This window comes from Sardina pilchardus, chromosome 5 (genome assembly GCF_963854185.1).
Source record: "Sardina pilchardus chromosome 5, fSarPil1.1, whole genome shotgun sequence".
NCBI classification, from domain to species: Eukaryota; Metazoa; Chordata; class Actinopteri; order Clupeiformes; family Clupeidae; genus Sardina; species Sardina pilchardus.
Genome location: NC_084998.1, coordinates 31,580,369 through 31,697,868, shown reverse-complemented (window position 1 = coordinate 31,697,868; position 117,500 = coordinate 31,580,369). Strand labels below are relative to the sequence as shown.

The 117,500-nt window shown below is 43.6% G+C and overlaps 5 protein-coding genes across 6 annotated transcripts in view; 1 reads left to right on the top strand and 4 right to left on the bottom strand.

Annotated features, from left to right (window-relative positions):
* The window catches only part of usp28 (ubiquitin specific peptidase 28), a 24,999-nt gene extending 20,172 nt beyond the window's left edge, over positions 1-4,827 (bottom strand). For both annotated transcript variants that reach the window (XM_062537255.1, XM_062537256.1), the window contains exons 1-2: positions 4,627-4,827; positions 369-443 (exon numbers count right to left, since the gene is read on the bottom strand). In XM_062537255.1, the coding sequence (XP_062393239.1) occupies positions 369-443; positions 4,627-4,677 (126 nt within the window). In that variant the 5' untranslated portion in view covers positions 4,678-4,827. The remainder of the gene's footprint in view (positions 1-368; positions 444-4,626) is intronic.
* A 51,518-nt stretch (positions 4,828-56,345) lies between these two features.
* LOC134080692 (core histone macro-H2A.1) lies at positions 56,346-71,215 on the top strand. The gene is made up of 9 exons (XM_062537254.1): positions 56,346-56,540; positions 57,711-57,905; positions 58,481-58,587; positions 59,799-59,993; positions 61,192-61,305; positions 65,263-65,353; positions 67,428-67,517; positions 68,481-68,655; positions 70,159-71,215. Exons 2-9 carry the CDS (start codon positions 57,734-57,736, stop codon positions 70,322-70,324), a joined length of 1,110 nt encoding a protein of 369 aa, XP_062393238.1. The 5' UTR covers positions 56,346-56,540; positions 57,711-57,733; the 3' UTR covers positions 70,325-71,215.
* Positions 71,216-71,931: 716 nt separating this feature from the next.
* On the bottom strand, positions 71,932-81,156 carry ppme1 (protein phosphatase methylesterase 1). Its single transcript, XM_062537253.1, has 14 exons — positions 80,916-81,156; positions 79,301-79,392; positions 78,647-78,741; positions 78,470-78,527; positions 77,980-78,031; positions 77,704-77,858; positions 77,454-77,544; positions 76,188-76,253; positions 75,385-75,511; positions 74,974-75,103; positions 74,705-74,749; positions 74,403-74,467; positions 72,573-72,640; positions 71,932-72,429 (listed from the first exon to the last, which is right to left on the bottom strand). Coding segments are annotated over exons 1-14 (1,131 nt in total). The 5' UTR covers positions 81,002-81,156; the 3' UTR covers positions 71,932-72,428.
* Positions 81,157-83,183: 2,027 nt separating this feature from the next.
* On the bottom strand, positions 83,184-107,777 carry sms (spermine synthase). Its single transcript, XM_062537252.1, has 11 exons — positions 107,496-107,777; positions 103,986-104,106; positions 96,553-96,640; positions 94,518-94,582; positions 93,604-93,779; positions 90,140-90,294; positions 89,694-89,783; positions 86,589-86,703; positions 86,209-86,288; positions 85,562-85,677; positions 83,184-84,614 (listed from the first exon to the last, which is right to left on the bottom strand). The coding sequence occupies exons 1-11, from the start codon at positions 107,539-107,541 to the stop codon at positions 84,584-84,586; spliced, it is 1,083 nt and encodes a 360-aa protein (XP_062393236.1). The 5' UTR covers positions 107,542-107,777; the 3' UTR covers positions 83,184-84,583.
* A 7,245-nt stretch (positions 107,778-115,022) lies between these two features.
* Positions 115,023-117,500, bottom strand: part of cnksr2b (connector enhancer of kinase suppressor of Ras 2b) — a 65,164-nt gene continuing 62,686 nt past the window's right edge. The window contains exons 21-22 of the mRNA XM_062537250.1: positions 115,766-115,965; positions 115,023-115,357 (exon numbers count right to left, since the gene is read on the bottom strand). Of these exons, the coding sequence (XP_062393234.1) occupies positions 115,310-115,357; positions 115,766-115,965 (248 nt within the window). The 3' untranslated portion in view covers positions 115,023-115,309. The remainder of the gene's footprint in view (positions 115,358-115,765; positions 115,966-117,500) is intronic.

Here is a 117,500-nt window from a genome sequence, read left to right as displayed (position 1 = left end):
GCAGATAAATCTTTGTGTGTGTGTGTGTGTGTGTGTGTGCGTGTGCGTGTGCGTGTGCGTGCGATTGCGTGTGCGCTTCCGCTTGCATGTGCGCTTGCGCGTGTGTGTGTGTGTGTGTGCACAGGTCAGTGGCTCTAGAGATCCTGCTTCAGCTTCAGTCTGAGTGGGCATGGTGTCGGAGTGGGCATAGTTATTAGGTAATCAGCTGACCGGCCCTTGGGCCTAGCACCACTGGAATTTATCACACAGGACACCAACTGGGGTCATTTGAGGTTGATCTGGACATTTTACCCATTGTGTGAGTGTGAGTGTGTGTGTGTGTGTGTGTGTGTGTGTGTGAGAGAGAGAGAGAGAGAGAGGGCACATACCACCAGTGCCCGCTGTAGGAGTTCCAGGTCCTGGATGCCTGTAATCTCCCTCAGCTGGTTCACCAGCAACCGCATCTGAGGAGGAGGAGGAGGAGGAAGAGAGAAAGAACGTCCTGTCAATGACACCTCTCACAAAGACAGTGCAGGAGGATGTGATGATTACTTTACATCACATCTGATAAGAAGACAGATTAATATTACATTACATTACATTTGGCTGATGCTTTTTTAGCCAAAGCGACTTACAACATGGTACACATTTTAAGCTTTATAATTCTCGCAACAATTCTAGGAACAAATTTTAAAAGGTAGACTTTTTGCATGTTTACAGATAACTACAATGTAGGCTACATTATATCTGAGAAGAAGACCAAGAGCAAGCAGATGAAATTAATTTAATCACATTAATAACATTATTCTGAGGATTAAGAACTGTGCATGGCATCTAAAGCACCACACCACCACACATGACTGTGGAACATGCACTAATATGGACAGCTAAACTAAAAAGGAGAGATAAGCTGGTTTGGGGTATGGGACTTTTATTGTGAAATCAGCCTGTGTTTAGCGTAAACTGGTCAGTAAAGATCAATGAACAATGTCTGCAGAATTAGCTAACAAAATATGCTAATTATGTCCTCAAATAAGCAATGAGAAACATTTACAGCTCTACCAATAACCAATCACATCATCATCTCTCCCAATAACCAATCACATCATCATCTCTCCAAATGACCAATCGCATTATCATCGCTCCAAAATGACCAATCACATCATCATCTCTCCAAATGACCAATCACATTATCATCGCTTCAAAATGACCAGTCATATAGTCATCTCCCCCAATGATCAATCACATCATCATCAATCACATCATCTCTCCCAATGACCAATCACATTATCACCTCTCCCAATAACCAATCACATGATAATTTCTCCCAATGACCAATCACGTTATCACCTCTCCAAATAACCAATCACATGAGCATCTCTCCCAATGGCCAATACAATCTCTAGTTCTCCAAATGACCAATCACATTATCATCTGTCCCAATGACCAATCACATCATCATCTCTCCCAACAGCCAATAACATCTCCAACTCTGCCAGCTCTGCCAGAACATCACACAATATGACACATATGCTAAAAACACATCATGGTGTCATCAGGTGTATCATGAAGTCCTTTAGCTCACGTCTGTTGTCACCAACAAGCAACATCTATTCATAACTCCCTCTGGAAAATGTATCAGCTTTAACCAATCATAGCCGTAGGGAAACAAAACAAGTTGTGTGTGTGCTTGTGTAGGCTATGCGTGTGTGTGTGTGTGTGTGTGTGTGTGTGTGTGTGTGTGTGTGTGTGTGTGTGTGTGTGTGTGTGTGTGTGTGTGTGTGTGTGTGTGTGTGTGTGTGTGTGTGTGTGTGTTGTGTGTATTGTGAGTGTACTGCACATGCAAGATGTGATCAAACATGAAGATGTACAAAATTGCATGATGATAACCTAATGATCTAAATTGAAACACACAGAAACACAAGACAACATTTGGACTACATGTTATATGTTTAAATGTTATTAGATGCGCTGTATATGTGTGTGTCATGTATCACACATTCATAGCATATCAGTGTCCTGTTTACTGTCTGTGAATGGACACAGTGCCACTGGCAACGAGGGAGCCTCCCTCAGTGCTGGGACACAGAGGTTCTAAGAAAAAGGAACGTTCCCCAGTGCTGGGACACACAGGTGCTAAGAAAAAGGAACGTTCCCCAGTGCTGGGACACAGAGGTGCTAAGAAAAAGGAACGTTCCTCAGTGCTGGGACACAGAGCCAGTGTCCTCTTTACTCTATCTGTGAATGGACCAGAGGCAGACATCCCGGGTTCAGAGAGTAAAAGTCCTGCCAAGTATTTGATCCAACCATTTAGTTAAACAGCTCATCCTAGTTAGCTGCCAGGTAGATTAGATAATTAGTGACCTAGTCACCTGTATTAAGTGCACGGGTAGAAAGGACTTTTACTCTCTGGAACCAGGAATGTCACAGACACAGGACACAGGACACAGGACACAGGACACAGGACACAGGACACAGGACACAGGACACAGTGGTACTGAGGAGAGTGAGCCTGAACAGGAGCATTCCTCAACGCTGGGGCACAGAGGGGCCGAGGAAGAGGAGAGCCCCTCAACGCTGGGAGCAGGCACTGGTGAGGAAGAGGAGCATTCCTCAACGCTGGACCACTGAGACACTGAGGAAGAGTGCGCTGACCCAGACACTGAAATGTCACGCCTGAGGTGTGTGAGCTGCTTACCTTGGAGACAGTGTGTGACGATGACCAGGAGGCAAAGAGACCAGCGTGCCATATTACCATAGTGAATGGTACACAGACAGACTGCACCAACTTCACTAACATTAGAGGCATTCTCCTGTGTTAGACCTCATGTGTGTCGGGTAACGGACAGGTGTGTGTGTTGGTTCTCACACGTGCATGTTAGCACGTGAACACCTGAGCTGATCTGAGTTATGCATATACTGTATATTGTCAATGCACAGTGTTACATTGAGTTGGCTCACCAGATGAATACCAATATCACAAACTGTACATGTAATTCTTAAATATCACACACACACACACACACACACACACACACACACACACACACACACACACACTGAAGCTGAGGGACAGCACAGTGCACTAAAACAGACTAGACAGACTAGACAGATCTAAAACGGTAGCCTATATTTGTGTAGCAGCAATCACTCAGAGAATACAAGGTGTAGCATTTCTGCAATAGCGTCTTAAAATACATTATGTCTAATATGAATATGAGATTACACAACAATTATATAATCAAAGGTTTCTAAAAAACCCTAAATACGTATACTGTCCACAGGTCAGAGTGAGCCAAGTGTCTATAGCAAGTAGGTGTCACATTTCACAATATTGGTTGCCAATAGGGATCTTGTATCCCCTTCACATTTAGCTTCAAGTCAGAGATACATTTATTGTCGTGGGCTTCGAAATAAAAATTCGGATTGGAAGTAATTCATTTTTTGGGATTAAAATAAAACACCCAGGAAACTTGCCACAGGAACGGCATTAAATGCTAATACGTCTTTCCACAACAGCTTTTCGAGTGACCGGTTCTATATTAAGCCGGCGGTCGGAGCAGGTGGGAATGTCGGAGGCTGTCATGGCTTCCAGACGCGCTGCCCAGCCGGGGGAGGATACATATATGGGTAGGAGGAGGCCGGGGGGGAATTCTGCTGCCTCTATTTCGGGATCTGGCACAGATAACGGGTATGTTTATCTGGGCCTCGCTCGGTGACCTCCAGAGGGTTGACTGACAAAGCCAGGGGCTGGGAAAGTGCTACTCCGAAATAAACAAATGGTGCTCACCGGCGATTAAGGGATGGAGTCACATAGGCTCCATGGCGTCGCACTATGTCTCAAATACAGACTTCAACAGAATAATAAACCTCATCAACAAATTAGTTCAAATTGGGATAATTTTTGTTTGTATTTGAATAGGTTTACAGTAAATTGGGTCAAGCTGTTATAATAGTAGAGCATAGACCAGCTCCATGCCTTTCAACTCTAGGCTACACTCAAACTCATTTTTTTTCCTTTTTTTTTAAAAAAAATACAACTGAGGTTGATTAAAGGTATTCTGTGTACAGATAGAGACAACACAGTTTGCGTTGTTGGCTTTTTGTATGCGTTACACAATGTGTTGAAAATAATTTCCGTTGAAAACATCACAACTTGCGATGGAGGTTTTTTTGTAACTCATCTCTGTGTCCAGATAGGGACAACACATTCGTTTTAAGAACTGGGATCCATTTTTATAACACCATTAAAGACATATTTAATACTATCACGCCCTAAATGGAGTATTATTGGGCCTCGACATTCTGACTACAGAAGTGCATTGGTTCTGTGCCAAGTTCAATAAGAGTAGGTACACATAATGTAAAACAGGCTGCTCTGACCAATGTGAGTGACATTGTCATGATTTCATGCGACACTCTAAACTAAACTAGGGGTTCACTTTAATCCAGTTTAGCGCATGGATGCAAACACCGCAGGTAAATAAACCAACACAGCACTTCACAAACATGTTATCTGTGTTAGGTTTTGTCCTGTGCACACATGACATGCGTGGTTAGAATTTTTAGAATGTATTTATTATTTAGAGCACTCTCCACGAGTTTCCGCGTGCGGTCCGTTCTCACGCCACTTCTCCTGTCGCTCACCGAGTTCGCCGAGCTCTCCTCATTCTCGTTCTGCTGTAGTTCCACTCGCATGGCGGAAAACGGATGTTTTTTTGCTGTTGGTTTGTAAAAGTTTTCCGTGATAAATGCCTTCCCAACTGTCCTCGGAGGAGTCGGACCTACTCCATGTGTCGCACACGCACGCGCGGCTGCGACTGGCCCAGTTCGGTGCTCGTGGCGCCTCCAAGCGCTCCATGACGCAGAGGCGTTCCTAACCCATTAGACTACGCCAAAAACTGTAGACAAGTGAAGTGTCATAGCCTACATTTCGGATGTGATTATGCTAAAGGCAAACGTCACCGTAGTCAGTCTTTCAAAACCTCGTTCGTTGTTATAATGTCAATTCCTTAAAATAGGACCATGTTTTCTACGCCATTGTCTACCAGTAGACCTGCGGGCTAAAGCCATTTGGAAACACAGTGGGCGAATAGTTCTGATGTATAATTCGGATAATACTTGATAGTACTATGCGTAATAGTATTCGAGTTTTCGAAAATGTTTATATGTATATATATTTTTTTCCTGCAGATTTGCCTGGTGTGCTGAGATGAGCTAGTGACATCTGGTGGACATAGTTCGCAATCAACATTTTTGAAAAGCCCGGGACCATGACTACACAGTCCAGATATAAGATACAGTATGTGTGTCAAGTTATCTCTGGGAACTGTTAGTTAGTCCCACAATAAAACAATGAGGGAAAATTCCAGCAGTTAGACGAGAATTTCACATTCTACTCGTTGGTCTTTTTGCCCATTTGCTTTTTTTTGTTTTTGACTTAGCTTTGCTTATTGCTTATTGCATACGGATTGATTGATTGATTGACTCCCAGAGTTACATTGTATTTTTGGAAGCGGGCAGAAGGTTGCGGTTGTACCAGGCAAGCCACTGCAGTTCATTGTAAAGTAGATCACAAATATGCATTATATGCTTTATTTTAAAGCCTCTCGTCAGTTATTTTGATCATGAGTCAAGACTTTTTCACATCACACTTTATTTCGAGTATTTTTGTTGTTGTTGTTGTTCTTTTTATAAGATGTTACCAACTGTTACACTTTAATATTTACAAGGGTATGATGTGCATCATAAAAAAAAATGGCCGCCATAAACAGAATAACCAGGAAAACAAAATAAAGCTTAAAATATAAAGTTAATTTAAAAAAATCATATATTGTGTATGACACTGTACCCATCAGGTTTTGAATACTGCAGGTTAGTCCAGAGGATTTATAACTATGAAGCATAAACCCTCAGATACACTTCAGAGTCAGGCTGCTCTCAATAGATGATACTCAGATGAGTCTTTTTTTTTACTGCAAGAATTTATCTTCAGTCCAGCTTATATGACTGTGGCATCCGCCTCTTCAGTGCCAACAGCAGCCTAAACAAACCCAGATAAAACACAAGCAGTAAGATAAGAGAGCAGTTTGCCAGCAGTTTAGATATAAATATACATAAAGGCTGAAACTTACAGCAGAAGGATCTATAGGTGCAACATCTGAGGAAACTACAAACAACAGAAAAAGAGCACAGAAGACATTTACTGATGTATAATAGACATAATGAATTATGAGAATCACATGTATGAAAATATGTATAGAGTATCTCAACATGAAACACTGTGAAAGGCAAAAATGGAGGTGTGTGTGTGTGTGTGTGTGTGTGTGTGTGTGTGTGTGCATATGTGGTTTGTATGTTTAAGTGTGTGTGTGTGTGTGTGTGTGTGTGTGTGTGTGTGTGTGTGTGTGGGTGTGTGTGGGTGTGTGTGGGTGAGTGTGTCTATCTATGCAAGTGTGAACAGCTTGTGTGAATGTCTGCTCACACTTTCAACTGTTGTACTGTAAGAACTGAAGTGACCTCTCTCCATAGCTATTGTATAATGATGATACAACTTTGCTGATAGATTTACAATCAATTTGCTTACACTTTGTTTGTTTTTTAACACATTTAGTTAAAACTCTAGAAGTGTATAACAAACTACATCACTGCTGTGTCATACTGTAGTTTAAAATGTGATATATTGTGTCCTTTGACTCCTTTTAATTCGCGCCCAGTCATTGTGTTTTGGGAGTTGTGCGTGCTTGCGTCACCACCACATAAGTGTGTAAGATGAGTGAAACTGCCAGTTGACAAACAAAAGGTGCCAAATGTTGAGATGTTTTTTTTCTGTTTATTTAATTCAAACTGAAAGTTTCAAGTGTAAGGAGAGGAGAGAAACTAACCTTTATTGAGATCCTCAGTGGGTTTTCTCTTGAAATGCACCGCTGCGTACATCACACTCCCTCTGTGGGCTGACGCCTCTTCATCTGCTCTCTTACGCTCATCCTCATCTTCACACACTTCTACATCACCTCACACACAACATCAATTTATGAGTTCAAATTTCAAGGAGAATTCCGGTGTGATATTGACTTAAAGTGTGTTGAAACATGATACCGAGTGTGAGCGTTTGTCTCAGAGCTGATCTCAACCTGCCCCCTGCACTCAGAAATCTGCCGCTAGCTAGCCGATGCTAACAACAGGTTTCAATGGGGTTGCCTCGGCATCGGCTTAGACATGCAAATAAATCACTGTTTTACACCATTTATGAGGCTCAAAGTAGCTCCACACTTTATTGGTAGACGTCTGAAGGCCCTGACATTTAAAACGAGCAGTGTTGCCACAGTTACTTTGAACAAGTAATCCGATTACTGACTACTCCTTTTAAAAGTAACTTAGTTACTTTACTGATTACTTGATTTTAAAAGTAACTAAGTTAGATTACTTAGTTATTTTTTAAACTAAGCGCAACTAAGCAACCGGTTTTGCCAATACTCACTTGGAAGTGCATTTTAACATCAACAATATAGACATCACAACCTGCAAAAAGCAATTTCAGGGAGGTATCTAAAAATACTTTCACCTTCTGAGATACTGAAATAGCCTACAGATGAATAGGCTATGTTTGTTCAATAATGTTTAGTCAGTATACTAAATAGGGAAGGCCTATAGATAGAAACTGTGGTAATAAAATATGAAGATTTTGGTAGTTTGGGCTTTTCATGTATCTACTGTAGCCATTTAGAATATGCCAATGAAATGACACTTCTTAAACTCACCTCGACAAGTCTTTGGCAATCATTTAATCCACCATGGGCGATGAATCACTGTTACTAACAGTGCAGTGTGCAAGACTATCATTATTTCGTGAGACAGATAGGCTACACTTTCGTGTAGGCTAGTCTGGTGTTAGATGCGGTTTTAAATGTTACTTTTTGGGGGGCACCGACTGACGCAACTGTATCATATTGAACTGATTGATTTAGTTCGGGAGAAAAGAGATAAAAGCCCGCCTACACTGAAAACGTATCGATTGATATAGCGAAACAGCCCAGTCAGGGTGCTCTGTTTTGGATGCGCGTCGGGCACACACTGCACCCTCTCTCTCTCTCTCTCTCTCTCTCTCTCCCCCTCCGGTGTGTGCGCCAGGGAGCCGCTATGTGAACTCGGGATGTTTAGCTAGATAGGCCTAGCACTTTGTCGCCAACACAGAGTGTACAACATAGCCTACCTTAATGTTGTCATGTGTAGATGACTCAAACTCAAAATATGCCTACTGACTGTATCTTGGAAACGCGCCTCTCTCCTCCCTGCATTGTTGTTACGTTTGTGTCGCTGCGTGGAGTCTACTGCCTACACATGAGTTGTCCTCATGCTGAAAACGTGAGACTACAAGAAGAAAGCAAAATGAAAATGACAAAAATAATAACGCACAGAGACTTGGACGAGTAACTTTAATCCGATTACTGGTTTGGAAATAGTAGCGCGTTAGATTACTCGTTACCGAAAAAAGTGGTCAAAATACAGTATAAACAAATAATTATTTGTGAGTTTATAGTTCCAAAGTTCTCAGTATCTCGTTTTCAGTGATGCCAGTAACGCGTTACTGGCATCACTGAAAACGAGATACTGAGAACTTTGGAAGTGCACAGGAAGTTTATTTAAAAAGACTGTTTACAAGCAGCACCTTCATAGAATCTCTCCACTGGACGCCATCTTACAATCAAGTCGCGATAAGCCAACTGACGAGCACAAACGAACAGGAAGGATAGGGGAACATATCGCAAACATTTTGAGCTTTGTTGATACCGTGTGCTCATCATGCTCTTGTAGACAGTATAACTATATTTCCTATAGAATTACTTTTGCAATATGTTCCCTGTCCTTCCTGTTCTTTTGTGCTCGTCAGTCGGCTTATCGCGACTTGATTACAAGATGCCGGCCAGCGGAGAGATTCTATGAAGGTACTGCTTGTAAACAGTCTTTTTTAAATAAACTTCCTGCGCACTTCCAAAGTTCTCAGTATCTCGTTTTAAATGTTAGGGCCTTCAGACGTCTACCAATAAAGTGTGGAGCTACTTTGAGCCTCATAAATGGTGTAAAACAGTGATTTATTTGCATGTCTAAGCTGATGCCGAGGCACCCCCATTGAAAACCTGCTGTTAGCATCGGCTAGCTAGCGGCAGATTTCTGAGTGCAGGGGGCAGGTTGAGATCAGCTCTGAGACAAACGCTCACACTCAGTATCATGTTTCAACACACTTTAAGTCAATATCACACCGGAATTCTCCTTTAACACACACACACACACACACACACACACACACACACACACACACACACATACACACACACACACACACACACACACACACACACACACAGTATACATGGACATGTACACAAAATGTACTGTCAATTGTCAAATGTACTAGTGACATAAACAATCAATTACATTTCTAGACCAACCAAATGACCAAACTGAAGAATAACAATAAAACACAAGAAGTTCAGAACAATTCAGAAGTAGTAAAGTAGGTGAGTACCTTTGTGCATACCCATACCTTTATTTGTGAGTTTCCACAGCAGCAGAGCGGTCAGAGCCACCAAACTGAACACAACCGTGCCACATACACTCATGACACTGATGTGTAGGACACTCACTCCTGCAGGGAGACACAGCAGCACTATCAATCTTCGTAATGAGCACCTGTACAATACAGCACTACAGCGGTATTATGAATAAACACAGTGTCAGTATTGCTATATAGTGTATTGCTAAACAATATTAGGACCTATCACTATTTTTGAAAGTAGTGTTTCATTATGCATGGGATGTCTGTTTTTCTTTTTAAGAAGTGTCTCTATAAAATGGTTTTTAGTTTTTAGTTTTTTGTGTGCATGTTTTTTCATGTTACATTGCACACATACAGTACACTGACTTTGCTCTGCACAGTAAGTTATGACTGTTAAGTACTTTTTAAATCTAATACAATATATGGTCTTAGGCTATCTGCTCTGGACGTACAGAAATCTAAATCCTGTTCTTCCTTCACCGTAATGAAAACAAAGAATGAAAGGACAAAAAATGTATGAATAAATTAAGGGATGAATGGATGAAAGAATAATGTGAACCCACACCTGCCGTGGCATTACTGGTATCCTCAGCGCTCTCACTGTGTGTTCCCAGCTGAGTCGTGGCCTTCAGCACCATCGTTGTGTGTGCGGGTGGCATGTGTGTGGATGTCGTGTGTGTGGTGGTTTGTTGTGCTGTGGTGTGTTTGGACACGTTCAGCTGGACAGGTAGCAGAGCTCTCAGTGTACCCTTGTGGAAAACTGCACAGGCCCACTGGCTCTGGACTGAGCTGACGTTGCTCACGGTGTGAGTCACAGCTGCTGCATCAGTCTCACAGTGACTTGAGGAGCTAAGGTAACGGCGACTGTAATGGTGGTTGTTGGTATCCAGGTGAATCCAGCACACCTGCCCAGGTGTCTTCAGGTGAGAGAGAGAGCAGCGCAGGGTCACGTCTTCTCCCTCATACACACGCTGGGGCTCCACTGTGACTGAGGACACACACACACCGACAGCACAGAGTCACACCACTTCTGGAGACACACACACACACACACACACACACACACACCAACAGCACAGAGTCACACCACCTCTGGAGACACACACACCAACAGCACAGTCTCACACACACACACACACTTACACACACACCAACAGCACAGTTACACCATCTCTGGAAACACACACACACACACACACACACACCAAGATACCCAAAGTGCTTCACAGTGCAGGGGGAACCTCACTAACCACCACCACCAATGTGTAGCACCCACATGGGTGATTAACGGCAGCCATTATGTGACAGAACGCACACCAGCTTGGTGGAGAGAGAGGGAATGAACTAATGACCCAATTACACTACAGGATGATGAAAGGGCCAGTTTGGGAATTTACTTTAGCCAGGACGCCGTAGAATCCCTTACTCTTTGCAGTACCATGAGACCTTTAATCACCTCAGTGAGTCAGGATCTTGGTTTAACATTTCATCTCCTCTGAGCCCCAGGCTGAATGCAACAGACACTACACATGCTCTCCCCTCTTAACATCCTTGTCCCCTACAACACTGATGCTGACAAATAGTCACAACAGTGCAGCTTACAAACACTGAAATCCAAGCAGGTGAAAGACTGAGGGCCCAATTTTGCAGACCGCGCAATGAGCTTTAGCGACTTGCACAATCTATAATTACTATTCTCTGCGAGCGCATCCTTCATTTTTCCAGCGCAAATGTACGTTGTCTAGATAGGAGATGAGATTGCGTCCTAACGGGCGTGTCAGTGAAGAGAAGAGGTGTGGTCCGGCGCAAAGCTCGCCAGTCGCTAATATATGGATGCAGAAAGTAGTTGCGCCACTGACCAGGAAAAAGTTAGTCGGGAGTCATTCGCGCACAGCTGAAAGGCTATTTTATGAGTGCATGAAGCTTGGGGATATGGAAGAGTGTACAGTGCATGCACACACCCTACTTCTTTCATCATCGAGCGCGCAGCCCGAATATAATTAAATAATATTTGTCCGTTTCTCGGTTTTAGGTTCCTGTATTGGTCAGCAAAAAATACCCTTCATAGCATAACAACATCCCCCCCCCCCCCCCCCCAGCTTGCTTTTCTAAAACGGTAACTATACGTCGATCGGTCTCTTCTGGAGTAGACGCCCAGATAAATCAGCCATGATAATACCAACAGGCCATTGAACAATGCGCCAGGCTTTTAAAGGGAATGAGAGTGTGAAATCTAATTGGTTTATTGCATGCTACGCCCAAAAGACACCCACGACTAATTAACTAAATTAAGACAACCCCTTTTCACTTTGCGCCAAGCGCAATGTTCACTTTTCACGCAGTCATTATAGCCTTTTGCGCTAGGACCGCCCCAAAAGAAACGTGCAGGAGTGACTTGCGACAATGCCCATTTGATCCTGATAATAGAGCCCTGATACTGTAAACACACACACATTCATAACTCTCACCTTTGACGACCACAAGCTCATATGATGTCTGTTTCAGTGGGTGTCCCTGGCACTGCCTCTCACATGAATACACCCCTGAGTCCCCCGACCTCACAGAGGAGATGTGCAGGGAGTAGTCACCATCCTGTCCATTATTCTGTTTCCTCTCTGGGCGGTTTGATGCACGATGAGGTGGCCAGTTCCAGGTGCCCAGGCACGTCTCAGTGCCCAGGAATTTACAGAAGAGATGGACGGGCTGGCCGACAGCTCTGTACAGCAGGGTGGTGTCACCAGCAGAGGCTAAGAGAAAGAGAATACAATGAGTTCTAATTAAAATGGAACACTATGGGTTCTAATTGAAATGGAACACGGTGGGTTCTAATTTAAATGGAACACAATGAGTTCCAAAGGGCCGTTCATACCAGGAACAGTAACTGTAACTACAATGACAGTAGCGTCCACACTGGCCAACAATAAAGCAAGTCTCTCTTTGTGTTGATGAATATGATGTCTATAATTTGATTATTTATAACTGCTTGTCAGCTTTTTATCATTCAAAATTGCTCAAAGTTATTCCCAACAATATCGTTCCTCATGTCATTAATGTTATAGAGATAGATTAGAATAGATTAGATTACATTTTATTGTCATTGTGCAAGTACAAAGACAACAAAATGCAGTTAGCACCTGACCAGAAGTATAAGATAAAAGATATGTGGAATGTACTAGCAGTAGCCTTATACAATACGAGTAGAATAGATGAACGATGTATGAATAACATGTGCAAATATGTAATATTTAGTAGCAGTAACATAAAAGTACTAAAAAATAAAATAGGAATATGCAGTGTATTGATAGTAATATATAAATGAACTGTAGACAGATATATGCACAGTATACAGAAACATAAGAGAAAATAAGTGTATGTGCAATGTAAAGAGCAGTAGCTTCTGTATGCAAGTGGATATGTAATTACAGTATGTACATTTTATAGATATAATTTATATTTATTTATATTAATTGAAATGGCAGTAAAGTGCAAAGTCTATCAACAAGCAAAGTGGTCGTGCATGAACCATAGATCGTATGTGGGAGCAGCGAGTGGACACATCTGTGTTTTCCTTTCAAAGTCTTGTTCATGGTGATAAATTGTAGAATTGGCCTAGTTTGATTTGGCCAAGTTATTAAATAAGCTTTAGTTAGAAGTCTCTCACTTTGCCCATAATCATACATTAGGGCCCAGTGACCTAATCCATATTCTTTAGCTTGATCTTCTATTCAGACTGTCTCTAATCCAGCAATTCTCTGTTCCCCTTTCTGTGTTATACTTGAAAGAGAGAATCCCGCACACTGTCCATTACGCATGCAAAAATGCGTAATGCGTAAGTCATAGACCTTCCTCAGGGGTCATTCCACGCCAAATCAACCAGAGCCCACGCACTTGCGTCTCAAAAAAATCTGAAAAAAATACCATGTGTGCCTATGTTACCCAGGAGACACTCTGTAAAATGTTTTTGTGCTAAGATCAATACTTTTCAAGTAACAGCCAGTTTTGCAGGGGGAGGGGGGTGTCAAATTTGTTCTGCCTCTTTTTTTTGTCAAAGTTCACAAGCTCATAGCTCAAAAACTAGAATCCGTAGGAGGCTCAAATTTTGCAGGCTGGTGCATAAATAGGAATAGTATGCAGTAAAATCATTACGAGTAGTCTGGATGATCCTGCATGGTCATAGCAGTCCCTCAAAGTTGATCAAAATTTTATTGGAGTTTTTGGCTGTGTTCTGTTTAGGCCTTCAGAAGACACATTTTTACTCAACATAGACTCTTGGGTTTTTTTTCTTATTGAGATAAGTAGAAACACTCTCCGAAAAAGCAATGAAGACAAAAGAAAATCCATCAGGGACTGAACAGCAGACCTCACAAGTTTGAAAAATAAATTTGGATCTCATATTCAGAGCACCCTAACACCTTGTGGGAATATACAAAGATTTTTTTAATATTTTTTTCTATAATCTGCATTACCTCTTCTTTTTAAAAACACCAATTTGACTTGTCTTATGCAAATCTTTCTTTTTCATTTCCCACCCTGAACAAGGGCAAAATGCACCATAGAGATCTATTGAGAGATTTGTTTTGTATAGAGTAACCACTAGGTGCCACTAAAATCACTGAATCACTGAAATTGCCGGGTGGGGACAAAACATATTGATCTCAATGGTGCATTTTGTCCATGTTTAGGGTGGAAAATGAAAAAGAAAGATTTGCATAAGACAAGTCAAATTGGTGTTTTTAAAAAGAAGAGGTAATGCAGATTAACGAAAAAAATATAAAAAAAATATTTGTATATTCCCACAAGGTGTTAGGGTGCTCTGAATATGAGATCCAAAATTATTTTTCAAACTTGTGAGGTCTGCTGTTCAGTCCCTGATGGATTTTCTTTTCTCTTCATTGCTTTTTCGGAGAGTGTTTCTACTGATCTCAATAAGAGAAAAAAAATCAAGAGCCTATGTTGAGTAAAAATCTGTCTTCTGTAAGCCTAAACAGAGCCCAGCCAAGAACTCCAATAAAATTTTGATCAACTTTGAGGGACTGCTATGACCATGCAGGATCATCCAGACTACTCGTGGTGATTTTACTGCATACTATTCCTATTTATGCACCAGCCTGCAACATTTGAGCCTCCTACAGATTCTAGTTCTTGAGCAATGAGCTTGTGAACTTTGACAAAAAAAAGAGGTAGAACAAATTTGACACCCCCCTCCCTCTGTAAAACTGGCTGTTACTTGAAAAGTATTGATCTTAGCACAAAAACATTTTACAGAGTGTCTCCTGGGTAACATAGGCACACATGGTATTTTTTTCAGATTTTTTTGAGACGCAAGTGCGTGGGCTCTGGTTGATTTGGCGTGGAATGACCCTCAGGTGAATTTCCCATTTCTGTGTTTAAAAAGTCAACACGACATGCACACAACAAGAACCCCTGTACATCATATATCACATATAAAGCCAAACTTGGTAAAGGGACTTGGTACCTGATTGTGAGAACATGAATGGAAATTGCTGTAATTTGACCTAGGGAAGCTGTAATAAAGTAAATGAGCTTATGTTTCATCCAGTTGCCATCAAACTTGCTGTGAGTGTTTGTTATGCCATGGCAACACCATCTCCTGCTAGTGCACTGCTAGACCCCCACATTGCTGCTTGCAGCTATATATTTCTTTTTCATTTTTAATTATTCTTACTGCACCCTACCATGTTAAAATCCTAGAATTCCAAGAATTTCCTAGAATTGATGTTAGAATGGCTTTAAAAGGCTTAAAATGTTTACCATGTTGTCAGTCGCCCAATGACCTAATCCATCAGGTTCTTTAGTTTGATTTTCTATGCATGAGATGGTGCAGTAAAATGAGTGCTGACGTTGTGTTTTACCTGACTTCTCCCCCAGAGTGATCTCCTTATCTCCACACCTGTAAAGTCCTTTGTTGCTCTGCTGAAAGTTCTGCATCAGGAGGTGGGCCGTGTGGTCCAGCTTCAGCTCTGTGCCGCTGGTGCAGGTTCTGTCCCAGCCGGACTGGCTGCCCACACAGCTCTCACTCACATCACTGCCAGGGGCCACATGGATCACTTTACCTTCAGAGAGAAATACATCCACCTGATATCAGAATGTTTAGTGGACTCAGTTCCAGAGCCCTGGCATCATTAGAATCAGGAAGCAATTGAAAGTTCAAATGTAATTCTCCTAAATCAAAATGGAAGTACTCTCAATCAGAATACATTTCTTAATCAAGTTGTTCTCACCATGGGCAGTCATGCAGAGAAGCAAACCTACACACAAACCGCTGATCATTCTGGTAAATCCTAAAGGTGATGACATGAGATGACCATTGGGACATATCCAAAAGATAATGACCTGAGATGATCTTGCATATACTTTTTGCCTAATTTCCTGTAAGCAGACGTGTGCAGTTTCCACTGCCAGTCGGCCTGCTGTACCACAAACCACAAGCTTGCCAGACACGAAACTGCTCCCTTTATAGAACAGGCAAGACTACACAACAAGTACAACATAAAGCAAATACAGACAAAGACTACACATCAAGTACAACATAAGGCAAACACAAACAGAGACTACACAGCAAGTACAACATAGAGCAAACACAGACAAAGACTAAACAGCAAGTACAACAAAAAAGCAAACACAAACCAAGATTACACAGCAGGTGCAACATACAAGTCTGCACAGCAGATATGGGGACATGGACATGTGCAAAGGGGTTAAATTATCAATAAAAACAGTAAAATGAATAATAATTTAATTAATTAGTGGTTAGTGGGGACATGGAGTATGATTTGTAGAACTCATAAATTGAGTTGATTTAATAAATTAATAGATAACGGTATACAAACGGCATATGTTAGTGTGAGGTTCTGGGTCAGCCGCCGAGCAGCGCCCCGGAAGTCCGTAAACTCCATAATAGAGAGTGAATCAGATTCCGTAGAACACTATAAGGCATTACCAGGAGAGTTTGGTGACATTAAAGAAGTCAAACTCTCTGCTCTAAGTGAGTGAGCAAAGAAGTTATTATATATAGGCTATCATTTATAAAAGCATAAAAGTATAAGTTATATATACTGTACGTATATATATTCTATTTGGGAGAAATCATTATTTTCAAATGCCTTCCCAACTGTCCTCGTAGGTGTCAGACCTACTCCATGTGTCGCACATGCACACGCACGCACGGCTGAGACAGGCCCAGTTGGGTGCTCGTGGCGCCTCGAAGCGCTCCATGACGCAGAGGCGTTCCTAACCCATTAGACTACGTCAAAAACTGTAGACAAGTGAAGTGTCATAGCCTACATTTCGGATGTGATTATGCTAAGTCTTTCAAAACCTTGTTCGTTGTTAGTGTCAATTCCTTAAAATAGGACTATTGTTTTCTACGCCATTGTCTAGACCTGCGAGCTAAAGCCGTTTGGAGACACAGTGGGCGAAGAGTTCTGATGTACGATTCGGTTAGTACTTGATAGTATGAAGAATAGTATCTAATGCTTGATTTTTATCCTACAAATGTTTATAAATGTTTTCCTGCCCAGTTTCATGGGTCTGAAGATTTGTCTGGTGTGCTGAGATGAGCTAGTGACATCTGGTGGACAGAATTTTTTTTTAAAGCCCCTGCCATAACTACACAGTCCAGATATAAGATGTGTGTCAAATTGTCTCTGGGAATTGTTAGTTTCCCAAAGAACAGTAAAACAAGCAAGGGAAACCTCCAAACATTAAAGGGATATTCCGCCATTTTTGGAAATACGCTCATTTTCCACCTCCCCTCGAGCAAAACAATCGATATTTACCTTGTTCCCGTTCATCCAGGCATTCTGTACACAAGAACTGTACCGAACTGAAAACCGTGACCCTAAACCGTGATACGAACCGAACCGTAGATTTTGTGAACCGTGCCACCCCTAGTGGTTGCATAGTTTAAAGAGAGTTGATAATGTGAAGGCAGACAGTTTAGACTAACTTGACTAATCATCTAAACAAACTAAAGAATGATATGGGATGAAACGCCATATTCATGGTCAAGGGAGAGGGGGTGTTATCAGCTGGTGGGGTCCGGAAAAGGACAATGTGACGCACAGTCCTAGGCATCAGGGCCCGTATTCACAAAGCATTTTATCTTACCACTAAGAGTACTCTTAAATCGCGCTAGAAGATTTTAGTTAGGAGTTTTCCCTTAAAAGTTATTCACAAAGCCTTTCAGACCTACTTTTAGTAAGGAGAAATGCCCACTCCTAAACTAAAAGTGAGTCTTCGTTGCTATGGTTGACGTCATTACTCATGCACGAGCTTGATGAAAGTGACCACCTTGATTGGCTGGTGATTATAACGCGGGAATGATGGCAAAAACCTCCCCTACGATGACGAGTTGAGTGACAGGTGTCAGGTCTTAGCTGGTGAGAATGCGTGCGCTATGTCGGACTGTGAAGGACGGAAGATGATGAATAAATGGGTATAGTCTAAATTAATAAAGAGTAGGCTAAAGCAAATAGCCTAGGAGCAATGAAACACGGACTGGAGCAGTAGCCTATATTTGCAACATGGTTTAAATGAATCTGTATGAAAGCACGTAGCCTACATTCGCAAAGAGGATAAACAATTTAATTTAATTTAGCCCTACAACGACACGTTACATTTAGTTTACATGCAGTGGTGTTTTTTTGATTGTCGGTGGCGTTATTGCATCTCTTAGTTGCAATGCACAATGATTCCCTCGCATGACAGCTCCTGTAACCGCACGGTCATTTCACTACATCGTGAAATGCCACTAAAAGCGGTTTGTGAATAGGTCTTACTGAGTTAGGAGTCCTCTCGACTTCTTTTAAGCTGTCCTAGACTTAGGAGCTACTTTTAGGCTTAAAATGCTTTGTGAATTACTTTTAGTGAGAAAAATTAGGAGTCCTAAAGTTAGGAGTGACACGCCCATTATTTTTAGGAGTTTCTCCTAAATTCGCCAGTTAGGAGCTACTTTTAGCTTTTACTTTGTGAATACGGGCCCTGGTATCTATTTATACCTTTTTGCATTTTCATCCACTGGTAATTCCTTGGAATTGCATGTCTAGTTCTAAATGAAATCTGAAGAAATAAATGTTTTTTGTTCTGTTGTTGATTTTGTTTTGGGTTTTCATTATCAACAAACAAATAAAGCATAATTATTAACCATCAATGTTTTTCCTTTCTTTTTTATACTTAACTATTAACTTGTATAGAGGTCAGAGGGGCCTGTGTAGCATTCATTTAACATACAGTACATATACAGTAAGTATATCCTTTGTTTAACCAGGGTAATCACACTGAGACAGATGTATAAAACAGTATCAATAACCTGTCTCAGCCCATGCTTTTAGGTAAACAGTATATTTCTCATAATTTCTTTGCTCACTCACGTAGAGCAGAGATATTTAAGGCTTGCTCAACACACAGTATCTATGTTTACAGGCAGTGTTGCTTTCCGGTGACTACCAAACCCACTGATCTAGTGCATCATCACAGATCAGTGTGGTCAAGGAGGAGACACTGTTTGACTTTTTAAATGTGGTGCCTTATTAGTGTTCATCCACGAAATCTGATTCACTGTCTATCATACTGTGTCCCTATTTATAAGTGGATTGTGTGTGTGTTGTGTATAGGGAGCAGTTTGTTGTGTATAGATGGCAGTTTTGTCTCAAGCTTGTGGTTTGTGGTGTAGTTGTACAGTAGGCCGACAGTGGAAACTGCACACGTCACCTTACAGGAAATTAGACACAAAGGCAACACATGCAAGGTCATCTCATCTTTCAAATATATCACAATAATCATTTCATATCATCACTTTTCGGATATACCAGAATGATCAGCAGTTTGTGTCTTGGTTTGCTTCTCTGCATGACTGGCCATGGTAAGAATAACCTGATTAAGAGCTGTATTCTGATTCAGAATAGTTACATTTTGATTTAGGAGAATTCCATTCAGATTTTCAAGTGCTTCCTGAATCAAATGATGCCAGGGCTCAAGAACTGTGTTCACTTAACACTGATATCAGGTTGGGGTTTTTCTCTCTGAAGGTATGCTGATCCGGGTGGCCCCTGGCAGTGATGTGAGTGAGAGTTGTGTGGGCAGCCAGTCCAGCTGGGACAGAACCGGTACCAGTGGTATAGAGCTGAAGCTGGACCACACGGCCCACCTCCTGATGCAGAACTTTCAGCAGAGTGACAAAGGACTTTACAGGTGTGGAGAGAAGGAGATCACTCTGGAGGAGAAGCCAGGTAAAACACAACGTCAGCACTCACTTTATACTTTACTGCACCATCTCATATCAGCACTGTTTCACTCTGTAAAACGGATTATTTTAATAAAATGCAGCCAGGTACACTTTATGCAAATGTTTGAGTGTAAAATGATCCAAATAATCTGATTATTAGGACATGAAGAGGTGACAGTCTGATAAGAAGATCAAACTAAAGAACATATGGTGGATTAGGTCACTGGGTCCTAATGTATATGATTATGAACCAAATGAGAGTCGTACGTCTAACAAAAGCTTAAATGTTAGCAATTTCCTAATTGATCACTATGGGCAAGACGATGCAAAACAAATTGAAACGAAAACAAAGATGTGTCCGCTCAATCCTCCCACATCATGACATACAGTACGATATCTATGGTTCATGCACAAGCACTTTTCATGTTGAGACTTTGCATTTGCTGCCATTTCAATGAAGGGCTGTTCACACCAAGAACAATACATATCATGAAAAAAGTATTGCTAGCTATTAATGACAACATCCACACATAAACTACCCTATCCCATCCATAGTATTTTATTTATATTTATAAAACGTGCATACTGTAATTATACATAGCAATACTCTACTGCTGTTAAAAGAATAGTTCGGAATTTTGGACATAGGACCTCATTTCCAACTTAGTTGGGGTGATATAGGTCGCAGTCGGTGGAGACCATTTTCAGTGAATTTCTGCCCTACCTTAAATTGCAGCGTTCATCTGGTGCTAATCTGGTGCCGAGATAACGCAAAGTCAACGGTAACATCCAGCATGCCACTGAAAACAGTCTTAATCCACTCCATAGACCACCTGAAACAAATAAATTATAACGCCAGACTATCGATGCACATGTCTGTGTTGATAGAACAAAGAAATAAAACTAACCTTGCATCGCATTACAATAGCCTATACTTTGTTCCCTGTTTGGCAGTAGCGGATTGATATTGAGAAACTAGTCCCTCAAAATGTAATAAATCATTGAGTTGCAAGGTTGGTTTTATTTCTAAAACTATTCAATCAACAGGGTCATGTACATCGATAGTCTGACGTTTTAATTTACTTGTCTCGGGTGTGCTGTGGAGTGAGTAAGACTATTTTGGATGTTACGTTGATACAGTATGCGTTAGCTCAGAACCAGCTTAGCAAAGGGGAACGCTGCAACTTAAGGAAGGGGTTAAACGCGATAAAAACGGTCTCCACCGACCTATATCACCTCGGCAAAGTTGGAAATGAGGTCCTATGTCCAAAATTCCGAACTATTCCTTTAATACTGTTCATACTACACATACTCTGCATTTCATTTGTGTGCTACATTTTGGCACACTACTGCTCCTAGAGCGTTTGAGCTATCGGCATGGTTCCAACTCTAACATTTCAGGCCCAAACCAGTGTATCATGCTCGTAAACTTCAGGTGGCTGCCCATTGTTGTTTTTGCGTTATTACTGTTTTTCTGTATTTTTTGCCCCCACTGAAATGAATGGCGGAACCTTCGACCATTATTATCACAATACTCCAAATGACAAAGTCTTTGAATGCTTGCACCTGGCAGAGTGCTAAGCCACCTGGCAGCTGCCTAATGAAGAAGCTGGGCTGGGCTTGCTGGGCTAACGGTGTCTGTGAAGGTGTGTGCTTGTCACTTATGGACTGTTTGTCCAATTTTCAGAAATTAGTTAATATTGTAACCTTTGGATGAAGCCGAATTCCATGCCATTGGAAACGCATAATTAGAAAAGAGATTTGACAGTGTGAAGCAACCATCCCAGTTATCCTAGACACGCCCTAGCAATAATTACACTAGCAACAACCCAACATGATTACCCTAACAACTACCATAGCAACCGTGTTATTTTTGCGTTATATTATAGCAACAATATTGTTGGGGATCACTTTCAGAGCAATTTTGAGAATGATAAAAAGCTGACAGCCACTTGGAAATCATCAAATTACAGATGTCACGTTCATCAACACAAAAGAGAGACTTTCTTTATCGTTGGCCAGTGTGGACTGTGGACGCTAATGTCATTGTAGTATACTGTTCCTTCCTGGTGTGAACAGCCCTTTGGAACCCATTGTGTTCCATTTCAATTAGGACTCATCATGTTCCATTTCAATTAGAACCCATAGCCTTCTTTTTCTCTCAGCCTCTGCTGGTGACACCACCCTGCTGTACAGAGCTGTCGGCCAGCCCGTCCATCTCTTCTGTAGATTCCTGGGCACTGAGACGTGCTGGGCCAACTGGACACTTCATCATGCATCAAACCATCCAGAGATGACACAGAACAGTGGACGGGACGGTGACTACTCCCTGCACATCTCCTCTGTGAGGTGGGGGGACTCAGGGGTGTATTCATGTGAGAGGCAGTGCCAGGGACGGTTACTGAGACAGACATCATATGAGCTTGTGGTTGTCAAAGGTGAGTCACGTGTGACTGTGTGTGTTTATACCTGCTTGAATTTCAGTCTTTGTAAGCTGAACTGATGTGACTATTTGTCAGCATCAGTGTCGTAGGGGACGAGGGTGTTAAGAGAGGAGAGCATGTGTAGTGTCTGTTGCATTTAGCCAGGGGCTTATGGGTGTATTCATGTCAGAGGAGGTGCAAGGGATCCCCGCTGAAACAGATCATCATATGAGCTTGTGGTTGTCAATGGTGAGTCATTTATGAATGTGTGTGTTGTGTGTGTGTGTGTGTGTGTGTGTGTGATTGTGTTTATAGTTCAGTTTGTGTGTGTATTTACAGTAAAGTTTAAAGATCCCATGGCACTTATTGCAATGAGTCTGGCCTTCTTCGTAGAGAGTCTGGCCTAGATCTATTGGCAAACATTTATTTTCTGGGTTGTGGACGCTTGTCTGAAGATTGAATTCATTGACGTTCAATCACTAACGTTTGGTAATGATGTATGATAATGACACAACGATAACGCTAGGCTTGAAACTTAAATGTAATCACTCTTGGGAACGCCCTCTGTTCGTTGATTGGGCAGAGATGCACTTGCCGGAGTAAACAAAGCTGAATCAAGCTATACCAGACGGAGTACAGATGGTACGGGTTGAGAATGCTCCTTTCTTTCCCGCACATCGGGACTCCCGAAGCATCGGGACTTTAATTAAAACTGCAACCGCAAGGGGGCAACATAAGACCGCCTTAATAAAAGGAACGTTCGGCTCATACCGGAAAACACGGAAAAACCCGAAGACACCGCGCTGGTGACAAGCGGAGAAAAGAGACATCACGCTCGGCATGTCAGATTGCAGTTTCAGAGTTTTCGAATGTTTTACAGCGTACCTCACAGCTGGCTCTCTCACTCGACGTAGCCTATAACTCAGTCAGTCCAGCAGAGATGCCAGAGCAACGTTTTGGTCAATGGAGAGGGAGAGAAATGCTCCGCATATCCGTCTCATTTAATCCGTCTCATTTAATCATTAAAATGAAGGTGATGACTGGCGAAATTATAATCAAACGACGTTTCAATAAACCATTGTTGAAATTAATGAAAATGGTTTTAGAAGCCTTCAATTCAACCTGAAAGACTCGATATAGGCAACCTTAGATTAATTCATTAATTCATTACGGTTACAAGACCGCATTTCCGTGAATAGGCTAATTGTCAAGGCGAAGACGAAAGAGATGGACAAGATGGACATTTAGGCTACATTTATGTTAGGAATACTTAGAAATGTGTAGGCCTATAGGCTATTTTAAAACGGAGGCATGTTCATTTTAACCGGCGACGCTGGGTAGCTTACCCAGCACTTTATCACAGATTTTGTCCCCACCACTTTTGACAACTGAAAATAAAACGTATTTAACAGAAATATCTTTAATAGGCCTACATGCCTATCATGTCACTTTACTTATAACCGTAGGCTACATGATTGGAGAAGATCGCGCATTTTGTAACATTATAACAATGGATGGTCAGATATGCAGTGAGGGTGATTCATTGTAACCATCGACTAGTAGGCCTAGCTCCGCAAAAGAAGTTTCTAGCAACTTAGAATATATGGATCTCGTTATGCATGTTCATGTTGATTCAGAGATAGACATAGACTACCGTGGGCTACTGTGCGTCAATATAACAGCATTTTATCATGTGGTGAATTAATGACTAACGTCAGTTTAACATGTCAGAACTTTTGATCGGCGTTTCAAGTGCATGCCGCGAATAGGCTAAATGAACTCGACTGACTGAATCCTTTATATATCTTGGCTAAGTGCGAAGAAATTGATACTCGAACTGTGGCGTAAATGGTTGAGGCATCTTAATCATACGTCAGCGACCGGGGTTCAAAACTTACTCTACGAACCTCCGGAACCCATTAAGACAAGAGGCATTATTTTATTAAAACGTTTTGCGATTTTTTTATGATTGCGATGTCTGCTGAAAAGAAAAGTTCATATGTGAATTCGTGGTTCAGCGCACACACACACACACACACACACACACACACACACACACACACACACACACACACACACACACACACACACACACACACACACACACACACACACACACAAACACACACACACACACACACACACACACACACACACACACACACACACACACACACACACACACACACATTTTTACATTTACATAATAGGGCTCGGGCACACGCCTTGCATTCTAGGAATATCGCCGCCATTTGGTAGCGCACTGAACGTAATATCCATTCATTCAGATGCACAAGACAAGAAGCAGAAATAGTAGCGATTTATTCTTTTCCTCTTGCGATCGTGGGTTGCACTGTTACACCCCACTACACAGCAACATACTACCAAGAAGGCAAAAACTAAGTAACAGGAACACACTAAAAGGCGGGAGTAAATCCATAGTAATCCATAGTAAACTAAGGAGTGAAGCTGCCAATGTGGCTGTGCCCGCGAAGTTTTGATGTCATGATCCCGAGCCCTAGTGTCAGGAAGTGTCTGTCGAGAGAGAGGGGGGAGGGAGGCAATCGTCCAATGCCGCATACAGGTAGGCTATAATGTCTAGTGAACTGGTTAGACAAGTGTGGGGGAGGGGGAATGATCGCACAAGACAATTGCTCTTCATGAAATGGGTAGTCTCACAGACGTTTGTCGATGTTTAAACGTAGCCTACTACATCACTTGCGAAATCGGACGTGGCACATTTATTAGGCTACTGGATTTAATATAGCATAGACTTTGTTCATCCTATATTAGCCTATATTAAAATGTAATGTGCTGCGGGGAAGCATTGGGGAAGTCAGTTTAAGTTGTCGTGTAACAATTTGCCTCTTATTATAAGAGTATGCAGCCACTACGCACATAATAGTCTAGGTTACGGGCGGATGCGAGCAACCCCATGCAAAAGAAGGCCTTAAGTTAACGGACTGAAGGCCTGTTTACATGTCAAACATGCATTAAATCTAAGAAACGAAAAACACAAATATCATGTATTGTGTCGTAAACAGTTAATGACTGTGGCTGCATGCATCGCGCAGTGAGCTGAAGGATAGGAGGACCGACACTTATTAACACAAAGCTTTGTAAAGCACTAACAACCACCCCTCAAAGTTCATTGTCCATAAGTCCAAACAATAAGTATAAAAATCCGACAATCCAAAACGATAACGAGATCTCCCAGAAACGAAAAACAAGTTTGTTGAGTAGCCTAGTCCTTCCAACAATCTCAGCTTTTGCGTTTGTTAGATAAAAGGCATTCTGTCCTGCTGTATTCCAATGAGAAAAAATCATCCACAAGGTAGGCTAAGGGTCACGGTAATGCAGCATGCAGGAATCTATATAGGCCTACGCACAAAACGAATGAATGGATTATATCGGCCAAAACGAATGAATGGGTTGGGAGAGTCGTCTGGCTGTGTCAGCAGACTGCAGTCGGTCTCGAGGGGTTAAATAGCGCACATACTTGAATTTTAATCTGAAGAAGACCAAATCAAATCAAAAAAGAAGGATTTCAAGTGTGCGAACCTTTTTCCATTTTTTTTATGATTTAGCCTACTCTTGTTCTGCACCTTGACCGGGGATGTGCACAAACTTTTTTACTACACTTGAATTTTAAACCAACTCTTCTCTAGCCTATATCCTATAAAAGAAGGATTTCAAGTGTGCGAACCTTTTTCCATTTTTTTTATGATTTAGCCTACTCTTGTTCTGCACCTTGACCGGGGATGTGCACAAACTTTTTTACTACACTTGAATTTTAAACCAACTCTTCTCTAGCCTATATCCTATAGCCATACTTTAATAATCAGATGTTATGCTCATTTTTGTAGGCTACACCTCACCGGCAAGCACGCACGCAAATGCTGCTTTTGCACATCTACAATATTGGCCAGGCTATATAGAATAGGCTTGTATTTTGCCTTCGTGCAACTTTAGTTGTGCTCAATCTAAATTATTGTCAGTAAGGATAGGTCATATTACCAAATGGCGAACCTCGAAAATTATTTAGGATATAGAGCCGTGTCCATTACGCATGCAGTTATTTTTTAGGCTATTGTTTTATTTGAGTGTTTTTGTCTACCATGGCAAACATAGTTGAAACGTTCGCTCTAAACTTAAGTATTTCCAATCGGCTTTCACAAAACCGATGAGGTCCAGATCTCAGTGGCCTCATAGCTGCCTACAGCCATGCATAGTAAGCCTAATGATAGCCTAATAGTTATGACATTAATAGCCTATTAATGACCTCATGTCGGAATGGCACGTTGTTTGAAAAAAAAAAGTTAAATAGGCCTAGGCCTACCGCCGAGTGGGGATATGTCGGAATGAACAGCGGATACCAGCTGGGTTGTAAAACATTACTGTATTCGTTGATCTTATCGATGCAGTCCTTGCAGCCACTTCTCCCCATCGTAGGAAACTTTCTGTTTAGTGTTGACAACACAAAGGCCTTCACGTTGTGTGGCAGTGCTTGCTTGCCCTTCGATCCATCAGTTGGTGGTTTTGCACCTGTCCCTGAGTTATAGTCTATATGAGTAAGCGCTTATATGCCCTAACCGCATAATAAAAGAAGCACCTGCAGCAGTGCTTATGGCAAGGCTATTAACACCTGTCACTGAGCTATGGACAAGCAGTTATGCTCGAAAATTATCATAATAACAGACACACCTAATTGTATGTCTCTATGTTTAAACACATCAAATTAGGAAGCATTTCCGCCGCAACGTTTGCTTTCTTTTTCTGTCGGTCCGCGGTTGCTTGGTCAATTGCGCAGCAAATTATCAGATCACCGGACCTAATTTCACCCCATGTCTCGCGGACCAGCAGCAGTCTCCACGTTTCGCGGCCCATAGTTTGAGAAACGCTGCATTAAAGTGTCATTAGGTTGTAGGCTATATGTTTCGTGATTTCTTTGTGTGTTTTTCATTGTAGTGTGTGTGCATTGAGTAGTTCCTTAAAATACGGAACAAAGAGTGTCCCGTAGCCTATCTGTTCAATACGGAAGAAGACTAACTATTACCTACTTATATATTTCTTATAACGAAACGCGAAGAAAAAATACGAGGACTGACCATCTCGTTTCTCCGCGTTTCCCCCAATACCATGGCGACAAAGAGAAATAAATATGATTTGACATTTAAGCTGATTGCTGACAAATTTGCCACACAATTCGGGAGAAGCAGCGGACAGGAGCGCCACCACAAGCAAGCACTTCTAGCCCAAATTAACATGGCAACGTTGCCTATGACTAAAGTGTCTAAGTAGGCTAGTCCTACTAATATTACATTTGATTGGTAGCATGTTTGTAGCGCGCCAGTTTACCCATCCCCTACATCAAAACAGCTTAGAATCAATCAAAGAATCAGCTGTGTCGGCGTTAGGCTGTAGGCGATTTTCTATAACCATTTTCATTCATTTCAACAATGGTTCATTGAAACGTTGTTTGAATAATTTCGCCAGTCATCACCTTCATTGTAATGATTAAATGAGATTAAGGAGTCGACTATTGACGGATATGCGGTCTTCATCATTTTGAAATGCGGGATGAAACTTTCTGCCACCTGGTGGTTGTTTGGGTACATTGCCTTAGGCTCGAAAAAAATCGGCTTGACGGCCTGCGGGATCTCTTCGGGAGTCCCGCGGGAGAAGGTGCATTCTCAACCCGTACCCACTGTATGAAGAGAAATGTAAATGAGCGGAAGTACGTAGTCAGGTGGGGGCCAGGCTAGGGGTTCTTTGGTGTCCTGGCTAAATAGTCAAACTGGCCCTTTAATAATCCTGCAGTGTAATTCAGTCATTAGTTCATTCCCTCACTCTCCACCAAGCTGGTGTGTGCATTCTGGCACGTAATGGCTGCCGTGCGTCACCCATGTGGGTGCTACACATTGGTGGTGGTTAGTGAGGTTCCCCTTGCACTGTGAAGCGCTTTGGGTATCTTGAAAAGAACACCCATAGGAGAATCTCCAGAGATGGTGTGGATCTGTGCTGCTGGTGTGTGTGTTTCTCCAGAGGTTGTGTGACTGCTGTTGGTGAGTGTGTGTGTCTTCAGAGATGGTGTGACTGTGCTGCTGGTGTGTGTGTGTGTGTGTGTGTGTGTGTGTGTGTGTGTGTGTGTGTGTGTGTGTGTGTATGTGTGTATGTGTATGTGTGTGTGTGTGTGTGTGTGTGTGTGTGTGTGTGTGTGTGTGTGTGTGTGTGTGTGTGTGTGTCTCCAGAGATGGTGTGATGTGCTGTTGGTGTGTGTGTGTGTCCTCAGTCACAGTGGAGCCCCAGCGTGTGTATGAGGGAGGAAACGTGACCCTGCGCTGCTCTCTCTCTCTCACCTGAGGACACCTGGGCAGGTGTGCTGGATTCACCTGGATACCAACAACCACCATTACAGTCGCCGTTACCTTAGCTTCTCGAGTCACTGTGAGACTGATGCAGCAGCTGTGTCTCACCCCGTGAGCAACGTCAGCTCAGACCAGAGCCAGTGGGCCTGTGCAGTTTTCCACAAGGACACACTGAGAGCTCTGCTGCCTGTCCAGCTGAACGTGTCCAAACACACCACAACACAACAAACCACCTCACACACGCCACCACACACACACCATCCACACACATGCCACCCACACACACACCAGATTGACTGTTTTTTTGCACTTCTGATTAGACACAAACTGCATTTCGTTGTCTCTGTACTCTGCACAATGACAATAAAGTTGAATCTAATCTAATAATCTAATCTCAACTTTAATGTTAGTGACATGAGGAACAACATTGTTGGGCATCACTTTCAGAGCAATTTTGAGCTGACAGACAATAATAAATCATCAAATTTTAGACGTCACATTTATCAACACAAGGAGAGACTTTCTGTATTGTTGGCCAGTATGTTCCTAGTGTAAACAGCCCTTTGGAACCCATCGTGTTCCATTGACATTAAAAGTCTATTGCGTCTCCCCTGCAGTTGGGTCAAGCACAGGTGTGGTGCAGTGTGATTACTTCCTCGATCTTGGACTTTAAAATCCTCCACAGAGCTGGTTGTAGAGGTCGCCGCTTCTCGTCCTCTCTAAACCAGGTGTTTTTGTTTCTTTATGCACGACACCTCACTTGTCTTGTCGCATACACTTTTATTTCCCAACTGTGGCGAGTCTGGAACATTGGAAATACGAGAGAGGGCATCAGGAACATAGTTCAGCCTGCCTTTGCGGTATTCCATAATGAAATTGAATTTTTGAAGTTGCAAAGCCCAGCGTATTAACCGACTGGTAGTCTTGTGAGACGAGAGGATCCATTTCAGAGCCACATGGTCAGTGACTACCGTGAAGAGTCGGGATTCCAGGTAGTATTGCCATTTGTCCAGGGCCCAGACAACAGCCAAGCACTCCCGTTCAGTGGTTGTATAGTTTCTTTCAGCGTTGTTAAGAGTCCGAGAGGCATAGGCCAACACCTCCTCAGTACCGACACCGGTTCGCTGTGCAAGGACTGCCCCCAGACCTGTCTCACTAGCATCCGTATACACCATGAAGGGTAATTGGAAGTTGGGATGACCCAAGATGGGTGGAGAAGTCAGGAAGTCTTTCAGGGTATCTACAGCGTGCTGACATGCTTCACTCCACTTGAATCTTACTCCCTTCTTCTTCAAGGCATTCAGGGGTTCCGCAACCTGGGAAAACCCAGGCACAAAACGGTGATACCACCCAGCCATTCCGAGAAAGCGTTGTACCTCTTTAAGGTTGGTTGGTGTGGGGAAATTCATTACAGCAGCAATTTTCTCAGGATCAGCTTGGGTGCCCTGAGGGGTTACAATGTGTCCAAGGAACTTAATGCTTGTCTGGCAGAACCGAAATTTTTTCAAGTTTAAGGTAAGGCCTGCCTCCTTCAGCTTGTCAAACACTTGTTGAAGATCTTGGAGATGTGTAGTGGCAGAGCGGGAATACACAATGATGTCGTCCAGGTAAACAAAGCAGGTCCTGCCCCTCAGTTCACCTAGAACCATTTCCATAAGCCGCTGGAAAGAGGCGGGCGCATTTTTTAGTCCAAATGGCATTACATTGAAATGATACAGGCCAGCAGGAGTGACAAAGGCAGTCAGGAGTTTGCTGTGAGGATCCATGGCCACTTGCCAGTAGCCGCTGTTGAGGTCAAGGTTTGTGAAGATGGTCGCCCCAGATAGAGAGTCAAGGATCTCTTGAATGGTGGGTAGAGGATATAGACAGGGAAAAATCCAGAACGATCTAATAAAGGTCACTACCAAACTTTTCTCAATTGATTCTATAGTACTTTTCCGCGTAGAATCCATTTCTGCTTGGGACATTTTTATATCACGCATAGTTAATGAGATAATTTGCATATTTGAATACATTAGGGCAATTCCATATCAGTTGGAACAGGTCCGACACCATGGTCCTCAGTTTTTCCTGATTTTTGGTCCAAATGTTCCTCCATGTCTCATTAGAAGAAAACCAAAATTTTAGCTGGGTATCTTGTTTAGTTTCTGAGATATGGCTCTTCAAATGTGGTTAGACGTGTCCTAAAAAAAAGGCTGAAAATTCCTGTATTTAATGAGCACCACGTTTTTTAAACCCCTCTCCTCTCTTAAGGCTACCATATTATTTTCTAAAAATTTGAACACTGGGGCAGTACCCTGTGTTGTTGTCCAAAATCACAAAGGAATTACAGTCCTTCCCACCATTGGAGACTTATTCATCGAAACAAACCCATATTTTTTTTTGAAAGCAATGAAAAAAAAGCCTGTTTTTGTTCTCTTATGGTCATGAATGCCTAGCACTCACATTTTTAAAACTCTGCATATATATAGTCCATGAGTAAGAGAACATGTTGACAAAAAAATTGAGATGTTTTTGTTTCTTATTTCGAGGCTATGAGCCTTCAAAGTTGGCCAAAATGGCGTTTTTCCTAAAAATGCCACTTTTATTGCCTTTTTCCAAGGACGAGATGAAATGCAAATCCAACATTTCTTTTTTTCTGCAATAGTGTGGCACTTTGTAGATCATGTGAATGTGGTAGATCCGACCTGTCCATTTTAATATCCCCACAGCACATGTCTGAAGCTAGAAAAAATTAAAAAATGTCTTGGCTGAAGGAGGTGTTGGTTTGATTTGTATGAACCTCTTAGAAGGACAATTTGGGATGTAAATCCATTTTATCTTTTTGAGGGATCAGAATGCCATCCTGTAAACAGGATAAAAATGTTATATCCCATTTTTACTCTTTAGTGATCCCTAAAAATATGTCCAAAAGTTGTCATAAATGGGGAAAAAAAGGCGACTAAATTGAGGGGCTTAAATGGCCAAGTGGATCAAGTCACAAGGCTAAAAATGAAATATAAGACAGAAGAGATACTGAGGGAGAACACTGTTAAATGTATAATCCCTGCTATGATGGCCTTTGAACCCACTGTGTCCCTAACTGAGGTTCATTCTCATTAAACAATTTTTTTCTGCATGAAGCATATTGTCTCCTGGTTGCTGTTGGAGTTACCGTTGGATGCAGCATGCATTGTGATTTGTTCTAATGGTATCCCTAGACAGTTAACCTGAGATCCACTTAGATAAACATAACCCTAGGACCAGTGAAAATCCTACACTTTTTGGTCATCCATATAATAGGCATCATTTTCTGTGACCGCATTTAGACGCCTGTAATCTACACAGAAACGATGTCCTCCATCTTTCTTTGGAATTAACACCACCGGAGACGACCAACCAGAATGGGATGGTTCCACAATGCCTTGTTTCAGCATGTCACTGAGTTGTTCCATAACAATGCGCTGTTTTGTGGGGGACAGACGGTAGGGCCGCTGTTTGATAGGTACACACTGCTGTGTGTAAATAGCATGTTGAAGGACTGTGGTTCGTCCAGGGGTCAAAGTACACACCTCACCATTGTTCTCCAGCATGGTCTGAAAGACAACCCTCAAATCCTCTTCGAGCAGGGCATCGGTCACTGCTTTCTGGATGTAGAATTCAGCGGTGGGTTTCACGGAGTCAACAGCAACAGGGGGAATAGCAGTTACCAGCGCGGTAAGACTTGAATGAGAGCAAAACATTTTCTTCAGTTTCCCCAATCCAGGGGAGTCGGCCGGAGGTCGACTTTGGAGGCTCCAACCCGCCATATCTGCAGTACCAGTCTGGAAGGGGTGGGGTGAAGAAGCGCATGAGGACAAGTAATAAGTCAGGTCTCGGACACTGAGTCTGAGTCCACTAAAATGCATGAAATCTAGACCAAGCACAACAGCAAAAGCCAAACAAGATACAGGTAGAACTGCCACGGGCAGCGACACTTCCATGTCATGGAATTGGATGATGAGGTCAACCCACCCCAGTGGTTCAGTAGGTTCCCCATTGGCTAAATACAGTGGACCTTCCCCCCACGGCTTCAACTTTTCTTGGGGATTAGCCATTTTCTCCCAGAGGGCTTCTTGCATCAGAGTATATGTTGAGCCCGTGTCCAGGATAGCTTTTCCCCACCACTGTCGGATTGACGCCGGGACCAGAAGCTGACGTGGCAGAGGAATAAGACAAGTAAGAGGGGAAGTTTCATCCAGGATGGTGTTCACCTGTGAGCGTCCAGATGCATCTGCCCGTCCAGCAGCATGGTTTCCTCCCCCTTTATTCAGGGAAGTAGGGGCAAACTCTGAGGTGCCCTGCTTCTCTTTTGTTGGGCCCGTAGTGGTGTAAGATGGACAGGTCCCAGGAGCATGTTGACCCTTACACCTCCAACACAACACAGCTTTCTCTGCCGTCTGAGTGGCCCGAATATTGGTATAAGGCCGCCTCAAAGGTACGCACGAGGCAGAACTGCCTTGAGAAGACTGTAGATGATGTTCCCAGTCCTTCTCTAACTGAGTACCCAGTCTCACGAGTTCTTCCACCTCCTTAACTCTACCCCGAAGCTGACTGGCTAAGCGGGGAGTGATGTTCTTAAAGATAAGTTTGATGATTTCAGCCTCAGTAATGTCAGGTTTCCATCTCCTACACAAGGCACGATAGCTGTAGGCAAAGTCCCGGATGGCTTCAGTTTCTCCCTGTACCCGAGTCCGTACTCTTTCGGCCAACTCATCATCATAATCCTCGGCCAAGAAAGCAGAAAGAAAGCGGGTCTCAAACTCAGACCAGGTGGTGATGGTTCCACGTGCTACATCCCACCAATCACGGCCCGTGCCATACAAGACATTTCGCAAGGTGGCAATGATCTCGTCATCCGCCAGAGGGTTCAAAGCAAGATAGTCATGACACTTCTCCATATATCTTAATGGGTCAGGATCGTCTTCTTTCCTACCGAAGCAGGGGAATTGTATTTTAATAGGGGGTTTCCCCACAAACAGGCCCCTTGCCTCTCCTGGAAGAGAGGCAGGAGAAGCGGAAGTAAGAACAGCCTCATGACTGCCAGGCTGCAGTGTAGAGTGAAAACGGGGCAATGGTCGAGTCAGCTGAGGTACCATGCGAACAGGGGGGGAAGTTACTGTCTGCGTGTATACATGTTGCGAAGACACCGTCTGGAGCATTTGTTGTCGTAAGGATGGAAGTTCAGTGCTGAAGGAGTCCACCAATCTTGAACAGGCGGTGACTTCGGCCTGAATTTGCTGCAAGGTGGAGAGCAGAGGTTGTATGATGATCTTAGTATCCTGCAGCAGAACATTTTGGAGGTGTTTCAACCGCCAGTTAAGGGTTCCTGTAATCTGACTATGAAGATAATTAACGTGTGACTCCATACTTTCGCCAAAGTGGCTTTGTTGCTGGTCCAGCAGCTCGGTCACATGCGATGAAAGACGCTCCACACGCTCAGTCACTTCAGTCTTTAGCTGCTCTTGACCTACTGAAATGGTCAGGAAATTATGAGCCATAGTTGATTGTAAACTTTGGACTGATCTGTATAAGGTATCAAAACGTCTTGTTCCACGGTCATCAGAAGCATCCTGGCAGGGCCTTTGCAGTTTAGGTTGAAGTGGATCAACTAGCTCATCATCTCCACATATGTCCATGTCCAGGAGGGAGGGTTCGGGGTGAGTCAGCAATTGCTCCACGTCCCCTGGTCCTGCCCTTGTACCCATTTCGGTTCATACTAGCTAAAACACGTTGGGCGCCAAATCTGTAGCGGTGTAGTGGACTTAGAGAAAGGAAGAATATTATGTTGGGCGCCAGACGCTCTAAAGGAGCGCCACAGAAAGAAGAGAAGATAAGCCACTACCACTACCAGGTTCACTTCAGCTACTAATAGCTTTTAGACTGATAGAAAACCTGGTAGTGGTAGTTTCAACTTCAAAAATTCAATTTCATTATGGAATACCGCAAAGGCAGGCTGAACTATGTTCCTGATGCCCTCTCTCGTATTTCCAATGTTCCAGACTCGCCACCATGCTGCAATGCCTTTCAGGCCTCTTCCACTACGGCACCTCCTGGTAAAACAGTCCAGCCTGATCCAGTGTTCCCTCTGGATGACGAGCATGTGTGGAAGGCTCAGCAAGCCGACTCGGCCATTATGGAAATCCATCAGAGTCTGTCTGAAGAGGGAGAGAACAGCAAGTTTAGTGAAAAATTCTGTGTCTTGGAGGACAAGGTCTATGTCAGGACTAAAAATGCGGACCATGCCTGTAGCACTCATTATCGTCTGTATGTACCATCTCATCTTGCTCAAGAAGTGATCCAAACATACCATGATGCCCCCCTGAGTGGTCATCTTGGAGTCTTCAAGACCTACCGACGGCTGAGAGAATCTGTGTATTGGCCTGGACTGTGGAAATCGGTGAAGAGGTATATACAGGAATGCTCAATCTGTCAACAGTACAAACCCGACGTGAGCCGGCCAGCTGGAAAGATTCAACAGACCCTAATTCAACAACCCAACGTCATGCTTGGGGTGGATCTTATGGGACCCCTACCTAGGAGTCCTGCCAGATGTGAGCACCTGTTAGTCATCGTTGACTATTTCTCTTCCTGGGTGGAACTATTCCCCCTTCGCAGAGCTACTGCCCCCGCGATCGCTCAAATCCTGCGTAAGGACATCTTCACCCGCTGGGGTGTTCCTCAGTACATTCTTTCGGACCGGGGATCACAGTTTGTGTCCTCTATCTTCCAGGACCTCTGTTCGAGTTGGGGAGTCGTGTCCAAGTTGACTACCTCCTACCACCCACAAACTAACTATACCGAGAGAGTGAATCGCACTCTGAAAACTATGCTAGCGTCCTTTGTGGGGGGACAGCACACTCACTGGGACAGATTACTCCCCGAGTTCCGTTTTGCCCTGAATAGTGCTATCCAGGAATCACTCGGTGTAAGCCCAGCTGAAGCCCATATGGGAAGACGTCTGATTGGACCCATTGACCGCATTCTTCAGGTCTCCACTCCGCCACCGGGATCATCCTCGTATGACATTGTGGACCAGCAAAAATCCATGATGAAGTGCATTGAGAGCAGCAGGGCCAAAGCCAGGCTTCGCCAGCAAAGGAACTATGATAAAACCCGTAGAGATGTTTCTTACAAACCTCAGGATCGGGTGTGGATCCGCCACCATCCTCAGTCAAAGGCCCGAGTCCAATTCACAGCCAAACTTGCCCCTCGGTGGATTGGGCCCTACCGGGTGGTAAAGAAGCTTGGTCCTCTTAATTATGTTGTCTGTCATGAGGAAACCGGAGAAGACCCACGCACAATTAATGTGGTGGATCTCAAGCCCTGTTACCCCACTGCGGAAGAGCTGGACTTACAGCAAAAGGAAACACTAAGACGACTCTTTATGGATGACTCTTCGGATGAGGAATTTCTCGGGTTCACCTAGCCTTGGGGGCTCTCACTCTTATACCCTTACATAATCTTTTTTCATGGGGGGGAGCGTGTGGCGAGTCATGGAGCCTTCACCATGCCCGCCCATTCTGAAAGCCTCTTGTTCGTTGTCTGTACCCAATTGATTGCTGAATCGTCTCCCCTCCTCCACATGTTTCCCGAGAACGTTATTGGCTGTGCTTAATTCAATACGTTCCATATAGCTCACGCTATTTCCTGGTTGAGGCAAGCACAATGTTTGGACTGGCGACCGGCGCTGGTGTGGCGATTGTAGTTGCGTTAAGTGCGGTGTAGGCTCGTGAAAGTGAAGACGCTACCTGTGGATCTAAAAGTGGATTATAACCCCAGTGCTGGCTACTTCCCTTTTTGGATATCGTGTGGAATGTCGAAGGCTGCTCGGACATTCAACTGACTTTCAGGTGACTCTTCCATGCTCTATCCACTACCGTTAAGCAACCCGACGTTTCGACTGTGTTCTCCTCCGTTCGTGACAATAACACTGTTTGGAATTACGCAGTAAACTGTTACACAGCCCACCTCAGCTAACCGACGTTACGGTTGTGTTCTCCTTCGCTTGGGACGTTAACATTGTGTGGAACTATGGCTTAAAGTTGCTAGCAGGCCTTCTCTGCTGACCTGCATTCGACTGTGACTGTTCTCCGCCGAGTTGGACGCTAACTCTCGTTCTCTCTCTCTTTCTCTTCCTCGTCCTCTGGCGTCGAAACGCTATAGGCTATACACACACTCATTGACTGCTCCATGGTTTCTTGTTAGCCTAGTCTATGACTAAAAGGCGTTTGTGCTGATGAGTGAAGTGACTCTTGAACATTGTTTGCTTGTTTGCTGTGTAAACTGGGGGGACTTTGGGGGGGTTTGCTGGTGCTTTTTATACTTTGTACCTGAAACGTGAAAAGGTTATTTGTGGAGGGAAATGTTTTGAGAAATGACTCCATTGTGACCGGTTGATATACAAAGTTGTTTGTTTTGCTTTCTTTTCCTTTTTCTTTTCAATATTTGGTATGTGTGTTAATCCACGGTTCTGCTGTTTTCCCCAATACACTGATGGTTGCTCATTTTGAATACTAGGCTCTTGAACCTGTGCTTTATTTCCATCCCTGAGCTAGCCGACACAGGTTTTCTATCAGTCTAAAAGCTATTAGTAGCTGAAGTGAACCTGGTAGTGGTAGTGGCTTATCTTCTCTTCTTTCTGTGGCGCTCCTTTAGAGCGTCTGGCGCCCAACATAATATTCTTCCTTTCTCTAAGTCCACTACACCGCTACACAACCTAACACTTATATTGACTTTACTTAACCTACATTGTTCATTCTTATCTTTAATAAAAATATTTATTTGTATGATAAGTCCACTTGGTCTTCCTTCTCTGGTTATATAGTCTAGAGTAGGCAGGATGTAACACTCAATCCTCTCTGAGTGTGAGATTAAGGCCTATTGAAATTGGTGCACAAGGGTTTGTGGCCAGATCTGCTATTGGCTTGCTGTCTGAGTTGGGCATTCGTGGACGAAATCTAAGGCAAGTGGTTAGTAACATGTCTTTGGCAGCAGAACGAGCAAGTGAATGGTTGTGGGTGAGGAGAAGCTCTCCTTCCTGGGGTAAGGTAAGCTAGCTGGCTTATTTGTTCTGTGTTTGTGACACGGTGACTAGGGTTATGGTGTGTTCGTGTTGTTGAGTTGACCCACAACGGCGCCGGCAACATGGTAGCATGTAGCATAGCTGGCTTATTTGTTCTGTGTTTGTGACACGGTGACTAGGGTTATGGTGTGTTCGTGTTGCTGAGTTGACCCACAACGGCGCCGGCAACATGGTAGCATGTAGCATAGCACAAGCTAAACTAGCTGGTTTGTTGCAATGTGGTAGTATGGTGGCAGCATGGTTATGGTGTGTTCGTGTTGCTGAGTTGACCCACAACGGCGCCGGCAACATGGTAGCATGTAGCATAGCTGGCTTATTTGTTCTGTATTTGTGACACGGTGACTAGGGTTATGGTGTGTTCATGTTGCTGAGTTGACGCACAACGGCGCCGGCAACATGGTAGCATGTAGCATAGCACAAGCTAAACTAGCTAGTTTGTTGCAATGTGGTAGTATGGTGGCAGCATGGAGGGGAGTGTCTCTAGGACGCTGGTTTCACTGTTAAGCCTTCATGAGGTGTCGTGGGCCTAACTTAACGAAACATCGGTGAATGAGGGTGCCCACTTGATAACTCCAATGACATGCTGTATAGCCTACCATATACTGCTGTGGGATTGGCCATCTGTCTTGTGTTTGTGACCATTGGTTAACAGATTGGTTAGCCTGCTTCTTTAAGTTAATTTTGGACAGAGGCTTCTTAATGTGTGTTTGCCTTGGATTTTGGCACAAGGGATTTTAACATCTAATCCTGTGTATTAATGTAATGAAAAAACAAAACAGGTCTAGTCAACAGGACTGCACCAGCATCAACTCAAGACTGATCAGAGAACTCTTCTTCTTTAGTTTGTTTAATTATTATTAACTTTATTTGTTATACAGTAGAGGGACAGTGTACAGTAATTGACATTTTACAAAGAAAATGTAAATGCACCCAATTACAGCCAAAGGGCTAGTTTCCATTGATAGTCCCCCTGCCAGAAAGAGAATGGCATAATTTCCTATGAATTAAAATATTACAGCAGGTAAAAGCAAGCAAAACAATTACAATATACATATATATATACATACACATATACAAAAACAGATGTGTTACATCTATCTACAACCCCTCCCCACACACACCCTCTCCCCCACTCCCCCCCCAATAATGGCAGACAGAGGCGTCGTTAGACCTGGGCATTCGGGGCTATAGCCCCATATGTATTGGGGATAGCCCCGGATCTCCGTGCCTTACAAAATGATGAAAATCGCCACAGAGGTTTTTTTTTATAAGGTTCAAATTGAATGCCACGGTCAGCAGCCCCTAGCCTGACGTGATTGCCGCTAGTGGCGTCTAGATTAGGCTATTTCTTAGCAGTCACAACTTAGCCTGAGAGCCAGAAACACAGGCACAACTGCAATATTGTTACTCTTGTTCGCTGACGTTCCATGGAGTCGGAATAAATTGTTGCAAATGCGACATCAGTGTTCCATGCTTCCCCCCTCTGTCGGGCTGACTGCCAGCCTCTGTAACTCGCTAACTTTAAGACCGTTCATTTGGATAACAGAGAGATAAATTTACTCACCGACGTTACCTAACGGCTCTGTAGGATAGATTAACGAAACATTCTGCACAAGCATTAGTTTTCCATGAACTTGTTCCATTAAGTCTACTAGTACAGTAGCCTAACAGTAGTAAACACGTAGTAGCCTACAACAACAGCAGTAAACACTGCTAGAACTAGTTACCACAAAACGAGTGGAAGAGTCAGGCTGGCCGCACGTAGATCTCCTAGGCAATTATACCAATGATTTCCATGCAAACTGAAAATTGGACGAGGAGTTGTGTTGGATTAATCCATTTACAGCGATTAGAGTGGCACCTGGAAATGATTCATTCATTCATCATGTCACGGGCAGAAAACAATGTTTGGGTGTGAGGTCTCTGTTAGAACTAATACCAGTAGCCTATAGGCTAGCCTTGAGGGGAATTAGCTTTATTTGTTATTAAAATATGATGAGGAGAACCCCAACGAATTACCTTCCTTTCCTTCTCAAACTATGTTGAAACGGCATCTTTAACGGCCCAATTTTCAAAATTTCCCGGGGGAAAAACCCCCGGACCCCCGTAAGAAGGAAAAAAAAAAAAAAAAATTAAACAAAAAAAGTCGGGCTACAGCCCCGGATCTATGGTACACCTAGTGACGCCCCTGATGGCAGATTACTTAAAATTTTGCATACCCCCACCTACTGTACAGGAGTGTGTTGAGTGATGAGTGCTACCAGAGCCCATTTAAGGGAGAGCCCGTTCACTCCCTATTAAAGGGATAGTTTGGGTTTTAAGACACAAAGTTATATGGGTTCCCTCTCAGCAACGTTGTGCATCAGCACTGACTTACCCCCCGACAGCGTCCTGTGAGCCGAGATCCAGCCGGTTTTTGATCGTTTTTGATGCCGGACTATTTTCTTCAGCAGGTTTCTGGGGTCACGAAAGTAAAGTGTTTTTCTTCTCAAAACCATATGCGTTCAACAGAGTGATATATTTGCACCACAAAAACGTTGTCCAGCTGTCAGTAGCGCGCAGTGATAGGAATCGCGAAAAATAAGTAAGTGATAACGAGGTTTGAATTTTTCCTGGACAACGTTTTTGTGGTGCAAATATATCACTCTTTTGAACACATATGGTTTTGAGAAGAAAAACACTTTACTTTCGTGACCCCAGAAACTTGCCGGACTACTTTCTTCACCATCAAAAACCGGCTGGATCTCGGCTCACAGGACGCTGTTGCGGGGTAAGTCAGTGCTGATGCACAACGTTGCTGACGGGGAACCCATATAACTTCGTGTCTTAAAACCCGAACTATCCCTTTAACTCAATTGTACCTGCTTTTTACCCGTAATCTGTTGCAGTTCCACTAGGGGCGATCACGAGTAAGTGCAAAAACAATTGGGGGTCTATGGGGCTATACTGCTAAATTGGTTTGTTTCACCTGATTGTCATTGAAAAATCGAAGATTGGATTTCAGTTTCTGCAAGCTCAATATGGATTATAGGTCGAAAGTTGAATGAACAAGTACTTCTGGCCCTTTGGTTTCTTACAGGCTGGGTCGTTGTTGCTAGCATTCTGCTAATGAATGACATCATTGACATGTTTGGAAGGCTTTTTAGAACAATTAAGTGACTTAAAAAATCTGACACTCAGCCATGTGTATTTCCTTTGACCCCCTTTTCGCCTGCAATATTCCGATTTCTACACAAAAAAATGTATTAGAGAAAAGTGGATTTTAGGAGTACAACTCCATTCACCTCCATTCATTCTCCACTTACTCGCGATCGCCCTCCTGTTGCAGTATACCACCCGGAAATAGAATAGAATAGAATATATACGTTTTTGATCCCGTGAGGGAAATTCAGTTCTCTGCATTTAACCCAATTTAACCGAATTAGTGAACACACAGTGAACACACAGTGAGGTGAATTACACAACCCAGAGCAGTGAGCTGCCTGCCCAACCAGCGGCGCTCGGGGAGCAGTGAGGGGTTAGGTGCCTTGCTCAAGGGCACTTCAGCCGTGATGGACTGGTCGAGGATCGAACCGGCAACCCTCCGGTTACAAGCCCGATGCGCTAACCAGTACACCACGGCTGCCCCAGATCATTTAAGAGTGGCGGTTCTCTCCTTTTAGACATTCTCTGGCAGTGTTGGGAGTAGGCCTAACGAGTTACAAAAGTAATGTAATTACTGTAATGTATTGCTTTTTGCTGTAACGCGGTAATGTAAGGCATTCCAAAATCGAAATGGGTAATGTGTAACTCGTTACAAAGGTCAGTAACGCAAGTTACATTGCAATTAAGTGGTGTTTTGTTTTTATACAATCGCCACGCGAGATCAGTAGAGGAGAAACAATCCACGCAAATAAAGGCCTGGAATGTTTTTTTTCTTATTTGTAAAAGATGGCAGAAGCTGAAGCAGGCTCCACGTCGGACAGTACATTCAAGATGGACATACTTTCATTACTTTCAGTTTGTTAGAGATAAAGATATGAGGATGGGACATATTAAGTGCACTATGTGCGAAACCAAAATATCTACCGCAATAGCACAAGTAATTGCACGAAACGTTTAGAGCGATACCAGGCTAACATTAGCCTACGTGAGTAAAAAGAAAGCAAACGAGAGGAGACTATACAAAGCAGCTATAAATTATCCCGTTCCGCGATGCCACTTGAACCTCAAGAAGTAAGGAGACTTGTGGAAGAGTAGCCTATGGTTGAAGATATGCATCCGCTGTCAGCAGTGGAGTCACCAGCTTTTAGCAAGACCCCCGTCCAGACTAGCAAGGTAAGGAGTTGTTGCCTCAACAGGTTGTCACTGCTGTAAATAACAACATCATGTCAATCTGTGATCCAAACAAAAACGTCTGTTAAACCCAATAAACATTAGCAATAAATAGTAGCTGCCACAAGTCTCTTTACTTCCTGAGGTTCAAGTGGAATAGAAATGCAAAAAAAGTGTATCTTGTCAGGTCTTTGGCTTTAGGTTATAATATAGTGGGCACTGATTTTAATGAAGGCTAGGTCTAAAGTTACCGTATCTCTAGTGCAATTTATCTGACTAACCCTTTGTCGGTTTCAAAAAATTCTGCCTATGATTAAGCTGGATTAAGCATAATAAGCTACATAAAATAAATATATATATATATATATATATATATATATATATATATATATATATATATATATATATATAAAGTTTATATTAAAGTTTATATGAAAGTAACTCAAAAGTAATGCTATAGTAGTGTAGTGCAATTACACCACTTCTTTAGGTGGGTTTATTCGCTCTCATGGATTTGAATATCATTGCTATGCGGACGACACTCAACTTTTCCTATCCTTCCCACCTGAGGACTCTAGTGTTTCCCATCGGATCTCTGCATGCCTGAAGGATATTTCAATCTGGATGAAGGATCAGCACCTTCAGCTTAATCTTTCAAAAACTGAGCTCTTGGTGTTTCCAGCAAAAACAGCCATTCCCCAACAGATGAACATCCAGCTTGATTCATCCTCATTGACTCCAACTAGATCGGCACGTAACTTGGGTGTCATAATTGATGACCAACTTACTTTCTCTGAGCATGTTGCCTCAATTGCAAAGTCATGTCGGTATACCCTGTACAACATTAGGAAGATCAGACCTTATCTGACACAAGATTCCACTCAGCTTCTTGTACAGGCAATGGTTATCTCCAAGCTGGACTACTGTAATTCCCTGTTAGCTGGCCTACCTGCTTGCATATTAAGACCACTACAGTTGATTCAGAATGCTGCAGCACGACTGGTCTTCAATCAGCCAAAGAGGACACATGTAACCCCTCTCCTAGTTACTCTCCACTGGCTCCCTATAGTAGCCAGAATTAAATTTAAATCTCTCACTCTGGCCTATAGGACACTGACTGGATCTGCTCCTAGCCAATTCAGTTCTTTGATGAAGATGTACATTCCCAACCGCCCATTGCGATCTTCTGAGGAGCGTCTGTTATGTCGACAAACCATACATGCTAGGTCAAACTGTAGATCCTATTCTTCAGTGGTTCCGTGTTGGTGGAATGAGTTGCCCAGTGCTCTCCGTTCAAGCAACAGTTTTGGATCTTTTAAGAGGGGTCTTAAGGCATATTTGTTTAATATGCACTTAGTCTTTTGAGTGTTTGTTATGTGTTATGGTTTGTATAATAGTTTTTGTTTTGTTATAATTTGTCCATTGTTAAAATTTTACATTTATTCTGCTATTGTCCTTAAATTTAGCCATACCTTGCTATAGTTATTGTTATTATATAATTAACTGAGTGACTTATTTGATTGCTTTTGTCATTTCATTGTTTTATTTCTCATTAGATTAGTGCTTATATGATTGTTGTATTGATAATATTGCTATTCTCCCTTTTTTGTAATTGTTCACTGTTATTTAATTTGTATTGCTATTTATTTGTATGTCGCTTTGGACAAAGGCGTCTGTTAAATAACCATAACCATAACCATAACCATAACCATAACCATAATGCATTACAATTCAGAGACAGTAATATTGTAGTGTAACACGTTACTTTGAAATGACAGTAACATGTAGGCTAATACATAATGTATTATGTTTTTGAAGTAACTTGCCCAACACTGTTCTCTGGTAATACCTTTTGATCAAAGAACTCAACATGGCAGGGGGCTTAAATGGGCAACATAACAAGGCTCAGGTGAAACTAACAACCAATAATGAAAACATGACATGCATCGAAAGAAACACTGAGGACGTCACATGGCCAAAAAAGGAACAACAGTCACGTAATTTATGACAATGTGAGAGGCAGTGCAAGTGCTTACTTTTAAAGTCTTTGAATTGGTTCTGTCTCATTTTGTCTTCAGATACAAACATCAGAATCAGTTACTTAATGCTTAAGGGTTAATTCATTTCTCCAAAGACATCCATCATCATCACAGACATAGCAGTCGAAGGGTGAACAATCATTCACACAAGCTGTTCACACTTCAGTAGTCACACTCATCCACACAAACACACAAACCACATATGTACATGCACACACACACACACACACACACCGAGTTTTATTTTTGTCTCCATTTTTGGCTTTCACAGTGTTTCATGTTTAGATACTCCGTGAGACCATTCCACATTTGCACTCATTGTTTGTTTCTCATAATTCATCTAACTGCTAGTGCGTTACATGGGTTTGTTTAGGCTGTCAGTGGCAGTGGAGATTTATCTGGTGTGTTGAGATGAGCTAATCACATCTGATGGACAGAGTTTACAATGAACATTTTTTAAAAGCCCCAGGCCATAACTACACAGTCTACACAGTCTATGAGTATTGGCAACAGTATTTGCTCACCTGTCTTGACTCACATATGAACTTCAGTCACATCCCATTCTTAACCCATAGGGGATATACTGTAAGGGGCCCAGGGACACACAGGTCTTGATTAAGACAATGCATAAAATTAGTAGAAAGAAAACAATGTTAAAGGAGTAGAAACGAAGCACAACCTAGAGTAAAACAGGTAGAGTAAACTAGAAAATAAAAAGTAGTTAAAGTGAAAAAGATAAGATAGGATAATGCCCAAAGGAGAAATTTGCATTGTTACAGCGTCCAAAACAGTGGAGGAAAAGCCTTACAGACATTGAGATTGGATATTACTCTAAGTCAATAAAAAAAACCCACTTCTGACCACACTATTGATTTGTTTGTTGAAATTAACAGTGCTATCCAGAATGACACCAAGATTTCCAAGGAGTGCACATTATTAGAGAGGGGACCAAGAGCACTGCTGAGGCTGGTGACAGAGGAAGAGGGGGAAAATATGATTACTTCAGTTTTACTATCGTTGAGTTGTAGGAAATTGCATACCATCCAAGATTTAATGTCATCGAGGCAGCTATTCAGTTTGTTTAATGTACATGTGGTATGAGGGGTAACTGGGAGATAGATCTGAGTATGGTCAGCATAACAGTGGTACTGGTTGCCATATTTGTCAAAGATGGAACTCAGGGGCAACATGTAGAGAGAGAATAGGAGGGGGCCAAGGATTGAACCTTGGGGGACCCCACATTTCTTGGTAGCAGAGGAAGAGGATTGATGTCCCAATTTAACTGGAAAAAACCTGTCTTTGAGGTACAGTATGAGTGGACCAGGTTAGTAAAGTGCCTTTAGACCAATTCTATGTTCCAGCCTGTGCAGCAGGATGTCATGATCAGTGGTGTCAAATGCAGCACTAAGATCTAGTAAAACTAGAATGGCACAGGAACCAGAGTCAGTACAAAGCAGAATGTCAATGTACACTTTCAGTAGAAACTGTTTGACTGTTTTAATGCCATCAAAATGTCCACATGATGCCTTCATCCACAGAATCTGATTCACTTCATATTACTGTGTCCCTATAAGTGGATTATGTGTTGTGTATTGGGAGCAGTTTGTTGTGTATATCCTATCCAGTGAACGCGCTTCATTCTGCCAAATTATAGTAACGCAACGTTCTCAGTATCGATAACGGCGTTGCAATGATGAGAAAAGTAATTAATTCGATTACTTTGTTACTGACAAATTTTAGTAACGCCGTTATACTTACACGCCGTTACTCCTAACACTGTGTATTATATGGAGCAGTTTTGAGAGTATAGGGAGCAGTTTGTTCTATATTGGGAGCAGTTTGTTCTATATTGGGAGCAGTTTTGTTTAAAACTTGTGGTTTGCGGTGTAGTTGTACAGCGGCTGACAGTGGAAACTTTGCATATCTGCTTACAGGAAATTAGACACAAAGGCAACACATGCAAGGTCATCTCATTACCTTTCGTACATGTCATGATCATCTCGTGTCATCACCTTTAGGATATACTAGAATGATCAGCGGTTTGTGTCTGCTTCTCTGCATGACTGCCCATGGTAAGAATGAAGGAAAGCAGAACTTGATTAAGAATTGAGTACTTTCATTTTCATCATTCAAATGATGCCAGGGCTCAGGAACTGAGTCCACTAAACACTCATATCAGGTGGATGTATTTCTCTCTGAAGGTAAAGTGATCCATGTGGCCCCTGGCAGTGATGTGAGTGAGAGCTGTGTGGGCAGCCAGTCCGGCTGGGACAGAACCTGCACCAGTAGCACAGAGCTGAAGCTGGACCACACGGCCCACCTCCTGATGCAGAACTTTCAGCAGAGCAACAAAGGACTTTACAGATGTGGAGAGAAGGAGATCACTCTGGAGGAGAAGCCAGGTAAAACACGACTCCAGTACTCACTTTATACGTTACTGCACCATTTCATATCAGCACTGTGTTTCACTCAGCAAAACTGATTCTTTTAATATAATGCAGTCAGATACACACTTTATACACATGTTTATTCTATTTTTCATATATTACTGTTAATACACTGCATAGTATTCTCACTATTACTGTATAATGTCACTGCACATATCTACAGGTTGTTCATACATTGTTCGTACTGCATATCCATATCTCCATTCTGCTCTCATATTGCTAATACATTCCACATATTTATATTTAATTTAAAAAACATACCACTTTCTTATCTGTATACTGTCTACACTACATAGTATGTCTTATACTGTTTATACTGCACCACATGTGTGTACATCACATTTCAATTTACTGCAATTTACACAACTGCATTTAGTTTTTCTCTGTACTTGTACTCTGCACTAATCTAATCTAATCTAAATTATAACGTTAATGACATGAGGAATAACATTGTTGGGGATCACTTCCAGAGCAATTTTGAGAATGATAAAAAGCTGACAGCCATTTATAAATCATCAAATTATAGACATCACATTCATCAACACAAGGAGAGACTTTCTTTATCGTTGGGCAGTGTGGACCATGGTGCGGACGCTACTGTAGTTATACAGTTGCTGTTCCTTGTGTGTACAGCCCTTTGGAACCCATAGTGTGGTGTTCCATTTCAATTAGAATCCATGATGTTCCATTTCAATTACAACCCATAGCCTTCTTTTTTTCTCAGCCTCTGCTGGTGACACCACCCTGCTGTACAGAGCTGTCAGCCAGCCCGTCCATCTCTTTTGTAAATTCCTGGGCACTGAGACGTGCAGGGGTACCTGGAACTGGTCACCTCATCATGCATCAAATCGTCCAGAGTGGAAACAGAACAGTGGACGGGATGGTGACTACTCCCTGCACATCTCCTCTGTGAGGTGGGGGGACTCAGGGGTGTATTCATGTGAGAGGTGGTGCAAGGGACGCCCACTGAAACAGACATCATATGAACTTGTAGTCGTCACTGGTGAGTCATTTATGAACTTGTGTGTGTTTACAGCAACAGTCTTCTACCTGTTTGGATTTCAGTGTTTGTAAGCTGCACTGTTGTGACTATTTGACAGCATCAGTGTTGTAGGGGACAAGGATGTTAAGAGGGGAGACTATGTGTAGTGTCTGTTGCATTCAGCCTGGGGCTTAGTGGAGATGAGACGTTAAACCAAGATCCTGACTCACTGAGGTGATCAAAGATCTCAGGGCACTTATTGCAAAGAGTAAGAGTGTCCTGGCTGAATTCTCAACCTGGCCCTTTAATCATCCTGCAGTGTAATTGGGTCATTCATTCATTCCCTCACTCTCCACCAAGCTGGTGTGTGTGGTACAGCACTCATGAGGGTGCTACTGTACATTGGTGGTGGTTAGTGAGGTTCCCCCTGTGAAGCGCTTTGACTGTCTTGAATAGAACTTTATAAATGCATTGTGTTGTTGTAATACTTGTACCATTCAGACTGCGGAGAGTAAGGGAATCTCCAGAGATGGTGTGACTTTGTGCTGTTGGTGTGTGTGTGTCTCCAGAGGTGGTGTGATTGTGCTGTTGGTGTGTGTGTGTGTGTGTGTGTGTGTGTCTCCAGAAGTGGTGTGACTCTGTGCTGTTGGTGTGTGAGTGTGAGTGTGTGTGTGTGTGTGTGTGTGTGTGTGTGTGTGTGTGTGTGTGTGTGTGTGTGTGTGTGTGTGTGTGTGTGTGTGTGTGTGTGTGTCTCCAGAGGTGGTGTGACTCTGTGCTGTTGGTGTGTGTGTGTGTGTGTGTGTGTGTGTGTCTCCAGAAGTGGTGTGACTCTGTGCTGTTGGTGTGTGTGTGTGTGTGTGTGTGTGTGTGTGTCTCCAGAAGTGGTATGACTCTGTGCTGTTGGTGTGTGTGTCTCCAGAGGTGGTATAACTGTGGGTGTGTGTGTGTGTGTCCTCAGTCACAGTGGAGCCCCAGCGTGTGTATGAGGGAGGAGACGTGACCCTGCGCTGCTCTCTCTCTCACCTGAAGACACCTGGGCAGGTGTGCTGGATTTTCCTGGATACCATCAACCACTACAGTCGCCGTTACCGTAGTTATTCGAGTCACTGTGAGACTGATGCAGCAGCTGTGACTCACACCGTGAGCAACGTCAGCTCGGTCCAGAGCCAGTGGGCCTGTGCAGTTTTCCACAAGGACACACTGAGAGCTCTGCTGCCTGTCCAGCTGAACGTGTCCAAACACACCACAACACAACAAACCACCACACAGACGACATCCACACACATGCCATCCACACACACACCACCCGCACACACAACGATGGTGCAGAAGGCCACGACTCTGCTGGGAGCACACAGAGAGAGCATCCAGATTACCAGAAACTCCACAGCAAAACAGCGCACAGGGCCTTTAGCAGGTGTGGGTTCACATTATTCTTTCATCCATTCATCCCTTCATCCCTTCATTTATTCATCCATTCATCTCTTCATTTATTCATACATTTTATTGTCCTGAGTGTAAAACCTTAGAATGTTGGTTTACAGTAGAATCACAGGTTTCAGAAACTATTTCAAATTCAATGTACAATTTTCCATGTCTATTTACTGAAACTGCATTGACTTCTACTGCCCCAGTGCTGTATTGTACGGGTGCTCATTACTAAAACTGATAGTGCTGTTGTGTGTCCCTGCAGTACTGAGTGTGGTACGGGTGCTCATTACTAAGACTGATAGTGCTGTTGTGTGTCCCTGCAGTACTGAGTGTAGTACGGGTGATCATTACTAAGACTGATAGTGCTGTTGTGTGTCCCTGCAGTACTGAATGTCCTACATATCAGTCTCATGAGTGCGCTTGGCCTGCTTGTGGTCATCTTGGTGGCTCTGACCGCACTACTGAGGAAACTCACAACTAAAGGTACTCATGCACTTATTTTGTGCACTTAACTTTTGTTTTATTGTTTTTCGTTTTGTTATTTGAGTGGTCTTCAAATGTTATTGATTGTTTATGTACAGTAACTAGTACAGTACATTCAACAATTGACAGTGCATTTTGTGTGCACGTCTGTGTGTACTGTATGGGTTTGTATGTGTGTGTGTGTGTGTGTGTGTTAAATTTGAACTCAAATTGATGTTGTGTGTGAGGATGAGGATGAGTGTAAGACAGCAGATGAAGAGGCGTGTGCTGAGGGGCTTTTGCCCCACAGAGGGAGTGTGACACTATGGCTCCGCCCTCCCTTCAGTACACTACATCGTCTGGGTCTGTGGTGTATTCGCGGGTTTTCTCAAGACAAAACTATGCAGGTCCAATCAGCGAACAGAGGGGGTAGCTGAGAACGATCACGTTGATTTCCTGGGCTAGTTCGAGCAAGATAGACGTCACAAACAAATGTTAGCATATATGGGTGAGGCAGGCGTGCTCAACTCACCATTGTAGTGTGCTGTTGCAACAAGGCTGCCTGACCTTCATGTACTGTATGGAGACGAGTGTATTGTGGTGTGTAATATGTTACTAACACACTTAGTCAAAGCCCTTTTTGAAGTCTTTGAAATGTTTCTGTTTAAACATAGATTCAGTGACTTACAAACATCAGATTCAGTTACTTGCATAGACACACTCACCCACACACACAAACCACATATGCATTCATGCATGCATGCACGCACGCACACACACTCAGTTTTATTTTTGTCTACATTTTTGGCTCTCACAGCACTTCTTTTTTAGATACTCCATGAGACCACATTTGCACTCGTTTGTTAATACATGTGAAGTCATCATGTCTATCATCATGCATCAGTAAATGTCTTCTGTGCTCTTTTTCGTTGTTTGTACAGTTTCCTCAGATGTTGCACCTATATAAGCTGGACTGAAGATGAATTCATGCAGTTAAAACAGAGACTCATCTCATCTAGGCGTACTGAACAGTCTGACTCTGAAACGTGTCATGAAAGGCTCATGCCCTCATAGTTGTAAACCCTCTGGACTAAGCCTGCAGTGTTCAAAACCTGATAGTTTGGGTACAGTGTATGTGATATATATTTGTTTAAGGTTTAAAATGTTTATCCTGGTTATTCTCTTTATGGTGGCCATTTTTTATGATGCACTGTGACAATGTGCCGCCTCAGCAGCACATCGCACTTTTACTTTTTGAGTTTTATTTAATTTTTGGTGTATTTACTGTCAATGTCCTGAATTGTTTGTACCGTGTTCATTGTGTTGGTGCGTTCCTTGGCGCGCGAGGAAGATGCTTAATCTGTGATCAATGATCATGGGCGTCTGGGGTTGATGTATTGTAAATGTAGATGTTATGATTGATGTAGATGTCCGCCAGATAGGGGCAGTGTGCCCTTTTATGGGTGTTTAGACTTCGCCGGTGTTGGCGGAAGTAATTGATTAATTGGCCATTTAAACGCTAGCTTTCCTCTGTGTAGGGGTCATCTTCGAAGTGTTTCGAGACGCATGGTAAGAGGCTGCTGTGAGCCTTGCATGTAGGTCTGCTTTTTAATAGTGGCATGTAGCCATTAAGAGACCTTAACTTTCGTGTTTGTTAAATGTTTGTTTGTCACCTTTTTTCGTCTCTCGTCGGGTGCGACCGAGTGTCGGAATTAAGGACTATTTTTTTATCACTTTTTCACGTGGTAAATAAAGACACCGTGGGCCCTCTTAAACCTGCTGTCTCAGCCTGATTTCTCCTTCACCACTTGGCTAGCCTACCACATGCACATCATACATTTTTATGATGCAAAATATGAAAGTATAACAGTTGTTAACAGCGTGTGAGAAGAAGAATAAACTCAATAAGTAAAGTGTGATATGCAAAACTCATCACCAAAATAACCGTGACGAGAGACTTTGAAAGTAATGCATGTTTGTGATTTCTTTTTTAATGGACTGGAGCTCTTGTAAAACCCGACAAATTGTTCAACCCACTGCCCGCTTCCAAAAATACTAATGTAACCTTGATACCCATGTCTCAAAAGCTTCACTGAATCTAAGGGGGCCTCCTCCTGTAATGAGGCTATATCTGCTACAAGGTAGCCTAGCTTTAACCCATTGTTTAAGAAGGAACAATAATATTACATGACACTTATTTACCAATAACTAAATAAACCAATGTATGATCAATCAATCAATCCAGTTAAACAACCAAAGCTAAAACAGAAACAAAAAGCAAATGGGCAAAAAGACCAACACGTAAAATGTGATTTTTTTGTCAATGCTGCTGTGTGTGTGTGTGTGTGTGTGTGTGTGTGTGTGTGTTTTCCTGCCTAGTTTCACGGGTCTGGAAATGTATCTGGTAGTGATGCGCGGTTCAGCCCATTACCCGCGGGTCGGGCGGATTTGGGTAGGCCTAATAGTTTTTTCTAAATATTGCGGGTGGGTCGGGTCAAAAAAGTAAAAATGCACATTTCTCACTTGTTAACTTCCGACATATTAGGTGGCGATGCGCCTGCAATACATGAGGTGTGGTCGAGCGCAAAACATAATTTCTCCTAAATTCAGCACCCAATTGCGCCATGCGTGACTGACTGAAAAAGTCAATCGCGCATTCGCTACTTTATGGACATGGAGCCTAATGATCTGGGATATCGAAGGTTGTGCACAATGCGAGAACACCTCGCTTCTGTCATAGGCTACACGAATAAACAGCTGTGCTTGTTAAATGCTTGGCAGTGTTAAACGCAAAACTATGAAGTTGCAAGGGGAAATATGAATGGAAACTTGTTATGAAGATGAGATTTAACACTAGCTATGTCTAGGCTGCAGATTATGAATGGTGTGGAGGAGCGCAGATTGTCAAAATGACCGATCATTGTAACCCGCTGTTGTCCAACTTGTCCTCATGTGGGCTAATTAAGCTAGGAAAGACGTTAAATGCGTTTTTTCCTTTCCGCGGGTCGGGTCGGATTTGGGTCACAATTCGAACATATTTTTGCGGATTGGGCGGGGCGGTTTGGATCTCCTGAAAAGTCGGGTTGGGGCGGGTTTTAAAAAAAGCCCACCCGCGCATCACTACTAGACAGATAGATTTATTTTTTGTCCTTTCGGAACCCCTTTTTGTTTTTTATTCATGATTATTTTAAGATATATTTTGTATTAAGGTATTGTGAACTTAAGTGGGATTGATGATGGGCGCGTCGGTTAAAAAAGAAAAAAGGCTCTCCGTCCTGGGCGGGCATGTCCCCCTAAAGCCCACCCATAGCGCCGGGCCTGGTCTAGTGATGGCCTGTCCTCACTCTAGTGCTGGTCTAGTGATGACCTGTCCTCACTCTAGTGCTGGTCTAGTGATGTCCTGTCCTCACTCTAGTGCTGGTCTAGTGATGTCCTCACTCTAGTGCTGGTCTAGTGATGGCCTGTCCTCACTCTAGTGCTGGTCTAGTGATGTCCTCACTCTAGTGCTGGTCTAGTGATGTCCTCACTCTAGTGCTGGTCTAGTGATGTCCTCACACTAGTGCTGGTCTAGTGATGTCCTCACACTAGTGCTGGTCTAGTGATGTCCTGTCCTCACTCTAGTGCTGGTCTAGTGATGTCCTCACACTAGTGCTGGTCTAGTGATGTCCTCACTCTAGTGCTGGTCTAGTGATGTCCTCACTCTAGTGCTGGTCTAGTGATGTCCTCACTCTAGTGCTGGTCTAGTGATGTCCTCACTCTAGTGCTGGTCTAGTGATGTCCTGTCCTCACTCTAGTGCTGGTCTAGTGATGTCCTCACTCTAGTGCTGGTCTAGTGATGTCCTGTCCTCACTCTAGTGCTGGTCTAGTGATGGCCTGTCCTCACTCTAGTGCTGGTCTAGTGATGTCCTGTCCTCACTCTAGTGCTGGTCTAGTGATGTCCTGTCCTCACTCTAGTGCTGGTCTAGTGATGTCCTGTCCTCACTCTAGTGCTGGTCTAGTGATGTCCTCACTCTTGTGCTGGTCTAGTGATGTCCTCACTCAAGTACTGCTCGCTTTTTTTTATGTATTACTATATATATTATTCTATATAATACATACATGTATGATGTATAAACACAAACATACACACACGCACACACACACACACACACACACACACACACACACACACAGGGGAGAATACGTATTTGAACCCATGCTTAAGTTGACTAAAAAGAGGAATAGAAAATCATCTTCATGCCTTAATTAAAAAAAAATGAGTAAAAATCAAGGATTTTCTTCAAAAAATGAAGAATGCATCGTAAATAAATACATTTTCTTCCTTAAATACAGGGGGCATAAAACGGCCCCTTCTAAGTGCATTTATATCTTGGACCGAACGCCGTGGAGTCCATTATCCCACTTATTCCACTGTTACCATTTGTTTTGTGTTAATTTCCGGTTATGATGTGAACGTTTAAAAAGAGACGGTGTAACTAGACAATCTTTGGTTTAACCCTTATGTTGTCCTTGGGGTCAATTTGACCCCAAGCAGTGTTTAACATCATAAAATATATGGTTCACTTTTTTTGTTTTGCTTCAAGTTTCATGACTTTTCCTCATTTGAAGGGTACAACAGAGTAAACATGAAATTTGCACAAAAATATGTTTCCAATGTCCTGTAAAAAAAATAGTTACGTTGGTGGTATTGGGGTCAATTTGACCCCATTTTTATGAAACATGATGAAAATGAATATTTGACAAATTATGGATATTATTATTGTAATAGTATGAGAACATGTAGCTATTATCATTATTTCATATACAAGTACATATTACATATAAGTTATTTTGGCAGGTCTGAAAAAGTCCAAAAAGTCAGCCTTTGGGCTGTTGACACTGGATTGGCCATATTGCCAGTCAGGGTTCCAGGGTTCATAAAGGGGTGTGGGGGGGTGGGATTGTTTTGTAGGGCTTTTGATAGTGGTTATTACACTCTTGTTAAGTACCTACCACAAAAAAAATTGGGTAAAAAAAATAATTTTAATCATTTTTGAGAGTTTTTTGTAGCTGGGGTCAAATTGACCCCAAGGACAACGAACGTCGTAAGATTTTAGGACAACATGAGGGTTAAATCGCTACAAATATGTTGTCTTGTTAATAGAACTACTTCTTTCCACCACATATCAACTAATTTCTAAACTTGCAGTACAAACTGCCGTTACTAGTTTTAAATGGATGATTGCTATGACCAAAAGCCAGTCAGTTCTATCTCTTTTCTATGAACCTTTGCTTTGAAACATCGCTATTTTAATTGCCCTATATGCCATCCAACTAGCTAAAATCAACCACCGTCATGTGCGACAATGTTATGTTCTGAACGTGTACAGCTTAGATGCAACGTGACCGTTCATTTAAACTTCACAACGAGTTTGCCAAATTAATAGGCTATTCCAGTGTGATACGGCCACGTATCATAGGTCATAGGTGTGCAAATAAAGTTTAATGCACCCTCTGTAGAACGCAGGACGCGCATTGATTTGCATTGAGCTCAATGAGCAACAAACAGACTATGTGCGTATCCGCACGGAGTCCGCCGCAGACCCGCCGCACGAAGGCGCGCTGGCGGAGGCGGGTCGTGTTCCGTGCGCGTAGCCAAAACGGAGGTGACTGTCACGCGGATGTGGCGGGTTGAGGGCGGGTCCGTTTTGGAATCCTCTGCTGTGTGGGTAATAGGCTAACTGGAAAAAACACCATGCAATATCTAGCTATGGTGAAGAAGAGTATGTGATGATGTGGGGCTATTTTAATTCCTAAGGCCAAGGGAACTTTATCAGGATGCATCGTATCCTGGATCCATGAAATAGCTGGCCTTTACAAATAAAAACATAGGCATATAAAAAAAAATCCTCCTGCACCTATGGGAATTGACATAGGGGTCATGCTAGTCATGGTGCGTTTCCATTGACGCTCTCAATGTAAAACTGAGGTGACCAGACTGAACACTAAGAATTATGGTTTTGCAGATTTGGTATGGGGTTATGGTGTTTGAAAGACATAGAAAATTGTTTGAACTAGCTCCCTATAATTGCCTCACGCACTGCTTACTGTTTTGCTGTTTGCGCCGGTTTCGCCGTTCACGCCCCCGAAGAGAAGTTTCGTTGGGCGAAAGGTGTTTCGCTGGGGAAACTTAGCTTATTGAAAACGGCGATTTAGAGTTATGTCCGCTACATATCTCTTTGCTGACATCTTGTGGCAAAACCCATAACTGCTCTACTTTCCTACCCAGCAACACAAACCCCTATCAAATACGTGCGTAATGCTGATATTGGGCAGATATTTTAAAATAATGAAATATCCATTGAAGGCGGAAAACGTAAGAATAAAATACCTTGTCTAGTCTAGGTCTTGCTCTTGCACACAAATGCAACTTAAAGATTTCATTTGTATCTGATGAGTGCAAATAGATGCTGAATAGCATCCAATCGTGGAGAGACTGCACATTTGGAACCAATGGTGGCGCATCACTACTGGTGCGGTGCCCTAGCAGTGGGCACCTATAATGTGAATATGCAGTGATGCAAATTTGGGGAAACATGTCTCAACATGCCTGAGACTTGTTTTCTGAAACTGCCTCAATGTAAAAGGCCTGAAACAACTTTTAATAATGTTTCATAACGCTGTTCAGCTATTTTGTAGTAAATAGCATGCTCCATATAATTATTTGTCGATATTTATTAAAGAAATAAATAAATACACACATAAATTAATACATACCACCATTTTTGTCTATTCGAATCTATTGTAATTTGAAGTACACATTCTCAACAACAGGCGTGTCATTTGCAGTTTCATGAGACGGTGGGCTGTGATTTGTGAGGTGGCTTATCTGTGCTACAAATGCAGGTGTCAGTTGAGTCATGTGCTCTTTGGTGTGATGGGACTTTGTACGCTGTCACTGTCCTCTTTCATCAAGCTCAAGAAGAGACTGGCGATTGTGAGTCGTTCACATACTTTTAGAGGAGCAAAGAGCGCTGCGCAGTGCCAGAGCCTTCCCTACGTCGCCCGTCTGGTCTGCTCACTCCTGTCTCTCCACCAACAATTTAGAGCGCTGTGGATTGTGGGAAGTTGTTCTGCTTGGTCTTGGTGTGTGTACAGTAGACCAGGCAGCCGAGCCCGGAGACAGGAGACATACTGCCCAGCTCTGTCCTGTAAGTAGCCCAATGTTTTGCTATTGATTTGAATGTAGTCCTGTTTTGACTGACAAACAATCTGTGTACGCCTGATTCACGTTTAGCGATTCTGTATTCTCTTCCTTCTGTAAAAATATCACTTGAAGATTTTCTCCTGAAAACATTCAGGACATGTCAGTGTTGTGGCTAACTAAGCTAACTGACAGTTTGAATTGGGAGTTATCGTTTTCAGTGGTCTTTAAAGCAAAACAATACTTGCCAGCTGTAAATCTTTAGGACATGTTTCATGTGGAAATACGCACAGTTTGATATGTTGAAACACACCGATACGTCTCTCCCTCTTGTTGGTAACGTTCCTTTTCTGTTGACAAACAAGATGTGCACACGCTTTCATTTTTGCCTGACAGCCTCTTCTCGCGACAGTAGCCTGTTCGAAAATATTCAGCCGGGAGTCTCCAATGTTAGTCTAAATTAAAAAGGTGCTAACAAGTGGAAGGGATTGTCATATTTACTGTAGGCTACTCGTTTGTCGTGGCTTTTTCTGATTTCTGAATGCATCTCAGGTTACATCCGAAATGTAATGCAGTAACAAGAACTAGGCCTAATGGTAAAAATCCCTGACCATCAGCTAGACTTTAAGTAGATATAAACTGTGAACTGACTTCATGGCATGCCCTGAGCATTGTCTTCTTTGAGGAGCTTGATTGATAAGGCCGTGCACTTTGACCTCTGGCATCTGAAAGCCATCTGACCAAAAAGGCTTTGCATGCAAACTAATCCAGAGAGGTATTTCGGAAATCCCAGCCAGCACTGATGCCTTCTGTAAATCAATCATCTGACTCAAGTAGGGTCAGAGAGGAACCACTCTGGCATGAGTGTCCGTAATGTTCCACACACACACACTGTCTGTATCGGAGAGCTGGGTTAGTGGTAGTTCAAATACTGTATGTGGCTTAGTGATAGACAGTTCCTTTAGTACTGTAACTGCTGAATCCCCTTAAAGAGGAACCTTTGTTTTGACTTTATTGATGTGTGTGTGTGTGTGTGTGTGTGTGTGTGTGTGTGTGTGTGTGTGTGTGTGTTGTGTATCTCTCTCTCTCTCTCTCTCTCTCTCTCTCTCTCTCTCTCTCTCTCTCTGTGTGTGTGTTTGGCTGTTGTTTGACTGTTCCCTTGCTCTCTTTGGGGCAGATCTTGAGACTCGTGGGGGCACCATGTCGAGTCGGGGGGGTAAGAAGAAGACGACGAAGACGTCGCGGTCCACCAAGGCAGGGGTCATCTTCCCTGTGGGGCGCATGCTACGCTACATCAAGAGGAGTCTCCCAAAGTACCGCATCGGAGTCGGAGCGCCCGTCTACCTGGCCGCAGTGCTGGAGTACCTCACAGGTGAGACACATTCACTGTGTGTGTGTGTGTGTGTGTGTGTGTGTGTGTGTGTGTGTGTGTGTGTGTGTGTACTGTACGTGTACTAGCCTACATTGAGAGGAGTCTCTCAAAGTACCATATAACTGTGCTAGAGCCGGTCCGCTTGGCCACAGTGTTCCAGTATTCTCAACTCACCGTTAATAATAATAATAATAACAATAATAATAATAATAATAATAACACATTTTATATAAAGCGCCTTTCAGGACACCCAAGGTCACTTTACAAGGTTGTAAGACATAAAAAGAAAAAAAGAAAAGTCAGTCAGTCAGTCTACAAGCTTTCTTTTCGTTACACCTTATACGGCTGCCTGCAGCATTACTCCAGCAAGTGGGATCAATACATTAATAATACATCAACGGTTAACCTTGTCTGTGTCTGTCTGTCTGTCTGTCTGTGTGTGTGTGTGTGTGTGTGTGTGTGTGTGTGTGTGTGTGTGTGTGTGTGTGTCTGTCTGTCTGTCTGTCTGTCTGTCTGTCTGTCTGTCTCTCTATCTGTGTCTGTGTGTGTGTGTGTGTTGTCCCTCTCTCCGTTAGCTGAGATTCTTGAGCTAGCAGGAAATGCTGCGCGGGACAACAAAAAGGGGCGTGTCACTCCACGCCACATCCTGCTGGCCATCGCCAACGATGAGGAACTCAATCAGGTCTGTTGCACCTCCTCTCTCTCTCCTCCTCTCTCCTACTCTCTCCTTAACGATGAAGAACTCAATCAGATCTTGCACCTCTTCTCTCTCTCTCCTCCTTTCTCCTCCTCTCTCCTTAACGATGAGGAACTCAATCAGGTCTGTTGCTCCTCCTCTCTCCTCCTATTTCTTTAACGATGAGGAACTCAGTGTTTCCCATACATTGACTTATTTGTGGCGGCCCACCACAATATCAACACTGACCACCACACAATGATTTTATGTTGTACTACTTAAACTAGATGAACTCCTTTCATTGCAGAGCTATGCACCTTTCAGCCTCTCTGTTCCTCAACAAATATGCATGCACGTTTAAAGAACACATTAAACAAAATCCATCCAATTTGTTTAAAATTTGCGCACAAACACACTACCACCACAAATAGAATCAAATTATGTGGGAAACACTGGAACTCAATCAGATCTGTTGCACCTCCTCTCTCCTTCTGTTACCCCCCTTTTTGCTTTTTCTCTCCTCCTCTCTCCTTTTCTCTCCTATCTCCTTCTGTTACTCCTTCTCTCGCTCTCTCTCTTTCTCCCACTTCTCCTTCCTCACTTTTCTTGTTATTCTCTCTTTCTCTTTCTGTTATGCTCCCTCTCTCTCTTTCTCCCTCCCCCCCCCTCTGTATAGTCCTTCTCTCGCCCTCCCTCCCTTACTACCCCCCATACAATACATCATCCCTTATAGTACGTAAACTGTGTTTACTTGCCAGAAACCATAATTTTTTCTTCAGTATTGGTTGTCATTAAGAGGACACATTTTATTTAGGATACGATGAAACACTTCAACCGCAACAGCTGTGGTCTGAATCTACAGTAGGCTGTAATTGATCAGTTATTCAATTAATATCACACAAATGAAACTGTCCTATTTAGTGTTCAGCATCAAGTCATGATGAACCGACTGAAACAGGAACTGCAGTCTCATTCCAGATGAATCAGATATATCAGATACCCCTGCAGTTTGAGTCATTTGAGTACCCTTCTCTGGCGCTCTTTTCCAAGCAAACATTGGAAAGCAGATACCATGTAGAGAACACAGTGCACTGTATGTAATTAAACACTGTATATATGTATACAGAAATATGTACACACACACACACACACACACACACTCAGACAGTAATGTACTAATATAATTTAATTTACCTGCTCTATTCACCTTCCTGCAGCTTCTGAAAGGCGTTACCATAGCAGCGGGCGGTGTCTTGCCCAACATCCACCCAGAGCTGCTGGCCAAGAAGCGGGGGTCAAAGGGCAAGCTAGAGGCCGTCGTCACCCCACCGCCCACTAAGAAGTCCAAGATGTCCGCCAAGAAAGCAGCTGCCAAGAGGATGGCTGGGAAGAAGGGGACGCTCAGATCCAAGGTATAGATGGCTGACTGAGACAGCACATCTCCAGAGCAGTAGTAGTGTACATTACATTACATTATGTTACATTTGGCTGACGCTTCTCAACAAAAGCCACTTGACTTACAACATGGTAAATATTTTAAGCTTTTTAAGGCAAGTTCACTTTGAATTGTTGTTAAAACACTGCCACTGTTAGAATACTGTTGAACAGCTGAATGAATACAAAACAATCTGTTTACCAGTGTGAGGGCTAAAGTGGAGGAACATGCATGTACAGTGGGTATAGTAAGTATTCACACCCATGCTAAAGTTGACTAAAAAGAGGAATATAAAATCATCTTTTGAGAATTGATTGTAATGCCTTAATTCAAAAAATGAGTAAAAATCAAACCGCTAAGGACACTAATTTTCTTTGTGATTGAAGAATGTATCGTAAATAGATAAATGTTCTTCCTTAAATACAGGTTGCATAAGTATTCAACCCCTATGCTAAATTCCCATAGGAGCAGGAGGATTTTTTATATGTTTTTATTTTTAAAGGCCAGCTATTTCATGGATCCAGGATATTATGCATCCTGATAAAGTTCCCTTGGCCTTTGGAATTAAAATAGCCCCACATCATCACATACACTTCACCATAGATAGAGATTGGCATGGTGCTTTTTCCAGTTAGCCTATTAGCCTGTTTGATTTGCATTGAGCTCAATGAGCATCAAACAGGCTAATTGGCTAACTGTAAAAAGCACCATGCCAATCTCTAGCTATGGTGAAGGGTATGTGATGATGTGGGGCTATTTTAATTCCAAAGGCCAAGGGAACTTTATCAGGATGCATAATATCCTGGATCCATGAAATAGCTGGCCTTTAAAAATAAAAACATATAAAAAATCCTCCTGCTCCTATGGGAATTTAACATAGGGGTTGAATACTTATGCAACCATGTATTTAAGGAAGAACATTTATCTATTTACGATACATTCTTCAATCACAAAGAAAATTAGTGTCCTTAGCGGTTTGATTTTTACTCATTTTTTGAATTATGGCATTACAATCAATTCTCAAAAGATGATTTTATATTCCTCTTTTTAGCCAACTTTAGCATGGGTGTGAATACTTACTATAGCCACTGTATTTAGATCCCATGTGGTTACACCGTGTGTGTGTGTGTGTGTGTGTGTGTGTGTGTGTGTGTGTGTGTGTGTGTGTGTGGCAGAGGCAGAGGCAGGCTGCAGTGAGCAAGGCAGCCAGTGCAGACAGCACCACAGAGGGATCAACGACCGGCAGCTTCACCGTCCTCTCCACGAAGAGTCTCTTCCTGGGACAGAAGGTACACACTCATACACCAACATGTACATGTTAACACACACACACACACACACACACACACACAAGCTCACTGACAGATACTCACACACCCACAGAATTCCACGCTCTCACACTGCACACACACTCCCACTCATACACACAGTGCTACACATACACTGCACACAGCCCAACCCTGTCCTACTGCCACTGCCGTTAACACACAGAGACAGAATGGGAGAACAAGACAGGCCACCCCCACTGCCACCCAGCTAGCTGTAGAGCTCACTGTGCTCATCGGTGACCTGTGTGAGTATGAACTGTTCACATGGAGAGGCTGGCAGAGGCGGTAGCATTGTTACCTCTCCTTGTACAGACAAAGCAAATCACTCACTCATTCATCCCGGATTCTATCAAGAGACACACCCCACGCCACGCCCAGACACACACACCCACACACACACACACACACACAGCTCTCCTTGCATGTGTGTTTGTAAAGCCCTGCAGGCGTGCCCTGCACAGGCATGGTGGTTGTGTGTGAACGCAGAAACACTCTTGCACTCAGCAGTAGAGACTAACACTGAGAGCCTGGCGAGCCACTCAGCTACTCCGGCTAGCTAATCCCTCCTGCATATCGTGCTGCTTGATGTCTGTGCAAACATACATATATAACATATAGCTAGCACACCCCTAACATACAGCTAACATATACTGTAGCTAGCATGCCCTAACATTCAGCTAACATATAGCAAGCAGCATACCCCTAACATTCAACTAACATTCTCCTATCATACAGTACAGCAAACATTGAGCTGATGTACCCCTAACATACAGCTAACGTATAAAACCCCATGCTGCTGTCTTAGCTTTGGCTGACTGCTGTTTGGTGTGTGAATGTAACACACTGTAACAAAGCTTTGGCTGTGAGATTTGGTTTCTTTTAAAGGGATAGTTCGGATTTTAAGACACGAAGTTGTATGGGTTCCCTGTCAGCAACGTAGTGCATCAGCACTGACTTACCCCCGACAGCGTCCTGTGAGCCGAGATCCAGCCGGTTTTTGATCGTTTTTGATGCCGGACTATTTTCTTCAGCAAGTTTCTGGGGTCACGAAAGTAAAGTGTTTTTCTTCTCAAAACCATATGCGTTCAACAGAGTGATATATTTGCACCACAAAAACGTTGTCCAGCTGTCAGTAGCGCGCAGTGATAGGAATCGCGAAAAATAAGTAAGTGATAACGAGGTTTGAATTTTTCCTGGACAACGTTTTTGTGGTGCAAATATATCACTCTGTTGAACGCATATGGTTTTGAGAAGAAAAACACTTTACTTTCGTGACCCCAGAAACTTGCCGGACTACTTTCTTCAGCATCAAAAACGATCTAAAACCGGCTGGATCTCGGCTCACAGGACGCTCTCGGGGGTAAGTCAGTGCTGATGCACTACGTTGCTGACAGGGAACCCATACAACTTCGTGTCTTAAAATCCGAACTATCCCTTTAACTGTTCCTTTCTGCTATCAAAGAATGAGACAGCTCTCCTTCAACTTGAACATTCTTCTCTGGTGGTGTTGGGATAAATAATTAATAATTTCTCTTGGAGTCCTGTGGTTTTTACTGTGGTGATAGTCACATGCCGGACCAGCTGAGTTACAGCCTACAGCAATGTGCAGGCAGGATATCTTACTATGCAAATGGCTTGACTGCATGAGTATAATGCTGACTCCAGCCTCTGAGGATTATCTCAGAATTCAGTCAATTATCTGCTCTTCCTCTTTTTGTTACTTTCCGTTTGACTTCTCTGCCTCTTGATTTTTGCATCGAATCACTGATGTAATATCACACAGTAAAGGCTATTATAATGTGTAGTAGTTCTATAGTGTTAGCCATTATTTATTAATTCGTTGTTAATATTAGTTAGTGTAAATCATTGAGTCTGACTACTGTAATAAAAAAACAGAAATCAGAGTTGCTGCGGACATATGATACAGTATATTATCAGCACAGCCGTGAGTGTGAATATCACTACGAGTCTAGAGAGCTCGAGGAGTCTAGAGAACACAGTCCCTCTAGCAGTGGAGCTGTCCTCTGGGTGCTGGGCTGCCTTGGGCTGAGACTATATTCTACATGGCATTGGTGTGTACACACACGGTGAACTTCTGATCACAACAGCATGGAGTCACAGTTAGCCTGCCTAGCATAGCTGAGAAATCCAACACACTACATCAGAGCGTTAACGCCGTATAACTATGTAGATATACTGTACTCCATTATGACCATAGACGCTCAGCTACATAGATATACTGTACTCCACTATGAGCATAGACGCTCAACTACATAGACATACTGTACTCTCTAAGAGTGTTATGACCATAGACGCTCGATCACAATATATTCCCTTAGCAGATTATCACCAACAGTGGGTAATCTATTCTAACGCATCAGGGGAACATCTAAGAAGGCCACATGTTGACTGAGTCTGGGAAGTAATTGGTTTTATTGTAGGGATGCGGTGCAGTCACATACTATAGTCTGTCAGGTTAGATTAGTTATGTTGACTATTGTGTTTGTTTGGATGTGGTGATGCAACCAGGCTGTGAATAGTAGAAACTCAGGAGTAGCTCTGATGAGGTGTTTTGCGATGATTGGATTTCATAGAAATGATTATGATTCATTCTGGGTTCATTTGATTCAATCAGATCACATTTTGTTTGACTTTGATTTGCAACCACATTTGCTTTTGTGTGTGTGTGTGTGTTTGTGTCTGACTGAAGTGTGTGTGTGTGTGTGTGTGTGTGTGTGTGTGTGTGTGTGTGTCTGACTGAATGTGTGTGTGTGTGTGTGTGTGTGTGCACGATGCTCTCTCCTTGGCTTAACCTGTGCTCCCTTCCCTTCCTGCTTGTGCTCCCCTGGTGTGTTGCAGCTGAACCTCATTCACAGTGAGCTCAGTAACTTGGCTGGCTTTGACGTGGAGGGGGTCATCAACCCCACCAGTGCTGACCTTGAGCTTAAAGATGACCTAGGTGAGCCCGCAGGGCGAGAGCAGACCAGGAATGAGGAATCCTTGAATGTCAGAACCCCCTCACGGACTCATCACACTCCTTTAGACCAAAGCATAGGGACATTTCATCAACTTAAGATTCGGTATACTGTCCTGGCAAGATCCTGGATACCATCCTGGCAACATCCTGGATACCAGTATCGGAATCTTACGTTTGTGAAATTTCACCATGTGATGGGTTTTCCTTGATCACATTACAAATTATTCTCCTCTCTAATAACGCACAGAAAGTCAAATCCTCCTTCATGGACACATTTGGCTATTTCTGTCAAAACACGTACAATATTACTCACGACACACTTTCACACAATATAACTCTGCTTCCAGTCATTGTAATGTGTATAAAGACAAAACACACCGAGGTGTGTTTGAGGCCGACAGCCTGGTCCTGTGTGGGGGGGTTGATTGATGGGAGGGTGTTCTCCTGAGCTTGGAGTGTTTCAAGGATTCCCTCAGATCCTCACGAGGGGGAAACTGTGTCCTGTGCCCACCTCAGCCCTCTCTCCAGGGGACAGGAGGAATCACTCACTCACTCTCACTCTCTCCCTTTCTCTCTCTCTCCTTTTCGCTCTCACTTTCTCCCACTCTCCTTTTCTCTCTCTCCTCTTTCTCTCTACCTATCTCTTCTATCTCTCTGTCTCTCTCCAACTCCTATAATATTCTCTTTTTCTCATATCCCATCTCCCCCCTTTGTTTGCTCCTTCTTTCTATTTTCTACCTCTCTTTCTCTCACTTTCTACCAGCGCCTTCAGTTTTTTTTCTCTCTCTCTCCTCCCTCTTGTCTCTCTGTATGCATTTGTTCCTCATCTGTGTATTGATCATTGTGTTCTCATCTGTTTGGTTTATCTCTCACGCACTCTCAGTATCTCATGCCATGTCTGTTTGCCTGTTGTTGTTGTGTTGTTGTGTTGTTGTTTGTAGTTACAAGTTGTTCAGGCTGACATTGCCGCCATCGACAGTGAGGCCGTAATCCACCCCACCAATGCCAGCCTCTACACAGGCGGGGAAGTAGGTAAATGCCCCGCCTCTTTACCTCTCTTGCCCACAATGCATCTGCTTCCTGTTCCAAACTCCTGCTCCCAAATGAATGAAGTTCTATAGGCTATTTGATATCAAGCCAACAGAAATGCTAAGTTCTTGAGTTAAGTCCTCTAAACTTCAACGTGAAGAAAAAGCTACAACCCCACACTCGCTCACGCCATGTTACTTATTTGAACTGGAGCGGATGTTTACAAAGAGGAAGAACATGCTGGTGTGTGTACATTGTGTGTGCTCCTCACCCATGTCCTGCTTAGCCATCATTCATGACACCTCTCCTCTCTATGTCTCCCTCGGCCTCATGGGAGTTGGTACGCCCCAGCATGTTCATCTGTGACTGCCCCACGTGATGCAAACTACATCTCCCATGAGCACCCTTCTTCTCATTGTCTTGTTCTGTAGTACACACCAATGTGGCTGTAAATTATATCATTTAGATATACCAAATTGTTTGTGTTTACCCTATTGTTTTACACTTAACCATATTGCAACAATAAAACACCAAAAGGAACCTTATTACAGTCAACGATTAAGTGACCCTTTTACTGGTAACGATTAAGTAACCTTTTTACTGGTAACGATTAAGTAACCTTTTTCCTGATAACTATTGAGTAACCCTTTTACTGGTAACGATTAAAAGTAACCCTTTTACTGTCCCTACTTTGTTGCAGTGGAAAACGAACACCCGGTACCAAAATCGAGTAGAGTTGAGCTGATCCCATGCAATGGAATAAGGGTGTCTCAAAATGCCTTCTCATTTGATTTGTGATACCTACAGTAAAAATCTGCACATCGAAGAGCTCCCAAAATATATATTCTTTATTATTCAGTAACTTTTCGGACTTTTGCAGCCCTTTTACAGTATGAGGAAGGGCTGCAAAAGCTCAAAATGTTACTGAATAATAAGAGCTCCCAAAATATATATTCTTTATTATTCAGTAACGTTTCGGACTTTTGCAGCCCTTTTACAGTATGAGGAAGGGCTGCAAAAGCTCGAAATGTTACTGAATAATAAAGAACATATATTTTGGGAGCTCTTCGATGTGCAGATTTTTACGTTGTGTTTGAGCTTCACAGATGTGACAAGATTAACAATCAGGCCGGAGTTGTGATCTGTACGATTAATTCCATTAGTTGAAAATGCGGTTTCGATTTAAAAGAAAAATAAATGGATTAATTATGTAGCCCTGCCTCCTGTCCTAGCTCCCACATCTCCTGGGGTTTGTAGGGTCTGCCGTAGCCATTTCACCATAACTGCCTTCCACTCCTAACAGGAAGTAAAAAAAGAGAGCCTGCTCCAAAGCTACAGCTCTGGCAGGCAGTCAGACAGATCAAAGGGTAACCTTGCCCTCACAGGTTCAAACATGCTACTACAACATGACGCAATGACATGCCCCATTTGGAAGTATGTTTTTTCTGAGCAACTGGATTTGCTATCAACTTAATCAACTCAACTTAAATCAACTTGATTTGCCATCAACTTAATCAACTCAATTTAACTTGATTAGCATAATCAAAATAAAATAAAAAGGAATATGATCCTGTGAAGGACAGCTACACTGACACAGTTTCCAGTAGCCATGTTATTCTGTATTTTGGGTCGTAACACCCTGCACAAATACAAGAATATAAGACTAGCCAATACAGCACAACAGTAGGCTACTGACAAAAGATGTCAGTTTGCCCATTAACAATAGCAGGCATCAAACAAGTGGCAGCTGGACTGCTGGTGGTATTTGCAAAGGGATTTGCATGTAATGTTGTGCTGTCTGGGCATCCAGCTGGCTAGTTTTAGACCAAAACTCCACTGTTGTTCTTAAACCTCAGGAGCAACGTGACCCTTAATGGGTGGATGGGTGCATAAAATAGTTAGTTTGGTGATTGGTTGGCTTGTGTGTGTGCGTGTGTTTGTCCCCATAGTTACAGGCTTTCCCTGTACACCTTTGCAGTGCTTCTGTGCCACTTTGTTGCCATGGTGACACAGAACCTGCTGAACCGTGTGTGCGCGCTTGTATCCATGGCAGCGGTGTGTGTGTTTCTCCCTGTAGGAAACGCTCTGGAGCAGAAGGGTGGTAAGGAGCTGTCGGAGGCGTGTGCTGAGCTCCGCAAGAAGAACGGCCCCCTGGATGTGGCCGGAGGTACTGCAGCACACCACAACGCCACACACAACACGGCGCTTACTGTAATTTTCCAACTATTAGCCGTCGCTTATACAAAACAACATTTATTCAGCCATGAGGTTAATACAGGGGGGAAGTTATTTTGGTATTAATATGGTTTTATTTCCTTGAACTTGCATAAAACACTGTCCAGCGGCTTATACACAATACACAAGCTATTACACAGGAAATTACTGTAGAGCTCTACCAGTGCCTTGCCACATCAGGGCCAGATCCATACCGGATGCCAGCCACATCAGGGTTACTCCATAGCTAGAGTCCAGTGTGTCACCACGCACCACACCTGCTCTGCACAGAGTACAGTCCAAATACAACATAATAACAACATAACACAATCATTTGTATTCTTGTAATGTTGTATTTGTTGCGTGTTGTACATTGAGCAAAGATTGACCTCAAGTTAAGTCAAGTCAAAATGTTTATGCAAACCTGCCCAATAAAGCTGGTTTTGATTCTGATAAAGGAATGGCAGGAAAGTCTTGTGCTTTGTCACTAGACGCAGCCCATGCTAAGCCAGTACAACTCTTCTTTCTCTCCACTCCTCTACCTCTCTGTTCTCTATCACTCTTTCTTGATATCTTTTCATTCCTCTGTGCCTTCTCTCTTTGCTCCCTCCTTCTCCTCCCGTCTTTCTCCCTCACCTTGGTTCTTCTTCTACCTCTCTGTTCATCGTATCGTATTCCTCCCATTCTCTCCTTTGCTCTCTATCCCCTATTCTTGATACCTTTCTGTTCCTCTGCGCTTCCTCCTTCTCCTCCCCTCTTTCTTTCGTTCTCACCCATGTTCTTCACTTCCACTGTTCATTGTATTCCCTCCTTCCTCTCACCTCTGTTCTCTATCCCTCTTTCTCGATCCCTTCCTTTGTCTCTCTCTCTCTTCTCGATCCCTTCCTTCCTCTCCCCTGCGGCCGGCTCCATGTAGCGGTGATGACGGGGGGCTTCGGGCTGCCTGCTAAGTTTGTGATCCACTGCAACAGTCCCTCCTGGGGCTCCGACCGCTGCGAGGAGCTGCTGGACAAGACGGTCAAGAACTGCCTGGCGCTCGCCGACGAAAAGAAGCTCAAGTCCATCGCCTTCCCCTCCATCGGCAGCGGCAGGTGGGTTTTGTGTGTGTGTGTGTGTGTGTGTGTGTGTGTGTGTGTGTGTGTGTGTGTGTGTGAGAGAGAGTTTCTAACACTATCAAAGCGGATGTGTAAGTGTATGTGTATTGACAGCAGGTGGATGGTGTGTGTGGGTGAGTTTCTAACACTATTAAGGCGGATGTGTAAGTGTATGTCTATTGACAGCAGGTGTGTGTGTGTGTGTGTGAATGAAACATGAAAACCATTCATGTCATGACCCCTATGTCTTTGCTTTTAGACTCCCTTAATGCTCGGGTAGCATCAAACTTCATTTGTGTAATTCTGTGCAATATTCCTTTTCCCTTAATAGGGTAATAAACTCTAACCTGACTTTCGCCAGATCCTGTAGTTCGCTGTCTGCTTCACACAAGGATCTGGGACTTCTCGATAGGAGATGTATTTATGAAGGCGGGTCCTTGTAAAACATCCTCGCATTTGATTGGATAAACCACTTGCCTGTTATCTTGAATGACGTGCTAGGCTTCTTCAAGCTCTTGCCAAACCCGGTCGGAAGAAGAGTAAAAACATCCTTGCCACCAATAAATGTCTTCAAAACTATTCTCTGTTAATCTTTTAAAGAATGAATACTCGATAGATTTGAAAAAACGGTTGAAATAGCAGAATCAATGTCAGCACAAGACTCCTCGCTACGTGCCGCCATTGTTATTTGAATCAAACACTCGCTTCGGCGCTCCTGATTGGTTGCTCATTTTTTTAGCACTGGCAGGGGTTTGGATTGCCCTCGCGTCCAGACCCTTGTGTGGAGCTCAGCGAAACGCCTCTGGTGGAGCATGGCGAAACTACAAGGGTCTGGCGAGAGTCAGGCTAAATAAACTCCTGTCAGAGGTGGAAAAGTCTAACCATGTATTGGATCTATCAGTGCACTCAACACTGGTGATCTCATAGCTGCTGCTCTACCTGGCTGAAGAGTTGTGCTAATTAGAATCAGCTGGTTTAAGTAAATGGTTGGCACAGACGTGGTAGGACCAGAGCTGTAGATAAAACAGAGTGGCGACACTCCCATAGACCTCCATAGGAAAAAATGGCAGCGCTTTTTCCAGGCTATTTCCTTGTTATGGGGCTTTTGGAACTGTTTACAGTCAATCTCTTTGTCAGTAGTCAATGAGTTAATTGATTACACCTTCTAGCATCGGAAGTACATCCCACCCTCCTGCGATTCAGCCATTCAGCACAGGTTTTTTTGGAACTTTTGATTGTGGCGGCAACATCAAAGAGTGTCGCAACTCTCTCTTTCTATGGCTCTGGGTAGGACTATCTGAAACTGGACTTTTCCCACCTCTGAATCCTGTTATTAATAGGGTATCTCTTTGGTAACAAGTAACAACTGCATGAATTTACGACACATGCCAGTAAGTGTGAATGGGATCGTGTGACGCTGTCTCTGTCCATCTGTGAAATACCACCAACATTGTTGCGTGGCAATAAAAGTGTCTCTCTCTCTCTCTCTCTCTCTCTCAGGAACGGCTTCCCCAAACAGACAGCGGCACAGCTCATCCTGAAAGCCATCTCCAGCTACTTTGTGTCCACCATGTCCTCCTCCATCAAGACGGTGTACTTTGTGCTGTTCGACAGCGAGAGCATAGGCACCTACGTGCAGGAGATGGCCAAGCTGGAGGGGAACTGAGGCCCTTTTGTATGTTTTTTTTGTTTATTTGTTTGCAATTTTATGAATTATATAAATACTGTAATGATTTAAAGGACAAATATAAAAAATAGTTTATTGAAGTTTTGCTAAACAGAATTTATTGAGAAGCAGCCATTGGTAGAAGGTCTGTTTTTTTTGTTTGTTTGTTTTTCCTCCAAACATTTCTCATTGCTGTTGGTCCTGGCGAATGCTAGCACTGCTGGTCCTAGCATATGGTGTACTAGCGCTGCTGGTCCTAGCATATGATACGCTAGCACTGTTGGGCCAGGCATGTGGTAACTAGCACTGTTGGTCCTAGCGTATGGTACACTAGCACTGCTGGTCCTAGCGTATGGTGTACTAGCGCTGCTGGTCCTAGCCTATGATACGCTAGCACTGTTGGGCCAGGCATGTGGTGTACTAGCACTGTTGGGCCTAGCGTATGGTGTACTAGCACTGCTGGTCCTAGCGTATGGTGTACTAGCACTGTTGGTCCTAGCGTATGGTGTACTAGCACTGTTGGTCCTAGCGCATGGTGTACTAGCACTGCTGGTCCTAGCGCATGGTGTACTAGCACTGTTGGTCCTAGCGCATGACACGCTAGCACTGTTGGGCCAGGCATGTGGTGTACTAGCGCTCTCTGTCAAAGAACTGACCAGTGCCCTGGCTGTGGAAATGTCCAACTGAATGTGGTGAAGGGTTGGTGCAATGTTGTGATGTACATTGAAGAACTGGCACCATTCTTTGTGTTTGCGGTCTCAGAAGCAGTCATTGTGTCTTACTTTGTAAAATTGTTGCCATAAACTGTATAATTAACACTATTCATTCTTTATGAGGAGGAAGAGAGGGAGACTATCTCAGACGGTTAGTAAAGTGCTTGGTTGTGACAAAGTGTCTTGTTTTTACTGCAGTTAGAGTCTCTAATGTGAGTATAATTCACTACGAGCTAGACAATCAAACAAAACGCCGCCTGCAACTCTAACTCCATAGATGCCTAAAGGAGGAACAGATAAATAGTTAAATTCAAAGAATTGGTGGCTATTAAACTAAGGGAATGAATGACTAATAGTTACATGATAAATTAACAGTATTTATAGAGAGCCTTTACACTCACTACAGCACTCTAAAGAATTTTACTGGCTAATTCCCACCTCCTACATTTACCACTCATTCCCTCCCTCCTACACACACACATTCTGTGTGACTCCTCTACCTCCTCAGCCACTTTCTGGCCATATTAAATGATAATGAAAGTGCTGTAGACTTGACCTCTGCATGAGCTACCCAGAGATGAGAGCTAGGCACTCTCGTCTTGCCCACTCGAGCGGACGCGACCTCTGACCTGTCACCATCAGCAGAGTCCAGTTTGCCCTGTCATCACCAGCCACTGTCACGGCCACCTGTGGTCCTTCAGAAAAGACACAGAGCCAACGTGACCACGTCACTCCACCTGCTGAAAACACACAAGGCACACTCAGATGCTGACTTAAAGATGGAGTTAGAGATGCACCCAATGTAGAGACAGAGCGATGGTCCTGATGAAGGATAAATCCCATTCTCCATGCTCTGGGTGTAATTTATAGGCAAAAAGCATAAGACTACTTAACTTTCCTATTATAGTTCATATTTATTGTTTTCATCAAAACCATTCATGGGCAACACATAAAGCACAATATTATGCCATCACCCCAAACTGAACACGACGCAGACAAGGCATCGCAGGACATACAAAAACTAAGACCCAGGGAGAAACAAAGTAGCAAAATAAAACAAAATAAAAAAAAAAACAAAACCAAAACAAATCCCTGTGATTTCAACACGAGGCATAGTGATAGTTTATCTGTAGATCTGTTCAGTCTGAAAAGAAAAAGAAAAACAATAACACTTGACAATGGCGATAATTTAAAGAAGTTCCTCAGAATAAAAACTCTTAAAAACGTTTAATTTAAGGATGAAGCGCTGAGAGGGGTTTGCAGCGGAGGGGTCCAGTCGTGTGGAGCAGCTCTGGTGCCCCCTGCTGGCCAAAATGGAGAATGACGTTTGAGGGCCTCAGTGCGTCAGGCAGCTCCAGAGCAACAATGGACCAGACCCCACACAGGGCTCATCTAAAACAAACACACACACACACACACACACACACACAGATTAAGATACTGTGAGATCAAAACATCATTACTGTTGAGAGATCAAGACGTAAATACATTTTAAAGACAACAGGTAGGTATTTGTTCTGGTCAGGTGTGCTCACCATGGGAAGCCCTCCTTGAGTGCTGTGAATTTGTGCCGCACCATGAAGGTAGCGAGTGCGTCAGCTACCTGTGAACAGAAGGACAGACCAGTGTTTAGGTGAGGAGGAACATTGTAGTTCTAGACCAGTAGCCCCGTTTACATGGACACTTCAATTCCGATTAGAAACGGAAAAACAACTCAATCGGAATAAAAATAGTCATATAAACACCTCAATCGGAATAGAAGAGGTGGCGTAGTCCGTTCTTATTCCGAATGAACGTTCACGTATACGGTCAATCGGATTGACCGTAATATCTTCCCAAAGAAAAGTAGCAAACAATGGCTATTTCGCCAAAAATGTTCAATCGGAATGACAAAAAACTGTCCATGTAAACGTGGCTAGTGTTTAGGTGAGGAGGAGCATTCTAGTTCTATATTCTAGACCAGTGTTTAGGTGAGGAGGAGCATTCTAGTTCTAGATTCTAAACCAGTGCATAGGTACACGGGGGCAGCCGTGGCCTACTGGTTAGGGCTTCGGGCTTGTAACCTGAGGGTGGCCGGTTCGATCCCCGACCAGTCCAGGGCTGAAGTGCCCTTGAGCAAGGCACCTAACCCCTCACTGCTCCCCGTGCGCCTCTAGTTGGGCAGGCAGCTCACTGCTCTGAGTTGTGTGACTGTGTCACTGTGTGTTCACTGTGTGGTCACTAATTCGGTTAAATTGGGTTAAATGCAAAAAACTTCCCTCACAGGATCAAAAAAGTATATATTCTATTCTAGGTGAGGAGTTCTAGATTCTAGACCAGTGTTTAGGTGAGGAGGATCCGCTAGATGCAGAGGCCACACTAGACAATTACTAACTGAAGTAGACCAGCTGACGAATCAAAGGCCCCTGATATCTAGCCGCACTAGACCATTAGCAAAGATTTTTTAGTCCTTGTGTAATGGATGAAACATAGGATGATTAAAGAATGATTGACGAATAGGCAGTAGAAAGCCACCTGATCAATCAGAGGCCCCTGCTATTTAACCAAACTAGACAAAACTAACTGAAGTAGACCAGTGGGGTGTCCTACGAAGCTCGATTAGTGGCTTAGCGAGGTGTGTTGCGCTCAAAGCCAGAGTATGCCGTCATACGAAAGTGGATTTGTTTTAGCGTTGCTGTATCACTATGGTATCTTATGCTCGCAACCAAACCTGGTCGGGAGCAGGTTATGTGCTAACTTATAGCTCAAATCGTGAAAAATCACCGCCCTCTGACTAATCCTACTGACTACTGACCAATCAATTATCTTGAAAAGCGAAGTCATCTCACATGTGAGAATCTACTGGAGCGGCTCCGCCTCTTCAAACATTTTGAAACTCAAAGGCACTTTTAACTATGATGCGCATGCAGATATATCACTACTATGGACATGCATAGCTACCATACAATATCTGATGAACATCGATTTTTTGATGTTATAAGTTAGACACTAAAAAAGACCACCCTAGATTTCGCTACCGCTCATAAATGCGGAAGTAATCGTTGTTTAACCTAGGCGGTCATGTGCATCTCCACGTTTCCCGATTGGTCAAAGTCACCCCAACCACGAGAACGCGCACAGATCTGAGCTGAAAGCCTAGTTTGACAAATTTATCACATATCTGCTATCGTAGGATCACTTAACTTAATACCCGAGTTAAGGCTTTGTGCAGCCTCGATATGTTTAGATAGCCTAGACATGTCTAACTTGCTTCGTAGGATACCCCACTGCTGACTAATCAGAACCCACACACCACAATCAGTGGTGGGGAGTGACAGAACAGAACAGAGTAGTGTGTGTGTGTGTGTGTGTGTGTGTGAACTGACTTTGTCGGGGGCGTCCTCGTGTACCGCATGTCCACACTGGGGAAGGACCTGCATCTGGAACTTCCCTGCACAGCAACACAAACACAGAGAGAGAGAGAGAAAAAGAAAGAGAGAGAGAGAGAGCCAGCAAGAGGTGTGCAAACAGTTAACACACACAGAGGTAGTTGAAAAGTTAACACATATATAGTATAGAGGCACATAAAAAGTACAAACCTACACATACAAGTGCAGGAATAGTTACACACACTTTCATTCTGTTTGTATGTGAAAAAAAGAAGCACACTGCCAATGTATGAACTGACCTTGCATCTGTCCGATTGTGAGATCTTTATCCAGCCGGTCAACACCTGCACCAGCAAACAGAGATCAAACATTCATCAAAGAGATATGGAGGGAGAGAGAGAGAGAGAGAGATTCATATTTGCATAATGCACTCTCAAAAAGGAGGGAGGGGGGCTTGTGTGTGTGTGTGTGTGTGTGCGTGACTGAGTTTGTGAGTATGTGTGTCACCTGCCAGAAGCTTGATATACCAGGTGTGAGAGTGTGTGTGTGTGTGTGTGTGTAGTCTCACCAGCAAGCAGTAGGAGTTTTGGCACGGAGCAGGTGAGGAAGAGAGAGGACAGGCCGCGGAACCAGCCCTCCCAGTACTTCTCAGTCTTCGCTAGCTCTATACGCCAGGTGTACAGGCACTCCTTCTTCACCTGAGGACACACACACATCAAGGTCAAGGTAATCCATTGCTAGTTCTATACGCCAGGTGTACAAGCACTCCTTCATGTGAGGATCACACACCAAGGTCAAGGTAATTGTGAAAGAAGCAATACTACATTCTTCAATAAGCCGCAGTTAAACACTAACTAACTAAACTACTCCTCCAGTCTTATCTATACTATTGCAGAGCCTCACAGACACCTCAGCATACAAACTGAGGCAGAGAGAGAGAGTGAACCTCTCCAGAACTCTTCCTACTCCTCCTCCTCACCTCCTGGTCCTCCTCCTTCTTTCTCTTGTGGTTGGACTCCCCCTCTTCCTCCTCCTCCTCCTCTTCCTCAATGATCCCCTCAGTGATGCTCTTAGACACACCTGGGCTACTCAAGGGCTCCTCACACCTGCACAGACAACACAACAACACAGCCAACACAAACACACATTATTATCAACAACGTCATCAACACAAAAGCACATTATCATCAACACAATATTAACAACAACAAAACAGCCACACAAAAACACAACACCACATTATTATCATCAACAACAACAAAGCCAACACACAACACCAACATAAATGACCAACAACAACAACGCAGCCAACATACAAACAACAACAGCAACGCAGCCAACACACAAACGCGCCACCAACAACAACACAGTGAAAATAGTCAACACAACAACACAGCCAAAATAACACACCAACAAAATGGCATTCATCTTCGTATCTACATTGAACATTATGGAAAATACTCAGTAAAGAATACTCAGAAAAGATGACTCAGTCCAGCTCGTTTAGGTTGATATGACTGATAAAAGTTCAAATTAAGGTTGACTGATATTTAACTTAATGACTGTCAGTCACTCACTCCAGCGTGATCTATCACGTGCTGATCTCATGGGCACTTAATTTTTCACCTGTCCCACCATCGAGACACACACCTGTCCCACCATGGAGACACACACACACACACACACACACACACAGACAGACAGACACACAGACAGACACACACTTACTTCTTCACTTGTCCCACCGTGGAGACACACACACACACACACACACACACTTACTTCTTCACCTGTCCCGCCATCGAGACGCGCGCAGACTCCATGTTCCTGATCTGTCCACTCTTCACACTGCAGAGACGACAGCAAGGAGACCAGTTACACCACGTCCATGGCACATGGCCGACACATGGCCCACACATGGCCCAACATCACATCGCATCGCATCAGGGCAGAGGGGAACCTCAATGTGATGCAAAACACTACCACTGCTTGCTTGGCTTTGTCTGGGGAGCTCACGGGAGACTCTTAAAATTGTGACCCCCATAAATCTACTAGATCATCATTTTTCTCTCTCAGTTCTAATGATGTATAGTAGGGTTTCTCAATGTTTTTGGTTCCAAGGGCCCCTTTTATAACCTGACTCTCGCCAGATCCTTGTAGTTCGCGGAGCTCCACACAAGGATCTGGGACTTCTCAATAGGAGATGTAAAAAAAATCCTTGTATGTGATTGGATAAACCACTTGTCTGTTATCTTGAATGATGTGCTAGGTTACTTCAAGCTCTTGCCAAACCCGGTCGGAAGAAGAGTGAACACATCCTTGCCACCAATAAATGCCTTCAAAACCATTCTCTGTTCATCTTTTAAAGATAAATACTCGATAGATTCGACAAAACGGTTGAAATAGCAGAATCAATGTCAGCACACGACTCTTCGCTACGTGCCGCCATTGTTGTTTGAATGGTCGCTTCGGTGCCACGTCACATCTATGAAATCCCGCCCGGCGATCCTGATTGGTTCATTATTTTTTGCTCCCTTGAAGGAGTTTGCATTACCCTTGATTCCAGACCCTTGTGTGGAGCTCAGCGAAACGCCTCTGGTGGAGCATGGCGGAACTACAAGGATCTGGCGAGACCCCTTTTAGGGGACAAACATTTTCCGAGGACCCCCTTATAACCGTAACAGTTAACTATTTGTATTCTAAGTTGTTGGCAGATCCGCTATCCCATGTTTTTTGGCAGACATGCAACTAGGTCTTTGGCAATTTTGGATTTTGAATCACTTGACAACATGGACTGACTCAAACATTTCTACACATTCATCAGCTAGTTTCCTGACAAATAAACCAAACTAAGCAGCAGTCGGAATGGTTCTTCACGACCTGAGTGAAGTTAAATGTTAATGTGAATAGGACCAAATAGACACAACTTGCTTGTTTTTTGGGTGAAAAGGGCATAATATTTTAAAGATGATAAACCTCAACATTATCATTTCAAGCAACTAATTTTACGGACCCCACACGGCTGAGTGAACAACTGCAGCTTCCTACCTCCACTCGATGGCGTTCTCCACAGACTTAAAGGTCTTTGGTCGACTCCTCAGGAAGTTCTGCATACTGTTCAAGGCATCCATGGCTGTCCCTGTGGGGGGGGGAAGACAATCAGACAACACACGCTGTAATAACACACGCTGTAATAACACATTGCCACATTGTCTCTGGACGTTTTCCTCTTACGACCAGTTTCCTTTGCCTATTGGAGAAACAGACCCTGACCACAGACGGGTGAAGATTCACCTACCTTCCACCACGTCGATGACACAGAGGCCTAGCAGCGATGGCACGTGATTGGCTGCCGCTGTGTGAACCGCTATAGCTCCGCCCATACTGTGGCCAATCATCATGATAGGTGGCGGAGTTTCCCCATAAAGTGCTTCCACGACTTTACCAACATCCCTACAATTGGAGGACAATCAAATCAATCACTCACTCGATCAATCAAACAATCAACTAAACAATGCATGTGTACTGCATGTATATGAATGTGTGTGCCAGTGCTGGATTTGGGGCACCATACTTGGCCATTGTCTCCGCAGAAAGATCATCTGAGTTTTTCACTTTTGTGTCACCTGCATGACAGAGGTAACCAGGCAACAATCAATCAAGGTGACATTCACAGATTAGCTGGTGCATGTGTGCCTCAACTTAACAATAGCAACATAACAGCTGAAACAAAAAACACTTATATGAATGGTGTTCTAGCCTGGCTCACTTTGACTTTATGCATTAGCTTATATTATCCTGACAGCATGGCCTGCTTATTTGAGCCAGAGCATCGTCTTGAGTGATCTACAGTACATGTAATGGGAACTACCACAACAGAGGCATGAGGCCTTAGAACCTACTGTTCTAGAACCTATTGTAGCTTAGAGCCTACTGTTCTAGAATCTATTGTAGTTCTCAGTGTCAGTAGAACATGGCTTCTGATCGGAGTGAAGCGAAGCTAAGTGTTCCACGGCAGAGTCGCCATGGTAGCGCATGAGTACATTCTCACAGGACGTACTCACCGTGTGCCCGGAGATCCATAGCAACCACCCGACAGTGGATCCTGCTGCAGATGACCGCCTGGAAATTAACACACACACACACACGTTTTGGGGTGGGCAAATGTGTTCAGTGTGTAGAGGATAGAATGGCTATGTGCATGGTTACTCTTTCTGTGTGTGTGTGTGAGTGATACTCACGGTGAAGACAGCCCAGGACAGGGCAGAGTGTCCACCCCCATGAAGCAGCAGCAGCACAGGACCCTCAGAGCCACTGCTGTAGATACGGAACGTGTGCGGTGTGGTCAAGGAAACACACACACACACACCAAAAAACACATACTGTGTACTCATTAAACTATCTAACAAGCCCCATTCCAACTACACCGAAGTTACCCACCCAGCATTAGAAAATTTGCTGAAAGCAAAAGCCCTGTTCTCTCTGAAGAGAGCCCATTGGCATGGGCAGGCCGTGCCCGCTCTACCCGCTGTGCCAGTCTACAGCAACACTGCACACAGTGGCCCTGGGCTGGCGACCGGTCCCCTTTGTGCGTGTGTGTGTGTGTGTGCGTGTGTGTGTGTGTGCTTTATGTATTTATCTGTTAGTGTGTAGGTGAGAGAGCCAGACCAAATCTGTAACTTGCTACTGGTGGTACGGTGTGTGTGTGTGTGTGTGCTTTATGTATTTATCTGTTAGTGTGTGTGTGAGTTACTGATGCTACTGTTTCTGTGTGAGAAAGTGGAGGCGACCAGTTGGTTCCGTGAGAGGTGCAAGCACACACACACACACACACACACACACACACACACACACACACACACACACACACACAGGTCTGTGAGAGGAGGATATGTCTTTGCAGTTCTCATTGTCCACCTCCACGTCCTCCATGACCTCAAAGTACTGGCTCCACGGCAACGGGCTGAAGTCTCGTTTCCGGCCAGGACTGCGGAAGAAAACAGAACCAGCATCAGAACGGACCTCTCCAGAACTAGTGTTAGAACAGACTTTTCCAGAACCAGTAATAGAACAGACTTCTCCAGAACCAGTGTTAAAGTAAAAGTATGTAATTGGTCACCCGTATAAAAGTTAGAAACTGCTTTATAACTCATCATTAGAACATCAATGGTCATCATTAGTCAGTAAGTGCCGTATGTATGTAGCAGGTACAGCCTTTCTACTAGGACTATGGTAGCGTACGTACGTCATGGTTCAGGAGATGGGCTAGCTGCAATAACCTGAAAAGTTGTAGGTTCAATTCCAGGCTTCCACTGTTGTGCCCTTGAACAAGGCACTTAACCCCAAGTTGCCCTAAGACAATTACCCTCGTAATATAAGTGACATGGGTACGTTGCTCTAGAGACAATGGCCCTTGTAAAGCAAGTGACATACGTCGCTTTGGATAGCAGTGTCTGCTCAATGAATTATGTACTATGATGTGTGAAGAAGAATATCCTTATAGGACAATAAATACTCTATCTCTCTCTCTCTACTGTGTTTGTGAATGTTCCTTTGAGTCTCTATGCTGATGGGGGTCAAGTGGAGCTTGCTGTTGTTTTCTAGGCAAAGAGTGAAATCACAGTTGAGTGACTGGATTAGCCTATATTCAACATAGCTATACAACCATGCAGAACGTGCATGTGGTGTTGTGCCAACGTATTGGCCTCTCGGGCGCAGATCACTGGGCATAGTAGTGCAGTGCTGGGAGAATGAAGTCCAGGTCTGTGTCACCTCCAGCAGATCCCAGAGTCACCGGAGCCTATAGTGTTGATGGTCATGCTGTTTCGGTGTTAACTCATACCATGTCCTCTGTCATTAGGCAGACTAATATCCTAGCATAATAGTCTAATAACGTGTAGTGTTAGTGTCCTATCCAGAGTGGTTTTGCTATCTACCTAACCCTCTTGCTTGTTACAGCTATCAACACTGTCAGTCGTCACCGGGCGGGCACGCATCCAAGTATTCGCAAATCTGTTACTTAAATCCATCCATGCTAGCGACCAATTTTACAACTAGTTTGACTGTTTCCATATGGGAAGAGATGTCTATCATACAAAAAGTGGATTCTGCACTTGGTACTGCTGGTAGGACAGAAAAATATTACGATATCTTTGAATAGTTTCTGTGTTGACAACCACGCTGTTTGAAACCGCTTGTCCCAAGCAGGCATGTTTCGGTTAGCTAGCTTCACTTAAATAGCATATCCATTGAATTCCTATTTAGTTCGTTACCCATTTTCAGAAGAAATTATGAAATCTCAACCATATCTTTCATGCAGCGTCAGTCGTGACAGTTCGATCAAGACCCTCTAACACTTCTGTGAGAGGACCGATACATTGGAGTAGGCTATCCTTAACGTGCAGCAAACTGTAAAACCTTATTCCACATGACTTGCTCTTTGGTTTTGCACTTTATAGGTCGTGTACCGCTTTTCTGCGAGTAATGATTGTTTCATCTTTAAAAGCTCACCCCATTCGCATTTTGGAACCAGACTGCAAACCTCCCGGCACTGGAGGTCTCGATGCTAGCATACTCAAATGCAGTTGCTTCTCCATGATGCAAAACGCGAGCTACAGCCTTCGGTTGAGTCGTGAACCCTTTGGCCCGGTCCACACCATACGATTAACCCCCAGTACCAGCAGATACTTCCAGTTTTCTTGGGCAAGCGGGGCAGGTACAAAATTATGCTTCTTTCTGCCCAAGCAGGGTCTCCTCCCACAACATGTCGCGTCTTAAAATAGAGCTCTGGGAAATGTAGGCCAATGTCACCAGTTCCGTTCTAACCGTGTCACAAGTGAGACTTCATCTCCCAGAAACCATAGCAATTTCACGAAAACGCTTAGAACTGCTGGAAAGAAATGACGTAATGTTTTACTGAAGGGAGAACGTGCTGGTCCTGTCACAGATTTGATTTAGACCTGAAAACATGTTCAGCTGCAATGCCATGTGTAAACTCACGGGTATATTTGTGTTCTACTTTCATATTTACCGAACAGACACCCCCCTCTCAAGCCAAAATAACCAAAATTGTGTGTGTGTGTGTGTGTGTGTGTGTGTGTGTCTTGAATGTGATTCTATTGGAATGAAAGTTACCGGTATTGGTAGTATTAATTAAACAAGTGCTTGTTGATAAAACATCTATCTTGCCCTTGATCTTTTTTTTTTTTTTTTGCTGCCAGTCACATTAACATGCAAACTACCTAGGCCAACTGCAGTGAATATGATACTGTTTATTACTCAATTGCTGTGAAAAGCCTCAGACAGGAGTCTTGATGTGAAGAAGATCTGATAAACTCCCAGAAGTGAAATGTAGGATCACAGCATAGTCAATGGATCACACATGGCTGAAACAACTTGTCAACTTAAGAAAACCTCATATTTTAAAAATGTTTAATTGGGATTTATAGCATGGCCTACATTTTCCGCATAAATTATGTAAACCATTATAGTGCCCTCTATAGGCGGAGGCCAGTAAGTACTCGGTGTCCTCCTGCAGCACAGGCAGCTGTGTGAGGACAGAGCTGAAGCAGAGGTTCTGTTCTGTTCCTCTCATTACCAAACTTATTAGACTGTTTACACTTTTGTAAGTGCAGCAGTGATTAGAAGTACACCTTTAAACTGTAACTGTACGTCTAAACATACTTTTAAACTGTACGTCTAGGGCTGCCTTTTTCCGTCAACATAAATTTCATGAATGCAAGAGGGGGCTTGTAAAACAATAATAATAACATTAATTATATAATTAAAGAGCTATAATGCAGTTGCCTGTTGTTTATCATGTAAAGGGTATTTACAAAACATAATAGTCTAATGTATAACAGCACAAAATAACCAAATAGCCAAATATGGATTATAGGCCACCCCAAGCCATTACGGATCAATATCGACATCAGCCCTTAAAATGTGTATTGACCGGACCCTCTGCAGGATTATGGGGTGTGGAAGGCCATAGAGTTCACTAGACGGAGACTGTGTCGTGACAGAGATCAATGGTGTGCCAACTGGCCCTGGCTGACTCTGGACAGTAGATGGCGTGCTAAGCCATTTTCAACCCATTATTACATGGCGAAAACTAATATGAATGAGTTTCATCACTGTGCAATTATTACGTGTCCAGCCCAGAAATCTGTTTGCTCACAAACCTCTACAAGATTCATTCATCATAATTCACTGTTTGAACAGAACGGTACAAGATTAATTCACCATAAGTCAATTTAGTGACAAACCTCTACAAGATTTATACATGTGACATTGGAGGAGGAGTTTGTGCCGATACAGAGAGAGGGCAGCCCCTATCGTGACGGTGGCGTACTGTACTGTAGGTGGCACAAATGAATTGCCCAAAGAGTAGTCCCACCAGCCCATCCACCCTTCACCACCTGGATACTGACTACTAGCAAAGCTCTTGTGCTCAGTTACCGATGCACTGCAGAACTGATATAACTAAGTGTTATTAATATTATATTAGGAGGGGGAATCTAACTGGTCTTGTGTTTGGTATAAAAGACACCTACCTAGCTCTTTTTATGTCTTATCAAGACAAAGTTGCCCAACACACTGGTAGTCAAATTTGCTTGATAATTTGTCTTAAAATAAGTCAAAATATTTATACTAAAAATAATACCAATTTAGTGAGATGTAGCTTAGTATAAGATTAATAAGACTTGGTTAGACAAGCTGTTTTTGCAGTGTGGAGACACACACACGAAAATCATAAAACAGACAGTGGTGCCGAGATCTCTCCAAGAGGACTTTAATACCAGGGCTTCACACAGGGGTTCCACTGTTCAGGAGGAAACAATATTTGGTGAGAATCAGTCAAAATAAATAGTCATCAAAGCACTGTGTAGAAATACAAAGGCATGAATGTGTGTGTATTTGCAAGCTACATTCAGTAAAATCCTTTCCTCAAAAACATGCGCCAAATTTAAAACAGGAAAATAAGAGTAAAAACAATGTCAAGCAGGGAAACCAACTAAGAAGGCGCAAATCATTTAAAAAGGTAAAACATTCTTCACAGTTATGCAAAAAAAGGAGAAAAATAAAAACAAAAACAATAGGAGAGAAACCATAGTGCCCATTTCCCTTTTAAACCATTTTTGGACACTTCAGATTCCGGAGGGCAGGTGCCTTAGAGGCCCAAGGTCCTGGCTTTCCCAGAATGCAACACTGCCTATTCCCAGAATGCAACACTGCCATCATACAAACTATGAAGCACCATGAGTCATATCCCATTCCCCAGACCGCAGCTGGCACCAGGGCAGATCCTGCCCTAGTCTAACCTACACCCACAAATGGCCCACGTTTATATTAGACCAGGGCTAGAACTAAGATAGATCCGGGCCAGAACCAGGCCAGATTAGGGCCAGAAACAGGCTAGGTTAGGGCCAGATCTGCTTCAGGGTCCAGCTGCAGCCTGTCCAACACAGCAGCAATAAAACCCCTCAACCTCGCTACTGATCTTCTCTGCGGTTTCATCCAGAGGCAGGTGACGGACCAGACTAGAGTGCAACACCCACGTCACCATCACTCCCAAGGCTTCAGTGTACTCAGCACCACATCCCACCCCACCACACACACACACACACACACACACACACGCACACACACACAATCACCCACTCTTACTCACTCACGCATTCACTCACTCTATCACACACTCACTCCATATCTCCAACACCAAAAAAGGGAGGGAAAAAATAGTCAAACCCAACTAAACAAACAAAAATACAATCTGTGTGATTTCAAAAACACAAAATAGGAAAAATAATAGTAATATCAATACACATAATAATAATAATAATAATAATAATAATAAAAACCACGGCTACAAACAACAAACCAACAAAACCAACCAACAAACAAACAAACAGACAAACAAGCACGTGCGGCAGGTTTGGGGTTGGGTCCTGTTGGACATGGAGGGAGAGCGAACAAAGTGAGAGCCTTAAAGAGTGCGTGCAGAGACGTGCCAGCTTCTCTCAGTGCTTCCGGAGACTTCCACGGCCGTCCCCTCCCAACGCTCTGGGGCTCCGCCGAGAGGATCAAGGTCGCGGGGTCACGAAGGGGCGAGAAAAACAGGAGGGAAAGGAGAGAGAAGCAGGACTGGAAAAGGGAGGGAGAAGGGGGGTGCAGATTTACTTCTTCCAGATGGTGTAGAAAACCCACCTGAGTTACTTGGTTAAGGAGAGAACAGCACTCTGTGTGCATTGATGCAGCCTACCAGCACTGTGCCTGCTCTCTGGACTATCATTTCATTCCTAAATAAATCACTTACCCTAGGGCAACTCCACGGAAAATTGTGTGAAATTTGAGCATTTGCTATTTTTGGCTATTTATTTTTAAATAAATAAATAATTCACATTATACAAATACCGTGGCATTTCATTGGTCTTAGGGACACAATCCCACTGCCTAGGTGTTTGTCTGTGTGTACCTTTTGCCTACTTCAGAGAGTGTGATTCAAAGGAGGTATATGCAGTTAATTTGATTTTATTTAAAATGTTCAAAAATGACCTAGAAAGAGCAGCAGAATATAAAGACACAACAGCACTCTGTGTGCATTGATGCAGCCTACCAGCACTGTGCCTGCTCTCTGGACTATCATTTCATTCCTAAATAAATCACTTACCCTAGGGCAACTCCACGGAAAATTGTGTGAAATTTGAGCATTTGCTATTTTTGGCTATTTATTTTTAAATAAATAAATAATTCACATTATACAAATACCGTGGCATTTCATTGGTCTTAGGGACACAATCCCACTGCCTAGGTGTTTGTCTGTGTGTACCTTTTGCCTACTTCAGAGAGTGTGATTCAAAGGAGGTATATGCAGTTAATTTGATTTTATTTAAAATGTTCAAAAATGACCTAGAAAGAGCAGCAGAATATAAAGACACAACAGTTGACTATGCAATGTCAAAAAGAGCAATGCCCATGCTCTCTGTTGCCCCGATATGTTGCTATACGCACACAAACCAACTACAGTAGCGCTGGGCCTTTCTATTGCAATACCACTTTGTGCCACATGAGGTGCTGTGTTAAACACAATGCTAGCCAGTGGAAAAGTGCGGTGTGAAATGCAACAGACTTGTCCCTAGCTCCTTGAAGGATACAGCTCCATGTAGGAGGGCACACACACCAGCTCTTTGGAGAAGTCCACAGGGCACGACAGCCTACCCAGCAGCTCCTCGTATTGGCTCAGAGCCTCAGTCAGGTTCGCACAGTTACCCTGCAGCACAACACAACATTAAAACAACGTTATATTGACATTATTACAATTACCCTGCAGTACAACACAACATTAAAACAACATTAAATTAACATTATTATACGTATGCTATCCTTCACCTCACCTGTCTAACCTGTATGGAGTACATTCTCACCTGTATGAAGTACATTCTTGCCCTTGGGTAGTTTTAGCCAATTAAAAATTGGACTAGTTTAACATGATCTTCAAATTAATTCTTTTCTTTTTACTTTTTATTATTTGCTAATTTGTTTGTTGTCTGTCTTGTATGTCTTGGTGTTCACGGGCACGCTGGCGACTACGCCACTTCATGCGCCATCTTTTGTTTTATGTGTCAAAGTCATGTGTGTGGAGCGCTTTGGGTTGCACTCTGTGTGTGTTAAATGCGCTATACAAATAAACTGACTTGACTTGACTTGACATTCTCACCTGTGTGAAGTATATTCTCACAGATATGGAGTACATTCTCACCTGAGTGAAGTACATTTTCACCTGTGTGAAGTACATTCTCACCTGTGTGAAGTATTTCCCTGTGGACCGCAGCACCTTGATGGACAGGTCGAGGATTAGCCTCAGGAACTCCCAGGTAGAGTCTAGAGGCGAGGAGAGAGAGAGAGAGAGAAAGAGAGAGAGAGAGGAGAGGAGAGGAGAGGAGAGGAGAGGAGAGGAGAGAAGAGAGGAAAGGAAAGAGAGAGGAGTGTAGAAGAAAGAGAGAAGACAGGAGAGGAGAGAGTGAGGAAAGACTTACACTACTCCCATTCAACACATTCAGTCAACAACTTATCAACTGGTAGCCGTGTGGGTCTAGAGCAAAAGGTATTTTTTAAGTTTTGGATGAGTACACTGATGCAAATGGACTTGACTGGTCTTGCTTGAGTGTGTTCAAATCGTACCCTCCTCTGGTGCCGTGGAGATCGGAACCGCAGTCAAGTCGTTGATGACGTAGTCAAACGTCCTGCCTTCCTGCGCAAACTTCTTCAGCACAGGTACGCAATCTTCCACCAGCACCTAGAGAGAGGAGGGGTGGGGGTGGGAGAGGGGAGAGAAAGGGTTGTGATGCAGAGAAAGGTAAACAAACAGAAAATATCAAGACAATTCTTCATAACATTATTAAGCATTATAGGATGATTAAAGGAGAATTCTGGCAATGTTTGTGCCAGAACCTGTGACCTTCAGAAACAGAGATCCATAAATCACCTGAATTTGCCTAACCCCAAGTTAACCCCACCCCACCAAAGGCTGCCAGCGTCAACAAGAGAGCCCAACATACAGAGGGGTATTTCACAAAAGCAGAATTAAGACATCCAAGATAATCGATAAAGCCAGGTTTGACATAGCGTTCTCTAGTCATCCTTGCTAAACTCGTTTCACTAACGCCAATCCAGGATGAACAGGAGCGTCTATGTCAAGCCAGGTGTAAGTTATTCGGGATGTGTGCGCGTTCTCGTTTCTCCCCCAAATAACTCACGGTTGGAATAAAAAAGACGCAAAAAATAGCGTCTTGCACACAAAGTTAACAACCGCTTTTGATATAGACAACAACGAGGTAAAGTTTTACTTTTTTGGATGGGGAATCATGATTATTTCTGTTACATAGCGGGAGTAGGTGTGTCAGACCAACTGTGCAAATTTACGTATGCACCCACGTGTGAGAGCTTCCTTGTCTCGGCACGCAACGTCATTAAGAAAGCGCTTGCCTCCGCAAAGATGCACAAAGTATGACTATATATATCTTTATTCTGTCTTTAAACCAAATCAGTTGAAAACACCTTCGAAATATGTCCCCTCCACTTCCAATCAACTACTACAGTAGGCTATTCATCAAACGTCAGTCAAAAAAAGATGCAAACAACGATTTTGTAATTAATTATAAGGCCACCATAATTTAAATGATATCTAAATGGTATTGGGCAGACATTCTGTTGTGTTTTGCGAGTAAATGCAAGTAACAAATAGTATATTTAAATGGAATACAGCTCTTTCAAAAATCGCATGCAGGTCTGATTTGAATGACAGCTAGCTGAACCAATCAGATAATGTAATTACCATTAGAATTAAGTTATCTTGGCTGTTAGCCTGGTCGGGAGCAGGCTAGCTTCAGAGAATAAATTCCCATGGCAACTTATGTAGCATCTCTTTTGTGAAACCGAGTCAAGGGTAAATTCATCCAGGATAACCAAAAAATCCCGGCTTAATCCCTTATCTAGGTTTTGTGAAATACCCCTCTGGTGTGCTGTTCTAACCCAAGCAAGTCCCTCCAGGTGCACAACAGACATCGCAGAAGGACGCTTCCCAATCATCTAATCAAACACCAGACCTGATGAATGGGGCGCTGAGTAGAGACTTGTGCACAGTGCCGAAAACAATGGAATTGAAAGTATTTGAACGCCAAGCGTGGAGTGTGCCACTCCCATCTCAGCGCTGATGCGCCTAAGGCTTTTAGGCGATCTGGCATCAAATCAGGCGATCTGGCACAAAATGGCATTTTCTTCTCTCTGCTCATTTCATTTCACTTCACAACACAACACCACGCTGCTCCTCCCTTAAAATATGCTGGCGCGCTACATGGGACAGTTGACACAGGCAAAAAATAGATTTAGAAAAGCAAGCACGACAAACAGAAGAATGCTGTACTTCTGGTGAACTTCTGGTTATTGTAAACACCATTCCACAGCCAGAGCGCAGTCAAACTCAGCCCAGATCTGGCCATGTTCTTCTCCAGGCGCTGTCTGTGCTCTGGGAGGACAAACATAAATCCGGCCCTTTCTCACATAGATGTCTGTTTCTCCAATTCACTAAGTATTGTTGGTACAAAAAAAAAAAAGAAATGTTCTTATCAGGCTCAAGTTGCTGCAGCCGACAACTAGATCATCCAGGCAGCTACAGTGCTAAGTACATACACCCTGGGGGCATGATTGTGATTATGACCCCAGAGTGTAGAACTGTAGCTACCGTTGTTTTGTTTTTCGCATCGACAGTACTCGATGACCTTCTGAAACAGATATCTATGTAAAAAATGACCCGGAACCCAGGAATGACGCTTAAAGCTGTGACCTAGTCATGAAGGAACCCAGGAATGAGGCTTAAAGTCCTGACCTGGTCATGAAGGACTCCAGGAATGAAGCTTAAAGCCCTGACCTGATCATGAAGGAACCCAGGAAGGAGGCTTACACCGTGTCCTAACCGGATCCAAGCGAGCGACTGTCAATATTGTCTGTCTACACTGAATCCGTTAAATATCCCATTGTGTTGCGTCACGGGATTCCATATTTCTCATTCAGAATAGTAGAGCAATGCGAGCGACAAAAAGAAAATAGAAACGGGGCGTCCGACAAAAGTTCTCTTAAAAACGTCGCGCTGCTCGCGTCGCTTCAGTCTGGACACTCCAATTGAAAACAATGGAATTAAATGGATTTTATCGCTAATGTTCGCTCACATCGCGTTCGGTTAGGACAAGGTGTTACAGCTGTGACTTCAGGTTATCAACATCAGTGTCCTCAGGCTGCAACGCTCTCCTCATAACAGTCAGGTTATAACGCTCACATAATTACTGCCCCTCTTCAGGTTATAACGCTCACATTATAACTGCCCCTCTTCAGATTATAACGCTCACATAATAACTGCCCCTCTTCAGGTTATAACGCTCACATAATAACTGCCCCTCTTCAGGTTATAACGCTCACATAATAACTGCCAGGTTATAACGCCCACCTCGTAACAGTCAGGTCATAGCGGCCACTTAGTAACAATCAGGTTTTAATGCTCACCTAATTACAGTCAGGTCATAGCGGCCACTTCGTAACAATCAGGTTTTAATGCTCACCTAATTACAGTCAGGTCATAGCAGCCACTTCGTAACAATCTGGTTATACCGGTCACCTAATTACAGTCTGGTTATGAAGCACAAATAATAACTGCCTTTCTTCAAGTTATAGCGCTCACCTCGTAATAGTCAGGTCATAGCGCCCATCTCATAACAGTCAGGTCACAATGCTCACCTCGTAACAGTCTCCTTTCAGGTTATCCAAGACATTTCCACACGTCTTCCGCATGTGCTTCCGACAGCCATCAATCACCAACTGGTCGATGTGCATCAAGACTGGTTAAGGTAAATTAAGCTTTTTTTTAAAGAAAAAAACGGCATAGGTCCCGTTAAATATGTTGTAACTTGACCTTTGCCCAAGTGCTTTTGTGCGTTGTGTGTGTACAGTATGTGTGTGCCTGAGAACAGAAAGGATATCTCTGCATGGTATTTATCTTTGGTTTGAGTGTCTGTGAGCATGTGTGTGTGTGTGTGTGTGTGTGTGTGTATGTGTGTGTGTGTGTGTAAGCCTGGACTGAAAGGATATCTCCGCATGGTATCTATCTTTGGCTTGAGTGTTTATGAGCACGTGTCTGTGTCTGTGTGTGTGTTTGTATGTGATAGCCAGGACTGAAAGGATATCTCCACCATGGTGATCATCTTTGGTTTGAGCTTGACCACCTCACAGAGGATGCCCCCGTCGCCTCCGCCCAGGATCAGCACCTCCTTCCCCGCGTAGCTCTCCTTCCCACTGCCCATGATCGCCTGCGTGTACGGCAGGTCACTCTCCGCCAGGTCTGAACACACACACACACACACACACACAAAGATTAAAACATGGGAAACAAACACATATACGCGCACACAGCTCAGTACAAGATTAAAACATGCAGTATAACACAAGCAACCAACCCCCCCCCCCCCCCCCCCACGCACACACACACACTAGCAGTGGCGTAGCGTAGTTGCGCAAGGCCCCGGTGCAAGTCTGGCGCTGGACCCCTACCCCCCCCCCCCCCCCCCCCCCCCCCCCCCCCATCCCCCCGCTCCCCCGCTCCCCCGCTATCTCGACCCATCCTTGTATATCTCAAGACACACACCGACCGACCACAGAGGGAAAGAATGCACGCAAGGTCATTATTACATGGACAGCGACTATTTGCGTAACTTGCACACTGCCTACGATCAAAAACAGAACGCATACAAATTCATTCAACTGAACACACCACGTTCCCTTGCAGCACAACAATGGCCTCATGAAAGAATACACTGAGGACGGCTTGACGCCGAAACGCGTTTGTTTTATCATGGTGCTACAATAAAGTATAAGATAACTAACTAGTGAGTGTGGTTCTTTTGCACATTGGAATACGATATTTAACTCGCACCCGAAGAAGGAGATATCTTGGAGTTTGAGCGCGCCTCTCTCTGCAAACTCATCAAAGAACAAACAGACACATAAATTATGGCACAGCGGCCATTGATTTAACTAACCTGTACGCCGATCAGTTGCCGTATAAAAAAACATTTGCACTCACCCGTCAGAAGTGTACTTTGCGTGCCTTCTGCTCAGCAAACTCGTTAACTATCGTGGTGAAATCCAATTTCCTCGCCCTGTCATTTTCGATGGAGAGTATGGCCAATCCACTCAATCGCTCCTGACCCATGGCACTCCTCAGATAGGTCTTTATTAATTTGCTAACTTTCCACGACTTTAGTAAGAGTAGTAGCCTATACATGTTTACATTTGCTAGCATGTGCAGCAGCCTATGATCAGAGATGACGTAAAGATGTTATGACTGGACAAACAGATTTCCCAGCAGGCCATGAGACAACATCTTGTAAGTTGACGATAAAATAATCAATAATGGTATTAGTTTTATTGATTAATTTTGATTCTAACATTGAAATATCATTAGTAAAATCAAAATGATATGAAAAGTAGGAGAAAATACAAGAATTGGGGAATGGATAGGTGCCACCATGAGACCAAGTTGTAGGACATAGTGAAGCATTTAAATAGCAATCGGTTTCCATTAGTATGTAATTAACAAGAGTCGGCGTCATGATGTCTGTAGTTGACTTTATGTCGCATAGCTGGGAGGCGCTGGACAAATTCTGAATCGCAAAGGGCCCTACGAAGCTCAGGGGCCCCGGTTCGTTGCACCGGTTGCACCGTCGCACGCTACGCCCCTGCACACTAGGGACAATTAAGCCAATAAATACCTGTAGTCACTTTCTATGTGGTGTTCAGAGATTTCACTGGACATACAGTACGATTACAAACATAATGTGGTGCTCACCTGAAAAAAGTATTTGGTTTGGACAAACATGTGTCCTAAGGAAGAACATATCCTACAAAACAATGTGCGCGATTGTACATTGTTCCACACTGAAGCATTTTTTTGTTTATAACATCTGCGGGCCCTTCAGTTTAGATTTTCAGACTGCTTTGTGAGACCGTGGGAACCCTGCCTGAAGTGGGGCTGACTGAGTGAAAACATCGAGAGACCAAGATAAAGCGCATTTGTTTGGAATAGAAACCAACCACAGCACCACCAGGCCACTACACACACACACTGCGTTTCATAACGGTTTCACGGTGTGTTCTGGGTACCCCTTGGTTTCAAGTGAGCTCGCGAAACTGTTTAAGCAACCAGTTTAAGCAACCATTGCTGCATGCACTTGACTACGAGTTTGCTATGTAGAGAGCATCTGCGGTGTGAGAGCCATCTATGCTGTTCACAGCTATACTATAACTACTAGAACTCAGTCAAGTCCACACATAGAACCATTGAAGCCTCTCTGGATGTAACCAGAGACGGTTAAAGCGGAGCTTAATCAAGGATCTTTGGTGTAATGTCAACAACAGTTCGTTTGTTCGTTATTCTGTACTGACAAAAGGCAGAGTGCAGGTAGGCTACACGCAATGGTTACACTGTTTACAGCTCTTTGAGTCACGGAAAAATGTAATTTTTGGTACATAGCTAATTGAGATACGCTTAAGGTGTGGGTGCTTGCGTTTCCTTACGAATCCGCCGTCTTAGTTTGTATAGAAATTAATATCAAGTGACACATATAAGTGGGTGATAATAAGCTTACAGGACGGGCGGTGGCGTCTTTCCGATACCGTGCGTGTGGCTACTTCTTTAGTTGCCGAGTTGCTTGCTAAATCTAAGCCATTTACACTTTAGCAGAGTCGCTCATATTACTAGCCTACAAAAATGGTTAAAGTGCTAGGGCCAAATGCTGCAAAAGAAGTGGGAAAACTCCAGTGGCCTTTGCCAGATCGCTAACGTGAGATACATGGATGAGGACAAATTCATTGCACAGTAAACAGGTTTATTACTTGATCTTGATAGCAATGCAAACAATAGACTACTTGTCAGCCCACTCCGACTTGAACTGCCGGTTTTCATCATCAATTTTGTGTTTCAGAGACAAAGGGTAAAAGGCCACCTAGCCACTTAGCCACCTTTTGTAGTGTGCTAACCACCCCTAGCCTTTTCCTCAGAGGTTTTTCAGAGACAGAGACATGCATGGTCAATATTAGGCTTTAACATCACTGCTGCCAATGCAGGAATTCCTGTGCAGACTATTCGTACATTTCCACTCCGAGTGCACCGAGTACCCTGAAATTCTTTAACCCAGAGTGTCAGAATGAATTTACAAACACACCCTGATAGCCAGTGTGACAGGCGCGAGCCATGCAACATTCTTTAGTTTGCAACCAATCACTGCTGTCGTTTTATTTGATTGATTACAGCATTGTCATTTAGAGGCAGATTTGAGGGCAGTTTGCAGGCGGGTAAAATCAAGCAGGTAAAATCCAAGGGGCCGCAAGTTGAATAGCCCTGCTATAGAGTTCTGTCTGAGGAGTTGTGTCTCTAGAGTTCTACTGTATCTCTAGAGTTCTGTCTCTAGAGTTCTGCCTCTAGAATATCTTGGTCAGCTGACCAGTGACCCATCTAATCCACTGCTGTTGGCCATTCTGAGTCACTGTCTGTGCATGTGTTAAAGTGACCAATGTGCAGTCTGCACGTGTCTGCATTAGAGTGGGCGGGCGTGTGTGTGTGTGTGTGCACTGTTGGATCTGATTGACTTACTGACGTCTCCATTGAGGATGAGGATGTTGCCAAACTGCCTCGAGTGTAGGATTTTGATGTTCTGGTACGCCGAATCCTCCTCGTACACGACCTCATCGATGTCATACTCCACCAGACGCCCATCTGCAGTCGGCCAGTAGCAGTCCACCTTATCCCCCCGCCTCAGTGCTGGGAGCCTAGAGCACACACACACACACACACACACACACACACACACACACACACACACACACACACACACACACACACACACACACACACACACACACACACACACACACACACACACACACACACACACACACACTGTTTTTCAGTCTCAACTCAACCACAGCCTGCAACAGTTTTAGATGATGCAACTCTTGTGGTGATTTAGGACTTTCAAGTCGTTCCACTGACAGTATTGCGAAATAGCATCTGAGGGCCCCACAGACTACTGATGCTTTTTTTTTTTTTTTTTTTTTTTTTAACTTTTATTATTATTTTATTGATATGTTTTTATTTTCATCTATTTTAAATTGCATTATTTTGAATCTGTTTGTATCTGTTTTTCGTTTGCATTATATTTTTGTAGCACTTTGAGATTGACATAATATAAAGTGCAATACAAATAAAATGTATTATTATTATTATTATTATAACAGATTTTTCACAGTTAGGCTGTGTGTGCATATGATTTGTAGTTTGAGTCTCTGTATGAAATGCTAACTATGCACTATAATTGAGTGAGCGCATGAACCGGCCGGTGGTAGTGCAGTGGCTACTGAGCTGGGGTAGCATGCAGTAGCCTGAAAGAGTGTGTGTGTGAGTGTGTGTGTGTGTGTGTGTGTGTGTGTGTGTGTGTGTGTGTGTGTGTGTGTGTGTGAGTGAGAGAGTGTGTGTGTGTGTGTGTGTGTGTGTGTGGTGTCACTCACCTCTTGCTCCGCGTTATGTTCCCATGGAAGAGGGTCTTCATTTTCTTTTCTAGTGCATTCAGCAGCTGCAAGAGCAGAGAGGTGGTTTGTGGGTAAAAAGCAATAACCATGGCGACATGAGTGGTGAGACCTAAACCAGACCACTGAACCAACACTCATATTGAGATCTAGATCACTGATAACCACACATCACCCTCATTTATCAGAAATGAAGAACAGAAAACCATGCTAATGTCAGTCATTTACAAGGGAATATCACATATGGATAAAGAGGTTAAAGGGATTTATTATCCAGCTCTGGATAGACCACCGCCTATTTTCCTTTTCCTACAGTATTACCCATCCTACGATTGCTGAATAACATTCAAATTAGTTAATGGGCATATTCAGATTTACAGTGGTCTCTTAATTCTGAATATGTCTGTGTGACTCAACAACCATAGAATGTCATCAGGAAAATGTGTGGCGGCCTCTTAATTTAGAGAGAACAAGATCAATATATACTCTATACACAGATATAGAGTTGCGTTTGTAAAGGATTTCAGAAATGAGTGTTCTTGTGAGTGGCCTGAGGTTGGCAGCAATCCCACGTCACGTGGCATTGTGGGTAAAATGAGGAAGTGCAGAGGCGGCCAGTAGACCTCCTTAACCCTCATCACATCTGACTCATCCATGACACTGCCCACCACACACACAGACATACACACACACACACACAAACTCATCCTTGGCTTCCACACAGCATACAGGACTCCCTCCCCACATACACACACACAGATGACCAACTCGTCTTTGGCTCCCACACACACACACACACACACACACAGATGACCAACTCATCCTTGGCTCCCTCCCGCCCCGCCCATCACTCAGAGCCAGTGGGATCCAGTTCTGCGGGTCGCTCTGCTGAACAGAGGTGGTGCAGCTGAAATAGGGAGTTGGTGTTTGAGCACCAGCTCAAGGTTGGCCGTCAGATTCAAAGCTAACGGCCAACCTTTGAGTTGTTTTAATCTAATGTGACGTCAAACCTCCAGTTGCTGTTGTGATCTAACATCCAATCTTAGGGTTGTTGTTGTGATTTAACATCCGACCGTTCAGTTGCTGTTTTAATTGAACATCCAACCTTTGCGTTGTTGTTTTAATTAAACGTCCGGCCTTTGCGTTGCTGTTTTAATTGGTGTCTCCCCGTTACTCCCTCATTCCATCGAGTGCCCTTGAACTCTAGAGGATTCACTCTCCCCCTCCTGATAGACAGCCTTTCATGGAGACATGTAGACTATTTCTGTAACGGGCAGAGCCCCCCCCACACACAAACACACAGGACTGCTGTCCGCTGGACACACATGCACTCCGTTCCTGTAGAGAGCGGAGGAAAGTGCCAACAACACCATGACCTGGGACTGGTGTCCATTGAGCTCATAATGCTGTGTTTGTTCACACAGCGTCTACCGTCATTTCCCAGCTATTAGCCACGGCTTATACATTGATTTTGCAAAATTTCTTCAGCTATGAGGTTCATACACGGGAGCAGTTAATATGGTATCAATATGGTTTTGTTTATTTTAACTTGCATTAAAACACTGTCCTTTGGCGTATACACAATGTGGTTAATACACAGGAAATGACTATATCTATACAGGTCTGTAATAGGTATTCCACCACTTTGCTCTTGAACAAGGCAGTGCAACTAGGGCACTGTGGCCCTTGTGATCTAATTGTCATATGTAAGGTGCTTTGGGTAGAAGCCTCTGCTAAATGAATAAATGCAAATGCATGCCTACAAAGCACAAAGGCAGTAACTATGCAGAGTGAAAACTGAAAAAAAAAAGTAGTTGTAGGTGGGTTACTGGACATGTGGAGGTTTTGTTACTTAACATTCAATTATTTTTAGTAAATATGAGTCTTCATAACAACTTGTATGTAATGTAACTTGTAATGAAAATGATCATAACTAATTTTCGACCGAAAATTACTGCCTTTTTGCTTTGTAGGCAGCATAGGTCTCCAAGGCGAGGTGTGAATGAATGTGACCTACACTGTCCACTTGAGCTGCGTCATCTCCTTCACAACACTGCAGGTCAAAGGTCACCAGACCGTGGGAGTGCACTCGAAGAACGGCAAACCTGGTGAGGGAAGAGGAACACAGGTCAACAGACAGAACACAGATAACTAGAGAGAGAAGAGGAGATCACAGGTCAACAGATAGAACACAGATAATGAGAGAGAACAAAATAACAACAGGTAACTACAGGCAAACAGTTAAAACACAAATGAATAGCGAGAACAGAAGATTACAGGCAAACTGAGAACACAGACGGAGACCAAACGGAGAGAACTGGAGGAAACAAAGAGAGAAAAGAACGAGTAAAAAGACAGGAAAAGAAGGAGAGAGAGAGAAGCCCCCTGAGGAAACTTATCTCACTCCACCACAGACCTGCATTAAAGGGATTGGTCACCACAGACCTGCATTAAAGGGATGGCCATCACAGACCTGCATTAAAGGGATTGGCCATCACAGACCTGCATTAAAGGGATTGGCACTGACCTGGTTGACCAGAATCAATATTTGGGAACGATTGCTGAAGACAGGCTGAAACTGAATGCAAATTCTGAGGCCATCTGTAGGGTTGGGTATCGAGAATCGAGAATCGATGGGAACCGGGACTAGCTTTCCAATTCTCCCGGAATCGTTCAAAAGTTTACATTTCAATTCCTAGTATCGATTCCCAGTCCGCGAACCGGAAGAAGAAGCCGCTAAACACCAACAAAGAAGGTGTTTGCATAACCGAGCTGAGGCAACAAGACGACAGTTCATATATTTGATATTTATATTGTAGTTGAAAACAGCTCTGTGAGAAATTTATAGTAAAGTTCATAAAAAGTAATAAGTTCATAGAATTAAAATTGATGGAGAAGATCAGACCGTTGGTTAGCTAGCACATTTAAAATATCTAAACTTTTTTGACCCTGCCTGCCTCTTACAAGAATCGGAATCGAGAATCGTTAGGAACCGGAATCGAAACAAGGAATCGAAATCAGAATCGGAATCATTCAAATTTAGAGATGCACCGCCCTAGCCATCTGTAGGAAAGGACTAGCCTGACTCTGCCTGTCTACGTACTTCCGCTCAATTTCTTTTCCCTATAGTACTCCGTCTGGAATAGTTTGATCCGCCTTTGTTCACACCGACAAGAGCACCTCCGTCCAACCAGCGAACAGATGGCATTCCTGAGAGCGATTACAGTACATTAAAGTTGCAGGCCTATAAGTCCGTTGTGTTCCCTGTGGTTAACATACGTCATTACCAAACATTAGCGATTGAACTCCAATGATTTCAAACTTCAGACAAGCGTCCACCAACCAGGAAATACACATTTGCTAATAAATCTAGGCCAGACTCTCTGCGAAGAGAGTCATGGTCTCCAGGCTAGGAAACGACCGAAACATTTGTACTTCCTGAGGAAGTTAGTTAAACATGTTTAGATGAGGGAATGAACATTATTTTACTATATTTAATATTAAGATTAAATATAAATGTAGTGCAAGGCAGTTCAGTGCAATGATAATGTATTAACAACAATATTGTAACTGTAAGACTGAAGTGCACATGAGGTAGATGAGCAGAACAGATTGATTGACTTGGTTCGGTGTAAGGGTGGGTGCTATTCCTGAGTGTTCAACAAAGTGACTGCCAGGAGGAGGACGCTGTCCTTGTGCCAAGGGCAACAATCACCTGAGATTCTAAGGTAGCTGACAAGCTAATACCCACCAGGCATCCCACAAACACCTTTGATGGCTATCTATCTATGAGAAACACATCCTCCAGAAGGTAAGGTATTTATTAGACCGCACAAAACACTCCCTTCACTGCCAGATTGAAACTCTTCCTTCAGGCCGAAGACTCAAAGCACCACTTTACAGGTGTAATAGGAGTCAGACCTCCTTTCTTCCCTCTGCCATAAATCGGCTTAATTTGCACGCTACCGAAACGTATCATTAACTTTAGAAATCAGCAGCCGATCAAGACTGGGGTGAAGCTAATGCATCTTTGCACAACATGTTTGTGGCTTAATGTCGCTGTTTATTGTTGCGCTGCATGTTTGCGGCTTAATGTTGCTGTTTATTTTTGTACTGTATTGTTATGCTGTCCAGTCATTGTCCCGAGTACCTGACTGCAAGACACGTTTCCCCATGGGACAATGAAGTGACTGAACGGATCTGCGCTAAACTAAAATGAGCAGTACTGTTAATGGGAGTATGACATCATGGGAGTGGAGAAAAGCAGGAAACAGGGCAAACCCCTGCCCCTCACTGGCTGATACTTCACCGCACATAAATAAATACCGCGCCAGAGCCAGACACAGACCCAAGCGGCATGAGGGAAGTGCAGAGGAGATCGCTCATTGTTTTTCTGGTTTAAAACGGTACAGGGGAAATGTGGAAGGACGTTTTTTAAACGTTTTCCAAGTCATTCACTCGCTTGTCTCCGCATTCAGCACATTCAGCACAGCCACACACACACACACACACACAAACACAAACACACACACTCGGCAAAGTGAAACTTTCATCACGAAGGTCTGATAGGAAACACATTCTACACAGTTATTTACTTTCACTGTTAACAAGGGCTTACAATCGAAAACATAGCCTGAAAAAAGCAACTATTACCCCAATAATGTTCGAATGACTGAATAAAAATCCTAAGGGCATCTATCCTGCAGAGAAGTTGGTTGGGAGTGCTTGCTAAGGGCTGTTTTCATTTTGTGTCTTCAGCTGTGCTTTACATGTGCCTTTCCCTATACTGTAGACCAGGTTTTTCTTGGTCTGTGGTGTAACATTTTTAGAGCGTGTAAGATAGCGATTTTTGGATCATGCACCAGACCACACCCTATGCCACACCCCTGAGTGCAAGATTTAATAAAAGTGGAGCGCATGACTGCCTGGGTACAAGATAATAATAAACTTTGTAAAACAATGTATCTAGGTGATTTTGAGGAACTTCACTGTACACGAGGAGTACAGTATTTATTAAGAATACTATTAGTGGCAGTGAAAAAGGTTTTAACTAAAAAATGGCTTCTAAACCACCCTCCAACAGTGAATGAGTGGATCGATGTGGTCTATAATATATGTAACATCTATCTATCTATTAATGCAAGGAACGTCTGCCTGTGTGTCACTCTGTGTGTGCTACGCATTACTCTCGAACCACTCATCCGCCTGACCTAAAATTTGACACGCTTTGCTAATGACATGAGTGAGTACAGTGCAATGTTTGGTCGTTTATGGACAAAAAATGACAAAGATATTGTTAAATTAAGCAAAATACAACTCTACCGCAATCCCACTATAGAGCAATTTCTCCATTGACAACTGCAGAATAAGCCATAAAATCGTAACCGTCCATGGTAGACTTAAAACCAGCTACGATGTGACTAAGCTATTATACCTGCTCATATAGATGTCAAAAGTTAACGGGGCATCAACCTTGTTTTGAGAAAACAATGTTTTATTCACGATTTAACGAGAGAGTACTACACTACCCAACACCCTACCGTGTAAAACTGGTGAAAGCAGAGCCTTTGATTGGTAGAGATCGCCGTTGCCATGGCAATCCCAAACAAACTGTACTCAACTTTTCCCGCGTCTATCGTCCAGCTTCGTCTCGCTGGAACTTCAAAACATAAAATGGCTGCAGGGCTGTCAGGACCGATGTGTGGTCTTCCGAAAAAGAACGGGTTTCTCATCTTGAAGGTTGAATTTACTCTATGGAAACGGTAGGAAGTAATCATCCTCTTTTCTTAGATTAATATGGAACCATGTTAAACTATCGTTAGGCTGCAAATGTTGGAAATGTGTGTACGTTTGCAAAGCATCACGGGATTTGAGTTTTCTAATTCGGAATTTAAGATATGTACACAGTCTTGTACCTTTCGCTTTTTTTACATTTTCTGTTCATTTTTTCACTCGAAATTATAAGTTATATGCTTATGAGTCACATCGTAGCTGGTTAGCCTAAGGCATGGTCTAAAACTCTTTATATACGGATTTTTCCAGAAGTCAATGGGAGAAATGAATGAGAAATTTACTTCCGGACAAGCACCTCTCTCGGAGGAGGGGCGAGACTGTGGAGCTCTATTGCCCCACTCTCCACAGCCACTCCCCAATTCTCACTCTGGCTTACTCCAGCATAGAAAAAAAAAGCCCATTTCGCTGACAAACTCACATGTTGCCATTCATGGAAATTGCGATGTCTCACGTAAACAACGGACCGTTTCAAGATTGTTCATGTTGGATAAACATGCTGAGTCTGACACACATGCACCCATGTTGGTAAGCAGGCTGTTAAAGTCACGTAACGTTGCATAGGCTACTCATCAACAACCGAGGTTGCCTAGCGCTTCTGTTGCCTGATCAGGTTGCTGAACTTGCAACAAAATGCCAACATACACATTGGTATAGCATTCTGTTAAAATTTGCATTTAAAACGCCGCTCTCGACTCTATCTGGACATTTGCTATGGGCATAACATTCATTCAAACATCATTTCCGAGTTCATAGCACTGGCATATGGCCATGGTCATGCGGTTAACTTTAGGTTATCATTTCCCAAGAACAGCAAAAACGCACAGGTATGTACTGTAATGTGTCTAATATTGCAATTAGCTGCAACTCAAACGCCTTTCCCCTTCACTTTTTTTACTTTGCAAAGACAGTAAAAAGCTCTACTAACTGCACGGGCCTGATTCTACATCATCACCAATCTAACATAATCTACCTGCATCGACGTCATTGGTCAACAAGTTTCTTGGAAAACATTGTTTGCACGGGCACTGCACTAGTGGAAAGAATTACATTTACGAGAAGAATTGCGCTTACGGTGCGGTCACACGTTTGCGTCCGCCAACGTTCGTCCGTTGTTTTCCCATTCACTTTACATTGGCCGGACTTCACTTGATGCCGCACTGAATTGAAGGTCTGATGCGTTGCCTGGAATGCGTTGTCTCCGTTAAAAAGTTGAGAAATGTTCAACTTTTGACGGATCGCGCAAGCGCCAGCCAATGAAATTCAGTGTATGCATTTTCGAACACTGACAAACCAATCAGTACGCGTTAATGGAAATATGATGAAATGAGGCATACGTTGGCGGACACAAGCGTGTGACCGCACAGTTACATTCTACTATGCATTAACATTCTACTGTACACTAACATTCTACTGTGCGCTAACATTCTACTGTACACTAACATTCTACTGTGCGCTAACATTCTACTGTGCACAAATATTCTACTGCACACTAACATTCTACTGTGCACTAACATTCTACTGTGCACTAACATTCTACTATACACTAAAGCCCGGTGCCCACCAGGTGCGGCATTCAGCGGTGTTCGGCGGTCTGGGCTTGCCGTGCAGGATTTTAGAATAGTTTTCTATCTCTGTGCGGCTGCTGCGCGGCAGACGTTTCCAGTGGGCGATGCTCCATTGAAAGCAATGGAATTCTATTTTTTTTCGTGGCGCAGCGCGCCGTGTACGCTTCTGGTGGGCGTTGGCCTTAACATTCTACTGTGCACTAACATTCCTAATGAAGAAAACCCCATTTCAAAACGAAGGCTCCAGGGCCCCTGCCGTGGCCAGCATCATGCTGTTGCACGAGTGACGAGTGAAAGCCGTTTGTCTTATCGGGTGTGTGCACCATATCTCAGGTTAACTGTCTGTTGGTTCATGCAGATAAGTACAGATAAGCCCAGGAAGGTTCAGTGCAGCAGAAAGGAGTGGCAGGGCTGTGTCCCGGACTCGTCTGGTGACTGGTGACACCTCCTGCGTTCCCGTTCTTGCGGTAACACCACAGCGCTCCTGGGCCGGTGGCTGGATGGGGCCGGCGCTGGTATTTGGCCTTCGCCGCGCCGAGTAGCGCAGCACAAAAGGTCCCCAGCTGTGACCACACACACACAACAGGAAGCACTCTCCAAAGCCGGCGGATCCACTGCACAAAGCCCCGCAAAGCGCCCGCAGACTCACAACAGGCCGGCCCTTTGTTGGCCGGAGGATGCACTTAACCGGCCAATCAATGGTCATCCCCGGGCGGGGGCCGGTGTGGGACACACCTGGCGAGGGGCGGGTTGGGGGGTGCCGGGCTTCCCCCGCCGTCGTCATTGTCCCCCCTCAATGCTCAAAACGGGAAAAATTGTGCTTGGCTGACAAAAGGCTGAAAGGCGGCATATCGCCCGAAATGCCTTTAAAACACGCCGCAGACACAGAGGAATTCATCCGTCAGGGGGCAAAAACGAGCTGCAGACAGAGAGGAATTCATCCGTCGTGGGGGCAAAAGTATGCCACAGACACAGAGGAATTTCAGAGGAATTCCAATGTTGGGCAAAAACATGCCAGAGATGCACAGGAATTCACCCGTCATGAGGCAAAAACGTGCCAGACACAGAGGAATTCACCCGTCATGGGGCAAAAGCGTGCCAGACAGAGAGGAATTTACCCGTCATGGAGCAAAAACTTGCCACAGACACAGAGGAATTCACCCGTTGTGGGGGCAAAAGTGTGCCACAGACAGAGAGGAATTCACCCGTCAGGGGGCGAAAACGTGCCAGACAGAGAGGAATTCACCTGTCATAGGGCAAAAACGTGCCAGACAGAGAGGAATTTACCCATCGTGGGGCAAAAACGTGCCAGACAGAGAGGAATTTACCCATCGTGGGGCAAATATGTGCCACAGATCCAGAAGAATTCAGCCATCTGCTGTAATGACCCCACTAATGGCGCTGTTATTGAGATAGCCTGTTGGAGAGGAAAGCTAAACAAAATCACTTTCAATTTCGAGACTCTGGCATCGTACCCTTGTCACCGAGTGGCCTGTCCTCTCTGGTGTCTGATGGAAACGCGTATTATGCCGCTCCAGACTAGCATCTCACTGAAGGACTCAAGCAAAATGACCCTAACACTGACACAGGCAATGACACTCAGGTGGCCACATTTGCTGAGGCCATCATAGGGGTCTAATAAACCATCATAGGGGTCTGATATAAGACATCATAGGGGTCTAAACCATCAAAGGGGTTTAATATAAGCCATCATAGCGGTCTAATAAGCCATCATAGGGGTCTCATAAGGCATCACAGGGGTCAAATAAGTCATCATAGGGGTCTAATTAGCCATCATAGGGGTCTAATAAGGGGTCTAATTAGCCATCATGGGGGTCTAATAAGACTCAATGACTCTCTGCAGTAGAGATTCAGGGTATCACTTTACAAGCTACAAAATAATCTCACTGAAATGAGGACTACCCTACCCAAAATGAACCTCCGAGAATAAATAAGGTTAAAAAAAGGTTAAATGAATGAATTAATGAATCAGTGAATAACTGAAATACTGAAAGACGCTATAGCACCTATCTGTTTTACCTCCATGCTAAACACAACACAGGTAGGTTACCCGTGCAAGCAAGTGACTCACCTGCCGTTCTTGCCGATAAAGGTGGCCAGGAATCCATGGCCCTCTGTGTCGTGGCTGGTCTCTGTCATTTCCTGCTCTTGAAATATAGGCTGAAGACCACGCACAGTCGCAGGAATGTCAGCTACTTAACACAACAGGGAGAGAGGGAGGGAGGGAAAGAGGAGAGAGGAGAGAGAGAGGTTTAATGCCAGTTTACTGGACCTAAGCCTTGTAGTTACTGCACTATTAGAACACGGAGAACGTTGCTTAGAACAAGCCATGCCCTTGTCCTTGGCACACTGAAATGCCTGTGTATGAAATACGCTATGGTATACGCTATACATCAATGTGCCCTGCCTACTTCGCCACACTTTAACAGAGAGAGACGGACGAGCGCTAGCCGGCCCTATCCAAATAATCCCCCCACCCTCTAACGCATAAGACCAGTGGGGCGGTGATAGTGTAGTGGTCAAGGAGCTGGGTTAGTGTGTAGCCCGAAAGTTGCTGGTTCTATTCCCCGCTTCCACCATTCTGCCCTGGAGCAAGGCACTTACCCCAAGTTACTCCGGGGGCAATAATAGTAATATAGTTGTAATACAATTGACATATTCACGATATTCCGTAGCCAACAATGGGTGTCGCCATGACATCTCAACATTCAGAAAACGGCTATATATTTCCGGCGAAGCTGCGTTGTATCTATTTTTACGTGACGGTTGACAGTGCTTAACATATCATAATAACGCATATAAAAGTAAACTTTTCTATTTTATATCGGTTATATATTATGTAGGATATCCATGCTGAGGGCAGAATTGTCAACATTTCGAAATAAATATAAGTTGAAGCATATTCTAGTTAGTGTAGCCTACTGTGAACGCATGTAAACAGAATGGACGGAAGTTGAAAACAGTACAGATTTCCGGGTTAAGGAATAAGGTGAATATGTCAGTCACTTTGGACAAACAAAAGTGTCTGCTAAATGTAGTGTGAAGACTGTGAGGAGCTCCGTTGCCCGGGAGTCTTTAACTTCCTCAGCACTTAGCTGACACTTTCGTCCAAAGCGACTTACAGAACTAGTTGCTGGAGCTGGAGCTGTCCAGGAGCAACTTGCTAATTAGTCAGCTTTGCTCAAGGGTACTACAGTGGGAGGAGGACCTGACTGGCCACCTGACTCCCTGCCATGGCCTTCAACTGCCCGTCCTCTTTGCCTGGACACAAAATACAACCAATACAGGAACAGGATTTAGTCCGCGCTCCAAATATTGGTCACAAAACATTTCATTTTTCACTGCCAAGAATGTACGTGTGAGGTACTAAAACATCAGACGCTTTCAGGAACAATATCTAGTGTGCAGACCGTCATGGTTTTTATTGACTTTTACCCCTGTCCAGCATCTAGAGTTTACCAGTGTTGGGTGTGCTTGCCCTTTTGCTGAGTCTTTCACACAAATACAAGCAAACTACACTCTAAAAAACAAAGGTGCTTCAATGGTTCTTTAAATCTCTGGATAGTTCCACGGAGAGTCAAAACTCTGTGTTGAACCACAGGCTAAAGGTTCTTCACATTGGAAATGGTTTGTCAGAGGCTCAGATTATAATGGGCCAGCCCTATTAGGGCATGTCATTATGTCATTCATTAAATGGCTTCATTAAAAGAACTGTTGCATCGATGGTTCTTTGAAGCACAGAAAAAGGTTCTTCTATGGCATCACTCTGAAGAACCATTTAGAGATGGGAGCGGTCTGTGGGTGGGATCTGGCCCACGTCTGGCCCTCATCTGGCCCGGGTCTGGACCTCATCTGGCCTGGGTCAGTGTCACACAGCTACAGGGAGAAGGGCTTTGAGCCAATGAGCAGCAGCCGAGACCCCTGAGGATTATCCATCTGACCCGACAGGACGGACAGCTCAGAGGCAACCACTGACCAGCCTTAGTGCTAACTATCTCTCCATCAGCCTAGTGAGAACAGCCTTCACAGTTCTCCATTTTCCCTTCATCTCTTTCTTCAGCCATCTGTCAGTTTTCACTTTGTCTTCCTCTCCATGTTATATTATCATGGCTTTGTCACCCTTCATCTACAGTATATATTCACTACTACAGCTGTCTCTGTTGTTGTGCAAGCCACACTTCTAAATCCCCCTTCTTGTACATCTGCCTCAATGTCACCCGTTTCATCCTGCAGTCTTCATGCCCTTCTGTCACTTCATCAATCAACGGCACTGTTCTCTCTTAATCCCTCACACTTTCACACTTATCCTCTTCTACATGACAGTCTCCCATTCTCGCTATTGTCACATGACAGCTGAAGCCTTAGCTATGTAATTCACACGCATAATAAAACATCACAACAGCAGAACTGGTAGCTCTCACCAAGATAACCTCGGTTATATTATACCTCTGAAACTGGACCCTACGACCGGGCTGTGATGCGGAAGGGGGGGAGGGAGCAAGAAGATGAGAAGCTGCCATACTGTCAACTGGAGGAGAAGCTATATAGCTCTGGGCGACTTATAGCCGGCCGTTTGTCAGTGGCAGGTGCTTGACAGGTTTAAGGTTCAAGCTGCGGAAGAATCGTAGTGCAAGACTGATGTATGCACAAGACCGCATAATGTAGGCCTATAGCACCTCATCTCATGTCTACAGTGATGAGTAGTTGTTTGTATTGAGCGCAATACAATTTATTCTACTCTTAAAACCGGAAGTTCAAAGTATGCTCTCTAAATTCAGAAATTAATTCCGCGAGAAAAGAAGGATTTCCGCTGTTTTAACTGCATTATAGCTTACTGTACAATGACAGACTTCCATGTACAGAACCAAGCCTGCGAATGAATGAATGAGTACTTCGTCTCGTGGCTAGTGTCAGTGTCTGCACGTTCGCCTAAAAATAAATGCGTGTAATAGTATATCCCCATTGCTTTATGTTAACATGCAACATTCCGCGTCCTGTAAACTTTACTTTGAATTCCGTTCATTATTATAACTTCAAATTACAAGCATGTTTTCAACGTGACTCAGAAGCAAAGTGGGGGGAAATGTCTTAGATTAAATCGCATGGCCGATATTTATAGCTAATTTGGAAGCCGATGCATGCTAGTTAGCCTACTAGCCAGGAGACATGTCACTCGAGTACAATCCCGATGTGGCTAGCCGTTAATGAGACGAACAGCTAGAAAGACAGATTAATGTTAGCCGTGGCTGCTAACCTAGCTACGATTGGCACGGAAGGTCAAATAACCGCATGCTTATCTCGTGAATTGTATGGCGCGAGACATTCATGCCTGCACATACCCACAGACAAAACGCAGACGGCCGCGGCGTTAACTGTTATATTCTCTTCCTCTGTCGCGCCGACACATTAAGGTCACACATGAAGCATTTTGTCATTATAGCGGTCGTTATATTGAGTGGACGATGAGCTAGCGAAGCGGAGGTGCAGGAGACAGACACAGAGGCCCTTGTCCTGATGTGAAATTTAGACACCGTCTCCTCCAGCACGGTCGCAAGTGGCATGCATGAGCGTTGCTGGTTACCTGGCGTAGAGAGTTTGAAGTCGAGGGTGTAATGTCGCACTGCCATGACGGAAAGCAGCCCTCTGCCATGCCTGGGTTAGGCAGCCAGGTATGGAATTGGAGCGAGTCTTCGAAGACGTCCACTTGACACACTGAAGGTGTAGTTTCCACGTCCCTGGTTCTCTCCACGGCGAAGTTAAGTAGAGAGTGAGGGAGGAGGAGGAGTGGCAGGCAGGCAATCCCCGACAGCAGTCGGACGACCCGCTCTCGTCTCGCAGTGCCGGTGGGAGGGTCTTCACGCCTATTGGCAGCCAAAGCCAGTTAACTTTGATTATGGTATTTCATTAGCCTAGTTATCAAAATGGGGTGTCCTTAAGTTCGGGATACTGTTGAATGGTGCAATTCACTGGTCGGCAAACTTCCACAATTGGACCAGGATGTAAACTTGCTCTTCTAATGTGTCAACATGTTTGGCTATTCTGCAATAAACCCTAACACACATTAGCTCACAGCTTTTGCGAAACCGACTAATGGCAAAATAACGAAGTAGCCTAAACGGTGAAAACCGTTTTAAATCGGCTCTTGCGCTATTCCATTCCATCTTCTCTATCAGAAGCCATCACCACGGACATGGATCATTCACTTAGGTCCTCCTCCTCTATCTCAACTCCCATCTGTCTGACAGACCCAGCAGTAGCCTACGAGGATAGCCTGCTCACCATGACAACAGGACCAAAGGTCAGCGGATCATTTGGAGGTCATGTAATTACTAGAATGAGGTATCCGGGGACATCAGCAAACTAATAGAATAATGTTGGTTTTCCAAATGCATGAGGTTGAACTGAAGCAGGCTGAACTAATGTGTTCTACGCACAGCTGTAGACCTCCCATCATTTACAGTGTAGCCTACCATGAAAAGCCCTCATTGCATAGCCCTTCCTCAACATGCAGCAACAGACAGACAAGCTGTATATAGGCTACAGCCAGCAGTCAGTGGAGGTCAGCGGCAAGCAGTGATGCTCAGGGCTATGCAGATATGGGTCAGACGAGACAAACAGGTCTGGGGTGCAGATGGGACAGGCTCAACACTATAGATCTGCATGTTGTAGCATGCATGCATGGGCCTGACTTGTGTAAAAGGTTTTGTGTGTGTAATCGTTTGCCCCATCGTCATTTGTGTGTGTGTGTGTGTGCTGTGGAGTTAATGGTTAATGTTTATTCTGTGTTTTATGACCGATTGTCGTTGGATGAGTAGGCCTATCCAGTATTCTGTGCATGTGTTAAGCTGATGGTGGCGTGTATGAGGCAGGTTTCTGAGCAATGTTACTGGTCAGCGTACCTCATTAGTGTGCTTCTGCATGTTCCAATTTGGCACCCATTTCTTTCCTGGAGAACCTTAATCATTAGTTGGCAAATCGCCAGGACCATTCAATGGAACTGGTTTGTATGATTGCTAGTTGCTACGTGTTTAATGATCTTTAGCGTGAGTGAAATGGTGTGTATTGTCAGTGTTTGTTGTGTTTACATCCCCATGTTGTGTAATAAGGAGTGTGTCTCTCTTTGTTTGTACCTTTTATGTTTAGCCTTTCTGTTGATGTGTGTGTGATTGATTACCCCTATTGTGTATTGCATGGCTGTGTTCAATGCACTGTGTCATGTTTGGAATGAATCATCTTGTTGGCCAAAGGTGTGTTCTTATTATAGTGTAGTAACATTAACATTTGCTGTTTGAGCACCGTGGAGAGGGAGGAGAGTATTCATTTGATAGAGAAGACTGACTATGAAATATATGCCAGCTGCTGACAGATGTCTTCCTTGCCAAAACTATACTCTGAATATGATTTTCCATCTATACAAATTATTGTACAGTAGGCTACACGGAACATTTTACTCTAACTGAATGCATTCGACAACATCACTCATTTGCACCAACTGAAATGCATTCCACAAACATCACTCATTTGCACCCATTGAAATGCAGTAACTGAAACCAAAGGCATAAATACATTGCCTAATACAGTGTAAGTACATGTATGTAGCACGTTATATGTCATCTGATAATATATCAGGTTATTACACCACTCTGGCTAGTTATTACATTGTCAGAATCAGTAACACATGATACATATTTTGAGCATGCCCCCCTCAAAGTATATTATGATTAAGGCCTTGGTGTGTGGGGTGGGGATTGGGTTCAATAAAATGTTTGGGGGGGTGGGGGGGGGGGGGTGCCCCTGCTAATAGTGACCACTGCTTACACTTTTCCCCCATCACCACTGCATTGATCATAATGGGCTCATCTTCCTCCTGGACCTATAAGCCATCTGTGGGTTCTTTGTAAGACTCTGCAGCAGTGTCAGTGTGTGTGTGTGTGTGTGTGTGTGTGTGTGTGTGTGTGTGTGTGTGTGTGTGTGTGTGTGTGTGTGTGTGTGTGTGTGTGTGTGTGTGTGTGTGTGTGTGTGTGTGTGTGTGTGTGTGTGTGTGTGTGTGTGTGCGTGTGTGTGTGTGTGTGTGCGCGCATGTGTGTGTGTGTGTGTGCGTGCGTGTGTGTTTGTGTGTGTGTCAGTGAAAGCGCCTGCTCTAATCCACGCATTACTAATTCACTTGATCTGATCAGCTCCCCGGCCTGATTAAACTCTGTGTCTCCCGTGCAGCCCAGCTGGGAGGGTCGTGCACCATATATCTTTACTGTACTTTACTCTAATATACTATGGATAAACACATTTCACATGTGCTTCTGGAGGCCCTGACCTGATCTGGGCTTTTCTGCATGCCATTGGGGTACATTTAGAAGCTTCCTCTAGAAACACACAGGTGAATAAGTATCTGTTTGGTATGGCTTTGAGGCATCTTTCTTCATTCTCTTATTCTACATTCCCTTCAGTCATCAGTACACCAAGCAGAGGAGTGCCACGTTATGGGCCTTGTGAAGGGAGTTTTTCCCTTGCCCCTTAGTCACTTGCTTGCTCCTTGACACTAAATAAATGAACATATACTGTAATTGATCTGCAGTGTCCCTTAAGCCTTTAAGTTTGATCCGAAACGGCAGTTAGATTTGAGGACACGTTTTCCTTTCCAGCTCTAGAAATGAAGAGGCTGACAGTGATTCCGGTGAAAAGTTTACTCAGGATACTAAAGGATACGTCCTTTCTGTCCTCCTGAAGCACTGCACAGCCTGAACATGCCGCTAGGGAGCAGTAAGGAGCAACTCACTCCACTGCCGGCTCTAGGCAGGGGCCAGGGTGGGCTAAGCCACCCAAAGTCAAGTTTTGTTTTCAGTTATGCAACTGCAGTGTTCAGCCTCAAACCCAGCTTGGATATAGATTAGTTGGTGTTGTGTGTAATAGTTGGCGCATAGCTGTGCAGCAGACCTACATATGTGTTATGCATTCCTGCCATAGAGTAAATGTCTTAAGGAAAACTGCCCATTTTTCACAGATCTTTGTTTCTCAAAGTCACTGAGTACTGTCGGTACAAGAAAAAACCCTGAAAACCATCGGTGATAGCTAAAGTTGCTGCAACCAACAGCAGTAGTGTTTGTCGACACAACAGACGCTCATCAGAAGGCCGCAGTGGGCAGTTGGGGACCTTGATCATTGAATGAAGATAGTAGGGAGCAGATCTAGCCAGTGTCCTATAGGCCAAAGTGATATATTTACATTTAATTCTGACCACTAGGGAGCCAGTGGAGAGATACATTGTGTCCTCTTGCTGATTGAAGACCATAGCATTCTTTTTTTTTTAAAGATTATTTTTTTGGGCTTTTTATGCCTTTAATTGGACAGGACAGTAGAGAAATGACAGGAGAGAGTGTGGGAGAGAGAGCTGGGGTGGGATCCGGAAAGGACCACGGGGCGGGAATCGAACCCGGGTCGCCGGCGTGCGGTGCAGGTGCCCCAGCCAGTTGCGCCACGGCTGGGGCCGACCATAGCATTCTGAATCTGTTGTAAAGATCTTACTACACAAGCAGGTAGGCCAGCAAACAGTGAATTACAATTGTCCAGCTTGGAGACACCCGTGACCTGCAAGAAGTTGTGTGGAATCATGTCAGATAAGGTCTGATCTTCCTAATGTTGTAGGCCTAAAGGATAAACCGACATGATTTTGCAATTGAGGCTATATTCTCAGAGAAGTTAAGTCGGTCGTCGATTACAACACTCAAGTTACGTGCCAATCTAGTTGGGGTCAGTGAAGATGAGTCAAGCTGGATGTTAATCTGTTGGGGAATAGCTGGTTAAGCTGGAAACACCAGCTAAAAGCTGTTTTTCCAGCTAAAGCTCAGTTTTTTTAAGACAGAGTCCTCTGGTGGGAAAGATACCTACATGTTGCATCTCATGGTCTACTGAATCAGAGATGCTCTCCAAAGGTCATAAGTGAAATTGTCATGTGCGACAAAGTGGCAACAAGTCTTGCTCAATGCATTCCCAGATTAAGCAATGTTGCAGGGCAACAACATAACCAGTTCCATGAGTTCTGGATAGTTAATGTTCTCAAGTTGGTGAGAGGGAGTGGATTGTGTGTGTGATCATCCTACAAGTTGCTCATCTCAATATTATCACACAAAGTCTGGGCAAATTACTACTGTAAGTCAGCACCAGTCTTTGTTTTCACATGACCAAAAGTAGACTATTGGTTTTACAAAAATACACCTATGATATACAAAGCCATTTTCTTCACTAGAATAAAATATAAATGAAAATTTGAAAAAAAAGTGTGTGTTTACTGTATGTCCATTTTGATCCAATTAGACTGCTTTGCTATGTTGCCCAAACAAAATGTGCACCAGCCCACCCAAATGTAGGCTAGAACCAGCCCTCATTCACTTTATTTTACCAAATGTGTTGTACTGGGTTAGAATTACAAATCACACCATTAGGTAGATTGCATTTAAAACTGTTACTTAGGACGTTGGGATGCTACACCATGCAACAGTTTCTCTAATCATGACAGGTGGGGACCGATAAATAGGAGGAAATTCGTTTTTTTGTGCCTACCTTTCTTCTTTGACAAGGAAGATCATAGATTTAAAACAAAATAGCCACACAAGAACATGGGGGTCATTATTCAGACTGACATATGAGCTAAAATACCATCTGAGCGAGAAAAACAACACAATTTTATCAGGTTGATCAAGGGTCAGGTATGGGGCTTGGAAATGGTGGAATGGTAGAAAAAGTTTGAGAACCAATGTTCTAGAGAATGAGAGATCTAAACAACTTCCTGCTCTGCGAGACCAAACAACCTTCATCATCATCCCTCACATAGAGACACTCCACATCATGTCGTTTTCACTGAGCAACATCCAACAGTTTATTGATAAAAGTTTTTTTTTCTGCATTGACAAGAAAGATTCAATACATCAAAACATCTTCAGGAACCACAATGTGAATGACAGGGTGTTGAACCTGCAGAAACCATGATATTGCACACGTTTAAGCATACAAAAACCATTTACAAACAGTTTCGGATAAATATCATGCATACAAAAATAGACACTGTTTTTTTTTTTTTGCAGAGATCATCGTTACATCATTGTTCACATTATTGCTACCCGTTGTCTTTTTCTTCACATACGACTCCGTACTCTGACTGCAGAGATTCAAGTTGACCTGGTAGGTAGCTTCAGACAAACAAGACATGAGAAAACATGAAACACAACACACACTTGCACTGCAGATCTTGTACACACACTCTTCAGTTGTGTCTGGCATGTTATGTTCCCAGCAAGGCTCAACATTAACTTTTAAAAGTGGTTAAAAGTCGTTGCCAGCTTGGCAACCAGGCATGAGGTTTTGGTTGCCAAAGCCAACCAAATCTGGTTGCTACTTGTAACAATTTGGTAGCCAAGGGCAACCGGGCAACCATTAATGTCGAGCCCTAGTTCCCGCCATGAGGTTTATTTCCATTTCTCCCATCAACAAACTGACCACAGAGGAAGCACTGCACACTCCACAGTCATACACAAACACACATACACACACACACACACACACACACACACACACAACCCAGGTATGTACAGACACCGTGGACAGTGGGCATGCAAAAGAGAAGCAACAGCGCACCTTTGGCGGCCTGTTTTTTCTTAAGGGTCTTCTCTGAATATACCTTATATAAACGAGAATTAGAGAGGGCGTAAGGTGATTCAGTGCGTGAGGAGGGACAGGGAGTGTGTGTGTGTGAGAGAGAGAGAGAGAGAGAAAGAGTGATATGAAGAAACAGAAAGAGAACAACTTTTGAAGTAACTCCAGCACTCTGGCCTGTAAGGTGAAGAATGGGTATGATACACAAACTGGCTCAACATTTCCCATTAACAGTGTTCAATACAGCAAAGAAAAGATGTTAAAAAGGTGCTATCGTAATGATCAAATAACTAGGTATTTGTAAGTGAGTGACTGTGTGTGTGTGTGTGTGTGTGTGTGTGTGTGTGTGTGTGTGTGTGTGTGCATGCATGCATGTGTGTGTGTGTAAGTGAGCGACTGTGTGTGTGTGTAGTGTGTGTGTGTGTGTGTGTGAGAGAGTAGGTAAGTGAGCGACTGTGTGTGTGTGTGTGTGTGTGAGTGCAGAAACTGATTTAATGGGCATGCTGCTGACAGAAACAGCTGTCCCCGCCATAAACATCAATAGAATGTTAAGTGTGTTCCCAGAGTGCTTTGCAGAAAAGGCCAGAGGGAAACGCAGGTTCCAGCTTACCCGCCCTGTCAGAGGTAACCTGAAAACCACTTAACCATACTAATAGACCGCTTCAGTTCACGCAGCCATTCACAAACACCTATTGTGTGAGAGCAGCTGTGTGTGTGTGAGTGTGTGTGTGTGTGTGTGTGTGTCTGTATGAATATGTATAGTGTATGTAGGTGTGAGACAAAGAGAGAGAGAGAGAAAGCAAGGATGCAAAACATTACATAGAAAAATAAGTCCAGATTCTGCAGAAGGAACAGACGTGTACAGATGACCTGTGAGTGAGTGCATAGGGGCAGTGACGCCAGAACCCGACCTGGGCCCGTGGAGGTCAGGGAGAGGTCCGTAGAGGTCAGGGAGAGGTCTGTAGAGGTCAACAGGCCCAGGAGTTGACCTGCGGTGCATTCAAATTTGGCAAACAGTGGCGAACGTTCGCAGAGAATGTGTTTTCTTTGAACAGTTACATTTGAACGATTTGGTGATTACATTCCATTCTAACGGTAATTGCCTTCGTCCAGTTCCACTGTATGTTGGCGGAGAACTACTTCCTCAGACTGTCTGCGATTGGAAAACTGTTTGCAAACGCTCACCTACAGTATGTTTGCGAATTTGAATGCACCTCTGAACTGGATCAAGAGCTGTCCCTGGGCTCTGCTCTGCTTGGCTCTGCTGGCTCCCGTTAGGTTCACATTAACAATAATATGCACAGGAAAAGTCAGGGTGGTGGTATTTTCATCAAACCGCCCGGGCTACTGTCCTGAAAGGAGCAGATGGAACCAGAACAAACGGAACCGCAGTCAGATCTCGGATGGAGGCCGCCACGGTGTGGGATCTGAGCTGGTACTCTCTGATCCCCCCACCCCACCCCCCACCCCCCCTGAACTGAGTTCTGTGTGTAGCCCAGGCTGAGTGCTTCAGAGAGAGACGGTCTCACACTATTATGTCTGTGTGTGTGTGTGTGTGTGTGTTTAAGGGGGTGAGAGAGAGTTCTGCTCTGGGAAGGGGGATGGAGAGGGTGGAGGTAGGGTGGAGGAGAGGCAGGGACGATGCAGTAAGTTTGGCGCAGTTTGGCGTGACGTGGTTTGGCGTGACGTGGTTTGGCGTGGTGTAGTTCTGCTCCATCTCCAAGGCTGCGCTAACGCTAGGCTGTGCTAACGCTAACCTAAATATCCAGATGGCCGGTCTGAGTCCTGTAGGGACACGTCCTGGAAAGAGGAGATGGTGACGCGCACGCACACGCACACACACACACACACACACACACACACACACACACACACACACACACACACACACACACACACACACACACACACACACACACACACACACACACACACACACACACACACACACGCGCGGAAGAAGGGATTGAGAGAGAGAACACACACAGAAACAATTGCGAGGCGTCCCGACAGTATTTCACCATAAAATGTACATATCATAGTTATATATATATTACCACATTTCACCATGTGTTATATAGACAATATTATCTAAGTATTTAATTCTTTATGAAATCTTTTTTCTTTCCTGTTTCTGGATTGTCTGTATGTGTGATTGATTAGTGAGTCTAAACCTGAGTGTGTGTGTGTGTGTGTGTGTGTGCGTACCTTCAGTGAGCTGTGCATGATCCTCATGCGGTGGAGTTTGTCGTTGAGTAGCGGGTCGTTGCAGCGGCGCACAAACGAGCGCTTGTACTCGAGGCGTCCGGTCGAGCGCAGCTCCCCCAGCGGAGCCAGGCTGGCCCGCTCCAGGGCCCGGTACAGATCTCCCACCGAGTCCGCCTGCTGCCGCCGCTCCCTCTCCAGGCCTGCAGAGGGCAGCAGAACCTCATTTACACACAGCAGCAGCAACAGCAGCAGCTAGACACTCAGAGAGGGGGCTCTATTATTGCATTATATTGCATTACATTTGGCTGATGCTTTTTTAGCTAAAGCAACTTACGACGTGGTAAACATGGGAAGCTTTTTAAAGCAACTCTCACACCAATTCTAGTAACATTTTTGAAAAGGAAGAGTGCAATAAACTAGAAAAGCACTCCGAGAGCGCAGACCTCCGCCAAGCGAACACACACACACACACACACACACACACACACTCACACACACACACACACAATCACACACACACACACACACACACACACACACACACACACACACAGCAGCAGCAGCAGCTACACAGTGCACAGAGGGACTCTATCAGTCACACACAGGAACCCAATTAATGTGAAATAACACTATCATACATCATAATGTAATCTGACAGAACAACACAGTAGGTACTCTACTCACTGGGGACCGTAGCAGCTGCAGTAGCTAAACTCACTGATTATTATACTGGCCTTCATTCTATTCTTACTATTCTGTTTTTTATTCTTTTATATTGTATTTGTCTGAGTGTTGTACTTTGAGAGCAAAGTTAACCATAGGTATGTTATGTCCTTGTTTGTTTTACGTAACCTGGCCAAGAAAGCTGACTCTGATTCTGACTCTGATTCTGATTCTGACTCTGATTCTGGTTCTGATTCTGATGCTCGGCAGCATGGCTGCTCATTCATGGGAGAAGAGAGAGGGAATATCATGAGGGAAGTGGTGTGTTAGCTGAAGGGAGCACATAGACAGAAGCACCTATTGATTTGCTTAGAAAACATGCCGTACACAAACCATTAGTACATGCTTCACTTTCACTCAATGGAATGTTAATGTTGGATAATTCACATGTTTATGAAACACGTGACTACTAGTAATCAGAGAGCCACACGCCCCGGTTATGGAATGCCTCTTGTCCAATCAGAAATGAATAAACTGTTTGACCAGGCTATTAATGCCTCTTGACCAATCAGATATGAATAAACTGTTTGCCCAGGCTATTAAAGAGTGCCTCTTGACCAATCAGAAATTAATAAACTGTTTGACGAGGCTATTATAAAATGCCTCTTGTCCAATCAGAAATGAATAATAGATAGTTAGATACATAGATACTTTATTGATCCCCAAGGGGAAATTCAAGACTATCAAGAATTCAATAAACTGTTTGAGCAGGCTCTTATAGAATGCCTCTAGTCCAATCAGAAATTAATAAACTGTTTGAGCAGGCGCTTATAGAATGCCTCTTGTGAAATGGAGATGAATAAAGTGTTTGACTGGTCCTGACTCTAACTGCTGTGTTCTGTTTTAAACAGAGCTGTCCTCTGTGTTGGCGTGCTCACTGATGGCTCAGATTTATGTGATGGTCATACTGTGCTTGTCCACAGAGCCACTCTAACATGTTGACCCCAGGCAGATGGAGAGAAAGAGGGAGAGAGAGAGAAAGAGAGAGAGTGAGAGAGAGAGAGAGAGAGAG

Excerpts from the sequence above, each read along its gene's own strand:
- LOC134080692 (XM_062537254.1), top strand. The coding sequence starts at position 57,734 with ATGTCGAGTCGGGGGGGTAAGAAGAAGACGACGAAGACGTCGCGGTCC. Across the intron at positions 65,354-67,427 it reads CTACACAGGCGGGGAAGTAG|GAAACGCTCTGGAGCAGAAG; the intron begins GTAAATGCCCCG and ends TTCTCCCTGTAG. Across the intron at positions 67,518-68,480 it reads CCCCCTGGATGTGGCCGGAG|CGGTGATGACGGGGGGCTTC; the intron begins GTACTGCAGCAC and ends GGCTCCATGTAG.
- ppme1 (XM_062537253.1), bottom strand. The coding sequence starts at position 81,001 with ATGGAGAAGCAACTGCATTTGAGTATGCTAGCATCGAGACCTCCAGTG. Across the intron at positions 79,393-80,915 it reads GGTTCCAAAATGCGAATGGG|TCCTGGCCGGAAACGAGACT; the intron begins GTGAGCTTTTAA and ends TTTCTTCCGCAG. Across the intron at positions 77,545-77,703 it reads TGTCATCGACGTGGTGGAAG|GGACAGCCATGGATGCCTTG; the intron begins GTAGGTGAATCT and ends CCCCCCCCACAG.
- sms (XM_062537252.1), bottom strand. The coding sequence starts at position 107,541 with ATGGCAGTGCGACATTACACCCTCGACTTCAAACTCTCTACGCCAG. Across the intron at positions 96,641-103,985 it reads TTTATCGGCAAGAACGGCAG|GTTTGCCGTTCTTCGAGTGC; the intron begins GTGAGTCACTTG and ends TTCCCTCACCAG. Across the intron at positions 93,780-94,517 it reads AACATAACGCGGAGCAAGAG|GCTCCCAGCACTGAGGCGGG; the intron begins GTGAGTGACACC and ends TGTGTGCTCTAG.